General features: G+C 39.2%; 4 protein-coding genes and 1 pseudogene across 4 annotated transcripts; 3 read left to right on the top strand and 2 right to left on the bottom strand.

Annotated features, from left to right (window-relative positions):
- Positions 1-39629: 39629 nt before the first annotated feature.
- On the top strand, positions 39630-47561 carry calm2a (calmodulin 2a (phosphorylase kinase, delta)). The gene is made up of 6 exons (XM_052089652.1): positions 39630-39764; positions 40425-40455; positions 43020-43163; positions 43574-43680; positions 43768-43903; positions 46601-47561. The coding sequence occupies exons 1-6, from the start codon at positions 39762-39764 to the stop codon at positions 46627-46629; spliced, it is 450 nt and encodes a 149-aa protein (XP_051945612.1). The 5' UTR covers positions 39630-39761; the 3' UTR covers positions 46630-47561.
- A 620-nt stretch (positions 47562-48181) lies between these two features.
- stpg4 (sperm-tail PG-rich repeat containing 4) lies at positions 48182-59479 on the top strand. The gene is made up of 8 exons (XM_052089836.1): positions 48182-48199; positions 49963-50052; positions 51088-51144; positions 51304-51558; positions 51747-51811; positions 52942-52987; positions 54133-54237; positions 58393-59479. The coding sequence occupies exons 1-8, from the start codon at positions 48182-48184 to the stop codon at positions 58501-58503; spliced, it is 747 nt and encodes a 248-aa protein (XP_051945796.1). The 3' UTR covers positions 58504-59479.
- Positions 59480-70339: 10860 nt separating this feature from the next.
- Positions 70340-122276, bottom strand: LOC127617729 (tetratricopeptide repeat protein 7A-like). Its single transcript, XM_052089808.1, has 20 exons — positions 122124-122276; positions 119061-119224; positions 118565-118733; positions 115802-115932; positions 115422-115546; positions 112728-112806; positions 111003-111172; positions 107936-107999; positions 103488-103625; positions 102516-102599; positions 100595-100699; positions 97309-97426; positions 97101-97158; positions 94587-94659; positions 94090-94250; positions 92782-92898; positions 84150-84253; positions 83929-84063; positions 79887-80089; positions 70340-71609 (listed from the first exon to the last, which is right to left on the bottom strand). Exons 1-20 carry the CDS (start codon positions 122251-122253, stop codon positions 71391-71393), a joined length of 2547 nt encoding a protein of 848 aa, XP_051945768.1. The 5' UTR covers positions 122254-122276; the 3' UTR covers positions 70340-71390.
- A 4494-nt stretch (positions 122277-126770) lies between these two features.
- On the top strand, positions 126771-133806 carry LOC127617730 (multiple coagulation factor deficiency protein 2 homolog). Its single transcript, XM_052089809.1, has 4 exons — positions 126771-126905; positions 127367-127543; positions 131377-131536; positions 132561-133806. Exons 2-4 carry the CDS (start codon positions 127371-127373, stop codon positions 132690-132692), a joined length of 465 nt encoding a protein of 154 aa, XP_051945769.1. The 5' UTR covers positions 126771-126905; positions 127367-127370; the 3' UTR covers positions 132693-133806.
- A 310-nt stretch (positions 133807-134116) lies between these two features.
- On the bottom strand, positions 134117-143108 carry LOC127618169 (homeobox protein prophet of Pit-1-like; annotated as a pseudogene).
- Between the last annotated feature and the right edge of the window lie 1071 nt (positions 143109-144179).

Raw genomic sequence — 144179 nt, 5'->3', positions numbered from 1 at the left:
TGCTCTTCACTTTTGATCCTCCTTTAACATCACCCTTTGACATCTGTAATTTTTAAGTTAAAAGGATAATTAGGTTTTTGAAAATATGTTTTTCCCCTTTTTTATTGTTCAACTTATTTGTCTGTGTGCCTTTATTTAGTTTTTTTTTTTGTTTTGTTGTTTATTCATGTAAGTGGAGTGGAACTCTGTATAAACCCAAGTGGGTTTCGTTCCCCTCCTTGTACTGTATCCTTGTGATATCCGTGCAGAACAAATAAATAAAAAAATAAAAAAATGTACCGAGTCATGCCTGGTGTCAGGGGCACGTGTGCGTCACCATGACTCTCTGCTGTTTGGCAGTTCTAGCACCAAGGACAGCTCCAAATCTTTAAGAGCAGGGTGTGATGCTGGGTCAGGTTTTCAGATGAAAAATGGTGATCACAGATGGATCCATCAAGGGTTGGGGCACGCTGTGCAATAGACGCCTGGCTTTCGGCACTTGGACGATTGCAAAATGGGCATGGCACATCAGCTGCTTGGAAATGATATCCGTCTTCTTAGCAGTGAAAGCTTTCCATTCCGATATAGTGAATCATCATCTTCTGATTCAGTCAGACAATATTTCAGTGGTAGCACACATAAATCACCAGGGTGGCACTCAATCGCTACCAGTGATGAGTCTGGCGTAATGCCTCCTCGTGTGGAGCACACACCATCTCCCCTCCCTACATGCAACATATCTTCCGGGCCATCTGAACTGGGGAGCAAACATCCTGTTGCACCAGGGACCGATGGTGGGGGAATGGAGACTTCATCTTGAGATTGTTCTGAGGATTTGGGAAATGTTTGGCAAAGACGAATTTGCCCAGAAGTCAACATATTTGCCTATGCAGAGACAGCCAACTACCTTCTTTGGTACTACATGTCCCAAGCCCTGTTGGGAGTGGATGCCTTGGCCTACAAGTGGCCGACGAAACTAAAATATTATTTTCCCCCAGTATGTCTCCTCCACTCTTTAATCAGTCATTCAATTTAAAAAGTCAGAGAGGACAAGGAAACGGTGCTGTTGTTAATGCCAAAATGGTCCAACCAGCCATGGTTTCTGGAGAAGATATTAGTTGGCCCTACATGGGAAATACAGCTGAGGTGAAATCTGCTCTCTCAAGCGCTGGGCACGATTTGGCATACCCAGCTGGAGCTGCGGAACCCACATGTGTAGCCCTTGACCAGAGCACAGTGAACAAGCCAGAATTGGCTCAGTCTGTAATGAACACTTTTTTTCAGGCTAGGGCACCGTCTATGAGACGCCTCTATGCATTAATATGGTGTGTGATTTTATATTGCTGCTCTTACGCAGCAAAATTCCCAGTGAATTGCTCTATAGAGCGGTTGGATGCAGGTTTTACTCCATCAACGCTTAAGGTCTATGTGGCAACCACATCAGCAATTCACACCCCAGAGGCTGGTTCCTCTATAGGCAGACATGATCTGATCATTAAGTTCCTTAGGGGAGCGAGGCGGTAGAACCCCCATCAAACCCAAAAAAGGCTATGTGCCTAAAGTGCTTTCCACGCCCTTCAGTGCTCAGATAGTGCACCTACAAGCTGTCTCTTCTCCACCATCTAATTCAGATGAGGAGCATTTAATATGCCTTGTGCGGGCATTGCACATGTATGTGGAGCACACTTGTCAGTTTAGACTGTCAGATCAGCTCTTCGTTTGTTATGGAGGATGCACAATAGGCATGTACGTTTCCAAACAAATGCACTCTCACTGGATCATTGATGAGAACGCCCTCACTTATGAGTCAGAGAGTGTTAGATGCCCTATTGGCGTAAAGACGCATTCAACTAGAGGCATGGCTTCCTCATGGGCATGGACAAATGGTATATCCCTACAGGATATATGTTTTGCAGCAGGACTGTCCACGCAGAACACGTTCGTGAGGTTTTATGACCTAGACGTGGCATCCATCGCTTCGCAAGTCCTCTTATATAGCGCCTTTTTAACCTTAGCGGTATTCAAAGCGCTTTACACTGCATCTCATTCACCCATTCACAATGAGCTGCCATGCAGCAGAGCTGCCATGCAAGGCGCTAGCCTGCCAGGACACTTCAGCATGTGGAGTTGTGTGGGCCGGGAATCGAACCACCAACCCTGCGATTAGTGTACAAGCCGCTCTACCACCTGAAAGGTTTTATTCTATTAAAAGTGCTTGTGACTTCTAGTGGGAGTAAACTGGATAGCAGCCTGCACAGGCCATGTATTAAAAGAGCTTACTATTCCATCACCCAGCAGATGATCCCAAGCTCCTTATTACGGGCAGGCTGCCTGTTATAATTTTAATACATGGCCTGTGTAGGCCGCTATCCAGCGCCTTGCATGGCAGCTCTGCTGTCATTGGTGGGTGAATGTGTGTGTGAATGGGTGAATAAGATGCAGTGTAAAGCGCTTTGAATACCGCTAAGGTTAAAAAGGCGCTATATAAGTGCAGACCACTTACCATTTAATTACGAGTATTGTATTTAACAGGTAATTAAAGGAGATAATGTTTGATATTTGGTGGAGTTAATATAGGATAACTTGTTATTTCTGTATAATTATACAGTTTACATTAATGAGGCTTGACTTTATTATGAAATGACCCACTGTTGAAATACACTGACCAAAAATATAAATGGAACATTCAACAATTTCAAAGATTTTACTGAGTTACAGTTAATTTAAGGAAATCAGTCAATTTAAATAAATTAATTAGGCCCTAATCTATAGATTTCACATGACTGGGAATACAGATTCAATTCTCTGGTAACAGCTCTGGTGGGCATTCCTGCAGTCAGCATGACAATTGCATGCTCCCTCAAAACTTGAGACATCTGTGGCAATGTTTTGTGATAAAACTGCAAATTATTTAGTGGCCTTTTATTGTCCCCAGCACAAGGAGCACCTATGAAATGATCACACTGATTAATCAGCTTCTTGATATGCCACACCTGTCAGGTGGATGGATTATCTTGGTAAATGAGGAATGGTCACTAACAGAGATGTAAACAAATGTGTGCACAAAATTTGAGAGAAATAAGCTTTTTTGTGCGAATGGAAAATTTGGGACCAACACTTTACATGTTGCGTTTATATTTTTGTTCAGAGTATATAGTTTCACAGTGATTGATGTCTGATTGATGGAACTCCTCAACAGAGCCAAATCACCACTAAATGGTTAAGGCATTGATTACAAATTTCCAACTTTGCAAGCTTTAGTATCTAACCAGAGAGGATTTGTAAATGCATGAGATGTCAATGGAAATATATGTTGATTGTACACTTACAATCATATAAATAACTTGAACATAAATTACTACTTTATACTTTATTTTGTAAGCCTGCTGATCATTAACCCTTAAAGGAATGTTCTGGGTTCAATACAAGTTTAGCTCAATCGACAGCATTTGTGGCAAAATGTAGATTAACAAAAAATTTATTTAGCCTTGTCCCTCCTTTTCTTTAAAAATAAATAAATAAATTGAAAAAATAGTGAATGGAGCCAATTTTTGGAGGGTTTAAGCACCTAAATATGAAGCTTATAATTTTATAAATGTACTTACATTAATTATTCTATTAAAACTTGTGTATTATTTGAGCTGTAAAGTTGTTTATATCTGTCATTGTTCTGGTGAGTTTGTTGATCTCTTCTGTTTGTACAGTTATTTCTCTCCCTCATGTGTCTCTGTTGCTTTTGGCATGCGTGATCAGTATTTCCATGGAAACGCTGATCACGCCACTAATTAGAGTGCTCATTTAAGCCCTTCCTTGTGTCACGTTCTTTGCTAGATTGTTGTTTGGTGTTGAAGTGACTTCATTCTCTCTGCCTAGTTGGCCATATCTTGTTTATCTGTTTTGGTTGCCCGTGTCTGCCTGTGTATTAGGAGTGTGGTTGCCTTCCAGTTTGCTGTACACCTGTTCTTTTCATCCACACTGCATACTCTCACATACAAGCACACTCATCATGAGGGATTCCTTACGGATCTGCTCACACATGCGCTCATCGACAAACACACCCATCACCTTCTATTGCTGTCAGTGCCGAGATCTCCACGTGTCACCTGGATCTGCTGAAGTTATAATTTATTGTTAATAAATCCTTTGAATTGTTCCACTGCTTTTGGGTCCCTTAGAGGTTAGTAAGCTTCTTTTTTTTTTACACACTAAAATCATGTTTACATGCATACACTTTCTATTTTGTGGCTATACTTTTTAAAGTATTTTAACATAAAAAAGTGACCCTCATTCACTTCCACTGTAAATGCCTCATTGTAACCCAGATTTTAGCTTTTATTTTTTTAAGAAAATGTGGTTCATGGGCCTGGGTAGCTCAGCAAGTATTGATGCTGACTATCCCCCCTGGAGTCCTGAGTTCAAATCCAGGGCATGCTGAGTGACTCCAGCCAGGTCTCCTAAGCAACCAAATTCCCCCGGTTACTAAGGAGGGTAGAGTCACATGGGGTAACCTCCTTGTGGTCATGATTAGTGGTTCTCTATCTCAATGGGTCGCGTGGTAAGTGTCGTGGAGGCTCTTTACCTCTATTCAAGAAAACTTGAAGTCAGGAGTTCCAGATGTCAAAGGTTAGGCTTTACTGAGCAAAACAACAGCTGTCCATCTGACACTCTCATTCCAAACTTTCATCTTTATACACTTCTGTTATCATGAATTACCTCATAAGCACACCTCTCTTCTCATTTTGGCCAATAGGTGGGCTTTTCCACTTTCTCTGTCTGCCACCATTATTTCACAGACTCATTGGCTTTTTAATGGTGGAATTTTGGCCATCAAGCAGTCTTTTTTTTTATATATATATATCCTTTTAAATTAATTTATTATGAAAGTATACATTAAGTAAATAGAATAGAACAGTTTAAGCATAATAAAGTAACTTTGACTACTGGCTGTGCCATTCAGTGCTTGAGGAATGCTCTCTCTGCATTGTACAATTGTGTCTGTCACAGCTGAGTGCACCGTGTGTTTCTCACAGCATAGGCATGTAGACCTCACAGCCTCATATTCTTTTTCCTGGATTAATCATGCCCAGGCTATTCTATATAAGTACCTTTTTTATGTTTGACCTAAAATATACTATAATATAGAAAATGATACTATATAAGTTGTGCGTCGATAGTGGAGAGTAGCATGAGCCTCCACGTGCTGTGTGTCTCCATGGTGTCATACAAAGCGAGCCACATGATAAGATTGACTGTCTCAGAAACAGAGGCAACTGAGACTTGTCCTCCACCACCCATATTGAGGTGAGTAACTGCACCACCACAAGGACCTACTAAGTAGTCTGAATTGGGCATTCCAAATTGGGGAGAAAAAAAAGTCACTACTGTAACGCAGTTCAATGGAAAGGAGGAGGCGTGGCAATATAAATCATAAATTAATGATAGACTTAAACAAAAGACAAAAACACACACATGACGGACATCCCTGTAAACGATCTCTCTCTCCCACACCATCCTCCGTAGTCGGCCTTTATTCCTCTTGGAGGCTTGATTAGCCTGATAAGGGTCCGTGTGTGTAGAAGTGTCGCCCTGCCACAAATACATTTTGGTGGTAATCAACACTATGCTGCAAACACTGTCGATTGTGCTTAACTTGTAGTGAACTTGGAATATTCCTTTAAAATGACAAGAACATAAAATACCTCAAATTTATTTATGAAAATGTTTTTTTTTTTCCTCATAGAAAATTAATAAAGCCAAAAGTATACTTTGATTTTGACGCGAACGCTCAGCATCTGCATACAGTCGAAAGCACCTGTCAAAGTATGCTCCATTTGACGGTGCACGCATACACAGGCTTTGGAGCACGAATGCTAGGACAGTTTTTTCTCTCCTTTGTTTCCTGTTATTTGCTGGCAATAATAACATCCAGCCTTTCTTCTGACAGAAACAACTCAAATGTGAGTATTGCCACCTAGTGGATCCACCAATTAGTCCAAATAATTCCAGACGCATGTGCATTTAAAGACACGCGGTTAGAAATATTAGGCAGCGCAAACTCAGTGTTTGACTCGAGCACTCTTCTGATGAGTTTTATACTATTATTTCTGAACATAAGTGTTATTTAAAATTAATTATTTAAAATTAATTATATATGAATTTATTTTACTTTAAGCTGTTGACAACTTTGTGTTTCACTTTTTTGTGCATTTCTGGTACACACCTGTTTTCTATAATAATAATAATTATTAAAAAGAAGATTTTATTAACCAAGTTGCCTGGTTAAAATGTTATTTTAATCATGTTGGAGTTACTTTTTTGAAATATACCTTTAAATTTAGGAAAATCAAATTGAAAATTGTAAATAGTCCTTAAGTTTGAAAGAAATCGAGATTGTATTTTTTGCCATATCACCCAGCCCTAGCTTGCACGCAGTGCTGTATTTCTGTTTGAAATTACCTAACTCTCATGTGACATTCATTTTACTGTTGTGTACAAAGTGTGCTTCTGACTTTGCTATTGCGCTTATGTCACTGATGTGTCGACTGCTGGCAGGAACATATTTTTTAAGTTAATAAAGTTTTAATAATTGATTTATTTTTAACACAAACCTATCGGTTTTACAAAACATACCCATTGCAGAAGACATTAATTGATTGACTAGAGTCTTGTGGTTTACTTGTATGCCGCCTAAATTTGCCTTTTGGACTGTCAAACAGCCAGAAGTACGGTGGCCAAGAGAGCTCAACGTGCTGCAACCTAAAGAAGACGCATGCAAATAGAAAAAAACGCATGCAAATAAAAAAACACCCGCAAATTAAGAAAACATCTTCATCAGTTTCACAACACACGTGTGCTCCAAATACTCACAACACAACAAAATACAGAAACGCGCTGCAAAATCTCACAACACAACCAAATACAGAAACGCAGCTGCAAGTAACACAGACCACAACGGAAATGTTTCGGGGAACCAAATAAGTGAGCGAACCCGGCTGGGGCGCGCTTACAGCAAAGAACTGATATTGACAAGAAGTGAAAGCCTATATTTTTTTTTTTTATAAATAATATAATATTAAAATAATATTGTAATATATTGTATATAGATATAATATTATAATATTATATTGTAATATTATACTTTTTTATAGTTCTTCTACTCTTTGCTTTCAGCTCAAAATTCTACTTTATTTTATTTATTTTAACTTTTTTTTTCCCCGCAAAACATACAGAGATTAATTTTTTATGACATACAACTTGTATACAATATACAAAATGTATTAACAATATGTTCAATGTCATCAGAAATGAGAAAAGAACAATGAGCTGAAAACTAAAATAAATAAAAAAGATCGAGAAGAAGAACATGAAGGAAAGATATTAATCTTTACATCAGTTACACCAGAGCCATTCTCTCCATGGCTCTGAGTTACACTATACAAATTACATCATGTTATGTTTAAATTTTCATAAAGAAAAGTTTCATAAGAAGGTGTAGGTAATGTAGGGTCCAATGTTTTAAAGTTGAGACACTGACACACAGATATATAACGGATATATAAAACGCATATTTTAACAGTTTTTTTGTGAAGTAAAAATAAATTTATTTGCAACCGTTATGTTAACAGCATTATATTTCTGTCCTCAGAACAGCTATTCAGCTGATGGACAACGTGCTGCGTTGTCATGGGAACATCCCAGATGAAAATAATTACGTTGAAAGTTGTCTTTCATTGCTCCCTTCATCAAGTGCGTTCCAAACGGCTACATAAATGACACACTAGTGCCATGCTCACTCCAAAGTCCCACTTGAAGAGCTCTGCCGTCTGCCCTTCGAAGGGAGTAGGGCATAGGGATGCTCACGTGCAATAAGCACGTCCCAGCCGGGTTCGTCACTTATTTGGTTCCCCCGGAAACATTTCCGTTGTGGTCTGTGTTACTTGCAGCGCGTTTCTGTATTTGGTTGTGTTGTGAACTTTTGCAGCGCATTTCTGTGTTTTTTTATTTGCATGCGTTTTTTTCTATTTGCATGCGTCTTCTTTAGGTTGCAGCACGTTGAGCTCTCTCGGCCACCGTACAGAAGCCCAATGGCACCCATTTGTATGCATTGCATTGTTATCTGAGCTGAAAAAAAATCTTAATTTTGGTTCTGCTGAAGAAGGAAAGTCATATACGTCTGGGATGGCTTAAAGGTAAGTAAATCATGAGAGAATTTTCATTTGGGGTGAACTAACCCTTTAACAACGCTGCCATGTTTCTTTAAAATTAAGATTGTGAATTGATGCCAGAGTTTTATTACAAAATCATGTGACCTCATTATTTGCAAGGACTCCATTTTCAGTAATTTTTTACTGTAATTTGGCCAACTTAATCAATGCTTTTATCCCCCAGCCTCTCAAATGCTAGTGTCCCCCAGGATACAAAATCCATTGTATGGAAATTAAAATCATCAAAATAGTTTTTACAGTTATTGGAATTCTCCTGTGACCAGATAAGATTTGATACTTTGAAATGAACATGGCTACATTTGAATTGTATTGTTTTTATTGCAGGTTTGCTGTGAGCCCCAGCTGAAGACATGGAGAACTAACAGTTCTATCGGGAAGACACGCAGGCTTGAGTGAAGTTTGAGATGCCTTTTATTTGATAGATGTAAAACGGGAGGTGATGTCTCTCTCTTTGGCGTCGGCCCCGTCCGGCAGTCCGAGGGAGTTGTACCCAGAACCATCATGTCCTGCCGAAGATAGGAGGCAGGGGCGAGGAGCCTACCCCCCTGTGGGACAGGGCTCAACTGGTGGTGGTGGGGAGGTGGAGGTTGCAGTGTTAGCACACCGAAACAGCAATGTGATAGATTGTGAGCGGACTTATAAAGCATTGGCTTACGTGCGATTGGCTAAGAGTTACCAAGCTAATGATGTGATGATATACACCTGATAGTCTTCCCGCTACAACTACGCTCCACTTCCATATACTGGGCTTAACCTGTGTCATCCTGGACAGACATCTACTCCAGTTCTACCTACATCACACCGGACTTCTCGCTGCTTTTAAACAGATGGCTGTCTACTTGGAATTTCTCTTTAGAAATGTATACATGTAAATATAACTCAGGGACATAAAGAACAGAATATCGCAGCTGCAAAGAACTTGCCTTCAGAAATAATTTATCCTTTGTCCTCAGTTTTCAAGGGTAGCATTTCTTTATAAAGTGCCTACTGTGTGAGGGATAATTAAAAAATCCTGTCATCTACTCATAGTTGTGTTCATCTTACGGGGCCCTTTTTTTTTGCATACCCTTGCAATACGTTTACATTTTCCTTGCAATACATTGACCATGGATTTAATTTAGTAATATTGGAGTAACCATGGTAAATGCCATGGTTAAACTATAGTTTCTGTAGTAAAACAATGTTTAATTTTCATAAAGACTAACTGCTCTGTATACTGCAGCCTTCAAAGGAAGCAACCTCTGAAGGACGCAGCCTTCAAAACGAGACAGAGGCTGTGTCTCATTTGAAAGGGTGCGTGCTAGGTAGGATGCGTCCTTTGAAGGCTGCAGTATACCGAGCGTCCTCCTTTAAACAAGCCACGTTTAAAGAGATGGCCTTCGTAGGACAAACGGAAACGTAACGTAACATGGTTGCTATGACAGCACGTCACTCATTAACAAGTGTGAGCACTTCGAGTGAGAAGGGAACAAAGTCCCTCTGGAAGGGAATGAATGAGGTACATTTTAGGAAATAGATTTTACAGGTGTACTTTTAGTGTAATACTTTATTGTAATTATATATTAATATAATTATACATATTATATACTCTGCACCCATCTACTGAGGTACTTCAACTTGGGAATTAACATTACATGCATTTGAACATCATATATATGGGTAAATTGGCATAATTTTATTTTAGACATTTCCGTTGAAGCAAATTATTGTGGGTTGTGAGTCCCCACATAGTGGTAAATGGTCTGCACTTATATAGCAATTTTTTCTAACCTCAGAGATTACCAAAGCACTTTACACTGTGACACACACACACATGCGCACGCACGCACTAGCCTACCATTGGGAGCAACTTGGGGTTCAGTGTCTTGCCCAAGGACACTTCGGCATGTGGAGTCGTGTGGGCCGGGATTCAAACCACCAACCCTGCGATTAGCAGCCGACCCACTCTACCACCTCAGCCACAGCCGCCCCACATAGGACACACCTCATGATCTCAAAATGTCAAATGTTAATATGCCACATGGAATGTAAATGGGTTGGGGCACCCCATAAATAGAAGGAAGGTTATTTAAGCGTAAGAAATATGATATAGTGTTTCTTCAAGAAATGCACCTTTCTCCGCAGGAAGGTGAAAGAGATCCGGTGGGCATTTTTTTTATAGTGCTGGCTTGAGTAAGAGCAGGGGAGTCATTACATTGATAAGTAAACATCTACAATTCAAATGTCTCAAACAGAGTGAAGATAAATTAGGAAGAGTCATTATTGTTTTAGCTAAAATTCAGGGACTTAAGTCTTATTTTGGCAAATATTTATGCACCTAACGTGCGAAGAACATTGTGGAGCCATTAGAACTTTCTAAACTGACGACTGAGCAAAAAAATTATCTTGATTCTGAGATAACCTTGGAGGAGCTTGGCGAGATAATTAAGGTATGAGCTACCCAGGGGTTTATGTCATTTTATGTCCCAGATAGCAATAAGTCGGCGGGCCGCTGGCGGTGCTCCGGCGGCAGTAGAAGCGGCAGAATGGCGATATCGCAAACACGTTTGACGGCGCAGCCGCCTTCGTTCCGCGGCCGGCCCGCTAGCTATCCGCCGTTCCACCGCCGTTATTTCGAAGGCGGACCGTCGGCGGCAGATCGCTTTTTTCGAGCGATCTGCCGCCGCTTATTGTATATATATACATATTTATATATATATATATATATATATATATATATATATATATATATATATATATATATATATATATATATTTATAGCATGCAGTTTATCAACAATAATGATTGATCAAACCAGACAAATTTCCATTTGGCGTTTTAATTCCACATTGCAAAGTACAGTAACTGTCATTGAAACAAGATGTCAGATCACTGAAATATAAATAACAGAAAAATACAAACATTATATATATATACACACACACACACACACTAAAGAACATGCAGGTTTCCAATTCAATTTTGGTAAAAAAAAAACACTTTTGTAACACTTACAATAATTGTTAATAATATAAAGAGGTCAGCTCTGGGATGAAAAGAATTACCAGTAAACATAAGCAATGAGGATATTTGGTACCAAATAAAGTGCAGGATACCAAATAAATTGAGGTATAACATCATATTTACAAGTAATTTCTAACAATAGGTTAAGTGGTAATAATTTAGAGTAAAGCTCTGGAGTAGAATATACCATTATAACTGCGATGCTGACCTGTGGCACAAGGATTTACAAGCTATATTTTGGACTCAAGATGGCGCCGAGTATGGCTGCTGCGTTGCGAGCTCCGTTACAACACTGCGGTTTATTGTTTGTTTTGTTTACAGTTCTTTGTTTTTTTGTCTTGGATGTTGTCTGCCTTATTGTTTACGACAGACAAACGCTTTTGGACATTAGTTCTACAATCACACATCGAAAACCGGACTTCAAATTCCTTAATGCCGACCCGCTGTTTACAAACACGCCCGGTGAGACCTTTGTCTGTGCTGCTCGGCCGCGGAAGCGCAGAAGGAAAAGAGGAAAAGCGAGCGGCGTTCTCATCAGAGTAAGGCGTCGTGCAAATCGACCCCGCTACCCAGTATACTACTGGCAAATGTTCAGTCTCTGGACAACAAACTCTGCGAGCTGAGGCGCGGATCTCTTTCCAGCGAGAGGCGAGGGACTGCTGCGTTATGTGCCTTACAGAAACCTGGCTGTCTCACGGAGATTCCAGACTTCGGCCGTCGAAATCACGGGCTTTTCCGTGCACCGGCGGACAGAGCGAAAGACCTCTCTGGTAAAAGCAGAGGTGGTGGTGTATGTTTTATGATCAACAAATCATGGTGTGATCAGAGGAACGTACATTTCATCAAGTCTTTTTGCTCTCCTGATCTGGAATATCTCATGCTTCTGTGTCGACCATTCTGGCTGCCGAGGGAATTCACAGCGGTTATCATCACAGCTGTGTACATCCCCCATAAGCCGACACAGACCGGGCACTCAGGGAACTGTATGGGTGTATAAGTGAGCAGGAAGCAGCGCACCCTGAGGCTGCGTTCATTGTTGCCGGGGACTTTAACAAAGCCAACTTCAAAGCAATGCGCCCCAAAATACCACCAACACATAAAGTTCAACACACGAGGGGACCGGGTTTTGGATCATTGTTACTCTCCCTTCCGGAAGGCTACAAATCCCTCCCCGCCCCCATTTGGCAAATCGGACCATTCTTCCGTTCTGCTTCTGCCCGCTTACAGGCAGAAACTGAAACAGGAAGCACCCACCCTCAGAACGATCCAGTGCTGGTCGGACCAATCAGACTCTGCGCTACAAGACTGTTTTGATCCACGCGGACTGGGAGATGTTCGGTCCGCCTCTGATGGCGACATCGAGGTTTACGCTGACAGCGTAGCGTGTTTCATCAGGAAGTGCGTAGAGGGCGTTGTTCCGACCAAAACTATACTGGATATACCCCAACCAGAAACCATGGGTTACTGGCGATGTTAGCGCGGCACTCACTGCGCGGACCTCGGCTTTAATTCTCCTAACGCGGAGGGCGTAAACAAGCCAGTTATGCCCTCCGTAACACTATCAGTGCAGCTAAGCGCCAGTACAGGCACAAGCTTGAAGGCCAGTTCAACACCACTGACTCTAGAAGTATGTGGCAGGGAATTAACACAATCCACGGACTACAAGCGGAATAAAGTCTCCGCCATGAACACGCTGCATCTCTCCGGACGAACTTAATACATTTTATGCTCGTTTGAGGACAGTAACACCGCCCTCGCGGAGAAGCACTTCGCTGCTGGCGCTACAGAGGTTGATTCACTCTCCGTCTCTGTTGTGGATGTAACCCGATCATTCCGGCGGGTGAACATCCGTAAAGCCGCTGGTCCAGAGCGGCATTCGGGCGGCGTCATCAGAGCGTCGCGCGAATCAACTGGCTGGTGTTTTTACGGACATTTTCAATCTGTCCCTCTCCCTGTCTGTAGTCCCCACATGCTTCAAAACATCAACCATTGTGCCTGTACCGAAGCAAGCTATAATCACATGCTTAAATGACTGGCGTCCTGTTGCTCTGACCCCCATCATCAGCAAATGCTTCGAGAGGTTAATCAGAGATCACATCTGCTCTGTTCTGCCCCCTCTTTGGACCCATTGCAGTTTGCCTACCGCAACAACCGCTCCACTGATGATGCCATTGCATCTACAATACACACTGCTCTCTCCCACCTGGAAAAAAGGAACACATATGTGAGAATGCTGTTTGTAGACTACAGCTCAGCATTCAACACCATAGTGCCCTCCAAGCTTGATGAGAAACTCCGGGCTCTGGGCTTAAACAGCTCGCTGTGCAGCTGGATCCTGGATTTCCTGTCAGGCAGACGTCAGGTGGTTAGAATGGGCAGCAACACCTCCTCATCACTGACCCTCAACACTGGAGCCCGCAGGGCTGTGTTCTCAGCCCACTCCTGTATTCCCTGTACACACATGACTGTGTGGCAACACATAGCTCAATGCCATCATTAAGTTTGCTGGCGATCACGACGGTGGTAGGTCTGATCACTGACAATGATGAAAGAGCCTACAGAGAGGAGGTGCACACTCTGACACGCTGGTGTCAGGAGCACAACCTCTCCCTCAACGTCAGTAAAACCAAGGAGCTTGTTGTGGACTTCAGGAAGAAAGGCGGAGAACACAGCCCCATCACCATCAATGGAGCACCGATTGGAGAGAGTCAGCAGCTTCAAGTTCCTCGGTGTCCACATTACTGAGGAACTCACATGGTCCGTCCACACTGAGGCCGTTGTGAAGAAGGCTCACCAGCGCCTCTTCTTCCTGAGGCGGCTGAGGAAGTTTGGAATGAACCACCACATCCTCACTGCGGTTCTACACCAGCACTGTAGAGAGCATCCTGACTGGCTGCATCACCGCCTGAGTGCGGCAATAGCACAGCGTACAACTGCAAAGCCCTGCAAAGGGTGGTGCGAACTGCCAGGAACATCATCGGAGGTGAGCTTCCCTCCCTCCAGGACATATACACCAGGCGGTGTGTGAAAAAAGCTCGGAGGATCATCAGAGACTCCAGTCACCCAAGTCATGGGCTGTTCTCACTGCTACCATCAGGCGAAGCGGTATCGCAGCATCAGGACCCGCACCAGCCGACTACATGATAGCTTTTTCCCCAAGCAATCAGACTGTTGAACTCTTGATCTATCAGGATCAATAATTAGCACTGCACTTTATTAATCTATAATCTCACACTGGACTGTCAACATATTCTCCTCAATACAACTGCTATATATATATATATATACACATATATATTTCATATACTCCCACTTATTGTATTGTATTGTATATTCTGTTCTATATTCTGCATTGTATATAATTATTGTGTTGTGTAAGTATGTGTACATCTGATTTGTAAATTGTTTTGTGTAAGTATGTGTACATTTGATATGTAAATTGTTTTGTGTAAGTATGTTGTTTATTGTAATTGGTATATGTCTAGTCACTGTCATGACTGCTATGTTGCTCGGAACTGCACACAAGAATTTCACCTACTGTTGCACTTGTGTACATGGTAGTGTGACAATAAAGTGATTTGATTTGATTTGATTTGATTTATATATAACAATAGAATAACAGTTAAGCACTGTGACGGAAGGAAAGTAGAATTTTTGGTACTAGTTAATGTGCAATATCAAATATCAGGCATGAAATAGGATTTACAAACTATAATAGAATCGTTAAGCCCTGACGGAATGAAAGAAGCCAATACTAAAGTCACGGTAAGTAGAATATTTGATACCAGATAATGTGCAAATATCAAGTATTAGATGTATAATCTAGGATTTACAAGCTATATTTAAAAATAGAATAGTTAAGCACTGTAACAATGAAATAAGCAGCAAATTGTATATGAAATAATTGAGATCTTTGGTATCAAGGAATGTGCAGGATAACAGGTATAATATACATTTTGACATTCAACTTACACATGACAACAAGTGGGAATAAATATAATTAACAGCAGAAAATCTGGCTGTAGAGAACACAGCCAATCAGAATGTCTGGAGAGGTTGGGGACTGTGTGGCATAGTGGGCTAAGAATCACCGGTTTTCCCCGACCTCCAGAATGAGGCAGTGCAAATTGGCATATCTTCAGTGATTCCTCGTGTGCCTGTATAAAAGGACAAACCATCCCATATTCATCCAAGGAGCTGCCCTAAAAGCAGGGTCACGAGAGAAAAAAAAAAAAAAAAAGCAATTTCCACAGTGAACAGTGTGGATTGGGTGAGTGTAGTCTGACACTTTTAGCAGGCTTTTTTAGGGGTCTTGATGTTACTGACTGCAGGATAAAGAAAGGGTTCCAGTTGTCAGTGATGCTGGGGTGTCAGTAGTCAGCCTAGATTTAAGGGGACGGCTGTGGGTCCCTCTCAGCTGTGCAGCGCCTTTTTCCACCTTCATGTTCAGATGCTCCTTTCAGGTAACGCGTAACGTTAACCTGGATCGCCTCATCAGTGGCATCCTGGGTTTCCGGGTTCTTCCGGATGGCTCCTGTAGAAAATAAAGATCTGTCATTCCATTTGAATGGCATAAGGTCATACACATCTACTTAAATATAAAAAAAATATCCAACTTACTTTGAACAATTCAGGAACATGTCTCTAAAACATGCTTTATCCCCTACACCAGTCCAGGTTGTATTGATCGAAAGGTGATTAGAGAAGATACTCTGAAGCATTCGCCACACGGTTGTCTTTAGGTCCCTCCCACATTTGATTGCCAAAAACCGAAGCTGAAAATACAAAAAAAAACATGTTACAAATTACATTTCTCTGAAGCTTCTCATAAATTTAAAATGTGACAGGCTGTGGATTCAGACTGTAGAATATGCAGTGTACAATCTTAATTTTACTTTTTAGATTACCCTATGGAGTTATAAACGAAATCAACACACTTACAAATCATTGCTGGAGCTCTTTATCCTGCCTCAAACTGTTGTCAAGCAACGCCAAATCTTCCTGGGTGTCTAGGGGGGAGTAACAGATCCCCTGGCAGGGATAACTCTCGAACAGACACATTGGCACTGAAATGTTGCAGCATAGCATTTTGTTGTCCATGCTACGCACAACATCGCCAAACTCCAAGACGTCGCAGCATTAGGGTTTGATCTGCACCTACAGGGGTTCCCAGAATAAAAGAATAAAGTAGTCAGTCCTGGTCCTTCAACTACTAAACTATGACATTTATATCTAGGTCTACTACATGTACAGGTGGCCCCAGTGGGAATTAAACCAACAACCACAGGTGTTGTTTGCAAGTTGTACCCGATTGCTCAGTGCGAGCAAATGTCTTCAACATTGTCCCAACTTGCTTCACCTGCTCTATAAGTGAGCCGCTGTCACCTGGGAAGTAACAATATATTGATTAGCAATACACTAAATATAATAGTAATATAATATATAACCACAATTATCATACCAGTGACTTTCCCTGTAATTTCTATCCACAGTATGTTATGCATGGCATACAAGTTCATAATGAAGAACCCTTATGATAACATCAATTTCATTTTTTTTTCTTTGAAGCAGAATATTTGTTTGTAAAAGGGGAGGAAAAAGAAAATAATGAAATATTGGTATACAGATTTTGTTTGATATATCATACTGTACAGTGAAATTTGCTATTGTTGTATCCCTACTCACCTGAAGGACGGATAGATCAGGCTAATCTCCAGTCAGGCCTTTGTAGAGTGTGTGCTCCTGCATATCCACAGGTATTTTAATTCAAACATGCAACATATTGTAATAAATCTACAATATTCAGCCTTTACCTTACACCCTCGGTTGTTGCTCTACACTTTTATTATATTAAATACTTATTTATATAGCTTGCTCACTGTATAATCATGATAGCCTAATACTTATAACACAAGATTGCATCTTAAACGAATGACTGAGTTGAAAACTTGAATAAGAACGCATTTTACACAGAGGGGACCAGCTAGGGAAACTTACCTGCCTACAATAACTGTTTTCATTTGATCTGAGTTACATTAAACATGAATAACCTTAGCCGAGTCCCCAGGAACATCGGGCTATTAAAGTAACAAGCCTGTAACTGCGGTCTTATCAATTCTAGCTTCACCATACACTCAAACTGTGAGGTTTATCTGTTTTCCTCATGGACCTGTAGCACAATGCCCTGACAGTGACTTCACCTGTGCTCTGATCTTTATTAGAAACTGAGAGGAGAGCAAGTTAATATAATTGATATTACAATTATCACAAAAATTAACAAACAGTCTGCTTTAAAACTAAGAAAAAACAAGCTTCTATACTAACCTTACATAAAAAATGAACACGTAGCGAACTAGCTTAGCCGCTATCTGCCGGCACACCACATTACATTACATTAAAATACTTACCCTTGTAGTTGTGCAGATAACTCGATATGTAGAGTTTAAAGCCCTTGTCCCTCTTGCTTGTCGGAGCAGGGGACCAGGCATCAACAATGCGATGAACATCGCTGACGCGTATTTTCGGAACATTCTGGAGACATCGAGTAAAAACAGACATTTTGGCCGACGCGCAAGTAAACCGGAAACAGATATGGCGACAGCGGAACTTCACAGTTCAGTCTTTGTAATGTGTTTTAGCAATACATTTACAACATTTATAACATTTATAATGCGTTTAGATTTTTTTTTATTGCCTTTACAGGGACTTTAACACTTTCTTAAACATTTGTACAGGTCATAATTGCAAAACCTGTAAAAGGTAATATAACAAAAAAAATCGAGGTTGAAAAAAAATGTAGACATAAACAAAATTTCTGCGCAACTGTGAAACCAGAGGATAATTTCGCTTTTTCATTGAGTTTATCCTTCACGTCAAAACAGGGATTTTCATGTTTATGATAGATATCACCATGGTTGCAAATTAATAACAATTTTTTAAGTATACCTGAGATTCTGGCCATGTTGCAGATGTCTTTCACTGTTCACTGATAGTCAGGCATTCGTGAAAAGTCTAACTTCATCAATTTATTCTGCTAAATTGTTCATATCATGAATTAAATATCTATTTTAAAACCTAATCAGAATCATAAAGATATTTATTGCCAAGTAAGTTTTACAAAAGGAATTCTTTTTGGTTTATTGGTGCATGTCTCAAATGCGCAGCAATCAAAGAAATGTAAACAATTTTCAAGTGCATAAAATAATTCAATATATTTTACATATATTACTGTAATCGCTTCAGAGTTTCAAAGTAATTTAAATGTCATTTCCTAAACCTTACCTTATCATTGAATCAAGAGTCAAGACTCCGTTATAAACCCTAATGGCTTTGGAGCAAAAATTAATAATAGCCAACATGGCTGGTTGATTTTGAGAGTAGAAATCCTTGTATTTCAAAGCGGCTTGCCGCCTGTTCTGACAGGAGTATTGCATGTAGGGGAGCAGGGCTTTGCAGTGCGCTCTATGAGTCGCTGTGCGATGGTGTACACGGAGGGGCTGAATGTAGCTGGGTGGAGAGGTGATGCAGGCAGGCTGGCCGCTCTGGTGGAGGTCCTGCAGAGTTTCTACAACCATACACTGGGTTTGCTGGGCCTCTAGAGCTCCAACAGGATGGATGACTTCATGCTTTCCAATAGACGTCTACTGTTCTCTCTAAATAACAACACTCCTTCTGAACAGAGCCTGATTCTCTTTGGACAGTCATGTGGCTCAGTAGTAGATAATATGATTTACTGTACAGTATATTGTAAAAATCTATAACAATAACTTAAAAAGCTTTCATGTTATGATGAACTGATATTCCTCCTCTTTTGGTGTACACTTAGTCAAAATAAAGTCCTAAAGAAATGTGAGCAGCAGGGCTGGGCAAAATTCTGAATTTCAGAATTGGCTCCTTTTCCATTTAAGAGTTTAATTGAATTAGAAACACCCCAAAGGATGCTGAATTAGAATGTCAGGGGGAGGAATTTATTTAATTGAAAATGAACACTGTGACAACAGAGGAATTTCACTAGTCCAACACAAGGTTTTTGACAAAAATGTATTCTTTGATGTACATAATGCATTTTTCCTCAACTCATTATACATATTTCTCTAAACTAAGTTCAGTACTGTCAAAACAATTTGCACAGTTTTTGTGCGATGCAACATTTTCCAATACAAAATTTGCATTAAAGGTATAGTTCACCCAAAAATGAAAATTCTCTCATCTTTTTCTCACCCTCATGACATATATATTTATATTTATGCATTTGGCAGATGCTTTTATCCAAAGCAACTTACAGTGCAATTATTACAGGGACAATCCCCCTGGAACAACCTGGAGTTAAGTGCCTTGCTCAAGGACACAATGGCCATGGGGTTTTTTGGCCGTGGGGTTCAAACCAACAACCTTCTGATTAACAGCCATGTGCTTTAGCCACTACGCCACCACCACCTTCTGCTGAACACAAATTAAGATTTTTAAGAATATCTCAGCTCTGTTGGTTAATACAAGTGAATGGTGAACTTTGAAGGACCATAAAGCACATAAAGACAGCATAAAAGTAATCCACAGGACTCCAGTTAAATTAATGTCTTCAGAATTGTTATGATAGATGAGGTTAAAGCTTTTACTATAAATCTCCACTTTCCCATTCTTATTTTTTATATTTTTCCTCTATTCACATTCTTTTTTGCATATTGCTATCTACTGGTCAGGACTGGTCAAAGGTGGAGATTTAATGTATAATAAACATTACTTAAAAAATGATCTGTTTCTCTTCCACACCTGTCATATCACTTCTGAAGGGATGGGTTAAACCACTGGAGTCATATGGATTAATTTTGTGCTGGCTTTATGTCCTTTTTGGAGCTTCAAAGTTCTGGTCACCATTCACTTGCATTGTATGGACTACAGAGATTAAATATTCTTCTAAAAATCATTGTTTGTGTTCAGCAGAAGAAAGAAAGGTTATATTTTTTTAAACCACAGACTAATGTTAAAGCTGGAGTGATCCATTTTATAATTAAGCTTTTGTGTCTAACTCTGTCCCACAGACTTCTGTCTCCCTCCTTTTCCCTTCCCCTGCCATGAGATGGCAGACTGCACCAGCACAGGGTACAACTACACATGTACATGCAAGTGGGGCTACACTGAAAACAGAAAAGTGTGCACAGAAACGGCACATACAATCAACACACATGCTCACACCTAATCACACCTAAAGTTTGAATGTGTGAACATGCCGGTCTCAGTGCGCTGCTCAAGTCGTTTTCAGAACACCAGGGACTCTGATTGCTGTGGTAAGTGTGATGGAGCTTGTCTCTGTTTCACACTCTTTCTGTACACTCACATGCAGGCATGGAACCAAGGAGGTGTAAAATATCTAAAGAGAGCTGTCTGTTAGCGTTCCTTATCCTATCAATGGCAGTTGTTCGGCTGGCGCATGCAGAATTCACGGTTACTTTTGATAGTCAGTCAGTGGAGAAGAAATCTTAACAAACACATAATGGTGTAATTACCTTCCAGCTGATTGATGGCAAATTGCTGAAGGTAACCGGCCAAACCTTGATTGGAATGCCTTTGTCTTTTATAAAGTTTATGTATCCTCTGCCCTTTGCATTGTATATTGGTATATATTGTAGGTCCTGTAACTGGTCGCTATTTCTTGTATGTTTTGCATTATTTTTAATCAACATTTGCCTTCACTAGATTATTTTAAGTTGTACTGTGTTGTAAAAAATTTATTTTTAAGGTACAAATATTCAGTTTTACAATCTCAGTTAATATAAGGTTGTTAAAACGACCTGCATAATAAGTTAAAACAAATTTTTGAAAGTAATTATAATAATTTTAGATGAAGAAAGGCATGTCACACCGCAGGACAATTTTCAAAAATGTATTTCATGTCAGCTGTATACATACCATTTATGTTATCATGTTAATGTGTGAAGATATCAAGGTATCTACATACTTCAAGGTATTTTAAATGGAGTATGTCCAAATAAACCATGGAAATAATTGCAGTCTAAAGTGTATTTTGCACCACACAATTTCTATTAAAGTTTGTGTCTTTAAATGTTAACTATAATCATGTTTTTAAACCTTTTTAGGAGAGTCAGCTAATCCCACAGGTAAGATCATTTATACTGATTTCATTTTGGATACTACAGGTTTATTATTACAACAGAGACCACTAGAAATGTATATCTTCCATAGGCTGGAATGGTTTTAATGTGTCCATGAACTTGGGCAGTCAAGAATCTGGAAACGGACTGAGTCAGGTCAGCGCATGCATCTGAGACATGTAAATATCAGATATTTGAAGATATGACATTTCAGTAATACGACAATCCAGATTAGCCTTGTCGCTATTTGGTGATAACAGTCCTGTTTTCTGTACAGTTACAGCTGATCCTGTCTCTGGGTTTCCAAAACAAGTTCTACAGTGCCAGTGTAATGCCTTCTGACCCAGAATTGGCAAATGGACTGAGGGAGTACAGGATCAATGTGTCCATGGACTACCTCACCCGAGTCGGTCAGTACAATGGTATCCGCTCAGCCTTTGTGGAGGGTGAGATGAACCTTCCTATACCATTTGGTCATTTTATACCAAAATCACTTTTTCCGATGCAGTAAAATGGTTTCCTTTATCTGAGCAGTACAATACTTGGTGACTTTTCCTCCACTTGCCATCTGAACACACACACAATTGGACTTGATTTGATAAGTCTAAGTGGTGGATAAAAAAAAGAAACCTTTTCTCTTTGCGATCAAAATTGACCAGCCATAGGAAATGAATGGAAAAGACTAAAAAACAGAGAGAATATTTTTGGGATTTGTCCAATACAGTATATAAATCAGTCGTATTGCAGAACAAACACACACAGAAATGAAGGGGTGAGACTATAAACCATGCAGAGTACAAACATACAGTACATACTGAGATTTCATAAAGAGACAGAAGCAATCGAGACAGCCGAAATGGATGGAAGAACTGTGGTGAATTCTTCAAGAAGCTTTGTTCATCCTATCTGCCAACAACCAAGAAAAACTGTGTCCAGGTGTACCTAGGAGAATTGGGGCTGTTTTAAAGACCACAGGTGGCCACACCAAATAGTGATTTAGCTTTTTAAGTTTACTGGACTTTATATGACACTGAGTGATAAATGAAAACTATTTATGTCAATATTTTTGAAGACATCCTCACTATGCAACATTTTTCACTAAGTGCCTAAAACTTTTGCACAGTACTGTAGAAAGGGTCGGGAGAGTTACTTTTGAAATGTATTCCACTACAGATTACAGATTACATGCTGTAAAATGTCATTTGAAACCTATTCCGTTAGATTACTCAAGGTCAGTAACATATTCTAAATACTTTGGATTACTTCTTCAGCGCTGGTAGATTTTTTCACTTGTTTTGAGTATAAAAACTCTGCCAGTACAGTAAGACAAAATACACATGTTAAAAGTACATTATCTGAAAAACCTAAATATCTTAACAGTGTTTTTCTAAAACAAGATTAATCAAATTGATCATGTTCTCAGGATTTGTAGATATTTTTACTGGAAACAATATAAAAATTATTATCATAATTATTATCAACAATGATCTAATGTGAATTTCCTTGATAAAAATAATATGATCTTGCTGGTAACATGTGCATGTAAAATGTCTAGAAATAGCATTTTAGCTTAGCGTAAAGCTGACAATTTACAAAGAGTTTATTTCTATTTTTTCTGCTCCAAACGTACTTCTCTGTCTGCTTGTATGAATGTAACACATCATAAGAAAGTATTTCACCGCTGTTCAAATGCACTTTGGATCGCATCATTTATATTTATAAATGTCTTCCATCTGAAAGGACTAAATATTAAATGAAACAAATGACAATAAAATACAAAGTAATCTCTTCAGTAATCAAAATACTTTTTGAATGTAACTGTATTCTAAATACCAATTATTTAAACTGTAACTGTAGTGGAATACAGTTACTTATATTATGTATTTTAAATATGTAATCCAGTTACATGTATTTCGTTACTCCCCAACCCTGACTGTATATCCAAATGCATATCTTATGATATAATGTTGAATTACTACACAATAAGTGGCTGTATAGAAGCAAAGCATGTTATTTTTATTCTTCCACCAGATGGCAGCAATCTGCCCCAATACATGACATGTTCTTCTATTTTCTTCATATGTCAACTTAAAGAAGTGTACCGGTAGTTTTTTACTGTAGTGAGGTTACAAAAGTGTGCTTATTTGCACATGCAAATTAATGGTGAAATCAAGAAATGTATATGTAAATAAGATCAAAAAGAACCCTTAAAATCCCAAAAGAAGTGCATGATTCTATTGTTTGTACTTCAGGGCAGAACAAATGTTATAATTTCTTTAAAAAGTTATACCTTTACTGTTTCCTGTCAAATATGGCCTTGAACAGTAAAGTAAGTGGCCATTCTTTAACAAAATTGGAGGATTAATATGCTCTAAAAATATAATATTTTTACAAATGATTGAGTGATATCGTTAGTATTTAAGATAAACCTTTTTTTTTTTTTAAACTGTGCTTATTGTTACAAGAACGGCCACAAATTAATAGTGCTATTATTTGCTCACTCTCATGTTGTTTCAAACCTATATGCTGTAATTTATTCCACAGAACACAAAATGATAATTTTAAGGAATCTTCACACAGCCCCTTTCCATGCAATGACAGTTCATATGACAGTTATAAATACCCCATGACTTCTGAAGTCATTCAAAAGTGTTGTGTGAGAAAAAGACCTGAATTAATGTCATTATTCAAAAGCCCTCTGCTGTAGCTTTCAAATAAATTATATTGTATCATGACGCATTAGGTTGGACTTCTGATTTTGGCTGTATAGAACACTGTACATTTGTTTATTGAATGGCTCATGACCAAACATCATTGACAACAAACCTGATGCCTGGCACCATGTTATTAAAAGAGCTGTGTGAAGATTTTTCAAATATTCTTCTTTTGAATTCCACAGAAATACAATTTAATTAACAGCATATCGTTTGGAATGTGTCTTATGTATTCCTTATTATTCCTCAAGACTTTGTTGAATGCAAAGCAAATGAGGCTTGTGCAAAAAAACAAACAAAAAAAGAAGCTGATCAAACATAGTGACAAAAAAGAAAAAAGCCAAAGGTATACAAATGTCATTGTATATGTATATATGTTATACTGAATATCAGCACTATTGGAACGCTGCTTGGCCAATCACTTTTGGGAACTGGAACTAACTGTTCAATGAATATTTAGAATATTTAAAGGGATAGTTCACCCAAAAATAAAAATGTTCTCATTTACTCACCCTAGTGGCATCCCAGATGTGTATGATTTTCTTTCTTCTGCAGAACACAAATGAAGATTTTTAGAAGAATATCTCAGCTCTGTAGGTCCTCACAATGCAAATGAATGGTGGCCAGAACTTTGAAAGCACGTAAAGGTAGCACAAATCCTTATGGCTCCAGTGTTTAAATTCATGTCTGCAGAAGCAATATGAAAGGTGTGGGTGAGAAAAAGAAAAAATAGTTTTGGGTGAACTATCCCTTATACAATGGCTGATTGTCACATAGTTCACCTAGGTCTGCAATAAACTGTTGTGATTTTGCTTATAAACAATCCAATTTGTGTCGTTGTGTTGGTGCATATATGTGGATGATTGCATGTCAATAGTGCACTAGATCTTAACTCTCTCTCTCTCTCTCTCTCTCTCTCTCTCTCTCTCTCTCTCTATCAAGTATTCCTCACCTGCTGCCTGAGTACTTTCAAGAGCAGTTCCATCCTCCCTTCAACTTCGACAACCCCTCCCTGCAATATATCACCCACTGCAGCCCATGTATCCTTGACAACCTCACACCCCGTCACAAGCAGCGCAATCGATAACAGGCCGAGTGCGCCCACAGTGTCGGCTTCATCCAGCAATTGTGCAGATGTACATTTTTGTTGAAAGAAAATCTTAAATAATGATGAATATATTATTCATATTGTACAGAGACTTGTGCATGTGTGACAGAGTGCTCATGCAAAGACATACACCCCGATGAAACAATACTTCCTCAGTTAGCTGAATAGACTGATTCTTGAGAAAAACAAAATGCAATATTCCAAGAATTTCCTATAATTATGAATTGCTACACAATAGTTGCTCTTCTGTGGGACTTTCCCTGAAAAAGGGGTTACAAAGATGTTCGGATAAAATAAATAAAAACAACACCATTGGCGAGTGTTGTAGGTGCTGGGTCATATTTCATCTCAATATCAAAAAAGAAAAACATAAAAGAATAAATTGAAGAGTTTTTTTTTTTTTTTTTTCATTTATGACAAGTAAGCACTTCCGGGGGGAATTTGAGGAGGAATGTGCTTAATCGTCATGGAAATAATGCAGAAAAATCTTAATGGCACAAAACATTTGGCTCGATTCATACATATTTTTTTCTTTGGATTTCTTTGGTCCAATGTGACATTTTTAATGAGATTCAGCAACAGATATTAATTTAAAATAATTGTCAGCTATAGCATCTTTTTTATATATATCCCGTACATACTATTTCTGTGGTGAAGAAAAAAAATGGTTGAGAACAAAACTATTTGATATATGCATATTATTTTTGGTATAAGTAAACATGACATCAACAACCCCCTTATGACTTCAAACTACTTTACATAGAATATAAATTATTGTCAAATAAATTCAATTGTATATATTGTTATATTTGTACACCCAATAGTGCAATCCTCCAATAAAGTGAACAAATTGTTGGTGGTGTTTAAAGATTTTGTTTTTAAGTAAGTAGGAGTATTGGACCATTTCTTCTTAAAAATGAATACATGCGGTGATATCCCACTTCGTCAGGGCCTTGGTCTATAAACACATACAATGGGCCCCAAAGGTCAGAGACCACTAGTGAAAATGATTTTATGGAGTACTCTTTTGATTTAAACATTTTTTTAAATTACAGCATAAACAATTTAAGGGAAAATATAAACTGAAAATATGCATGAATTTCAGTATTATTTAGTATTTGGTATGTTCTCCAGCTTGTGCTCAAACTGACGTGGACTTAACAAGTTTGTACAACACCCGAGGATCCATGTTATGCAGCATGATTTGAGAATGTTCCAGTCTTGTAACCTTCAACGTAAGCAAGGAAAGTTAACATGGTCAATGTCCCAAATTTGCTTACGTTTGATTTTGTGAACTAGAAATAGTGCAGAGTCTCAAATATTTCTTCTTTATTTTAGATTCAACTTTTCTTTGCATTACATTTTTCTGCATACTTTGTTTATTTCCAGGTTTAAATGAATGAAATCACAGATTTTCAACGTGGTCTCAGACCTTTGGAGCCTCTAAATGGTTGCATGTGGGCCATAGAATAAATAATAACATCAATGTTGGTGTTGTAAAGATGTAGTATCTACATCTCACCACTCAGTGGCAGCTGTGTGTTTTTGTGACATGGGGGGCAGTTAGACATGAGACGCAATGGGCATTAGGCAGACACCTGAACCTCTCCCTATGCAGAGTGAATAGTGTGTGTGTGGTGTTGGTGGTGGCCCCTGCAGAATGAGATCATCATAGTTGTTTGCAGCCCTGCACTGCAGAGGAAGTGCCACACAGGAAGAGGGGGTCAAGGGCAGGGCAGCAGGCGCATGCACATTTTTTCCATTCTTTCATACCCTGCATCCTCTCTCTAGCAGCCTTAAAACTCTCTCCTCCCATTCGTATCTCTTCTCGCATGTACTCTGTTGTGAAATGTAATTTGGAGTCCAGGCAGGGTCATCGGGGATTCGTCAATAGTGAAATGTTTTGTAATGTGTTCACCCCATCACCAATTCCTCGTGTAATTTGAAAACAAGTACTATATGTGTAATATGAATGGTACCACAATCCAACGTCTTTGAAAGTCATGTAGTGTGTAGGAGGCATTAGCAACCACGTGGAGTGTTGTGTGTGGATGCTGTGGGGAATAGCGTGAAGCCTCCCATGGTAACGTGCTCAACAAGCCACGTGATAAGATGTGTGGATTGATGGTCTCAGATGTGGTGGCAACTGAGATTCGTCCACAAAGCTTATCCGCCACCCGGATTGAGGCAAGTCACAACACCACCATGAGGACTTAGAGCACATTGGGAATTGGGCATTCCAAATTGGGGAGAAAAAATAAACCAAAAAATAAACCATGACCTAGATTGTTTAACACAAATTAAGTTTTGCTTCATAAAATGGCCACAACAGAGGCCATCACTCAGGGAGATAATATGATGTTCCACTATATTTTCAGAGTTTGGCCATGAACTTTATTTCTACCTGCAAATGTAGGGATGGAACTTAGACTTAGCTCTGAATACAGACCCGCTTTTGTAACGTTTCTTGGAAAAATAGCTAATTGCGCTTTGCACCCACAGTTTGCGCACACCCACAGATAGCAGAAGCACTCCCAATCACGCCCACTTGCACGAAAAGAGCACTTAGAATTAGCGCTCTCACTGACATTTAATAAGACATAGCACACGGTTGTTGCGTGTAGAGCTGCGCTTTGCACACTCATGGAAATAGAGCCCTGTAGGCCTTTCTGCTTCACTATCAACCCTCATATAGTTTTTTCTGAATACATTTTTGATGCACAGCACTAGAAAACTATATGTTTAAATTAGGGCTGTTGATTTAATGTGTTAATTCATTGTGGATTAATTTTACATAAGGAAGATTCCTGAGAAACGCAAGCTTGTAGTACCACCTGTTTACTCCAGAGGGCAGTAATTGAAATTTCAGCTGTGTGAGCAACGCACAGTTTATACAGTGAAGAAAACACTTCAGTAGGCAGAACAACACAAACATGCATTACGTTCTTGCATTCAAAACACTTGAAAGAGCGCAAATGCGAACTAAGAGATCTCAAGATGTGTTTAAAGATTGAGTATTGAACTATATTTGACTTGACACAGTGACCTAAACATTTTATGTTTATGATGCAACACACCCGAGACGCGACACAAGCATGTCTGATGCAGGTGTACATTGACGGGTCCTTAAACAAGCCCTCATAATAAATCTTGAACTGATTGACAAATTCACTTGTGAAATGGATTGCTGTGAATTGTGTGCCAATGATTGACTTATGATCAATAATATGGTAGTAAACAATACATTGTATTCTAAAGCCGTATTTTGTATTGTCTTATCAATGATTAACTCTTCTGCCACAGGAATGTAAAGCATTTTAATTATCTGAATATTTATATATATATAATTTTTAAACATTTAAATATAACTATGTATAATTATATATTGATATAAATATGTATAATCATTATATATTGAGTTATTGGGGCTTTCTCAGCAAATGCGATTAATCGCGATTATTTAATTGGGACACCATGTAATTAATTTGATAATAAAAAAAAATCGATTGACAACCCTAGTTTAAATACTTAAATAAATACAACTTATCATGTCATCATTTACACACTCATTTCATACTTTTTTTCCATGTGACACAAAGAAAGTTGTTTGGCGGAATGTTCCGTCTCAGTCTCTATTCACGTGTTAAAAACCTTTTCAGTGTCTGTCCATAACATTCTGCATTACATTTCCTTTTGTGTTCCACAGAAGAAAGTAAGGGGCTGTTCACACGGAATTCATTTTTCAACTGTTTTTATATGTAAACATGAGCTAGATGGCCTATTGGGCTGCGACTGGCAATTTTTTCAATATTGAGACCCCTGTGTTTTGTTTTATTAGTTGATCTGAATCTGGCTTTTTTCAGTCTGAACAGATGCTAAATTAGACGAGTATGGAATAACATGAGTAAACTAGATAGGTAAAGTTTGTCAAGACAAAACTTTGATGTTGGTTTGACAAAACCTTGTCTTAAAGTTTAACTAGTTTTGAAGTTTGATGGTTATACAGAGAGACAAAAAGCTAGCAAGCCAGCTTAGACTAGAAAAGACTCGAATCAGAACAGTCTGGAGGTCTGTGCGAATTCTTTGGATGTAGCTTGAAAGCTCTTTGAGGAGTTTAAATGTATAATTTTGTTCTTGGTTTAGGGAGTTCAACAGTATGTTGGCCTTGTCAAGCAACATAATCATGACAGAATTTGTATTTCTGGGTAAACTATCCCTTTTACTTTCTAACTTTTATGAGAGGTGAGAGAGTCTTTCACATGCAAATGTAGCACTGGATCGCATAACTTTAGATGTGTAATGCAAAATCAACAGAATGCACCTGGGCATAGGACTCTCACTCACAGGTGTTTTTCAGCTTTGTAAGTTACCTGGAAACAGGCTTGTGTTCTTTCACATTTTTGGTTTGGTTTATAGCTCAATGTTTTTGACTAATCGAATCTTGGATCTCTTTTTCCATTCTAATAAGATCCAATGTATTGTGTCTACACACATTCTCTTTTTTTGAGCAGTGACGTATTTTAATGGTCTCAAGTTATATCATCTATGGGTCAAAAGTACTACCCCATCAAATCTACAGTATATAGAGCATTTGTCTTAAGAACTAAACAGAGACTGTAAACACTTCAAGGAAAGAGCTATTGGTTGCCCTTATAATCGTGCCACTGGACTCTGCACTTTGCAAGCATTTATCTGCCAGCTATAAAGCTATAAAATTTAGGATGTGAAGTAAGCTCTTTCATGCCGCAGCCTTATCTCCCCTCTACGTCATTTCTGGAAACCCTTGACTTGCTTTTTGCCAACAATTTAATCCAGAGTTCACCTCTGAGTAATGCTGAGTTCAGAATTTCAATCTAAGTGTGGAAAACTGCATGAATCTAACAACATCTGGCTGTAAATCTTTACCAAACTCACTGGTGAAAGTCCTTAAGCCATTTTAAATTATCCCGTCACTATTTGATGCACAAAAGTTTAAAAGTATTGATTTACAATCCACAACATACCTTTGAGCAGGCATATTCAAAAAGTACCATTGCATTACCATGTTTTAGGTACTGTATGTTTTTTATTAAGTAGCCTACTTTGGAGTGACATGGAAATGGTTTGAATTTTCCATAGAAATATGGCAATCTTTTAATACCATGGTATACAATGTGGTCCAAGAGTCCAGACTGAACCTCTGGGATTTATTATCTTTCATTTAAACCTAGGGGAAAAACTGAAATGTTCAAGATTTTCATATTTTAAGAAGAAACAAATTTGTGTTTGTGTGTGTATGCGTGTGTGTGGATATGTGTGTGGCTATGTGTGTAGGTGTAGCCAGGTTTAAGTGGTTTATGAGGTTACAAACTGGTAATTACAAGGGTATTATGCTATAAATGTGGTTTATGAGGACATTTCTAGTGTCCCCATAATTAAAATCGCTTAAAAAACATACAACATTATGCTTTTATGAAAATGTAAAAATTCAGAAAGTTATTTGTGAGGGTTAGGTTTAGGGGTTGTGTTAGGTTTAGGGGACAGTATATATAGTTTGTACAGTATAAAAATAATTATGTCTATGGAGAGGATAGCCACACCAAAGTGTGTGTGTGTGTGTGTGTGTTTGTTTATTTTCAAATCACTAATCAAATGTAAGCAAATTTGTGACATTTACCAAGTTTACTCTTTTGTACAAAATGTCTTTGCTCCCATTGAAACACACAAGATGCTCTTCGGAACAACGTCTACAAAACTCTTGCATGAGTGCATGCTATCATAACTCAAAAAGGGCACATCTCAAATACACTCTCAAACTAAAATGTTTGAAATATATTTTCCCTCAAACTGCTATACTGATTATATCATTTTTAAAGAAACAATTTTATTAAAAGGAAAGGTAAAAAATAATAGCATTTTCACTTGTGGTTTCAGAGTTTTAGACCCCACTGTACATCAAAGTACCATGGTAATACCATCTGATACCACCACCACAATAGTGTTTTGTAAATGATAAGCATCCACAAAGACAAAGACCCCCCATTTAGCCTTAACAGACTGTAGGGGCAAGTGCTGTAAGCAAGCACCTATGAAGGCCGGAACAGTACACAAGGGGGTGGGTGGCCAGCACCACGCCCGACCGCCTTTGTCTCCCCAGTGGCGATGTTTACACACCACACCAGGTACTCATTTTAGGCTGAGTCGACCTAGGGGAGGCCTGGGACCGGTTCAGATAATCGTCATTGGTGTTGGCCATGAGCGGGAATTGAACTCAGGTCACCAGGTTCGTAGCACAGCGCACTAACTGCTACACTACCGCTCCCCCTAAGCATCCACACACACACACACACACACACACACACACACACACACACACACACACACACACACACACACACACACACACACACACACACACACACACACACACACACACACACACACACACACACACACACACACACACACACACACACACACACACACACACACACACACACACACACACACACACACACACTCTCCTGAAAACTAACTCTATCCCCTCCAGCATTGTTAGTTTTCATACATTAAAGATCACGCAACCTCTAGTTACACAGGTGGACATCTACACCAAAACGCTGTCCTGGCCTGTGAGTATCCACACCCATCAGCCCTTTGATAAAGACTTCTGCAGTGAATGGCGCTGAGAGAGCCATGCAGGTCTCAGTGTTGCTCTTAAAGGGACAGTTCATCCGAAAATGAAAATGATCTTATAATTTACTCAACCTCATACTATCCCAGATGTGTATTACTTTCTTTCATAGGTATAACACAAATTAAGATTTTTAGAGGAATATTTCAGCTCTGTTGGTCCTCACAATGCAAGTGAATGGTGATCAGAACTTTGAAGCTCCAAAAAGCACATTAAGGCATCACAAAAGCAATCCATAACACTCCAGTGTTTAAATCTTCAGAAACATTTTAGTAGGTGTGGGTAAAAAACAGATACAAATGTAAGTCCTTTTTTACTATAAATTCTCCTCCCTGCCCAGTAGGTGGTGATATGCACGAAGAATGTGAATCTAATAATATACTGAAAGTGGAGATGTAAAGTGGCTTATTTATTTAGATTTTGCTATGATTTCAAGCAAAGAGGCACTGAGTTTGAAGGTAGGCCTTAAAATATATCCACAAGTACACCTCCAATCAGAAGCTAATAGTCTAAAGGCTTAACATAATTTTCTGTAATTTTCCAAGCTGCTTAAAGGCACAATTAACTTAGTGTATGTAAACTTCTGAGCCACTGGAATTGTGATATAGTCAATAAAAAGTTAAACAATCTGTCTGTAAACAATTGTTGGAATTACACTTGTGTCATGCACAAAGTAGATGTCCTGAATGACTTGCCAAAACTATAGTTTGCTAATATGAAATCAACTTCTGACTTAAACTATATATAATTCCTATATATACAGTATATGTTTGTGTGTTTCAATTTCCTAACAAAATTCCATCAAATTGAATTAAGTAGTCTTTAACAAAAGAAATATAAAAAAATTATTATTGCTTAATAATTACATTTGTAAAACAATTACACAATTAGAATTGATGTAATTATGTCATGAAATTGAAAGAAGTAAATCTAAAAATAAATACAAAATAATATTTGTTTGGAGTTTATATTGTTATATGTTCAGTACCTATGCAGACAGCTAAGTGACCAGCTGTCTGTATTCAATGTCTCAGAGTATTGGGAATGTGTATGTAATACAAAGCATATATATATATATATATATATATATATATATATATATATATATATATATATATATATATATATATATATATATATATTATTATTATTATTTTATTTTTTTTTTTTATATAAAAACTCTGAAACTGAAAACACAGAAAGTAATAGTGAATCAAACACACAACTTCAAATCAGCAATTTAAATGAAAAGTACTGTGCAGTAAATAGTCAATAGCTTTGTAGCGATTAGGTTATAGGCATAATTATCATACAGTATAAAGATAATAAAGTAATAACAATGGAAGTATTTTACATAAATGGAAGACACACTGTTGTTCTTTATGTTGTAAGGCCTAAAAAAAACTTCTGGAATGTTCTGTTGCAGGTAACAAGGTGTAATTTCTTTGAAGTGGCACAGTTATACATGCCATGCAAGAGAGAAGTACAGATAAATAGGCTTGAAAAGCAGGAAAGAGTGAGTCACTTTAGGAAAAGAACACATTTAGAGATTCATATACACACAAACACCTTGGCTTCACACTCCTGCCCACGTACCATATTGCTCATGTGCTACCCAATACTACTGTAGAGGGAAAACGTCATGCAGGTTGACGTTCGAACATGCTCACAACAAACAGTCATAATAACTGAAAATAGCTTAAGATTGGAATTCTACATACACCCACGATTGGCTCGTTTATGGCAATATTGCTCTCAGTGCATACAAAGAAAGTAACTTTAACAGATACTTAAAAAGAACAATTCACTCTCACGATAGCTTTGTGTGAAGAACAGACAGAACTTTAAGGTGTTATTCACTGAACATCTTCCCTTAACCCTAAAATTAAATATGGCACCTATTCATCATGCCAGGTTTGTCATCTATCATGTTGGGTCCTGAGACACAGAGATATTTGCATCACATTGTAAGTGTTTGTGATGAAGAGGAGGGCATGGCCGGGCCGTGAGGGTGCACAGCTGGCGCTGAGTCGGCTGATCAGTGGGAGAGCAAGATAAAGGGGAGCTGGAGAGAGACACACGCGGCCGTTGTATGTGTGTGCGTCTTTGTTTCACGTTGTTTTAAGTAAAATTTCTGATGTTAAAGTCACGCTGACTGTTCTGCCGGTTCCGGCCTCCTTCTTGCCAATCGAGCCGCGGCTGTCCGCCGGGGACAGAGGAGTCGCTGCCAGCCGGCGGAAGTTGGAGGAACCATTGCCATCCACCAGGAAGAGGAAGAGCCATTCTGTCCGCCATTCTGAAGAGCCAGCGGACTCGCTGCCCCCACCTGGGGAGGAGTTGCTGTAGCCTGCCAAAGGGTGAAAGAGCGGCGACAGCGTGTCCGGGGACTGGCGAGTAAGTTGTTCTTTCTTTCTCTCTCCTCTCTATCGCTCTCTCTGTGTCTCCAGCTCACACTTTCCCTCTCATCCCTCCCTTCCTTGTCTCTCCCCCAGGTTCCCAGGAGGCGGGGAAGACCGGAATGTCCAGAAGGGCAGCATTTCCCCTCAAGAGATGGGGCGGGCGGGTTGTAGGTCAGTCCAAATGGTGCCCCAGAATCAGGCAGGGAAGGAGTGTGATGAGGAGGAGGATGTGGCCGGGCCGTGAGACTGTACTGATCAGTGGGAGACCTAGATAAAGGGGAGCCGGAGACACACTGCTGCTCTATGTGTGTGCGTCTTTTTTTTATGTTGTTTTAAGTTAGATTTCTGTCATTAAAGTTATGTTGACTGTTCTTCCGGTTCCCGCCTCCTCCTTGCCCATCCTTTACCTGTTACAGTACCTGTCACCAATCAGCATTCAGGACTTGAAATATCCATTTTAGAATATGGGTAGCACTTTACAATACGGTTCCATTAGTTAACACTAGTTAATGCACTAGGTATCCATATCATGAACAAACAATTACAAAATGGGCCCCATTTCCATTGTAAGTGTGCCACAGTAACCTTGATTATTGTTTTTTTTAAAGAAAAGGATGGAGAATACATTTTTGTGGTAATCAGTATTATACCACAAATGCTGTCAATTGAACTTAACTTGTATTGAACTTGGAATATTCTTTAACAATAACCAACATTAATGAATACCATGAAATCATTTTGAGTTCATGTTTACTAATGTTGTTAGCTAATGTTAACAAATGGAACCTTATTGTAAAGGGTTCCCAGAATATGTAATGTACACAGAGACGCACTCTCGAATGTACAGTACAGCGTATGCTCTGTTCCGAAACCTAGTGAGCTGCCTCTGTAGGTGGTGTGTTAAGGCATCATAGGCATGCTCCTGACACAAAGACTGTTACAATAATTATGCTGCCTCTTCAGATACCCATTGTATCTTGTTTTGGCCAAATTCTAAGGTTGCATTGCATATATCCTTCGTTGATAAAGTAATCCACAGAGTTGCTGCTATGCATTCCAAACCAGTTACTTATGAGGTTCCATCTCAGTTAGAATGCTGCCTTAGAAAATAGCTGTATGTATGTAGTCAATAGACAGCAAGGCAGCTCACTAGAACACACGCCTAGTATTTTGCTATAGTAATAAAGATGCAGGTTTAAAAATAAAACACCTTTAAATATATATTCCATTTGGCCATTTTCTGTTTTAACTTGTTAATGACTAATAAGGCACTTACAAATACATTGACATGCACCTATAACAACATTAATGCAATACTTGCCAAAGAGTGAGCATTTTAATGCTACAAATACTTAATAAATACACTTATACTTATATTAACCCATTACATGCTCTAAGCTCATGCTTATGTCACAATGCAACAAAAATAGATGATTACTGTGAGATTAAAGGAGGGATCATGTCAGTTTGCTACAAATTGGGCAGTTAATTCCTTTGTGTTCACATTAATGACTGTAATGTCTTGACTTACTTGTGTTTTCACTTTTCTTATCACATTGATGTCAAAATTATGGTGCTACTCTGAATGGTGTCCCAACTTACCAAGTCCTAGTTACCTTAAACACTTTTCAGGTCTTCATGGTCATTCACAGCATATATCATATAATAAAACCTGATGACCATTAAACCATTCTGAACATAATGTACAGGTTTATAATCTTGGCAGCTCATTAATAAATGCTTAATACATGCATTGTATATCTTTACATTAAGGTACATTTTCATTGGTTACTCATGTCATATAAGTGTTATTAAGAATTTATAACATGTGATGCAAAATGGCAATGATTATTCCAATGATTTATGATTTATAATGCATTCATATGAATTATTAGTCAGTAATGAACCCCTTTACACTAACACAGGAACATTAATGTAAGTGCTACAAATGTATGGCTTTTTCTGAACTGAAACAAGTCCCATGTGTCGCAGAGAGACCTAAGGAGAAGACCTTTTTTTCTGTGTAGAAGAACAGTCAGCCATAGAACATATATTCGACAACAGCATCTCTTTCAAAGCTACAGTTACAATGCACAAGTCACAGAAAAGCATTTATAACATGCTAACATGCAGCCATTGTCAAAAGCATGTTTCTTTCTTCATAATGCATTCATGCACAGTCTGAATCCAGCTTATCTCCCCCTAAGATTTAAATAGCAAGGCCCTTTATGATGTTTCTCATTTCTTTGTTGCATAATCTTCTATATGAGTTGCAATCCCAGAGTTGAAAAGCAGGTTTGAATGAATAGATGCCACTGTGCCGAGGATTATGAGGCAGAGGCGGTAGTGTGTGCCAAGTGGACACTGAAGTAGTTACTAACAAGGATCTCAGATCAGAGGTCTTAGCTGGTGGAAGCATTGCTGTATAAATGGTGCATTTGTGTGTATGTGTTTGCGCATATACTGCAGGGTGTGGATAGTATGCTTCCTGTTTGTGCGTGAATGTTTGTGTCCGTTTCCGAAAATACATTGTGGTCAGTTTAGTGATTACATTAATCGGATAGCTCATCCAAAATGAAAAGTCTGTCATCATTTAATAACTGCTCCCGATGTGCCACCATATCTCTATATTGGTGTGAGATCCAGTTAAGAAGCCTGTTGTCTTCGTTCTCAAACTGGCCTCCCCTTTAATACCCTCACAGTTTCCACTCGCTCCCACCTGCAAACTACACTGGGCCCGGGCCAGAGACAGGTGGCCAGTGGGAGAGAGAGAGCCTGGCAGCCAAGCATAGAGAAGCATGCCATCAGATACCCCCATGCACACGGTGAGTACAAGCAGGCCTGAGGATCTACTGTGTGTGTGCCCACAACCCTTCTGCTCCTTATGTCACATCTAACATATCCCAAGATGAGACTGTCTCAGCTGATGTTACACTTGATTGCATTCACAACACACCAAGAGCATACATACACATACATGACACCATAAGTAATATGTATACACAACTTGTTAGGAGGACCTATGGATCTGTCTAATGGACCGTAGTCAGGGTAAACTGACTCCATATTTAAATGGAAACAAATGAAAACAAGGCTGTGAGGGATAGATGTCTTACAGGAATGTTTTTGGTTCAATTCAAGTCAATACAATCTACATCTTATAGCCACAAGATGTAAAAATGTTAAGTGTTAACAGAATTTTAGTGTGTTAAAATTTTTGTTCTACACAAATTTAATGTGATAAAATCACTCACATGTAATACTGGATATAACTTTACAGAGATAAGTATAGCAAGCCATTTTATTAGGCTAAAATCATGTTAACATTTGTAATATTTAAGTCTTGTGCTATACTTTTTAAAACAGTTTGTATTTTAATGATTATGGACTGGCCCCGTTCACTTTCAAGTAAGTGCCTCACAGTAACCAATTGTGTGAGTGTGTGTGTGTGTGTGTGTGTGTGTGTGTGTGTGTGTGTGTGTGTGTGTGTGTGTGTGTGTGTGTGTGTGTGTGTGTAATCAACATTATGCAACAAATGGTGTTGATTGAGCATAACTTGTAATGAAACTGGAACATTCCTTTAAAGGCATAGTACACCCCAAAAATATAATTTCTGTGATAATTTTCCAAATCCGAATGACTTTCTTTCTTCCATAAAACACAAACAGTGATTTCTCCGTAGAATATATTGGCCACATTTTAACATATAATGAAAGCAAATGGGGACTGGGTCTATGAAGCTCCAAAATTACAAATTTGCAATGACTGAGGATGGGTAAATGCTGACAGAATTTAAATTCTGTGAATTTAAACATTGCTTTAAAGTTAAAGGGATGGTTCCCCAAAAATTAAAATTATCTCATTATTAACTCACCCTCATGCCATCCCAGATGTGTATGACTTTCTTTTTTCAACAGAACACAAATTAAGATTTTTAGAAGAATATCTCTTCTCTGTTCATCCATTCAGTGCAAATAAATGGTGGCCAGAACTGTATAGGTCCAAAAATCCCATAAGGGCGTAATCCATACCACTCCAGTTGTTAAATCCATCTTTTCTGAGGCGATTAGATAAATATGAGTGAGAAACAGTTCATTTAAGCCCTTTTTATATAGGTATTAAGTCCTATATATAATATAAATCTCCAATTTCACTTTCATGTTTTTCTTCTTTTGTCTTTGGCTATTCACATTCTTCTTGCTTATCACCACCTACTGGGCAGGGAGGAGAATTTATAGTAAAAACAAGAGCTTAAATATTCATCTGTTTCTCACACACATTAATATCACCGCTTCTGAAGACATGGATTTAAACATTCGAGCCATCTGGAGTACTTTTTTTGGCCAACATTCACTTGCATTGCATGGACCAACAGATCTGAGATATTCTTCTAAATATGTTCATAGAGAGAAAGTCATACACATCTGGGATGGCATGAGGGTGAGTAAATGATGAGAGAATTTTCATTTTTGGTTGAACTATCCCACTCAGGATTTCCACAACCACTATGAATGCTTTGTCCACCTTTGTTGCTGTTTTTTTCTTTTCTTCGGAAAAACATAATTTCATTGTTTTATCGGCTAAATGATCAACACCAACATAAACAACCCATTAAACAGACTGTAACTTCACCTATCTTTCAGTCTACCTTTCTCATTTTCTTTTGCATTAAATTAAATGTAGAGTCTAACAAAAGGCCTACAGTGGATAAGATGTTGGATATCTTCACAATTATTCGGTTTAATTGCATTCAGGCTGATTTTTATCGCACTTAAGTTGATTCATATATAGTATCAATAGGATCTGAATTGACACATGGCCTTTTAATTGGCCATACAAAAGAGCTATTCCTCTTGCAGTTTAATGTCAGCAGAGATCACTATAAAACACTGCAAGCAGACTTTCTGCAAGGCTTGCAGGCCCGTCTTGGCAAATCAGTCTGATGAAATAATTAAATGGATTGCACCCCATAACTAACATCCCAATCCTTTTAACAGAGCTGGATTGGGTCAAACATTTGTTGTATTTCATTGATTGAAAAATCCCCCCACCCACTCTCTCCACTCCACGCTGAGGGCGACTAGTAAAGTAGTGAACGAGTCTAGCCGGAATGCAGCTCTACTCGGATCTAAGCGAATGACGCATTGCGGCTACAAACGGACCAATCAGAAGCCGCCTCTCCTCACCAGAGCGAACAGTGCTGCGTTCGGCGCATCACACTTCAGCAGAATGTATGACTCCGCGAGTGAGCTAGTTCCACTCTAAACAGGTCCACCTCGCCACATTTCATACTAATGTCGCGACTTTGCCGAAGTCGCTATAGTATAAAATCCACTGTGCACTGTAGTGTGCTCATACCTGACAATAATAAACATTTAAACTACATTTTCTGATTGGGAAGGAATTGTATCGGCGGATGGAGAACTAGCGGTGGGAGGAGTTAGAATGCGACCATTAAAGGCGCGTCAAGCCCTGTTTGATTGCATCCTGTTTGTTTGCCAGCTTCGTACTGTAGTTACTTTGTGGAGATACATCTGATTAAACAGCGCGATGGTGAGTTTTTAACTATGCATTATGAACGTCTCAGCTTATTTCGCGCGAAATGCACTTATTATAACCAGGTCATGTAAATAATGCGCATCACAGTCAGCATGTAGAATATCAGAGCGACTTTTCAGGATGAATGCATAGTTCAATGGCAGGCAGACTTCAGCTCATGTTTAGATATGCGTAGTCTGTAATTGCATATGAAAATGTCAATTAATTTCAGATTGATTAGAGATATTATGGTATCGCTGTAACATCGAACATAATCGTTGGTGAATCATTTTTTTAAGGCACGTCAGCTGCAAATTGCGCATTTCTCTTTATCTCGCTGCACTTTGAGCGTGTTCTCACAATCAACTGAAAACATTGCATGTCTCAGATCCATTAATTCAATGTAGTCTGTATGAATAAAGCAGCAAAGACATTTTATGACCGGTTGCAGAGAGACTGCGCCACCTTCTGCAGTTATACTGCCATGTTTATGACACTCATGATTTAAGTGCAGGGCAGTGACCACCATAGATATTGAGGTCCTTTTCCAGTATTCACATAGCGCGTTGCACAATGTGGGTTTTCAATGGTTTATTCGTATTAAAGGTCCCCACCCAATCCTGAACACGTGCTTGCATCCTTTTTTAAATCTACATTTTTATTCTCTCTTTGCAGGCTGACCAGTTGACAGAAGAGCAGATTGCCGGTAAGACTTTCAGTCCCCCTCTGTCCAGTGGCACATGGCCAGTGGTGTGGATTCCTGTGGTTTTTACCCTCTTCTCCGCCCCTCTCTCTGTGGATTTATACTATTTCCATTTATGGCGAGACCTGGTTGGGACACATACCAGAATGAATGGACAGGTTGTTGTGGTGGAAAGCGAGTTACAGTGGGCTTTCAGACTTTGTGAATGACTGTTTTATGGGGTTAGTGGTGGTTTTAAGTGAACCCACCCTTCCCTGTTGGAGAGAATTGTAAACCGCAGGCACTGTGGAACTAAGGGTGTGTCGGGCCGAATGACTCGTTGTCTTTGACTTTAAGTTGGCATTTCATTGGCCACTTGGTTTACTTGGAGTGATTTATTATCCCATATTGGGGATTTGTAGTGTAATTATGCAATGTAGTCTCAGAATGAATGTTACAATAACGCAATTTTTCAAACTGAGTTTTACGTGCCGCGTTCTACATTTCGTCGCAGTTTCCTGGTGAAAGGAACACTAGAGGCACTACATCAACTGCGTTTTAGTCACTGTCTCACAAATCACGTGTACAATGGCTGATTATGACTTTATAAACACTTATTTTTCTCATTACTCCCAGAGTGTTATGTTATCGAGATACTTTTACTATACTGCATCGTTTGAAAAACGATAAATTTTTCAGTTTGTGTTCCAGACTCCTACATTTACACATTTATTCCAACATTATTAGCTTGAGTTTTAGTTGATAAAGTGTTGGAACTCGGAAGGCCGCTGTTCGAGACTCCAAACCAGCCAAACACTCGAGTTTGCATGTGAGACTAAAGTGTCAGAAGCGACCCGAAATGACGTGGTTGCTTCAGAATTTATGTTTTTGGATTATCGGTTTGGTTTAGGCCTATGTGTTGTTTTGGGGTGAGGATGTCTGTTTTATTTGCCACTATTTTGCTTTGTTAGAACACTATTGGTTATTTTCAGGTTTTAAGTTACTCATGAAAATCTCCATCTTGCGTTTACCTTAAACTCATTTGATTACGACACCATTTCACTCAATTTTGGCACCACCTGCTGGACATTTCACTGGGGAACTGTTGCCAAACTTGTAAGGCACACACTTTTGTTTGGCAAAAATTTTGCTAATACATTGTTCTTTCTCTGAACTGTAATATAGAACCATCAAAGCAGGGACACCAGACCTTTGTTGAACAAACCCATTTCTGAGTTGTGCAGTTCCATTGATGTCTTCTAGTGTATTCATATGTGGTCTAGAATGGAGCTATAGTGCCTGTTTTTATTTGAAGGGGGTTTTTGTGTTCATAGTCGTGTTTCGTTGAGCTGATCTGCAAAGCTCAACTTGTGAAACCTCAAGTGTGTTGCTTTTGACTTGTTTCTAATCGCGGTTGTGTAATTTATAGCGGAGAACCTTAAATGGAATCGCTGTGAAACCATGTAGGTCATTGTGGTTGGTCTCCATAGTGACAGTGAGGTAATGGTGATTTATCCATGGAGATGTAGTCACCGAAGTGTATACCTGGCGACTGTGTGAGGTCACTGCAATGTTTCCGTGCTGCTCCAGTCTAGATCATGCATTGACTCAATGGGTCACAGCAATGGATCGCCATATGCTTCAATAGGCTCCATTGGAACCAAGTGAGATCATAGTGCAGGATCTCCATGGAAACAGTCTTCGAGTTTATGCTTTGCATAGGAGCAGTGTAAGGTTTCATTTGACAAGCCAGTGTAGCACCAAATGCCGTTTTTACAAAAGAGACGTCACATTTGGCTTTTGAAGTGATTTATATCGGTGACTACTTTTTCCCCTTTGTCATTGTGTGTGTGTGTGTGTGTGTGAGACCTGCACTTAAAGTCAACGTGAAATGCAATTCACAACCCATTTTTGTTTTAAGGTGTGCTTCTCTTTTGCATGTGTGCTTCATACACCATATGTAGTAATTTTTACATATTTAACTTCAAATATACTGTATAATACAAAAGGATAAACTATGATTCCCTTAAGGCTTTAAAGACTTATGAATGACATGAGAATTTAAATATCATAATATTTCTAAAGACTTAAAATATGTCTCTTTGGTGAACTCCACAGAAATGGTGTAAATGTGTGTAATTTAACACTTCGTATGAACCAGAAACATTTGCCATTTACATGATTGTTTAAAGTGAAAACAGCGCTTTGCGTTCACTATCAAAGTTTATACTTGTTCCTTTACATTTCCACGGGAGTTTGGCACGAACCTCCACTTAAGGCGCATGTATCAGAGTTATTTTATTTTAATAAAAAGCTTACAAAGACCTGGAATCTGCATTAAGACAAGCTATCGTGTGGAGTTGCTCTATACAGTAATTTAACTTTTGCATTAAACTTAAAAACAAAAACCTTGTTTACTTGTTTCAGAATTGAATGATTGAAAATGTATTTTAACTAATATAGCTGTCAAGTGTCGCTCCTTTGGAAGACCCCACTGGTTCTTCTGTGTTTTTGTGATTTGGTATTTATTTATATTTGGGAGAATCCATTAACACAAGGTCCTGTTTCATCTGTCTATCGCCCTGCAGAATTCAAAGAGGCTTTCTCACTTTTTGACAAGGACGGCGATGGGACCATCACGACCAAAGAGTTGGGCACTGTCATGCGCTCACTTGGACAAAACCCAACAGAGGCCGAGCTGCAGGACATGATCAATGAAGTGGATGCTGATGGTAAGGATGCAGGGATGTTAAAATTTAAATGTAATTGGCAATCTAAAATAAATATATGACTTCAAAACTAACTCAAATAAATGCCACTTTTTCTAGTTTTTGATAAACTGTAAAAGGACAGCTTTACAACCTGCCTTCATTAAACATGAAAATGAAACTTTACCATAGCAAAAACTACATGGCCAGGATACATTGAAATGAGAACAGTTAACACTTTAGCAGCCCTGAAATTCTCGAATAAATACTATCAACTGTAAAACTAAAGCTTAAATACTTAAGCTTAATATTTACTTAACCGTAAATAAAATGGAAACTACAGATGAATTCAAAACTAATATTCTGTCATGACATCCAAAACCACTTGGCTATTTAATGTTTGGTGTTTGCCTGAATGCACTCTTTCTTCATAGGAAATGGGACGATAGACTTCCCAGAGTTCCTCACTATGATGGCGAGGAAGATGAAGGACACTGACAGCGAGGAGGAGATCAGAGAAGCGTTCCGTGTCTTTGATAAGGTAAGGCTTGTCCCATTCTGGAATGAGAGGCTAATGCTAATTTGAGGGTCATGTGCAGTTTCTGACACAGGACTTGCTGTGTTTTAGGATGGCAATGGTTACATCAGTGCGGCTGAGTTGCGTCACGTCATGACAAACCTTGGAGAGAAGTTGACCGACGAAGAGGTTGATGAGATGATCAGAGAAGCAGACATTGATGGAGATGGACAGGTTAACTACGAAGGTGAGCTTATTCTTGTGATGTATGTTACTGACCATTTTAATTTGTCCAAAAAAAGAAAATATCGGTGACTCTGATGCCTTAATTGTTACACAATGTCCTTACAAGGCGTGATGTGACCAGTAGGGATGTCAATTTTCAGACATTTGCATAATTGTTTTAGGAAATTAATGATCAATTAATCGATTAATTGTAGACGTTTATACTGCAAAACGCACGTGCAAGACTCCAAATAACGTGCATGTAGCCAACTGTTTAAATTAATAATTAAATTAAAGTATTGGCATTTTTCCCTTAAAATATTGTTAGTTCAGTGTATTTTAATGCATTTAGGCTGTGTTTGGTGTGAATTGTTTAATTACTTTAATGATTTGCTGTTAATAACTTGTACACAAGATGCATTATTTTGAGTTAATGTTGTGGATCGTGGGATATTTTGGACATTTGGAAATATTTTTAAAGTCATAATCAAATCATAACAAACACCGTACATGAAATACAGCTTTTTTGTGTGTGTTTTTTGGTGATTGTGAGATGTCAGTTGAATGCGCATTAGCACTCTCCCGGCGATCACTGACGTAATTGTAGGTTGAGAGGAAACAAGGAGAACGTCAGATCAACAGTGCTTGTTCTTTAACACACACATCACGGTGTATGCAGAAAGCGATGGTCATTTATAGAGTAATGCTCCAACACTAACTATAGTGTAGTTCTTTGTGTGATGCGGAGAGGACTTGACACGCAATGCACCCTGTAGTGACAACAATTAATTGATTGTCTTAAAGGCAAAAATGGCTGTACAATCACAGCCAATCAGAATTGGAGCAAAATTGGATTTTGGACCAATTAGGGCAGGACTACCTAGTGTGATGCTATGAAAATGGTAAATGACAAATTGATCTGATGTGCACATCCCACCAGAACCCATTTGATGTTTAATATAGACATTTGTGGAGTGGAAGTTTTGGCCAATGAGATTTTGCTATAGGGAAGGTTACCTTTCATTGTTGGGTGTAATCTGATTACGAAGTAATTAGTTATGTTATTAATTTATTGTTAAATTAGTGCAACGCATTACAAATTTATTCAGTTACTGAATCGTAAAATGTTAGAATTGTGTAGAATTTGAAAACCGGAATTGTTTACATGTACGCCTGTTTCCATTTCTGTGAGCTGAAGGTCTTACGCCGCCTAATGAGTCATTGTAAGGAAGAAACGTGTGCTGTTGAGGGTATAACATGGTGCAATGATAAACGCAGAGGAATTTGACATGATTTGACTTATTTTTTTATTTGTGAAATGGGTTTAGAAAGTCATTTGCAATGTGATTTAGGGCTCCAGACTAACTGAGGAGCCAAATGGCTGGTTTTAGTTGCCAAGTCATAAAATTGCTCCATTTACATTCGGATCAGAAGAAAAGGAAGCCTGATGATAACCCATTAATCAGAGGTTTAATAACTGTACATATAGTTGAAGATGCGCAAGTTTGCATTCCCCTTTTGTCTCAATGTTTACACCCCTTTAATATATTCAAATATAAGAGATAAAACATATATATTTAGTAAAGGCCTTTACTAAATACATAAGCAAATATTTACATGATGCATAGTATGCATATAGTAGTGTTTCCTCTGAGCACCAATGAATGCTTGTGTAATAGTTGTGTATGAGTCCCTCAATTGTCCTAAGTTTCAAAAGCTGGATCATATATATAATATAATTGTGTGTGGTGCGGGACTTTTAATTCTAAAGATGCCTGAAATGGACATGGGACTCCTATTTTAAAATGTCTGCACTCCCAGTTGTGGGGACACAAGAAAGTGACCGATTGGAACTGCTAACCTGAGTTCACTTCAAACCCTCAGTTCTTTTCAGGTGATTCTTGAAAGAGTCATTTGGTCATGACTCTGGCTCTCTGGGCTGTTAGGGGCTCTGGGCTGTGAGGGGCTCTGAGCTAATGCTGGAGGAGCTGAACACGCAGCGCCAGTGTTGGCTTGAGCCCTGATAGGTTGGGGGGGGGGCTCAAAGAGGTTTAGTCTCTGATCAAATGCTTACAGTAGAGGCGGTAATGCACTATTTTAACTTGCGAACTAGCATTAAAAAAAAAAGCTCTGGGTTTGTTGCGTGTGGTGCTAGTAGCTCATCACAACAGAAAAGGTGAAATACAGCTCGAGACCCATTGGTGGTGCACGCTCTAAAGATGTATTCAATAACTAACAAAAGATATCTGACGAAACCGCATAAACACACTCAACCTGACTGTCGTATGGCTACCTAGATTTTAAATTTATTTTTGGTCTCAGTCTGGAGCCCTTTGATTACTTTTTAATGAAGTAATCTGATTACAATTTAATTGAAGTTGCTGTTAACTTTTAGTGGATTTTTATATATAGAAGTCACGCTGTTTCCTAATATGACTTATGAAATGGAAACCAAGTTATCAACTAAATAATCTTAACCCATCAGCATGGTATAATAGCAGCCAATGAGAACATGTTTAAGATGCAGGAATTTAGACCAGTGAGATTTCAGTGTGGGAGGAGCAGAAACCTTGTGACTGGCAGAAATAGAAACTCAATATTTATAAGAATTACATTTTAATGTGCCTGATTAGGGCACAGTGTTAAGGTGCACACATGGTTCACTCATGAAACGACTTCACACAGATTTGAAACTGACTAATACCTTCTTTCATTACAGAATTTGTACAGATGATGACGGCGAAATGAAGGCCTTGTACAGATCCTCTCTCTTCTATAAATAATTTGCCTTTTTTTCTGTTTGATTTATCTGTAAAACGTTTAAGTCCCTTCCCCTTCCTCCCGGCTGTCCAAAGGAACTGCATGTAAACTACATAAGATCTTCAGTCCTCATGTCCCTTTCTTTTGCTGTCATCGTGTTTTCGGAGTGGCGCTGCGGTTACACGATCAGGTGCTTGTTGCTGCGAAGGGTGGGTTGTGATGTGCAAAAAATTTCTCACGTCACGTCTGTCTGCCCCCCTCATGCGTAGCAAGAGTGGAGACCTGCCAGCTGGTTGTCTCTTGGCAGCGACGTTGGCATGGCAACAATGTAGAGGAGTAACTCTGCATGGACTATGGACAAAGTATATAATATATATATGAAATTTTCTCAGCATTGCACTACTGCAAAAAGAAAAGAAAAAGACACTGGTGTATCTTCAAGATACTCGTACATAAACTCTTTTTGTATCTGCTGTTCTATAACAAGAACTTGATTGAATCTTACAATGCTTTTTAATGTTTTATTCACATTAGTTTTTATTTTGTAAGGCGCTTAATGACATGCCTCCGATAGTCCATTCCAAGTTGTATATTTGTTTTCCAATAAAATGTTCTATTTACCCATATTGAAGGGTTTCTTTTTGTTTTGCAAAATGGTTTTTTTTTTTTTTTAGCTCTGACGTTAATCATTATGCATCTGAGAGTGGATTTTTAGTAGTTGTAAACCACTCCATATTTTCATTAATTGAGATGTTTACAATATTTATTGTAATAGTTGAAATTATTCATTTGTCAATCACTAAACGATGTGTCTTGAGTCCACTGGTTAAATTACTGTGTGTATTTACTGGATTGGATTGGGCCAAGGCCTCTGTGTTTAAAATAAATAAGGGGGCTCATTAAAATTCTCTTGAATTACACTTGTTGTAAAAGTCATCCTTTTTGTCCATAACTTTTAGAATTTTGGAACTGTATAAATGTTCTGTTTGAAGGTGTTAAGATTTGTTTATCAGAGGGTGGCTGGATTTTCTGCATGGTCTGCTACATTAATACACCCTGTCCCCCTTGATTTCAAGAGACCAGACATTTTAAAGTGCTAAAACAATGAAGCATGGCTTGGTTATTCATGGTGCTCTCTCCATGTTCTAGCCCACTGGTATAGGAGACTGGTTTGACAAACCGTAAACACTGGGCCCTTCATTTGCTTGTTATACGTGTGTGTTCCAGGTTGCCTAGCAGCAGAGCAGAACATCCTACCCTAATCTCCCAGAGAGAGCTTCCTTTTCTGCCTGATGGCCTCTTTGTTATTCATGTGTGACAACCCCATAACTGACATTTTAAGAGCTCATATTCGTTTAACAAAGTTTTATAACCAAAATATTAACACTTGCTATGTCGTTTCAGTATCTTAGACTTGCAATGCAGAGTAAAATGTTATTGCTCATAGGTTGCTTATCATATCCCAATAAGCCTCCCAAGCTAAGTTTAATTTGAGTATCTGATAGTTTCAGATGTCTCTTCTGAAGTTCCTTAAGACACAATGGACACATTATCTCTAGTAAGGCTGGAAACTTAATTACATTGATGTTCCCTTTAAGAGTTTATAAAGTGGTTCATTGAAGTGTAATATAATTTACAAAATGCATTAGATCTGCAGTTTTAAGAACTTTCATATAAAGGGTTACTTTCATCCAATCCTTGCATAATTGTGCAAATATTAACTTAAATATTATAAATGCATATTCTCATATTTAGATTAAGAAACACAAACAAAAGTCATGATTTATATCACAGTGCAGCAAAAAATATATTAGTATTGTAGATGTACACCGATCAGCCACAACATTAAAACCAACCTGCCTAATATTGTGTAGGTCCCCCATGTGCTGCCAAAAGAGCGCCAACCCACATCTCAGAATAGCATTCTGAGATGCAATTTCTCTCACCACAATTGTACAGAGCGGTTATCTGAGTTACTGTACTGTCAGTTCAAACCAGTCTGGCCATTCTCTGTTGACCTCTCTCATCCAACAAGACATTTCTGTCCACAGAACTGCCATTCACTGAATTTTATTTGTTTTTGGCACCATTCTGAGTAAATTCTAGAGACTGTTGTGTGTGAAAATCCCAGAAGATCAGCAGTTACAGAAATACTCAAACCAGCCCATCTGGCACCAACAATCATGCCAAGGTCTAAATCACTGAGATCACATTTTTCCCCATTCTGATGGTTGATGTGTACATTAACAGAAGCTCCTGTCCTGTATCTGCTTTTGTGATTGTATGCTCCGCACTGCTGCCACACAATTGGCTGATTAGATAATCACATGGATGATTGTTGGTGCCAGATGGGCTGGTTTGAATATTTCTGTAACTGTTGATCTCCTGGGATTTTCACACGCAACAGTCTCTAGAATTTACTCAGAATAGTGCCAAAATCAAAACATATCCAGTGGCAGTTCTGCGGATGTAAATGTCTTGTTGATGAGAGAGATCAACACAGCATTTAAAAGTTGATGAGCATATTTATGTATATCCGCGACCCAGTCCAAACAGACCTGGGACCTGCCACCCACTTTTGGCTCGTGACCCACCAGTTGAGAAACACTGACCTAAAGTACTTTTGCAAAAACACTTTTCAAACCTTCATGCTCATTCACAGCATATTTCATATAATAAATTGTGATAACCATTAATCCATACTGAACTTTATTTACAGGTGTCTAATTTTAGCAACTCATTAATAAATGCTTAATATATATCCACTTAACATTAAGGTACATTTTCATATGTTACTAATGTTGAATAAGTGTTATTAAATATTTATAACACATTGAGGTAAAATGGCTCACTATTTGGCAACGATTGCAAGACAGTTTTATTCATGCTGTTATAACTGTATATAGTGCATTTGTAAATGAGTTATTAGTCATTAATGAACCCCTTTAAAACACTTAAAGGGAACTGTAATGTGAAATGTAAAGTGTTACTGTGGGAATATATAGCTGAGTGAATGTGGATTGCATCATAGATTATGATCCCTTGATCTTGGAAGACTGGGTATGAAATGTTTTAGTTCATAATGAGATCTCTGACATTTGATTGCAGACTTTGGTATATTTGCTAAACTTAGCACAATAAGAGACATTTTTGAGATCTCTTTTGAAACTGAGACACATGTGAGATTTCTGGGATCTTATTGGGAGAAACATTTGGTAAATTAATTGAGAGAGCAAACAAAGAGCAAAAACTCGTGTATCCAGCGCCCTCAATTAATAGTTAAACAGTAGTAGTAGCTAAGCAACGCTTCTTGTCGTGGAGGTGTCTGTTACAGAAGACAAGCAGGTGGACGACAGAACTATGAGCACAGGAAGAGAGAAAACATTGCCCAAAGATAAAGGTATAGAGAGGGTAAGTTTTATGATAAACTATTACATTTACTGCTGGTGTAGGTTATTGCATAAAAGTAAAGTAGGAAAGTATTTCTATGCAAACCAGCAGAGAAATAATGAACAATCTATTCAAATGTGTGTGAAATGTGTGTTCTCTCAACAACATCTGTGGCATCTACAGTACTACCACAGGAAATTAGTTTGGCTCGTCCCCTAATTTAAAATGACAAAAACAAAAATAGCAATTACAGTAATGCACTTAGAATGGAAGTCTATGGGGCAATACATTCCTGATCCTGAAGGTTTAAAAGCAGAAATGTGTAGCTCTTGTATTTGTTAAAGTGCTTGTATTAAGTCTTCCATACAAAAAATGTACTTGATTTGATCTATAGAGTTTTGCCCTTTTAGCGGTGGGACTACTTTTCTATGCAGATGTACTTCTGGTTATTCCTTTGGGTGGATTTTTTTGATGTAAACAGTACCTTTCTGGTATCCTTGCACACATCATCTGAACGTTACTGGTTCTGTTGGCTTTGCATGGTCATGACTGGAGCTGAAAAATTAGATATAACTTATATAGACAACATTTAATCACACTATTCTCATGTTAATATGTTAGGTTTAAGTATTGTGGCTTTACTTTCAAAACAGTGTGTAACTGAACACAGTGGTGCACAAATTGGGGTACACGTTGCAATGCAATTCAAAGGGGCCCCACACAAAAGGGGGTGCCAAACCAACCCCAATGGTGGTGCCTGGACGGTGGATCGTTCAAGAGGGACCCAACATTAATATTTCATAAGCTCCCATAAATGCGTAACTGCACCCCTGGTTGAATGTTTAGTCAGGTGTAATGTATCGCCCCATAGACTATTACTGTAAACAGGATTTCTGTTTCTTTTTGCAAACTGAGGGACGATTCCAAATTGTTTTGTTTATGAGTTTTTATTATTATTAAAATGGTAGTATTTTATAGTATTATTAAAGAGTTCATTTCTTTAATAGAAAAAATATATGGAAAGTAAAACATTTAATAAAAGAATTGTTTTCTTAGAAACATGATAAAGAGGTGTACACTGACAGAAGTGGCTGGTGGAGAAACACTATTAAGGTAGGTTACATGTACAGTTCTTCATAGGAGCAAAAATTGTTAAAATGGTCCAACCGCTTTCCTATTCAAAGCAAACAGACAATATAAAATAGCATCATTTTGGTGTAATAAGAGATTTCTGTGCCAATAATAAGTGAGATCTCATCTTTCTACCCTCAGAACACTCCCATTCCTGACAGTTACCACATCCGAGACTTCATAGAAGAGACAGGTCTCAACCCAGTGCCAAGGACATATGGTTTCAAAGGCACTGGGCGAAACACCCTCATGCCGTGTGTGCGTAGAGGGGATATGTTATTGCCTGGGGCATATAACTTTACAGATTCAACCAAAGATGCACTCCAGCGCCAGGCAACTTACTCTTTCAAAAACTGCCCCAGACCTGATAACTACACGTTAGGCATCAGGGATAAGGTGAGTCATAGAAAGTCCTCAAGGCCACAGTTTGCATCAGTTCAGTAAAGAAAGCACAACGGTAATTTATGTAATGCAAGGTACTAAAAAAACAGAACCAACATTTTTCTTGAGAGATGTTTACTGTTGAATGAATGTGTCAGAAGAATTAGTCAATATGTCAATGTTTGTGTGTGTGTTTAACACAGGATATTAACCTTTCACCCGGTCATTATGATGTCATGAAGAAGCCTGTCCCCAAATCACCCTGCAAGTGAGTAGCTTTAACACTAAACACTCTTTCACACTGTCCTAGTCAGAGAACATTCACACACTCTGAGATTTTTGTTCTCAACATTTTTACTTTCCTCCTTTATCTCAGCCAGTTCACAGAACAGCTCACAATTGCTTTAGTGCAGGACTGAACAATAATGATATCCTGTTTTCATTTTCCAGTCTCCAGTGTTTTCACTTGCATCAGCATATGTTCTTAGCAGGTCCTGTGTTGTTTAGCATGTAAAATTACAAATTAAAAAAGCAGGTGGCTCCATAGTGCCGATGCTTAACAGTGTCACGATGACCGTCTTTTGACAGTGCCTCACAACATGAAGATGACATGAAGCTATGACCCGAGGTTAGTTCAGTTGATATAATTCATGTCTGGATTGCTTGTTTCAGCAGTTTTTTTAATTGCTTCTTAATGAGACTGGAACCAGAAAACAGTCCAGCAGTAACCGAAATCAGGACTGATACTTTGAAGCGGTTGTTGGTGTATATCGTGTTCTGTATAACTGGCCACCATTTCTTTTCAGGTTTTTGACAATTTAATAACTTTTTTTGTCTCTTTTATTTCATTTTAAATGGTCCTTTAGTGTGACAAATTAATTTTGAAAACAACTATTCCATGTAGTTTCAGTTCATTTGAAGCCATAATAGACAGAAGTTAGCATAGACGCCATATTGAATTTTTTGCATTTGGAAATGAGGCAGTGAGGGAACATCAAGATATTTAACAGTACAACCCATTGAACAAACTGTGTCTTTTTCTTACATCCTCTGATTTTTTCCCTCCTCAATTCTTCTAAAATTGTTATATATGAAGTATAGACCTGAGTCAGTGTATTTTTCAAAGGCAAAAATATTTTTTGACAAATTATACCATGCACACCACAGTGCACTCCTAAAACTGCTTGAAATGTCGTGTCTTTCTTAATATGTTGCTAAAAATATAATGTATTTTTTGGTGTGTGGGGCCAGTGAAAAATATCAACAGGGCAAGCACAAATTTGATTGGACCTACAGAAACAATCCTTATTGTTTTCCCTGCTCCTGTTGACTCTCTCGTCTCCATCCTGTCTGTTCCATTTTATTCTCTTCTCTCATGACTCCCGTCTCTCATTGCAGACACGTGATGTTCCGTTCAGCGGTACGGAGGGTCAGCTTTCTCCCTGTAAGTGTCCAGTTCTTGTGACAACTCTCCCAAATAGACTTTATGTGAACAGTACGTTAACTGTTTTTTATTCAAAATCATTCGTAAAGCATCTCAGCTCCTGCGATTTGTACTGGTCTGTTTTGTACTGGTCACTTTTTCTTACACCTCATGCGCTGTGGTGTAATCCGTGTCAGAGTGTGTGCCAGTGCTGGCTGGTTATTCAAGCTGTTCTGGCAGCTGTCTGGTGTTGATGGAACAGTGAGGATGCTAAATCATCCTCTGGGTCTCATTAGGGTGAACATTAGCATGCTGTGTGGTTTGAAAAGCGTGTCGTATAGTGTAAGACAAGTGTTTTGTCAAAGGTTAATAGTGAAGAAACCTCAAACGGATTTGTGAGATGACAGATCAACATATGGCTAAATGCATGTTTATAGTTTAGGGGTGTATTTACACAAATTTACACTAAGCAGGAAACTTTTCCCCTTTTCCTCAAAATTTAATCTAATTGCTGTCTATGAGAAACAACTGAGAATTAAAGAGACCTCATTCTTGAGTCAACTTGAGGTCTTCTTAACCAGAAAAATGAACAGGATTGTATTTATTAACAAATGTATTATGAGTGGCTGGAAGTGGAGAGCGCTGAATGTGGCTGTTCTAGATAGGACTTCACACCCTTAATGAAATAATTTCTCAGTGGCACAACAGACATTTGCAGTATGGCACAGCTATCTGCTCTTATCCAGGGGAATGTTGAGCCAGCCGGCCATCCCTTTGAACTTGGCCAGCAATGGCCGGATGCCTCTAAAATCCATTGGAAGCTGACCTCATGAGGGAAGCAAGGTCCCCTGTGACTTGCATTAACACCTCTGGCACATTTCAACCCACCACACACAGCACAGTGCAGACCAACAGGATCAAGTGAGACTGCCAGTGGAATCAAATGGCATGTAATGGTAGTAGGCAGCTTCTGTAGCACAGGCGTTGAGGGGTGGAAGCTCTTCTTCTCCACCACACTTTTAAAGGTATACAAATAATGTGTCTGTCGATTCGGACTTAGCTTGATGAATGGCTTTTTAGAGCACTCTGATTCAACTGAGAAACGTTATCCTTTTTTTTATATTAACTCTTAATTTCTATTTTGTGTCTTCAACTGATGGATCCAGAAGGAGGGACCTGCGCCTGGATCTTACAACCCAAGGCCAAGCACAGGCACTGCAGTCACTTCCTGCTTTAGGTCCACAGTACCCCAGCTGTACAGTGTGCACTCTGTGAGCTCCATTTCTCTGTAAAAAGAGACAGCTTTAAGGCCATGCCCACACTAATATATATTTACATCGATTTTGCTGTGCTTATGCCTTTCATCCACACTGAACCATCCCCCCCAAAAAAGGTCATATCCACAATAATCCATGTTTGTTTGAAAACTCAAAAAACTTAGATTCCCAACATCATTGTTTAAAGTATGCAGTAATGGAGAGCGGTTTCGAAATCCTCCAAACCCAGTACAAGTGTGGATGAAAGGATTTGAAAATGTTCAAATTTGATTTTGCTATGTTTACGCCTCTCTTCCAAACTGAACACTTGTTTTCCTCAGCCGAAATCAGATGCCACTTCAACACTCATCCATTTTCTTTCCTAACTCTGTTTTTAGTTTCCCAACCTCATTGTTAAAAGTATGCCGTAATGGAGAGTTTCTAAATGCTGCATTTTCGGTGGAGGAAAATGTAACGCTAGTGTAGATGAGAGGTGTAAACAGAGGCCACATCCACACTGATCCATTTTTGTTTCAGAACTCCATTTTTAGTTTTGCAACATCATTCTTTCCCAAAGTATGTGGTTATGGAGAGCGTTTTCAAAATGCTCCATTTTAGATGGATGAAAATGCAGCACTAGTGTGAATGAGTGGTGTAAATATAGTGAAATCAACACGTTTTAAAACAAAAGCTTATTATGATGGACATGACCGTAGACTTTTGCAAAAGTTATTAAAAGATTAGTGTGGATGAGGCCTGAAACAAGCTCTGTAACACCTTACATTAGAGGTTTAATTCACTCCAAAATTATGTCATAATTGACTCACCATCGTGGCAAGTTGTACGATTTACATTATGTGGACAACAAAATAAGAGAAACAGATCAAAATGTATTTCCTGAAAATCTTACCCTCTGCCATAGTTCTCAAAGTTCATTCTCACCTATACATTCCAATTTTATCCAAGTTAGCGCCTTTCTTGGACCCAAGTTTGTTTACCATGAGAGCAATTACATGAAAAACAGTGTGAAGAGATTAGTTTTTAATTGTGATTCAAATGACGAGAGAGTGGTGAGATCTCGAAAGGGTTGTGGGAGAGCATTCCAAAGTCGAGGAGCAACAGTCTTAAATGACCTGCCTCCCATAGAAGACAACCGAAAGTTCAGGACAAACAGGAAGCTTGCACCATTAGACCTTAGAGTACGAGTGTAAGGGTAAAGCAAATCAGTTTTGTACTGAGGAGCAAGTGTGTGAAGAGCCTAAAAAGTTATAATCAACATCTTTTAACTGGTAACCAACGGAGCTCTCGCAGAATGGGAGTGATGTGTGCAGACTTTTTACCGAAAGTAAGTACTCTAGATACAGAATTTTAGGCGATTTAGGGTCTTAGTGGGTAACCCAAAGAAGAGTGAATTACAATACTACACACACATTATTAATTATGGCTTTACATTAATACTGTATTGCCAGAGGGGAACTGGCTCCCCCAGCTGAGCCTGGTTTCTCACAAGATATTTTTTTCTCTCCATTAATCAAAATGGAGAGAAAAGTGTTTTGTGCCTTTAGCTTGCTCACTGGGAGCCTAAAGACAATGTAGCGAATCAGCTCTATATTCTTCCACCATTAGGAAGCGAATCAGATCTATGAAATATTAATAATCAATCATAACTTGTTATAATCAATTATGAATATTTGGATCAGTTAATCGGGTTAACTTGATGTAGCTACATTAACATTACAACCAAATACTCGGTTCATCCCGTGAACACTCAATTTTGGTTATTAATTAATTGATTAATTAATAGAAATGTACATTTCGGGGCAAGGGAAATGTCTTTCTTACTAAGTATTAAGAGCAAGTAGTCAAAATCTATGATTAGTGACTTTAGATATGAGCTTGAGACACAGACAACTTTACATGTGACATGAACAAGACTTTATTAACTAGACTAAACATTTAAACTACTCTAACATACATATACATACATTCATACAGTTTACCAAGGGAAAGAGGGCTGAAGCAGAATACAGGAAGGCAAGAAGTTATAGCATTGTTTGAAGTTCAGCAGATCAACAGCCTGAGCAAACCATCATATTAGTTCTGACACGCCCTTTTTAGAAAGGGGTTAAGGATACTTAATGTATCAAATAATGAGACTAAGTTTGATACTTGCATGTCCCATTTGAATTAAACTGTCCTGATGCAATTTGTTGAGGCTCCAGTTGATCTTTGATGATGTTGTCTTGATGAGAGAGAACCAGTGAGAGTCAGAGGATCTTGGTGAATGGGCAGTCGAGGCCGTAGCCTGGCACATGCTTGGGAGTCCTTGGGGCCTTTAGTTTGGCATCATTCAGCGAGAGAGTGAGAGAGCACAAGGCTCAGAGAGCCAGAAAGGCAGGAAATAAGAGAATAAGAGAGAGGAAAAGAGTTGGTAAGATAAGAAAAAAAAAAGGAAGTGGGCGCAGCAATTTTATACCCTCGGGAAACAGGTCCCACCTCTCATTGGCTCGACCAATAAGAAGGGTTTGAGTTCTAGGCGGGAATTTGGTTTATTGCTCTTTGTTGTAAAATTGCCCATTGCATGTGCAAGAAAGAAAATAGGAAACATACTGGTAATACTAATATGCTGTTGTTATCGACATATCATGTACACAGTCATTTCAATCTTCAAAATACCAAGTTATAGAGACCAAATATGCCACACATATGATTTTGGTTAACCATAGTATGCAAAGTCTGAAACATTAACCCATTAGTTTGCAAGAAAACATAGATCAAGCACATTTAAGGGAAAATGTGAGATGGCACATTAGATACATGTCAATATTTATCACATGGATATATAGAATATATATATAGGATTAACAGGGTTCATTTCTCTTTCTCAGTAAGAGAATGAAGGGAGGGTCAGCACTTCTCTGAACATTCCTTTGGAGGTCGTAAAGGCCTCCATTACTCTGGGCAGGAGAATGATTCCTTTGTTCCGTCACGGCTCATTTGCATGTTTCTGGCTGGGTTTATGACGGTAAGAGATTTTGGGCTGAATGACTCAAAAGATGGCAAAACATAACGTAATATCATTCTCACGAAGATCTTATATTCGAATTTAGCTAGGCCAAATTGTAAGGTTTAATTTGATACCAAGAAAAGTATATTTGGTACACTTAATAAGGGAATATACACTGAGGCTATTAAATATGAGGCCTCAGAGTTTAAAACACACAACGAAACAGTTCTAACGAGTTTGATATACCTCAGAAATACACAACATACAGGGATTACACGTATTTCATTAGCAATATGCAGTTCTGTGTTTAACTGAAAAACACACACACACACATTGTTAGCGTTCAAAGTTTCCCCTTCCTGTCCACACGATAAGCACGTGGTGAGCATCGCGGATGTCACATGCGGTTCTCTGTCAATAGTTCATTGTCTCTTTGTCAATACATTTATTGTGCTTGTGGAGGCTGGTTGGCGCTATTTCAGTAATTAGGGGGGGGGTTTTAACAGTAAGTTCTTGTTTGTTCGGGAATCTGTTAAAGCCACTGATCCTCCGCCATACCTTACAACAATCATATTTAATGCATGATTTTCCATTGAAATTATTCATTTAGACAGCACAATGACAACTTTAGGACATCACAGCATAATTTTCTGTTACTGCATAATTTTCTGTAAAGCTGTGGTGTCTGTAATGTCCTAAAGTCTTCATTGTGTGGTTTAATGAAAAACTTGTATTTGAAGTGTGTTATATGTGTTACTATACAAACAAAATTAACTTGTCTTAACATTATTGGTTCTTGTATGTCCTGTGAAGGATTGCAGGATCCCAATGTTGAATATCTGGTAGATATTTAAAGAGATAGGAGAGCTATGGCGATGGGGAAGATTATCATTTAACAGAGACTTAAATACAAAGTTAATCTACAGTATGACTTCAGAAGACTTTGTCAATATATAACACAAAATGTAGCACAAAGATTCTTCTGAACATCTGCTTTTGTGAACCACATGAGGGTAAGTAACTGATGACAGAAATATGGGTGAACATGTTATGACACCAACCCAGTTTTAAGTATTGTATGGAGAAATGTCAGACTATTACACCAGGGGAGAAAGTGTGAAATAGGGCTAAAAACCTAATGGTTTAATTTAATTATTTTTAAGGGAACTCCGGGACCTGGCGCGTATGAGCCCACATGGCACAAGGGTCAACGGTTGAGTGCTGAGGTCAAAGTGGACTGGGCCCATGACCTCCTCTTTCGCAACATACCGTGAACTATGTCCTCCCTATACTGTATATACATACATATATATTTCTTCCTAGTAACATGTCCCATTATTGTGCAAGTAGAGTGCTCTGCCTGTTAAACATACTGTACATTTTTTTTGCACACATAAAATAAATGTTCAAAATCTCAGAGCTCAAGCCCAGTCATGGGCTTGAGCTCCTCTTTTTTTCTCGGAAAAGACTGTAAACACTGGCTCTGTGGCGTTTGTTTGAGCATCCCAACCAGCCAGACATGGCAACATTAGCTGATAAGCTGTGAAAATAACCAAGTGTGTGAGTTTGAGGCAGGGCCATCTGTTTGTTCACCCAATGGCAGGAAGGGGAAAAGTTTGGGAAACCTGTTTAAAAGAGTCATTATTTTTGCAATTCTATTTAGTGATGCACTTGGAGCATCGCCAAATAGAATAGACTGTTGTGTGTGAAAATCCCAGGAGATCAACAGTTACAGAAATACTCAAACCAGACCGTCTGGCACCAACAATCATGCCACTATCTAAATCACTGAAATTTTTTTTTTCCCCCATTCTGATGGTTGATGTGAACATTAACTGAAGCCCAGACCCTTATCTGCATGATTTTACTACACTGCTGCCACACGATTGACTGATTAGATATGAATTAATATATAGATGTACTGGTTTACCTAATAAAGTGGCATGTAAGTGTATTTATATATATATACCTCTCTGTACCTGTATGCACATTATATATCACTGAATGAACAGTGTTAAGCAACTGAATGATTATTCTAAAGAATAACTAATGAAAATAGCCAAAAATTATGAAAGGGTAAGCTTATTTTGAAGGGAAACTGAAATCACTGTTGTCAATGAAACAACAGCACAAAGTCAGTACGGACATTAGTACAAATTTAGTATGTACATGCCAAAGATAAGTGAGGAAGTGTTATTGCGCTGCAAAAATGGTGACCATTTCCATTCTTCCCAAAATAGAATGAGAATGAGCGAGAGTAGTGTGCAGTCAGGTGACTGCTGAACTGCTTCGTTCAGTCACACATGTCTTTTCAAACAGGGTCATGTTCAGAGTCAATATCACGCGAGACAAAAGTGGCTGAAGCCCTTGTATCATTTTACATGGCAATAGGCAGGTGTTGGTTCTACATCACAGGTCTAATATATGACTCATAGCAGTTTAAAGAGGATGGGCTGGGATGAGGCCAGGTTTAGATGATTATTTGTCTGTGAAATATGAACAGTGCAAGATGTGAATTAGCTTATTTTTGTCCATCCTGAGAACAACAACCGGTTGAACACAAACTGTGACAGAAAGGCACTAACATGAGTAGTTCTGTTGATTTTGTATTTATATACAGTATATATTTTCATTTCACATGAGATGCAGTACAGTTGTGTTTTTTCTTTTCCAAAATCATTCACAGTTTATTTTTTGTTACAATTTTCCACCTATATTACCCTAATTATTAAATATGCAGTTTTTCTTTGGTGCTGTCACTGTACTTTAAGAAATGGCACTTTCACACATGAAATGAGAACTTAAGCTTACTCTGATAAAACACAAGCTGCTGTGTTGTTTTCAGGATCAATATACAGTAGTTTTAACTGCCCTATCTATTAATAACAGCCTCTGTGCAAAGCCTGCATTACATTGCAATAGATAAATGCAACAATTGGCTCTGTAATGTGCCACATAAATGGTATAATAGTCCCACCAGGATTAATGCAACTCAAAATGACTGAATTTGCTGCTGCTTTTCTCAAATATTGCAATGCAATTTGATGCTTTTTGTGTGTGTTTGTTTTGTAAATGTCTGGTAAATAAATGCGATATATGGCCATATATGAACATATACAATTATAATTCATATATTTGAGCATTTATGTACATATTCAAATTCCAGAAGTATTTGGAAAAATATATGTTTCATACATGTATATATGTGTGACCATATCAGTAAAACCATATGTGAACATATATTTCATATTATATGAATATTTCATATTCATGTTTTTTCACATTTCAAGTAATAAGCAATTATTGCAATTTATCAGATTCGTACTGAATTAAACACTTAAAATTCTAATTACATTTCACCACCCAAGGGAATTTTAAATAATTATAGAAATACATTTAACGCTTTGTATCTCATTCACTTCACTCAGAGTGAAGATAGCTGTGATGTACGTGCTGTCTGCAGTCCCGCGAAAGTTTGGACAAGGATTTTGATAGTGAATGCAAAATGACCCAGTTTCACTTTAATTGAACATTTGTGTAACGGCAAATGTTCTTGGACGTTGTGGGTTCATACATGCAGGGTTAATAACACACAGTGATACAGAGTTGTCGTCGAGAAGGAGATGCTTACTATGTTACTGTGAATAAGATAGAATGGCAGCTGTGCAGTCGAATATGTTGTCGAATGCTTCAAGCTTTTCAAGCATTTGTTTTACTGCTGTCAAATATGGAGGAAAGCCATGGGAATACCTCAGATTCACGATTTATGCAGAAAATTTGCAAGGTACCGCAAATAATGCAGAGATTGGTTGAATTTGCAAGAATTCTTGCAATCACAGAATCCTGGAGGGACTGGTTTAATCAGACTGAAACGATCAGAGACCTTGATAAAAACTAAACTTCTGTTTCTAACACTGGAATATACAGATTTGCAGAGTGAAAGGTTCTATACACAGCCAGCAACAGCACAAGATTTCACAAGCTTTCACACATTTTATTATGTTAAGTATAATGTACAGTCAGCTGGTTGTTATAATGATTTATTACACAGCAGTCTGGAATGCTTGATTCTGATTGGTTAATGGCGCCATCTAGAGGTCTGATATCTATGAGGAACAACTGCACATCCAGGGATTAAGAAGTATCAGACCAGTCATCCTCCTCTTTACATCGAAACTGACTCACTGTATATTATCCCGTTTATTACACAGATAATCTGCAAATATATAGATAAATGGACATAAAGATTGATTTGTGTTGAAATTATGTAATTATTTGTCAAGAAATAAATCACTGACAGCTGAATTCCATCTCTGATTTGCGTCAGAGCTGCTCATTATCCAGTTTATTACAAGAATACTTGTGATATAAATGAATAAATGGACATAAAACATTGATTTGAATTGAAATCATTTTATTAGCATACTTGTGTAGAACGCAAAACGATCCGAGAAGCAGGAAAGCTGACTCTCAACACCCAGATGACCATTCGCATACATCTTAATCCCCGGATGTGCGGTTGTGACTCATAGATATCAGACCGCTAGACTGTGCCATTGACCAATCACAATTGAGTATTCCACAGCGCCATGTAATAAATCATTGCATATTATAGATCATTTCATAATGATATTCAATGGATTGGGAAGTGATTTTGCTTTGACAATTCTGAGTTATAAAAATGCCACTATCAGATGTGCTTCAGGGACAGACATGCGCAGTGGCGTTGTAATTCCGTTGTTATCATTTTTGTCCATGAAAAGGTCCATATCATTAGTTCTCCTGGTGTTTTGGAATAATGGCATCAATTCTAATGTCTCTCAGTCGAAACACAAACATCGTTTAGGTTGCTGTGCTTACACCTAAACAGTCTGCATATTTATGATTTATTTCAATCATTGTTTTTCTCTTATTCAATTTCTAATGACAACATATATGAACATTTTTACAATACATTCCATGTTTCTAAGGCCATCAGGAATCTGTGATATTCAAGTAAGTTTGACTTAGTTCTGAATTTTGTCATTCATACTTTTGCACCATCCGACACATGGTGAACACAAATATAAAATTAGATCGAAAGCCATTAGGTTGTTCCCAACTTTGTTATCGTTCCTGTACACCATAGCCCTCATTGTTTCATTTCCAGTATCATAGCTTTGTACCTTCCTCATCAAAAAACAAACACATCCATCAAACTGTGGGAGGCCAGCTGTCAGGGATGTAACTCAGTCTGGACACCTGACCTTCCATGACTCCTGGTTGCTGCCCCAGCCTGTAGATGAAAAGGGAGGCTGGCCTGCCACCTGTGAGTAACCAGAGAGCAGCCCTTGACGCTTGGGCTCAGACTGACACACAGCCAGGTACACAGCACAGTGAAATTGGAGAAAGGAGATTTCTCTGGATGGTGATTGCTTTGTATCATTAGCACATAATAAATCCAGACCAATAAACAAATGAGCCAGGGCATGACAAACACGCTCTCTAGTGATTACTTTTTTTTTAGAGGCATTGGCTCTTCTTCCTGAAGTATTTTTCTCATTCATTTGTCAAAATGGTGGTACAATATAAAACTACTGACTTATAGTCATTTATTTTAAGTATAAAGGATATATTTAAAATTATTGGTATGTTTTAAAGATTAGCATATTTTAACTTTATGACAATATTTCTTCAAACTGAATTGAGTAATGGTGTACATTATTAATTCAGAATAAATGTGATGTATCTAACTGAAATTAATGAGGTGTATGAACTTTGAAAACTAAGTTCAGTCATGACGGCTCTTGTAAAGATTTAGCATGTTAATGTGAGTATGACATCATGATAAAATTTTGGTCTTGGAGGATTATACCTGCTATAATGTTGCTGCTGCAGAGCAAATTAGAAGACTTCTCAATATGAAGACTGCTAGAACATATGCTAAATTAAGAAAAAACTCACAAACGCGGCTTATCTGGCCATGTAAACACATAAGTGGCGTTCTCACAGGTTTTTGAAGAGTGCGCATCTGCGTGAACAGACCGGGTAACTCATGTCATCGGATGGAGCTGAACAAGAAGTAAACAAAGCAGAAAGACTTCAACATTTCCGGGAGTACAGTAGGGAAAGCACATACACAATAAGCTATATTCATTGATAAACACAAGTGTAAATTATTGACTGTCCCTTACCTCTGCGTATATGCGCTTGTACATTGCGGGAAAACGACTCGGTTACTAACGTAACCTCGGTTCCCTGAGAGGAGGGAACGAGTATTGCGTAAGTAGCTTACGCTATGGGAAAACTCAGTTTCTCGAGAAATATTGAAGTCTTTATGTAAAACGCATTGCAGCTGCACAGCAGACAGCAATGAGCGAGGCAGCTCGGTCATTGGCTGTGCTGCGGCAACTTGCTCGAACCAATGACGGGGGCGACTCTGAACGCGCGACCAATGAGCGCGCTTCGCGCTCGCGCACTCAGAGCCCGCCAAGATGGGCGTGGCTAAGGCTATATATTAGGCGCCCCGTCATAAGAGTTCTTTAGGTTCAATCGACTGAAGCGAACTGACCAAGCACAAGCACAAGCACGGCAGCTTACGCAATACTCGTTCCCTCCTCTCAGGGAACCGAGGTTACGTTAGTAACCTAGTCGTTCCCTTTCGAGAGGTCTCTCCTATTGCGTAAGTAGCTTACGCTATGGGAACACCATTCAAAACGCTGTGCGTGCTGACTTCTATAAAGCCAGAGGCAGATGCCTGAGCCTTAAAGCAAAGTGATTATTCAACGAGCCGGCCAACGGCGAGCTATATAATGGGATAATACAGAGCGCCTTTGCCCCAAGGTGGCCCATGGTGGGGCGCTCATTGTAAAAACACAAGCACATATCTTATGTACTGATTTTTCTATTTACCGATATGCGTAAAAGACCCTCTAAGTCAGTCAGAGACTGACCTTATAAGGGAGGAGATAATGCTCAGCATATACATACTCCAGTCCATACTACAGTCAGGCTGATAGAATGTTGGAATGCAATGAGGGGACCTGTAGGTTATAAAACCTGATAAATGTCGAAGGCGAGGCCCAGCCTGCTGCCGCACAAATATCTTCAATGGGTATCCCACTCGACCACGCCCACGAGGAGGCCATGCTCCTCGTAGAGTGAGCTCTGACGCCTAAGGGGCATTGAAGGCCCTTGGCTTCATAAGCCAGCGCTATGGCATCCACTATCCAGCGCGATATTCTTTGCTTTGAAACTGCGAGACCTTTAGTGCGGCCGCCAAAGCATACGAATAATTGTTCCGTCTGCATCAGGTCTGGAAACCACGTCTGGTTCTTCCAGAGTGGGGCTACCAGGAGCACTGCACATTTCTCCTCCCTGATCCGACTGATGGCCTGAGGTAGCATCGCGATCGGGGGAAAAGCATACAAGGGGCGGCTCGGCCAGACTTGGGCGAGCGCGTCCGTGCTCTTTGAGAAGAAAAGAGGGCAGTGCGCATTTTCCCTGGAGGCGAAGAGGTCGACCTCTGCCTCGCCAAAGGTTTGCCATAACCACTGAACCGTCAGGGGGTGGAGAGACCATTCTCCTGGGAGAACTTTGTCTCTGGACAGCATGTCCGCTCCCTGGTTCAGGACGCCTGGCACATGCGCTGCTCTCAGCGAGCGCAGGTTGTGCTGTGACCATAAGATGAGCTCCCTGTCCATAGAGTGCAGGGAGCTCGACCTGAGTCCACCCTGGCGATTTATATACGATACTACCGTCATGTTGTCAGTTCGAACCAGGACGCGTTAGTTTTTCAGGTACAGAAGCAGGGCTCTGAGAGCCAAGGCGACCGCTTTCATTTCCAGACAGTTTATATGTAGGCGCTTTTCCGGGTTTGACCAAAAGCCGGAGACAGGCCTGCCCTCGTAGAGGGCCCCCCATCCTATTTTGGAGGCATCTGTCGTGATCATTTTTCTCAGTGTGTTCACGCCCAGACTCACGCTGGTTTGATACCAGTCGACGGCTTTCCAGGGCGTCAGGGCTTTTATACAGCCGTGATTCGCTCTGATTAAAAAGTGGCCCGAGTGCCACGCGTGAGTGGGGACACGGCTCTTGAGCAAGCGTTGGAGAGGACGCATGTGCAACAATCCTAGCTGGAGTACAGCTGATGCCGAGGCCATGAGACCGAGCCTCCTTTGAAATCGTTTGACGGGGCGCGCGCGCCCGCTCTGAACGATGTTGCAAGGCGCCAAATAGCGAGCTGCACTGAGTCTAGCACTATTCCCAGAAAAGAGATATTTTGGCTGGGGGATAGCACGCTCTTTGCAAAATTGATTCTCAGACCCAGGCATTCTAGATGGCTGATCATCCAAGATCTGTGCATCGTTAACTGACTCTCTGATTGTGCTAGGATTAGCCAATCGTCGAGGTAATTCAGTATTCGTACTCCCCGCTGTCTCAGGGGGGAAAGTGCTGCGTCCATACATTTCGTGAATGTACGGGGGGCCAATGATAGGCCGAATGGTAGTACTGTGTACTGGTATGACTGTCCCTCGAAAGCGAATCTCAGAAATGGCCTGTGATGAGGCGCTATCGGAATGTAAAAGTAAGTTCAGATGTCTGAGATCTAGGATGGGGCAGAGGCCACCGTCCTTTTTCGGGACGAGAAAATAGCGGCTGTAAAAACCCGCCTCGCTCATAGAGTTAGGAACAGTTTCTATAGCGCCCTTCTCTATCAGTTTGAGCACCTTGGTGCATAGGACATGTGAAACATCTTTCCTCACTTTCGTCTCGACCACCGCTGAAAAGCGGGGTGGTCTGCGAGCGAATTGAAGCGAGTAACCGTGTGTTATTATGTTCAAAACCCATTTCGGCATGTCAGGGATTTCTTCCCAGGCTTTTGCTCGCACAGATATGGGCTGAATGCTGGCTGGGGGCATGTCGCAGTGACGTATGGGCCCCGCCGGCGAATCGCCTTGTGCTAAAACTGAGCTTACAGCTCTCAGAGGCGCTGGCTCGCGCTGAGCAGCTTTGTTGAGTGCCGAGTGCAGGGGTGCGTGTGAGATTACAGGCACGCGCGCTATCTCCGTAATGCTCGCAGCATGAGCTGGAGAAATGTTTGAAATTGTATAGACAGTGTTTACGGGTGGGGGTGCATACATTGTAATAGGCATGCGCGCCACTTTCATAAAGCTTCCCGCTCTTAGCAGGGAGTTTCTTGGCTCGCGCGTCGCATCTGTGATGCTCGCGGCATGAGCCAGAGAACTGTTTGAAACTGTATGGGCAGCACTTATGGGTGGGGGTGCATATACTGTAGTAGGCACGCGCGCCACTTTCATAAAGCCTCCGGCTCATGGCGGGGGTTTTGGCCATGCATACAGTGTTTGTGTGTAGGGGTGCATGCATGACAGCAGGCACGCGCGCTACCTTTATAGTATTTCCCGCTTTTACTGGGGAAGTGTTTATAACTGTGGGAACAGTGCTTGTGTGTAGTGGTACATACATGACAATAGGCACACGATCTACATTTATGGGGCGTCCAGCTTGAGCTGGGGAAGTATTCGGCACTGTTTGGACAGTATTGATATGTGGGAATGCGCACTTTAGTGTGGACACGTGACCCCTTATTGACACTTTTTGTGATTTCTGTGTGTTGCCGTTAAAACGGCGTTTGATTGCAGGTGAGCGAGTTCTGTGACTGGCCCATTGACTGCTGTACAGACATTTCCAGCCGCCTGTAAGGGGACTGGGTAATGTTTTACACATTTTGGAGAGAGTGGTCCGGCTTTTGCGAGATGGCTAGGAAGACTTACGAGGCTCCGGGTTCAGCACGATCTTGGCCGAGGTCCCCGTCGCTCAGGCGGCTGCTTTCGGTTAGCGGAACGCGAGCGGCGTCGATCGTCCGTTTCAGGTTTGACGAGCTGGAGCGCTTGGGCAGGAAGTGACGCATAGCCTGCTAATCCTTCCGAGCTTCAGTGAAGCGTTCAGCGAACTCTCTTACCGCCGGTCCGAACAGGCCGCTTGGAGCGATAAGCGCATCGAGGAATGGCGCCTTATCCGCGTCCTTCATTTCTGTTAGCGTCAACCACAGATGGCGCTCAAGGACAGTCAGGTTAGCCATGGCCCAGCCGATGGATTGGGCGGTGGCCTTTGTGGCTCGCAGGGCTACATCAGTGGCGCTGCGCAGGTCCTTGAAAGCCTCAGGTTCAGGTCCAGACTCGTCCATGGTTCGGAGAAGTTTGGCCTGATAGACTTGCAGAACAGCCATGGAATGAAGCGCTGACGCAGCTTGGCCGGCGGCGGCGTATGCGCGACCGGCGAGAGCTGAGGTAGATCGGCAGGGCTTCGAGGGATGAGAAGCTTTGGCTTTCCATCCAGCGGTGGAGGGTGGGCACAGATGGTTGGCCACAGCCTCCTCGAGGGGCGGGGTTCCCTCGTAGCCTCTTTCTCTCACGCCGTCCACCGAGGCGAGCGAGGAAGAGAAAGAAGGCTTCAGGCGAGCAGAGTGCGGGGCTTTCCACGACTTTGTGAGTTCGTCGTGAACTTCGGGGAAGAAAGGGGAGGGTCTCTGTCGAGGGGCCTGCCGGCACCCCTGCAGGAACCACTCGTCCAGCCGGCTGCGGGCGGGTTCTTCCGGCGAAGACCAGTCGAGCCGAGGTCTTCCACGGCTTTAGACAGGATGCGGACGATCTCTGAGTCCATGCTGGTGCCCGTGCTCGTGTCCGCTAATGTCGACGGCGCGGGGTCGAAGGCCGAGCCCGGCCAGTCGTCAGATGCAGCGTCAAAGGTCGAAGGCATTTGAAACAACGCCTCGAATTTGCTCTTTCACTAAAAGACAAAAGCGTCGCAGAGGCGAACACTTGCAAAGTGGCTTTCAATAAAAGGATATCAAAGGTGATGCGCGCCGGATGGCGTAGCAGAAGGCTTTGAAGGCGGCTGAAGGCGCCGGCGTCCTCGTAGCAGTCCTGCTGTAGGCTTGTCGACGGCAGGCGAAAAGACTCCAATAATCCAGAGGATCCAGCGAAGAGAAGGTCTTTGCTGAAGGAGATTAAATCTAAAGAACTCTCATGACGGGGCGCCTAATATATAGCCTTAGCCACGCCCATCTTGGCGGGCTCTGAGCGCGCGAGCGCAAAGCGCGCTCATTGGTCGCGCGTTCAGAGTCGCCCCGTCATTGGTTCGAGCAAGTTGCCGCAGCACAGCCAATGACCGAGCTGCCTCGCTCATTGCTGTCTGCTGTGCAGCTGCAATGCATTTTACATAAAGACTTCAATATTTCTCGAGAAACTGAGTTTTCCCATAGCGTAAGCTACTTACGCAATAGGAGAGACCTCTCGAAAGGGAACCGGTGTTTTACGTAAAAGAGAAAACCCTACTTTCCGCTGCAGGTCGCAACAGAAATTTAAGGAGACAAACACAGCAACAACTGTGGAATATATGTAAATAAAGCAAAGCAATAGAGAGTAAAATAGCAAAGTCTTTCTCAGATGCAGTGTTTATTAATTACACAAGCGTCGCGGGGATAATACGTTGCTATGGAGAACGCTGCTTTCTCACCAAGTTAGGTTTAGCAACCCAATTACATGTCAAAGGACCTATTAGCTTACACCATGTAAGCCGATTGGCTGACATATCCCATATGAAACAGATTACACATTTAAAGAGCCCATCAGCGCCATGTAGAGTTTCATGTAGAGTCTGGTAAATGGCAACGCAGCTACATTTGCTTTGGCATCAATTGAACTTTGTATACAATAATAAAGTTATTGTATACTATTTAAATTAATCTAAATCTAATCCATTTGTTGAAATCTTAAATTTGCCATGATTTATTTATTTATTTTGACTGAAGTAGTTTTAGACTTGTAGGGTTGAGTGTATTATTAGAGTGTAATTGCAATGCTCCATGGTTTTGGGTTGTCCCTACTGAGATCTTTTTGTTGTTATGGTAACAGAAACTTCTCTGATTGGTGGATCTCTATTCATGGTTAAGGGTAATGTAGGTCTGCATCCGGAAAGTGGCTAATAAACACAATTTAATAGCATTTTTGGGCATTACTGGACATTCGAACATACTGTAAACAATAAAAAAAGTTGTTACTTTAAAGAGCTATTTTTATCTGATCTAACCCTTAAAAAGTACTTTCATTGTTGTGGCCTAATGTAGACATACCGAGTCATATTATATAACCTTTTTGACAGAACAAAACCATTTAATGTAGCTGTTACCTCACAAAGCACATTTTATGTTTCCTTTTTTTGAAGGTGAGAATGGAATAGTACCAATTAGAATGTCCACATGGAATCAGTGCCACAGAATTTAAATGCCCATCATACACACATGCCCCTTAAAATGCTAGTGGATAGTGATTTGCTTTTTGAAGCTCCAAAAATCACAGATAGTCAGCATATACGTCATTGATACGACTCCAGTGGATAAATTCATGTCTTCTAAAGTGATACAATCACTTTTGGTGCAGAAAATATACATATTTATGTACTTTTTTTTAACTCTAAATCATGCTTCAGGTGAGCAGCGGTATGCGCATGTGATATAATCACATTGGCATTTGAAAATTCTGCGAGAAATTCTGCATGTGCATCACAGCCGGAAGAGCAGTGCTGTTTACAAGTGAGATGGAGGGATGCTGTACAGTAGTTTGGTTGGTTTTGGTTTAGATCTGTATTTACCTGTTTCTTTAATCACAATAGTGCGTTTGTGTGTTTATCCTGGATGTCTCAACAGAGTGTAACATGGCAACGCGAATATGTCACACGAGAGATAACTTGGACTCCACCCTCTAGTGAAGTGTTGGATTATACTGTAGTTAAAAAGTACCTACATAATTATCTTTTTTAGCACCAAAAGTGATTGTGTCACTTTGGAACACATTAAATTAACTTCTGGAGTCGTATCGATGATATTTATGCTGACTGTCTGTGATTTTTGGATTTCAAAATAAAAATATGAATTCACTTGCATTTTAAGGACCTACTGAGCAGAGATATTTTTCTTTAAATGTGTTCTAGTGAAGAAAGAAAGTCAGACACACCTGGACATTCATGAGGATGATTATCCCTTTAATTTAAGTTCCACAATAAATAAATAAATATAAAAAAATATTTTTAGTTTAGAAATTGAAAACATTCATGATTAGTGTATTCAAATCACTGAAATGTATGTAATCTATTTATTTTTGTATTTTTGAAAAACACTATATTCAGACAAAAAGACTGACCCACTTAATAAGATCTACATGAATTTCATTATTCCTGTAGTCACTCTCATGATTAGTTATATCCATTTAGTAATACTGTTTTAATACTCAAGCCAATAATTCTTTAATGGAAATTACATGGAATTACATGAGAACAACACTAAGCTGAAATATGCAATGAGAGCAGAAAGACCTGTTTTAAATAATAGAAATGGGAGGATGACAGAAGTATCCCGTTTAAACGAATACTTCTGTGCCAAGAACAATTGAGGGCACGTATACTGTAGATGTAAGGCAACAAGAATCTCACTTAACATGCTTACATAACTCAATGGTCTATGCGTTCTGCACTATCCCTAATTAACTTCTTGATCCGTCATCAAACAGAACCGATTAAAATAGCACAGCGCTGTTTTCCATGAGGCTTTAGAGCCACGTCCGGAAGCTCCAACAGCCTCCCCAGAAACTCAAACAACGGCCGGCTGCTAGGCAACCACAGCCATCCTGGAGAAAATAGAGCAAAGGGTTTAACCAACAGCACTGGAAATATTACATAATTACATAAGATCTGACTTTGAGTGTTGGAGCTAGTGGGCTGGTACTGATATTGAATGAGTAGAATAGCAAAAACTCAAGATAGGATTTCAAAATCATTCTTTATTGGAGGAGTGATCTTCAACCAACACACAGTGTAGCCAATTATCAGGCATATAAATACTAAAAGAATCTCGTTTAAAGTGAGCTGTGGTTGGAATGATTCAAGAATGTTGTCCCTGAGAAACAAAGGAGAGCATTTGAATTGTTTTGTAGCATACTTGAATTCAAAAGTGTTGCATTTCAAAGAAAAGCCTTCGTGTGTTCGGCCATTCTGAATTGAGTGTTCAAAGATGCAGTATGCATAGTGGTGTACTGTATGTTTATTCCTTTCATGTACATACATGTATTAGTGTGTGTATGTGTGTCTGAGACACTATGGACAGGTGTCAGAGTTCTCGTGGGATGATGGTAAAGGGTCGTATTGGGCAGCTGGACTCCAGCTCCAGTGCAGTGAGGAAGCAGTCGGGAGCCTGTGGGCTGCCTCTGCTCTGCAACACCTCCCCCAGGCCACTCCAGGCCTCGTGCGCCATACACTGGACCTGTATCGCATCCCTCAGCACTTTCTCCCCGAGACCCACACGGCCTTTGCGAACCAACAACTTACCCTGTGGACAGAAGTGTGTGTGTGTGTGTGAGAGTGAGAGAGAGAGAGAGAGAGAGAGAGAGAGTTACATTGTTTCTCTTCTGCATTCTCGTGGTGTATTCTGACTGGACTGTTCATTTATTATATATTCTAGGTTAAAACCACAGTTGCTTCTGGAGATGTAAAACATAGATTGTGTTTACAGTCAATGTGAGTTGTTTGTAACGGTGTGTGTATATTAAGCATCCTTCTATAAATGTAAGTGTGTTTGTATGTGTAAAGTCGAGAGCTGTCAGTTAGAATAACATGTCCTTCTTGTTCTCCTCTGCAGCCCAAAATAGTTTCTGACTCAGAACTGAGTCAAAATCATTATAAACACACACATTCCACTCAATTTATTATTATCATCACCGGGACTGTTCATCTAAATGTATTGTTTTCATACTGAGCTAATGGTATCTGATAAACGGATAAGGTCAGTCTCTTTGGTGGGCTGTACTGTTGTTTCAGTTTCACAGACGAAACAGTCAGCAGACAATACAAATCTACAGAAAACTTTTTCATTCTTGTCAAAAAATCAAATATGGCACTTCTCTGCATAAGGTCTATTACGTAATGTGGCAAATTGTTCTTAAATGTTAAACTTAAGGCAATTGGCTATATATATATATATATATATATATATATATATATATATATATATATATATATATATATATAAAAAAAGAGAGGATCCCTTTGATATGCCCCGCCCCCACTTCCTATTTCAAAAAGAAATACGTCAACAAAGGAGAGAAAATTGCACACGTCAAGCCACTTAATGGGGTCTTCCAAGGAATATTCCAGGTTTTTACAAGTTGAGGTCAATCATCCGCATTTGTAGCATAATGTTTATTTATATAAAAAGTGTTTCAACTCGTCCCTCCTTTTCTTAAAAAAAGAAGCAAGTATCGAGTTTACAGTGAAGCCCTTACAATATAAGTGAATTTGGCCAATTTTTGGAGGGCTTAAAGGCAGAAATGTGAAGCTTTTAATTTTATAAAAGCACTTAATTTAACATGTACTACTAATTATTTGAGCTGTAAAGTTGTTTGCATATGTGTGTAGATAATAATTTTATTTAATGTTGTTTTATTATTAAATCTTTTTTTTTTTATTTATTTGTGTTTGTAAATTCAGATAACAATTATATTTGATATGCATTTAATAAAAAAGTAATTTATTTTAATGAAGTTGTATGCATATGTATGTAAATGTGTGAGTGTGTGTGAGTGAGTGAGTGTGCGAGTGTGTGTGAGTTTATGTGGTTTACGAGGATCTTTTTTTAGGTTACAAACTGGTAATTACAAGGGTATTATGCCAATAAATGTGGTTTATGAGGACATTTCTTGTGTCCCCATAATTAAAATCGCTTTAAAAAAAAAAACATGCTAAACGATGTTTTATTGAAAATGTAAAAATGCAGAAAAGTTTTTTGAGCAGGTTAGATTTAGGGGTAGGGTTAGGGGATATAATCTATAGTTTGTACAGTATAAAAAGAGCCCTCATAATGATAGCTGCACCAATATGAGTGTGTGTGTGTGTGTGTATACAGTATAATGTTGTGTTGTGTGCATGCATATATACAGTATAACAGTGTAACAATGTTTTGGCAATGTGAAGCTTTTTTACCATGCCAATAAAGCCTCTTGAATGTGAAATCTAAATGAGAGATGAATACATTTGCAAGTCCTATTTTCAGTATTCTAAATTAAATGTGCAATGCTGTTTAGTATTATTTACAACATTTGCATTTCAATGCATTTGTGTACGCCTAAGGTAAAACTGTGTCCTCGCTGTATCTAACCCTGCAAACAACTACATGATTTACTCATTGCAATTACATTTTCACTGTCCTCTCTATAAGCACGTGCACACAGACACACACTTGTATTTGTCAGTGGCAGAAAATGATTGCTGATTATACAGCCACTTCTCAAGCACATCAGACAGGAGAATGATTCCCCTGGGGGGAGCTGTGTCTGAGATTAAACCTGAATGGCAACGGAACAGAGAAAACACAAAAAGGGATCGGTCAAATGTAAATACAGTATACTTCACAGTCTTTGCTGGGCTGGCAGCGTTGGGCATAAAATGGCTCTTTGACACTTTCTAAAAGCTGAAGGTGGCAGAGGTGCCACTTGAAATCCTGATGTAGGGTCACGACCCGGCGCAGGCCTGTATCTGAACACTGCTAATCCAATGTGATACTGATCTGATCCAGCTTGGATTAGCAATGATTACATAAGGAAGTGCCAATACTAGACAGAGAACACACACTGCACACACACACACACACACACACACACACACACACACACACACACACACACACACACACACACGTGTGAGTAACACTGTTCTAGCTAACTGAATTCAACAGATTACATTGGAGAGATGTTGTAATGAATTCCTTGTTGATTGGACCTTTTTACACTTCCAGGTTTTGAAATTGCAGGGTAAACTTCGATAGTGGTGAATGGGAGTAAATGGGAGAGCACAGCAAATATCATTTTTGTTTACCCATTTGCACCAACATTAAAAGAAAACTGCACTATTTTGTTTCAACAACTTTCCAAATGATGATAAAAATTGAGAACGATAGATTACAACCATCAGAAGAGAGAAGATGGCAAATTTATTGTCACTCTCTGAGCAGCTGGATTAGAAACAGGGAACCACAAGGAACGAAAATGAAAACCAAGAATGAACTAATTGTTTTGCAGAACGTAACCGAAAATGGGAACAAAGTCCCTTTCATTCGTTCCAGAGGGGAAACTTTATTTTTTAATGTTGGTAAACGGTTAATAAATGGTTAATTTCATTCTGATTGACACTGCTGCATCACACGTTTCTTTGCCTTAATGCACATTGTGGATGTAGCCTTCTGTGATATGCTGAAGATCTTTTAGACAACCATATAAACGGAATTACCACATATACATGCACGGTTAATCCAGAGAGAAGGAAAAAACAGAGGTAAAATGTTCATTTCTCATTGTTTCCATGTCTTCACTGAATTACTGACATGATGCATTAATACAAATTTAATGATCCCGGGTTCTGACTGAGAAGCAGATCTGTAATTAAAACAAATAATTTAAATAATAATTACATATTTAAAATAAAATAATTCATCCCGCATGAGATGACCACCGTGTGTGCATGCAGGAGAAAGAGATTTTGGCTATTAATTGTATTTTGTAAAACATTTTGTGAACAGATTTATTTAATATTAAGAATACATTTATTGAAAAGTTATTTTATATAGGTTACTGTATAATTTACTTCTTAAGATTTTTATACAGAAAATTCCATCACGTTCTGAAAAAAACAAAAACAAACAATTGCTTATTTTCACTAAATGCGGTCGAGGCAAGTCCTTTATTTTGAGCTTGTTTTTACAGACCAGGTCCCTTTATTTCTTGAGAGATCTGGTCAAATTTAATCTGTTATTACTGAGCACTGAGTACTGTCATTTTAAAAACAATGTTATTAACTGTTCTTCAATTTTGTTTTAACCGATAACCAATTGGAGAGGAGGCAGCGGAACTGGAGAAAAGTTTTTAGTCCTTGTTCAGAAACCTCATCGCATCTGTGGAAAAGACACCGGGGCAGAAGACTCAAGATCCATGTGCAGCTTTATTAACAGTAAAAACAGTAAAACAAAGTAACAAAATAAAAGGGTAAACAAAAGGCAGGCAAGAGTTCGGTACACACGGAGACAGTCCAGAAAGGCAAACCAAGCTAATCCGATAGGCTGAGGGGTAATCCGTAAAACAGGCAATAGTTCCAAATACTCACAAGCAGGCTGGGAAATCTGAATAAACAGGAAGGAGTCAAAACACAGGGTAAACAGATAATGGGAATAAATGCTCAGAAATGTTGACACACTCAAAAAATATTTTAGCCTATTTTTAAGATTTATCCATTTCAATGGATTAAATTTCCATCTAATTGAATTGAATAGTCTTGAAGAAAATGTAATTAATAAAACTTGCATTTTGTAAGATTTATAAATTTTATTTAGTTAAAGATTAGGCAATTCAATTAGATGGAAATTTGTCATTTAATTGAAATGGATACATCTTAAAAATAGGCAGGCAAACAAGACTTGGCATTGAATGTGAGAGAACCAGGAACTTAAATTGACAGAGTTAATATGAAGCAGGTGGGAGAGAAATCAAACAGAGAGGAGGATTATGGGAAATGCAGTTTGCAAGGAGTTTGTACTCAGGAGATGCTACCTCTGGCAGCATTCAGGAGAGATCGCAGGCACTGCAGGTGTAACAGCATCTGTGGTAACTTGCTTATTAAAACTAACTCCAGGGTAATATAATACAAAGTATAATTGGCTATATGAAGTATAAAATTATGCTAAATAATTACAAAATGGCAAGATTTACGCTGCTAAATAAGGTGGAAACGCGTCTTCACAGTCGGTGAAAAGGGTCCATTGGGGCATCGTCCTTCCCTGAAATTGAGACGCGAGCATCACCTTATTGCAAAAAACGCACAGCGATGGTCAAGTTTCCCGCATCCTGTACGAACCGACCCTGCACTCATTACACTCTTTCTATATCTCATTATCAGCTCTGTTGCACTGTGGAATACAACTGCCTGGTTGCTAGGCATCCCATACAGGCCTGAGAAGGAGTGAATTGTTATAAATACTGTATTTGCATAATCTAATCAACTGACAGGCCAATGGAAAAGAGCCAGATAAAGTGCCGTAGAAACACAGAGAATGGAATTACAGATATGAAAAGACACACACTGTACATAGGTAGAACAAGTATAATATGATGTGTGTGTGTGTGTGTGGTTGGGATCCAGTACTCAATTCACAGCACAGACTGATGTGTTTTAACTCATATGACATAAGATGCAAGACTGACTCAACACGTCTGACATCACTAAATCTATAATAACCAGCAAGATCCCCTGAGCAATGACTCTACACTAACACACATATTCATGTGGATCCCATTGTAGCACATTCATATATGCAGTGAGTTTCTATGATGTGACTAAATTATCTGTATAAAAAATGCTGTAGTAGGAATACTTGAATTTGCTTTTCTGCAATAGGTGTCCAAGACATCATTGGTAGAGTGTTAAGCCGATTAATGTTCATTTGTAGCCCTCCCATTCTCATGCTTGATGTGTCAATAAATAGATAATGACATTAACATTCAGTCAACTTCTTTAATCATTGAAGAAAATGTATAACTCATGATCAAATGTGGAGACAGATGCAAACATTTTGTTGACTTTCATTTATGCCAATTAAAAAATAATACTATTACAGTTAAAAATACTGTATTACAGTAATGAGTATCTAATGAGTAGTGCTTATAAGTTACTCAAAAGTAATCCATTACAAATGACTACTTTACAAATTACTAACTACTTCTTTAAAATGTATAACTTGATTGGAAAAGTAATTATATTACTAATTAAGTTAAGTTACTCTCTAAAACATTTTCACAGAAAAGATTTGCTTTTCCACTCAACAAATTAAAAAATAATGTCTATATTTCCTCCGTGTTCATTGTCGCAAGCAAGTCATACACTCAACACCACACGTTTTTTCCCTTACAATGACTCATTAGGAGGCACATGACCTTCAGCGGTCACAGAAATGCAAACGGGTGTGTCCTACATTGGAATGTAATTCCAATTTATTTAAGTATTCTACATAAATAAAACAATTTTAGAGATAAACCCATGTAATGTGCTTAAAGGGATAGTTCACCCCAAAATTAAAGTTCTCACATTTACTCACTCTCATACCATACCAGATGTGTATGACTTTCTTTCTTCTGCAGAACACAAAGATTTTTAGAAGTAGTGTTCAACCGATATATCGGCGAGACTGATAAATCGCCCGAAATTCAGAATTTTTTAATTATATTTCCCGGTTGGCCAATTTGTTTCTTGAGGGCGCCAAAAATCACCTGCTTGCATGTGAAGGGACTGAGACAAGTAAACAACCAGTCATGATTGGTTTTGTTGTTACGTGTTGTTAGTTTCATTTAAACGGTCCGCATATCAGAGCCACGGCAGACGCGTTAATGTAAGAGCTCGCCTGCTTCATTATCCCGCTCACTCTTCTAGTTCCCTGTAACTTTTAACTGTCTTGTCTATAAAAAGCATTACTGTATATCAGGGGTGTCAAACTTGGTTCCTGGATGAGTTTAGCTCCAACCATAATTAAACACACCTGAAGCAGCTAATCAAGGTCTTCAGTAGTGCTTGAAGATTACAAGGAGGAGCATCCTTGTGGAGCATCCTGTGGAGCGCTCATTTATTTATCTCTAAAGCACCCATTCTATCAGCCTCTCATCAGCAGTTCCCTGTCACTTTTAACTTTCTTGTCTAATGATAAAAGACAAATATCAATAAAACTTCTATTATATACCATTTGCAAAATATGCCGATATCTCGAAAAAAGTTAGTGAATTATGATTATTTTTTACAAAGTTATAGTTTAGTGTGAAATTGAGTAAATATAGTGCTAAATATTATTTTTTTAGCAATTTTATGTTATTTACTATATTAAATTGTGTGACATATCGGCATTGTATCGGCCTGTCAGCCACCCTGCTCTCTGGATATCGTCATCGACCATTAAAAAACCTATATTGGTCGACCACTATTTAGAAGAATATTTCAGCTCTGTTGGTCCTTACAATGCAAGTGAATGGTGACCAACATTTTGAAAGTCCAAAAAGCACATAAAGGCAGCATAAAGGTAATCTAGAAGACTCCAGTGTTTTAATTCATGTCTTCAGAAGTGATATGATAGGTGTGGGTGAGAAACAGAACAATATTTAAGTCCTTAATGTTTTAGGGTGAACTATTCCTAAGCATTGCTACTCTGCTGCGCTCATCGTAGGAAGTGTCACAATGAGCAAACATGGGTTAACAGCTCCCCATTGAATCCAGTGGTGAATTCTCTCAAAACTACCTCAGTTCAGACAGAGGAATCATTCAGAGGAATCGTGATTAAAGGAATCGTTCACCTGGAAATTCTGTCATACAGTAATTTACACTTATCTTACTGCAACATAATAACACAGAAAGATGGCATGTTGTTTCCGTGAGTCCCAGTTCACTAGGATTGGTCACATTATGCCGACTCACAGACAAGCAGTATCTCCTATCAAACATTTTTTGCAGCGGCTCCAGCAAGCTTACCTTGCCCTGTGGCATGACCAAAAGCTTGTTGCGTCAACAGTGCAGGAGACTTATGTTCAGATCCACCAAGTAGTAATTGCATTCACATAATCATTGAGGAGCACAACCCGTGATTGCATTTTGCTCTCTAACATAACATTTTTATTCCACTGATGGTTAGGTTTAGGTTTGGGTTTTGGGTTGGGGTGTTCAGTTTATAAAATATTTATTCCTCTTCACTGTATTACAGCCTGTACAGCTAAAAACTACTCGCTTCTCAGCTCGCTTTTGGTGTCCCTCTGTGGACATTTCATGCTGAAAATGGAGCTCACACATGCCCGCATGTCAACACTTACCACTTTGGCCACTGGGGGCAGTGATTCGACATTTTGGTAAATGGACTAATTATAGCTAAAGAAAAGTCAACCTACTGTTTCAGATTTCACTGTGAGATCAGTCATTCCAAACCAGTAAAACTTACATTTTTCTTTTCCTTTCTTTTTTCTTTTTTCATTTCAAGGTGAATGGTGACTGAGGCTAACATCCTGCCTAACATCTCCTTTTGTTTTACACATTTCTTGGTTAACTATCTTCCCTTTTAGTCTGATGGTTTAATGCAAACACAGTGGTGCAGTGTTGTAATGATGGCAGGGTGTGTATGCAGGGCATCACCAGAAAGCTCAGAATTAGTTCTCATCAGCTCTGGGAATTGATAGTGTACATCTTTTGTCCAAAAATAGCAGGGAACTGTGCTCTGATTGGCCAAATATAGGGAGAAAATGGCCTAGCTTCACTACGGTTACTCCAGTGAAGATGAGTAACGAAGGGCCTGACATTATGAAGTCACAATGAGAGAAGAGAGTGGAGGCAGAGCTAATGTTAGCTCCGATATCACTGTGGGTAGTACAGATGTATATATGAACAGTAAGCTGCATATGCACTGGCTCAGTCGTCATTTCAAGTCAGCCAGGTCTTCAAAGCTTCTCTCATTGCCAAACACAAAAAATATTTTTAAATGCACAACCATCAGATGTTATTATGCGTGATGCTGTTGTTTATGAGTGTCTGTATTACTCACCAGGTGCAGCAGTATATGGTGTCCTCTGGGGTTTATGGCGAGAGCTTCGTCATACATGGTCTTGGCCTCTGTGTCGTTGCCCTTGAGCTCGGCCAGACGGCCCTTCAGCAGCAGCACTGAGTGTGAGGTGGAGTGAAGAGTTCCTGCCTCTTGCACACAGAAGTGAGCCTCCTTCATCCTCCCATCAGCCATGAACAACTCCCCTGATCACATATGACATCACAAAGCAGAGGAAGTGAACACTCACTATGACATTGTCAGTAATGTTTCTGATGTGTAAAGCATCAAAGACAGTGATCTTTTACTGTGGTATCAAAAATAATGATTCTGATGTCCTAATTGGTTTTGGTGACATCATAAAGACACAACACATATGGCAAGTCGAACTGACTTATCCATTTTTACAAATTAAAGAGCTAATTCCAGAAATCAATAATGGAATTACTACTAGTGAAAATGCTAATGTTTGATATCAATAATTAGGTTTGCACAAGTAAAACGTGTCATTCTTAATATAACTTTTTTTTTATTATTTCAACCAGTAAAAACTAATGTATTGACATATTTAACTGCATTATCACTAGTAGAATTTCAAAATAATTACATACTCATGCAAATGCCCATTCCTGATATGAACAATTGAAGCACAACTAGTAAAAATGCAAATTCTTAATATCAACAATGGAATTACTAATAGTTAAAATGCTAATGTTTGATATCAATAATTAGATTTGCACTAGTAAAAAGTTTCACAGGCGACATAGGCGGTTGCTTAGCATGCATAATTACAGGGGGGCACCGCACGAGATAATTTTTGATTTTTTGTCAGAAGTGTGACATCTCATGACGACTGTGCACCTCTCTGACCCTGTGTTGAGCGAAATACGCCACTAACATCCTTTCAGTATTATGATTACATAGGATGACCATACATCCTTTTTCCCCAGTCATGCCATCTTTTTTGGAGCTGAGAAAATAGTCCAGTCGGAATTTCAAAATTGCCTAAAAATGTCCGGGATTTAGCTTTGTATTCATATTCATGTGCTCTCTACAGTTAGGACTGTTATATATACATTCTATGTATTTGATACTGCGCATCATTTTCTACAGCCAGGACTGCTAGCAAAAATGCCTTATAAGACATAGTATCTTTAATTAATCCATTTCCATATCCTAATCTTTCACAAACACATATTAAAGATTGTGGTCTTTCACTGCGACATGAGCCATAACGATTCTGACAATGTCATGATAATTTTTTGTGACATCACATAGACACTTCAAAGACAGCGATCTTTCATTGACTACCAATAAACGGTTGAGATGTCTATGTCATGAGAATCTCTTGTTGACAAGCATAGAGTGATGTTGATTCATCTCATCTGATTAACCGGCGTGACAGCCATCTGGAACATCAACACTATCAAACACGTATTTGCTGCCACATCAGTCATACTCTCTCACAGTAAAATATAAACATGCTGCAGCGTTTCAGCCCAGCTATGCACCAACCTTGAAAATCTTGCATATGTTGATTGCAATTTTAATTTAGCGTAGATGATTTAAAATGTGCCTTTGGCAATTTGACTGCAATTGCAAAAATATACAGGCCTCCCCCACCCACTCCTCAAAATCGCATACTCAACAATCACATTCACACACATATATTCATCATCATGTCTAAATAAGGTCATGTATGGAGCGCTGCGTAAGTCCTCACTCACATCTGCTGCTCTACTCTGGCATTCAGAACTCCCAACAGCACAAAACTATATTCCCATTAACTGCTGCCTGCTATGTGTTTGTATTTGTTTGTTTACACATAACCACTGGTAGATCAATTCACACAGATATTACACCAAGAAACAAAAAGGTACTTTTCTCCTCTTTGGAAATGGAGGAACTTTAATTTATTTTCTCCCCAACTGGGCATGCCCAATTCCCACTACTTAGTATGTCCTCGTGGTGGCGCGGTTACTCACCTCAATCCAGGTGGTGGAGGACAAGTCTTAGTTGCCGCCACTTCTGAGATGTCAATCCGTGCATCTTATCATGCGGCTCGCTGTGCATGACACCGCGGATACTCACAGCATGTGGAGGCCACACACCCCATTGAGAGCGAGAACCACTAATCGCGACCACGAGGAGGTTACCCCATGTGACTCTACCCTCCCTAGCAACCATGCTAATTTGGTTGCTTAGAAGACCTGGCTGGAGTCATTCAGCACACACTGGATTCGAACTCGCGACTCCAGGGGTCGTAGTCAGTGTCAATACTCACTGAGCTACTCAGGCCCTGGAAATGGAGGAACTTTAAATGTTCCAGACTGATCTCATGAACATTATGTGACCGACATTTTCCAAAACAAAATTACTTGCTTCATTACACATTTCGCTACAGTTTCCCAGTGGAATGTCCAGCAGGGGGGGCCAAAAACGAGTGAAATGGTGTCGTAATCAGATGAGTCAGCTTGCGTGTTCTGCTGGGCTTGAGTCCAACACTCTATAAGGTGAGCCATGCAAGCTAATCACATTGGGATAAGTGTGTAAATGAAGGTCAGTCTGTAATACAAGCGTTCAAATAACGCATTATAGTAAAAGTGTTTAGGTATCACAACATAGTGGTGTGCGAGTAACAGAGTGAAAAATAAGTGTTAATAAAATCATAATGAGCCATTGTACTCATGATGTGTGAAAGTGAATAAAATGCAAAGTTGTTGAAGTGCTGTTAGGATTAATTTCACCAGGAAACTGCGGCATTGTTGGAATGTTTGGCATTCAAAATGTAACCAACATGTTGATGTCATTGTAACATTTGCATACTGAAATGTGATTGGTCTTACTTCTTGTATTTATAGCATATAAACATGTAAATGTTATTTTCTTTCTTGCAACTATTTCATTAAATAGCCACCTTTACTATTCAAATATAGCACTGTGTTACAGTACATTACAGAAGTGTTATAACAAAGGCAAAGTGGCTCTAATGCAGCATTTCAGTTACAGCAAACTATTTTGCTGCCTTCAGAGCAATGCAAATCTAGTGTTATCTTCGCATTTTAAAGTTGCATTTAATCACATTTTCACATAGAGTATTCTATAAATTTAACACATAGCAAAGATTTACACATTACAAAACTAATTTGATGTAAAAAAAGGAAATGTTTGTTACATGAAGAATGGTGGAGTGCTTTAAGAGGCAATAAACTGGGCCCTTACTGTTATCAGTATTACATCACGGCCATTCTCTAAAGTTAACGGAAATCTCTGCTTACATTCTCGCATTCTCTCATTTGTACAGAACCAGGATGTGTCTCATTTTAGACAGGAAATGAACCCATGCAAAAGGAATGCTGGGAATGGAAACAAGAGGGCACAAACACCCAATGTAGGATCCCTGGGAAATGCATTTCATGCAGAGCAGCATATAAATAACGCAAAAACAACATTACAAATAAAGTCAGTCCTTCGCAGTGCTTCAAGGACTTCCCAAATGCATTACATTAAATCAAAATCGACCAATAGGAAAAACAAATATTTGTAACATTTCATCAAAATGTAATAACTTCCTCCACCTCAGAAACTATGTTTCTTTTCATCTGACGTCACCTAGGCTATGGGGGTGGGGGGTAAAAATTAAACAATAGCCAAATAGATATTAAGGCATTGTTTTGGGCTACGGCTCTATTTACAGTAATGCAGTCTTTCTAAAGCCGGATTAACCAGAAAATATGACAAAGGAGCTCTTAAGGGTGAACTTGACCTCTAGACTCCACATCCTGGTCAGCAAAAACAGCACTGTTTGTCTTGCTGTTTATTCTGTTTCATTCTGATGTAAAATGGGCAACAAATCCCATTTTATGTTGACATAAAGGGGCACTGTTGATTGCATTTCATTATGATACGGTTTGAAAATGTCTCTTATAATGACAGGAATTAAAAAAAAACAGCACTTTTCTATTTTATTGCAACTTACTCATTAAGATGTAATTAATTTCTGTGCTGTGACTGGCTCGGGTAGGTAATCTCACTCATATCATACCTGCTTGCAGCCAGATGCGTTCTAGGGTGGTCCATATGTAGGGAGGGCCCTGTCTGTGGGTGGAGCTAAGGGCCGATACCTCAGACATGGCCTGCTCCAGACGGGACACAGCTAAAGATGGAGCGCTCTGAGACCCTGACACAAAATGACACACATCTCAGTACCTTGAACACACACATTCACACACAGACACACACACTCATTCACACACTGATCCACACCGGTCTCTGTCTCCTGGAAGTCTGGGAGTGTGAGATGGAGGCCACTGCCTTTCCTGCTCAAAGGGCCTGGATCAGGAGGTAAACTGCTACTGTCATCCTCCTCACTGGAACAGACACCAAACGCAGTTAATAACAGCACTTAAGAAACACTTCAGACTCTCATAAAAACACTCACGTACACAGAGCAATAGGGTTGGGAATTGAAAACTGGTCTTATTCAGAACGGCTTCTGGGTTCCAGATTGGGAACCAAATTATTTTCATGGTGTTTCATGGTTTTATTAATGGTCCTTGAAGTCCTCTTTGTTCTACCGAGGTGTACAGAACATCGTACTAAGTTTTGACCCGTGAACAAATGACTGTTGAATTGGTCAAAAGACTCACAAATCAATCTTAAACGGCTCACTCACACACTGAATCAGTTGGGCCGGTTACTGAATTAATTTGACTCAGTCACTGAAGTAATAATAATTTCCTTTATTTTTCCAGGAAGGTCCCATTGAGATTAAAAGAAATCTCTTCCTCCAGGAAGTCCTGGCCAAGATGGCCACACTACAAAATTACACACAAACACACAACATATATAAAACATTCCAGAACGTCAGAGCACAACATTCATCATAAATCAAGTAAAACAACAACATGATTCAATCATTGTATACTGTAGTAAATTTTTAAATACATTCAAAGGAGGAATTGTTTCTAGAGGGACAGTAGCTTGAAATTCATTCCACAGCCATGGGGCATAGTAGGAGAAAGATGATTTTCCATGCTCTGAATGTACCCTAGGTACTACTAATTTAATCCCATTAGATGATCTAGTGCTATAGTTCTTTCTACATAAACATAAAAGACTAGTAATGTAATTTGGAAACATACCCATCAATGTCTTTACAATAAATACTAACATATGGGATTTCCTTCTTTGATATAAAGAGGACCAACCCGAATAGTTGTACAACAAACAATGATGCGTACGTGAACAAGAATTTGTTATAAAACGCAGTGCAGCATGATAAACGCCATCCAGCCTTTTCAAAAGATATGTAGAAGCATGCATGTAAACAACATCACCATAGTCTAAAATAGGTAAAATAGTACTCTGTATTATTCTCTTTCTAGCTGTAAAGGAAAAACATTTTTTTTCCCGAAAAAGAAAACCCAATCTTGGTTTAAGCCTTTTCACCAAGTAATTAATGTGAACATCAAAGCTAACTTCTCATCGAGCCATATTCCTAAGTATTTATAAGTTGGTACTCTTTCTATTTGTAAACCCTCAATAGTCAGAATAGGCATAACAGTAGACATAGAACGGCTACGTGTAAAACGTTTGGTTACGTATGTAACCTCCGTTCCCCGAGGGAGGGAACGACACGTTGTGTCGGAGAAGCGACACTAGGGGTCTCTCTTGAGCGCCGATATTCACCTCTGATCTTATTGAAAAGGGCCAATGGGAGTTGGCAGTCAGTATTTGCATAGTATTGGACATACGGGTATTTAAGCGGGGCAAATACGGGAGTTCATTCAGGATTTTTCTGAGGAGCCGGAAATGGTCCGGCCACAACAGTGGCTCGGTTCAGCGACATGGCGGAGGAAAGACACAACGTGTCGTTCCCTCCCTCGGGGAACGGAGGTTACAAACGTAACCAAACGTTCCCCTTCTGTCGCTCTCTCCACGTTGTGTCGGAGAAGCGACACTAGGGGACCCATTCCAATCTTGCCATGCGCTGAACCTTGTACGTGGACCGCCGATACAGAGGCGGGCAGGGATTTCATCCAGTGCCACGCATCGTCTGTACCTGGCTGCACGTACCCTTCTCCCCAATGCCCCATAAGAACATCAGAGTCTTTCTAGTTACCCTGGGAGGGGAACAAGGCGATGTTTGCCAACATGGGAACGGGCCAGCCTGGCTGGGCCTCTTTTCTCTCTATGTTTCTCGCATAGAGCAATCACGGCCGGGGCCCTTACATGCATATAGGGAAGGGGGTCTTACCCAGACCCTGCGGAGACCACACTTGCCCTTTTTCTTGGGGAGGAAAAGTGGTAGACACGTCACACGGCCGTCTTAGGGCTCGTGTGGAAAGTAAGGTGCGGTGGTAGATCCAGTCTCGAAAGGGGGAGTTGCTACAGCACGGCAACCGGGGCAGCTGTAACTGCCTAAGGGAGACACGGGGGTCCGCTCGTAAGGGGACAGAACCGTGGAATTACACACAGGGGGAGTCCGAACAGGAGGCCTTCTTATTTTACCTGTGGAGCCCCTATACCAGTACGGGGTGGCCACCAGGGTACCCGCAGTGGCTTGGGTCGGCGAGTTCCTCCGCTGAACCGCGGACCCGGAGGGCTGGGGAGGAATAGACCAGGGTCCCGACTCGGAGTGGGGCGCCCTGGGAAGAAGGCGCACTACTTTACCTTGACGTCAGGAAAAGGGCGCTGGGCGCAAGCGATCCACCCGGCCGGTCGGTCTACGTGTTACCGAGTTCTACGGGCTCGGACCTGAGAAAACACGAGACGCAACCGACTCAACGCGGAGGTTGTAAAACCTCGCGTAGGTGTTGGGTGTTGCCCAACCCGCGGCTCTACAGATGTCTGCTAAGGAGGTGCCCTTGGCCAGTGCCCACGAGGACGCAACACCCCTTGTTGAGTGAGCTCGGACCCGCAAGGGTAGGGGCACGGCCTGGGTGTGATAAGCCAGTGTGATGGCGTCGACAACCCAGTGGGCGAGCCTCTGTTTGGAGATGGCATTCCCTTTCTGCCGTCCCCCAAAGCAGACAAAGAGCTGCTCAGAGCGTCTGGTGCTCTGTGTGCGGTCCAGGTAAATGCGCAGGGCGCGCACTGGACACAGCAACGAAAGGGCTGGGTCTGCCTCCTCCCGGGGCAGCGCTTGCAGGTTCACTACCTGATCTCGGAATGGTGTGGTAGGAACCTTGGGCACATAGCCCGGTCACGGTCTTAGGATCACAGACGTATCTGCCGGACCGAACTCCAGGCAAGTGTCGCTGACAGAGAATGCTTGCAGGTCCCCGACCCTCTTAATAGAGGCGAGCGCGATCAGCAGGGCCGTCTTAAGAGAGAGGGCCCTGAGTCCAACTGATTCGAGCAGCTCGAAGGGAGGTCTCTGGAGTCCTGCCAAGACTACCGAGAGATCCCAGGAGGGAACTAGGCCTGGCCGGGAGGGATTCAACCTCCGGGCGCCTCTCAGGAACCTGAGGATCAGGTCGTGCTTACCCAAAGACTTGCCGTCTACAGGATCGTGGTGGGCGGCAATAGCGGCAACATACACCTTGAGGGTGGACGGGAACAGCCTCCTGTCCAGCCTCTCCTGTAGGAACAGAAACACTGACCTAATCGCGCATCTCTGCGGGTCTTCGGCTCGGGAAGAACACCAATCTGCGAACAAGCGGCACTTTAGGGCGTAAAGGTGCCTGGTAGAGGGGGCTGCACACGGCACCCCACCCGGACCGGGAGGCGTCGGTTGTGACCAGGACTCGTCGGGACACCTGCTGCAGGGGCACTCCTGCCCGTAAAAAGCAGAGGTCTGTCCAGGGTCGGAGTGTTTTGAGGCAGGCGGGGGTGATCCTTACCTGATGCGTGCCGCGGTGCCATGCTTGTCTCGGGACTCGAGTCTGGAGCCAGTGCTGGAGTGGTCTCATATGCATCAACCCCAGCGGCGCGACCGCCGCGGAGGACGCCATATGCCCCAGGAGCCTCTGGAAAAGTTTTAGAGGGCCCACTGTGCCTGGCTTGAAGGAAGGAAGCGAGGCAGTCCAGCACCGACTGAGCACGCTCGCTCGTGAGTCACACTGTGTGGAGTCTAATTCCAACCCGAGAAAAGAGATGCTCTGAACCGGAGTGAGCTTGCTCTTTTCCCAGTTGACCTGAAGCCCCAAGCGGCTGAGGTGCTGGAGCACCTGGTCTCTGTGTGTGCATAGTAACTCTCGAGAGTGTGCTAGGATGAGCCAGTCGTCGAGGTAGTTGAGAATGTGGATGCCGGCTACTCGTAGCGGGGCAAGGGCCGCCTCTGCGACTTTCGTGAAGACGCGAGGGGACAGAGACAGGCCGAAGGGGAGGACTTTGTACTGAAACGCCTGGCCGTCGAACGCGAACTGTAGGAAGGGTCGGTGTCGTGGCAGAATTGAGACGTGGAAGTACGCGTGCTTCAGGTCCACCGCTGCGAACCAATCTAGATGCTGAGCGCCAGCCAGAATATTTCTCTGCGTAAGCATTTTGAGCAGGAGTTTTAACAAGGCCCGATTGAAAACTTCGCAAGTCCAGGATTGGTCGTAAGCCGCCGCCTTTCTTGGGTACAATGAAGTAAGTGCTGTAGAAACCCTTCCTCATTTCGGTTGGAGGGACGGGCTCTACCGCGCCCTTGGCTAAGAGGGTCGCGATTTCCGTGCGCAGGGAACTGGCGTGCTCGCCGTGTACTGCGGAGAGCGGACGCCCTGAAGGGGCGGGAGCCGGGCAAACTGAATTGCGTAACCGAGTCGAATGGTCCGGTGCAGCCAGTGTGATGCATTGGGAAGCGAAAGCCACGCTTCCCAGCTCTGCGCTAGGGGCACCAAAGGGACGCAGTATTTTGGACGTACCGGCGGGGCCTCGCAGCGGGCGGAACAGGTAATGCAGCGTCGGGCGGCCGTTCGCGGCCTGAGGCTGAGGTGCTGAGAATAGACTCAAAGCACTTACCTTGCTCCAGCGCCCGGCAGGGGCGGGTTCTTGACTGAGGAGGAGGTCTGATGTTGGCGTCCTCTGGACTCGTCTGAACCGGCTGGCCGGGGGACAGTCGTGGGCAGGCGTAAGGCGGGATCGCCGCGTCCGGTGTACCAGGACTGTTGTGATCTGAAAGCACATTGCCGTGAAAACGGCATTTGCAGGCCAGGTGACCCAGAGGCAAAGGAAATAGCTCTTTTATTGAGAATGTGGGTACCACAGCCCCCATCAGGGGGTGTGGCAAATGAAAGAACAAAGGATTCTCCTCCCGGCCCTCCACCGGGGGACGGAGCGGTCTTACCACCTCCGGAGCTAACGTCTTCGGCTCTGGGTCGGCTGTCTCAGGAGCGGCTTGGGAGCCTTCCGGGTCCTGGAGGGGGTTACGTGAGACAGGGGGCATGCGCCGCTTGCGGAGTGCTCGACGCTGGGGCTGAGAGCTGGGCCCGGGTTGAGGCGGAGCAAGAGCTGGTTTCCTCGCAGGGGACGCCCTCGGCGGGCAGGCGGGGCAGGGCCCGTGGCGGCAGGTCTCGCGGCGGGGCATGATGTGCTGAAATGGCCTCCGTCTGCTTCTTCACCGCGGAGAACTGTTGGGCGAAGTCCTCGGCGGTGTCACCGAAAAGGCCAATCTGGGAGACAGGTGCGTCCAGGAAGCGTTTTTGTCAGCCTCACGCATCTCGACCAGATTGAGCCAAAGATGGCGTTCCTGGACCACTAGGGTGGCCATCGTCTGTCCGAGTGCCTGCGCTGTGGCCTTCGTCAGCTCTCAGGGCGAGGTCGGTCGCTGGCGCAGTTCCTGCAGCACATCAGGATCAGGTCCACCCCGTGCATGTTTCTGAGAGCTTTGGCCTGGTGGACTTGCAGGAGGGCCATCGCATGCAGGGCGGAGGCAGCGCGTCCAGCCGTAGTGTAGGCCTTGGCGTTAGCGAGGATGTTGTCCTACAGGGCTTGGATGGGAGTACGGGCGACCCGCCAGGAGGTAGGGCTACCGGGGCATAGATGGTGCGCAACTGCCCTATCAACCTGGGGAATCGCGTCGTACCCGTGGCGCGCTCGCCGTCGAGGGTGGAGAGAGTGGAGCGGGTGGCACCTAGGCGAGCGGAGGCGGGGCTCTCCACGTAGGCGTCAGCTCATCATGCACCTCCGGGAAGAAAGGGACCGGGGGGATCGCGAGGCCGCGACGGCGGCTGCCCCCAGGAACCAATCATCCAACCGAGAAGGCTGTGGGGAGGATGGAGGGTTCCAGTCCAACCCCACGCTCAAGGTGGCCCGGGCAAGCATGTCGGACATCTGAGCGTCGGCCTCAGCCTGGGTCTGCTGGCCCGAAGGCAGCAGTCCAGGGGAGTCCTCGGCATCAGACACCGCACTCTCCGATGCAGCGGCGAGCTCATCTGCTTCGGACTCGGGAGGATAGACAGCTGGGCCGTGAGGCGAGCCGCTATCGCCGCTGGCGTGGGCGGAGATCAGCGGCGTGTCGGGAGCGGGAGGTTCGCGGGGGCTACCGGCGAAACTGCACCGCTGCCGCCCCAAATCGCCCCCAGCGCCAACCGCACCGTCCTTAATCCCGTGAGAAGAAGGAGCAATGCGAGGTGCAGCTGGGGTGGCTTGCTTTCTGTTGAAAGCGAGCTGCGATCACTAGCGTGGTCATGGTCATGTTCTCGCAGTGAGAACATGAACCATCCATAAGCGCCGCCTCGGTGTGATCGCGGCCCAAACACACGAGACAGCGCCTGTGGCCGTCTGAAGCAGAGAGCACTCTACGCATCCAGGAGCGACACAGGAGCGGAAAGGCATCTTGAAAAAGACGGCGTCCTTAAAAGGGCGTTCAACGCCGCTGTGTTTGCTCTTTTAGAGAAAATTACTCTTTTAGTAAAAACTCTTTTAATACACAGTGTGTGTGTGTGCGTGTCTCGCTGTCGAAGCGCTCAGGGGCAACAATGCACGCCGTGCACTGAGAAGGAGAAAGCCGCTGTTGTGCGCCGTCAAGATCCAACAGCATGCAGATCGTCAGCGGAAAACAGGAACGTTTAAGTGGCGTGTAACTCGCAGCAAACTGCAGACAGACCATCGGCTCCGAAGAAATTTTCTGAATGAACTCCCGTATTTGCCCAGCTTAAATACCCGTATGTCCGGGGGCGGGGTATGCAAATACTGACTGCCAACTCCCATTGGCCCTTTTCAATAAGATCAGAGGTGAATATCGGCGCTCAAGAGAGACCCCTAGTGTCGCTTCTCCGACACAACGTGGAGAGAGCGACAGAAGGGGAAAGAATATACTTCGTTTTATTTACATTTATAACTAATTTTAGTTTCAACAAAGTAAGCTGAAAAGTATAAAAAGAATCCTTAAGAATTTCAATAGCCTGAGACACAGAGGATGCAGTGGAATAAATAATTGTATCGTCAGCATAAAAACGTAGCTTTGCCGATTGTATTCCCTGCCCCAATTCATTAATAAAAATAGAAAAAAGAAGGGGTGCCAACAAAGAACCTTGCGGGACACCCTTCGTGACTATTACCATAGATGAGGTATAATTATCTACAGCAACACATTGAGTTCTATCCGATAAATAATTTTTAAACCAACTCACAGCCGAATTATCGAGGCCTACACTTTTAAGCCTCTGTAACAGTAAGACATGATCCACTAAGTCAAATGCTTTTGTCAAATCAACAAATAAGGCTGCACAATGTTGTCTATTATCGAGAGCAGTGATTAAATCATTAGTGACTAATGTAGTAGCTGTTATCGTACTACGGCCTGCTCTAAATCCTGACTGAAATGCGTTCAAAATATTATGACTAAGTAGATATTCTTTCATTTGATCATTTATAATAGATTCAAAAACTTTTGCTAAAACCGAAGTGCATTACAAAATAAACTGACAACTGCTACAGTATGATGTCTGAAGGAGTGAGACTTAAAACAGTGTCATTACAGTGCTTGTTTATAGTTATATTACAACATACAGTTAAATCTAAACATTTGGAACCATTTTATTATTTATTTTTTTTATTGCAAAAGTATAAAAAGTATTGTTTCCGTTTAGTGTTTTTGTTTATTATAGAGTCTTTTTGTAGGAAGTAAATAAAGTAAAAAATAAAATAACATTTATGGAATGGAATCATTAAGTGCAATAGGAATCGGAACTAGGGTACGGATTCACCTAAAGGGATGGTTCACTCAAAAATGGAAATTGTCTCATCATTTACTCATCCTTATGCCATCCCAGATGTGTGTGACTTTCTTTCTTCTGCAGAACACAAATGATAGATTTTAAGAAGAATATATAATCTCTGCAGGTCCATATAATTCAAGTGAATGGTGATCAGAACTTTGAAGCCCTCTTTGGCGAACATGATTTCAAGCTCGATTACACTTCCAATAGGGCCATCTAGCGTTCTGCGAATGAAATCGAGCTTGAAATCATGTTCACCAAAGAGACTGCTAATGTCAAGATTTATAGTGAAACTTTTTTTATATTTTGTCTGTTTTCACCCAAAACTGATTTGATTGCTTCAGAAGATATTGATTAAAGCACTTCGGATTTGTTCTATGCTGCCTTTTGGACCTTGGACCTGTAATGTATGGACCTACAGAGATGAAATATTCTTCTAAAAACTTCCTTTGTGTTCTGCAGAAGAAAGAAAGTCATACATATCTAGGATGGCATGAAGGTGAGTAAATGATGAGTGAATTTAAATTTTTGGGCGAACTATCCCTTTAAGAATAAACTATTTTCATTCTTATTTTCTAACATACTGTAAGAAAAAGTTAAGAATATTTAAATTCTTATTTTCTACTTATCATTTATCCTACAAACTTTCTTCAAAAGTTTGCAGAGATTTTTTCTTGAGTTTATTTTCGTGAATCCGGACCCAAGAATTGTTAAATTCCTTACATTCCCATCCCAACAGAGCACATTACCTGAGTTGGTTGAAGTCATTGCGACTCTGCCACAAGCGCAGCATTTCTTCACAGGTCTGCAAAGCTACGGCTGGGCCGAACAAAACCTCCTCCAGCTTCACTTTGGTAAAGAGCAGACTAAACAAACACACGAAGACAAAGACAGTAACAATGAATTAACGACTGTGCAACACACCAAAAAAAATTATAAAAAGAGAATGGGAATGTTTTTGAACCCATATGCAATTTATATATATATGTATGATGTTCTTCCCCGGCAGTGTCTCTCTGTGTTTACTGAGTGGGTAGATGTCTGTGTGTGCAGGAGGGTTGAAAGTGTGTGTGTGTGTGTGTGTGTGTGTGTGCACTCTTCAGAATGTGTGTGGGTAAAGAGGGGCTACAGAGCACATGAAGCAGAGATACTGCTGCAAGACACTTGAACTGATAGAAGCTCCTCAGAAGGATGATGCTGTGCATGCTGTAGTTCTGGAACAGCAGAATATGTAATGAATAACACAGGTAAGTGTGAATCACTCTGTCAGGTGTCAAGCGAAAGTGATCCCTGACTTTAACTTTCAAAAGCTCATTTAAAGTTAACATCAAACCCAGTTTGCAACCTATTTCACCTCCATTTTCTGCCAAACTTCTGAGAAGAACAAGAAAAACATGCAGAGCAGGGCATCATTATCCATTGCAAATTGAATTGATTTTGAAAAGTGTCCGTAACAAAAAAGAGGCTAGGACCTTAACACACTCTTGTGTGTTACTTTGACACATAATCCTGAACCTTACTTTTCTACGCAACATTAGAGCACAATACTGACACCACATGGTAATGTACCAACTGAATGTGAGTGGAATCAGGGATTGTCAACAAATATCCCAACGTGCATGCAGCATGTAAAAATAGCGAGTCTTCAAGTAGATGCTTGCTCTAGGAAAAGTTGTATCCGTCAAATCTGTAATGGCATTACGGAAACATCATTTTAAATCTTAAGAGATGGCAAGTTTATGTTAGGATCTAAACAGATAGCAAGGGATTCTAAAGTGAGGACATTGCTCGGGTCCCTCCTTCAGTGCAAGTCTATGGGATTTTTCTCCCCAATTGGATTCGCCAACAGGGAAAGATGTCAATCCCTATCGATTACAAAAGAATTAGCAAAGCTCTCCTTAACAAGCCACATGATTTCTGTCCATTCATGTCTGTAGAACAAGTGCTGTGGGGACGAGTAATGCATCAAATGTGATTTCCTGAGGTTAGGGGTGTTGTTCGAATAGGGAAGAAGACAAGCCCACCAAACCTTGACACACACGTCCACACACACATACTTGAAGTTGTCTGGGTGCTGGCTAAGGGCGAGTTTAAGAGAATCTAAGGCATGTTGGTTGTGTTTCTGGGCGCTGAGCAGAAGAGCCAGCAGGTGTAGAGAGTGCAGGTCATCTCCTCGTACATTCAGAGCTGACTGCAACGGCTCCATCGCTTCTGACACCTATTCCAAACACAGAAAGAAAGAGGTCAACAACACTGACTGGGAAAACAGACAATTTATGTACACCTATTTGCCATATAATGAAGGTAAATGGTGACTGAGGCTAAGATTCTGTCTAATATCTCCATTTGTGTTCCACGGAGGAAAGAAAGTAATAACTTACGTTTGGGACAGCATGATGGTGAATACAAACAATTTGGGTGAACTTTTCCTTTAGCAAGGAAAGAGATTAATGGGCATTTCTTTTCATGGAAGAAATGAGGGGCACAAATTGAGGCTCTGATTTTCAGACTAGTTTTTGTTATTTAGCAAGAGTGAGCGTGTTAACCTGCTGACCTGTCGCACGAGGGCGAGCTGCAGAGAGAGGTAGAAGGAGATCTGAGGGTCCTGAGGGTCCAACGCGTGTGCCCTGCGGTCAGACAACACACCCAGTTCAGCTCAGTGTTATTTTCCTTACGAAAACATTTTCATTAACTGAAATAAAAATGACAACTGAAATGATTGGAAAAAACTAAAATACTTTTTCATAACTCCAAAGTTGAATCTTGAATTCATTTAAGTTTTAGTTTTTTTAAATATAGGCAAAGTGTGGCACTTCTGGAAATTTTTGGTCACTTTTAATTATAATCCAAATTTCACATAACCTGACATTATACCTTTCTACAAAGCTCAGGATGTCTCCCACATTAGTCAAAAGCAAAATCAAAGAAATACTCAATACTGATAGAACCTCTGAAGACCGTCTTTTGAACAAATCAGGCAGTTTTTTTCAGGCAGTGTTGGTAAATTGGAGAAAATAATTAGATAGAAAATATCTGCAAATTATCTGAAATTAATTTTTATATTTTTTTTACACACTTTCATGTCATAAATCATAATATTTACACATGTACAAACACATTGCGTGAACTTTTACTTTTTTATCACACATCCTGATGTGAAATCATCAGTTTAAAACATCAAAGAGTTAATTGTTTACTTCTCAAAGATAGTTTAGTAATGATATTTATCCATTGAAGGAAATGTATATGGATAAAATAGGGGACAAGCTTAACTCTCCCACTTTACCCATGTTCACCCTATATTATAAAATTAGAAAAATGTACAATCTAACATAATTAAATATGAACATGCCACTAGATAAAGGTAACACAAGACTGCCCTGTGAAATTTAATGATACCAGTAAATGCTTTAGCTTTGGCAGCCATAAAGTACTACATTTAAATGACAAATTTAATATAAAATAGAAATAAAAACTAAATGAAAAATCCAAAACTACAGTATAATGATCCTAGTTCAGTTTACATCTCTGTACAGATTTCTTGACTTTTCTGCTAGTCTGATATGTCAATCACCCCACAGTTTACCCTTTGTTAAGCTCCGCCTCCTTAGTTATAGTCACTCGCTCAGACAAGCTTTACAGATTGGGCCATAGAAATGAATTGGAAATTGATTTCAATAGCACTTTTTCCAGTAAAAGGTGCACATAGTGCGGTAAAAATTTTATTAATTTTATTCTAACATGGAATGGAATCAAGTGTGACATTTCAAAGGTTTATCTGCAGGTATTGACATTGTTAAATTACACAGTAGCTAACATGAAAAAACGGTGGAGACTGTCAATCAGAATTGAGGCAAATACTTAATAGTTATATGAAAAGCCTCATTTGATAGCAATTTCAACTTATGACATTAATGTAAGTGAAGAAATGTGTTCCTGATGTTTCTACAACATTATCTCTATCGCTATAGTTTAGTTACAATATCAACACATATATATGAATTCATGTTTATGTAACATAAATGTACTTTTGTCCTCACTGATGTCATTCATTTTCATTCGGAAATGAGAGCTGACACATACTGTAGCTTACTAATTTTCCATAATTTTATGAAATTTCTTTAAACATTTGAAAAAAGATAACACGTTTGCTCTCTCTGAGTACTTTGTGTTATTGCAAGTGCCCCAGCAATAATGTTTTACTGTATTTCTGGACAATTTTAGTCAAATTTTAAAAATCCAAACACACAGAACTTCCATAGACTTCCATTAGAAAAAAAGAAAATGCTTGTTTGATATTATGGTGCACTATTATGGTTTCTAAGGCGGGGCTTAGTGAAGGGTCATTTGAAACAATTGAATGCAAGAGTACCCTCCCACTTTTTCAACCGTCATGTTCTCAAATGATTAATTTCTTCCACAGGGATTTCTTAAAATCCTTCATTAAATAGTTCTATGCCGTGAACCAAATCAACCAGCTCCGAGGTGAATCACAACCTTACAAACGTTGATTTGAAGCAAAAAAGTGTTAAAAATTCAGACGCAAAGACAAAAGGTACAAGACTGTGTAAAATCTCTCATGAGGGAATCAACTAAAATCCCACAAATTAATGAAAATTACGTTACTGAATTACAAATTACGGAAAACAAAACTATTTGAACTTTATTGCAAAATATTCAGATATATGTAAATATATATGTAGTTTGAGAGTTATTCACAGTGCACGGCCACCGCAGAGCTTGTTTGCTGCAACTCTCTGATTGGTGAATATTTCTGTGAAGGATCATGGGTAGTGTAGTTCTTCACTAGAAATTCCATGATTAAACATGATTCTTGAACAATGAAGTTGAAATAACGAGGGCAGATGGCTTCAACAAAAGCAGATACCATTGATTAACAACCTCAGAGCTCACGGTAGGTCTGTCTTTAAAGGTTTATAAATTATTGTTAAAAATAAATTTGCCTGTGGAGAAAATGAATAGATATTCACTTCCGGAACCAGTATGTTGAGCTCTATTTAGCTGAAGCTTATACATGCACAACTGAACGAGGTAAACATAAACATACTTTCGCAGTGATTGCAGCGCTCTTCTGTTGAACTCGTCCTGATCGGCTTTCAGTGTAGCTGCAAACACAAGAGTTAAAGAGTGAGTCACCTCATACATGAGGAGATGAGATCAGCTGAGGACAGGAGTAGAGAGCTTCAGGCCAGAGTCATTTTCTCAGATGCAGAGAAGAATAATTGTGGTGCAAACACCAGCGAGGTTGTGCTTACCGTCAGAGGCCTGCAGACTACGGCCCAGTCCGATGGCCAGATGAGCTCGAGGTAGAGACTCCTCAGCATACTCTCCTAAACCAATCACACTACCTGCGAGAGACACTGCCTCCTCCAACTCACACACACACACACACACACACACACACACACACAAGCATTAAAATGTGGTTGTTGTTGTGGATGTTTAATACAAGTAGCTCTCAATTGTTTTTGCTTCAGGACCCAGATTTCACAGTGGACATCAAGTGACTCAACAAAGTACTAAAATTATTTACCATACAAAAATGTCCTTAACCCTCATATTGTCTTAGGGACATTTTTGACACCGAAAAGGATATGTTATAAATAAAACATTGATTTTAGTACTGTGACCAAACTTTGTGAATCTTTTGTCAATATTACCCATATGGGAAGAACCAGTTGTAACCTCTAACATTACAACTGTTTGTAATGTTGTACCATAACTGGTGTACCATAACTGGTAATCTGGTAATCAGTAGGACACTGGTTCGAGCCCCACAGCCACCACCATTGTGTCCTTGAGTAAGGCACTGAACTCCAGGTTGCTCCGGGGGGATTGTCCCTGTAATAAGGGCTCTGTAAGTCGCTTTGGATAAAAGCGTCTGCCAAATGCATAAATGTAAATGTAAATGTAACATTCAGACTTTCTGGATGTTATGCAGCTTTAAATATATATATATTATTTTTTTAAAGTCAAAATTGATTCATATATGTACAAATATTTGTACATATATGAATCAATTTTGACTTAAAAATATTTCTCGTTTCCTCAAATTTTGCTCCTAGCCCCATTCAGTTCACTAGCTCCCCCTACCTACTCCACTAGGGACTGCATCTTTCCAACAATTTACAATTTCCTCTCAAACAGGATTTTTGCACACACACACACACACACACACACACACACACACACACACACACACACACACACACACAAAGACAAAGATCCCCCATTTAGCCTTAACCAACTGTAGGGGCAAGTGCTGTTAGCGAGCCGGAACGGTACACGAGGGGGTGGGTGGCCAGCACCACACCCGACCGCCTTTGTCTCCCCAGTGGCAATGTTTTACACACTGCACCAGGTACTCATTTTAGGCTGAGACACACACACACACACACACACACACACACACACACACACACACACACACACACAGTGAGTTCACCCAAATATCCATCCCAGATTTATATGACTTTCTTCTTCTGCAAAACACAAACAAAGATTTTTTGAATATCTCAGCTCTGTAGGTCCATACAATACAAATTAATGGTGACCCGAAGGTAGACACATAAAGGCATCATAAAAGTAATCCATACAATCCAGTGGTTAAATCCATATCTTCTAAAGCGATATGATAGGTGAGAAACAGATCAATATTTACGATTTTTTTTCTGTAAATCTCCACCTTTTACCAGCCCAACCAGTAGGTGGCGTTATGCACGATCAATGCAATTGCCAAAACAAAAGAAGAAGAATGTAAAAGTGAAAATAGAGATTTATCATAAAAAGGACTTAAATATGTATCTTTTTCTCACCCACACCTATTATATCGCTTCTGAAGACCTGGATTAAACCACTGGAGTCGTGTGGATTACTTTTATGTGCTTTTTGGGGATTAAAAAATTCTGGCCACCATTCACTTCCATTGAATGGACCTACATAGCTGAAATATTCTTCTAAAAATCTTCATTTGCGTTCAGCAGAAGAAAGTCATACACCTCTGGGATGGCATGAAGGTGAGTAAATGATGACAGAATTTTCATTTTTGGGTGACCTATCCCTGTAAGGGGGGTTTTAGTGCCATTGTACACTAATCAAGTATTTAAGCATTTTGAATGGTTTTGTACGTATCCAAAATGACCCAAATGACAAAAGTAGGATGCAGTTTCTTAAGACAATAGAAGGATTCAATTGGACTTTTGTGGCTTTTAGTCCATGTCTGTTAGCTTTGAAGTCATCTAGAGATATACACATTTAAAATGTAGACCTCTTGTAGAAAAACTGACTCAGTATCAAGGGCGCCCGCTTAAGGACAAGTCCTTGCATGACCTGATTTGATAGTGGGATGATAAAGGGCCGGTTTGAAGAGTCACTGTGGGATGCCGTGATCTCTGCCATTAAAGCCCTGTGCATTAGGGACCTGTGGCTATAGAGCCCTATTGTGCTATAAGCCTCTTATAGCATGCTTTCTGTATTCCAACAGATCTGCCCTAATCTCTTTCATATTCAAACACGGCAGCACTGCAGTGTGTATGAATCCTCTGAAATATAACATATTTGATTGGTAGTGTTGTGACTGTACATTGCATTGTGTGTTGTTATTATTATAACTACAATGTTACTAATGTTCTACAACTGGGGTCATTATTTAGTGGACTGCAGTCCAGATCTGGATCCATGATTGGTTCCATTGGACCACAAATCAGTTTACATTTGTTAATATAATTATAAACATAGCTACAGTAGTTCACAGTGTGCAAAACTTGCCACAACAATATATGTTGTGGATGTTTGTCAAAGCATTCCTATGTGGTTGCTATGGTGTTCTGAGTGTTTAATACTGTGTAGCTATGCAGTTACTAGGATGTTTTGGGTAGTTGCTAGGGCATTGCTAGGTGGCTCCTGGGGTGTTTGGATGGTTGCTTACTGGCCCAAGTGAAAAAAGCCCAGCCCAAGTCAGTTTATGGGATTTTTTAAATCCATTTTAACAAGCAGTGGTAATATTATGATAAATTAATTAATTAACTAATAATAATAATTAATAATTTAAAACTGTGAAATTAGAAGTCACTGATATCCGCATGCCCCAATCAACCAAGTTCACTTAATGCAACTTATTCAGAGACATATGTTATTGTAATCTAATACTACATCTGTTTATTTTATTAAAAAAAAATAATTATTACATTCATTATTTGAGAATACATACTGGACAGCGGAGCAATCTTGGAGACACTATTGTATTAAGGAATTATTAGTGCTTATATTTGCATGGTATTATTTAAATAGCCAATAGCCATTGATTTATGTCATAGCTGTGAACCATGATTTGCTGCTTGCCATTGCTAGTCAGAGGCAGTTAGTATTAGTGGGAGGGTCATTCTCATTCCAGAGAGCATTTTATTGGGCAAAACTCTGTCTATGCCCCTTTGAACAAAATGAGTCATGAATATTTATGAAAGAATACATTCATCTGCTTAAAAGTACACAAGCGCTCAAAGCGGATTTTATTAGCTGAATGCGTCTGGATCATTTGCTCACCCAATGCAGCTGGTTGATGCACACTTTGGCTGCGAGCAGAGGTGGTATAGGGTCCTGCGGTCTCATGTTAGCGCACTCTTTAAGGACAGAAACCGCACCCTCATTCTGAAAAATAAATGCACTTACCATTAAAAAGCATTCACATACTGAATCACACGTGTGATAAGGGATACATTTATGTTACAGTGACAAAAACCCACACTGGACAAATGTATATTTCCCTGTAAAGTACAGTGCTCTGTACTGATCACTTGTTCACACACTGACATACAGGCACATGTACATGTGGGCGACGCTAGGGGTGGGCTACTGGAGCTTTAAGCCCTGAGTTTTCAGTAAAGCCCAAATGTTTTTATTGTATGCAATAGTGATGTCAAAAGTACCCATGCTTCGGTATCAAGCTGATATGTGTAATACTGAAATAAAGAGTAATACAGATGTGCTCGATATATTTGCAAACTTTAAGTCACAAGCCGGGACATTTGGGTTTTTGCAAAACTCAATGAGAAGACACGATGCCATGAACCTCGCAAACATTGTCAATTTAGCCAATTTACTGCCTGCTATCCTCTAAACTAACTTCAAGCATCTAACGAATCAATAATAGACTAGAAAACTGTCAATTGTACACAAAGGGTGTTGAACTACGGAAAGCCAAAAGGGACTAAACTGTGTTTTTTAAATCATTTTTTCAAGCATATAGTGTTAAATCATGTACTGTACTTCTGATGTCTGAGTGAACCTGAGGCTGAAACCAAAAATAGTGGGACCTTTTTTGTTTCAGTAATATTTAAAGATTTATCATATAAATGACACCTTACAGATATAAGATGCAAACTTTTGTCATAAAGTGTATTATATTATGATATTTCATAAAAGGATGGCCCCACAGAGGTCTGGGCTAAGCCTTGAATATCCACTCACACTAGAACCACCCCTGCATGCATATACAAATGACAAGGCTACAGGTGATCCATTATGAGAGGAAGAGATCCATTATTACCAAGAGTTTCAGCTGTAGACTGATCCCAACCAGCCAGTAATACTCCAGAAAATGCCACTATACACTCTTGAATGACTTTCACCATCAAACGCAATATGAATTGAGAAAAATCACTTTGTATCACATTCTTTGTGCTAATAAAACATTTTAAAGGTGCTCTCAGTAATTTTTTCCTCATTAAAAAAAGTTAAACTCCTAAAGACATGAATTTTAATGTTGCAATGTAGGACATCATGGCCATTCACTTTAAAATGAAGACTCCAGTCATATCTGTAACCTTATAAAAGCTGGATTATTCTACATGGAGAGGGTCCGTACATGGGGGCGGCCATGTTAGAATCACATGACCAGCCGCATACCACTCGCATTATCTCAGTAACCGTCCTATTATTGGACACTTTCACTCATTGTAGTCAAGTAATCATGGCTGATTGTGAATAATACATTTCTACAATAGCATTTGAAACTGCAAACTCGTTTTATTCATGCCGCATCCAAGCTGCTATGTGTTAGTGTACGTCCAAGATTACACAAAGACAAAAGTTACTGAGCGCACCTTTAAACGTACTTATTTATTTTTATTTAAGTGTGTATGTGCAAAAACAATGACCATTTCAAACAGGTTTCCCCGAGCACTCCTCCCACAGTCCCTTCCTTCCCAAACTCATGCCATTGGTTGAATATGTCGAGCTGATCAGGGTGCTCAAACAAACAGAGGAATTTTTAAATAGTTCAACAGAGATAAAACAATCTATGAATTACTTACTTGGAGTTTTCTAAGCATGTTAGTATAATGAAAATACACTTCACTTTTACCTGAATTTAAAATATGACTATTTATCTTGACGAATGACTTATAAATGTAATGGAAGATTCTTTGAACGTTTTGATAGAAATGGTTCAAAATTTCAGTCTCACCTTCCCACTTGCCATCAGAGACAAACCAAGCTGGTACCATAGATGAAACTCATTATAGGAGAACTTCATGGCCCGCTCCAAACACTGAAGAAGATCAACAACAAAAAAATCACACAGTCATCAGAGTTATAAGAAACTAATCAAACTTCCAAGAAATGCATGTGAGAATGAATCATCTGATAAAGCATATTGCATTGTTTGGCACTAGTAGATATTTCTGGGAAGGATCATGTTGTTTTCAGCACTGATAGGGGATTGTGTGTCTTCTGTACACATCACATCATGGCACATGCATGAGTATGCTTAAATTTGATGAGAAATGGCTTTATATACTGTTGTTCGTAGAACTAGCTAAAGGTTTTATGGAATACTTTGGTGCTAGTTTATGCATTTAACCAGTGTGAAACAGGTAACCAGTGAAATAACATAGATTCAATTGATATTAACCTACTGAAAACATCTGGTCTCATTCACTAATTGTATTTGTGCCTGAAACCTGTGTGTGAACGTTTGTGCACATCAAGCATGATTCATAAATACGTTTGAACTTACAAATTGTCTGTTCTGAATTTAAAGGATTTTGTGGGATTTCAAATCTTTTGTGCACATATAAACAACAACAGCTGTGCGCACTTATTAGTGAATGAGACCCATTGAGCTTAGATTCTGATTCTCCTGTATACACCTTATAAAAATCTCACCGTCACATAATGGCTCAACTACTGAAACAAGTTGAAGTAGGACAGGGGAGAGGAGAGGAGAGAGATCACCCACATAGAGGAAGACTGGAGGAGAGACAGAGAATGAGAGACAATTGGAAAGGCATGATGAAAGAGGATATTGAGACAGAGAATGAAGCTACAGCATAACAATAGCACTGAAATGCAAGTCATTTCCATGCTCACTGTTGAAGAGTCTAGGGTCAATACACATATGCGCTAACTCATTCACAAGCATAGAAACTGATCTCACCTCTGAGAGCATGGAGTACTGCCCCCTCCTGGCCATGCCGATGCTCAGCAGGTCATAGACAGAGGAGACATCCTGCATGCTGGACTCTCTCGCTTCCTGGTGCTCCGGTGTGCGGCTGATCACTGCCTCGCCACTGGCCTAAGGGGGGCCACAGAAAGCGGATTAGCATTTACAACTTTTGTCATTATTTACTTACCCGCACGTTGTACCAAACCCATATGCTGTTATGTTTCAGAAAAATATATGTATACTTAATGTAGCTCTTTTGCATACATTGACATTTCATAGTGATCTTGACTGTTAGAGGCATATTTGGGGTTAAAAACAAGTTAAGCTCAATCAACAGCATTTGTGGAATAATGTTAATTACCACTGAAATTAATGGGCCTGTGTAGATCAGCAAGTAAATGCGCTGACTACCAACCCTGGAGTCGTGAGCTTGAATCCAAGGGCATGCTGAGTGACTCCATTCAGTGTCCTAAGCAACCAAATTGGCCCGGTTGCTAGGGAGGGTAGAGTCACATGGGGTAACCTCCTTGTGGTCGCTATAATGTGTTTCACTCTCGGTGGGGAGTGTGGTGAGTTGAGCGTGGATGCCGCGGTGGATGGCGTGAAGCGGTAACGTGGTCAACAAGCCACGTAATAATATGCGCGGGTTGACGGTCTCACAAGCGGAGGCAACTGAGATTTGTCTTCCACCACCCAGATTGAGGCGAGTCACTATACCACCACGATGACTTAGAGCACATTGGGAATTCCAAATTGGGGAGAAAACATATATTTTTTTAAATTACCACGAAAATGTATTTCGACTTGACCTGTGACTCATTCACCCACTCACTCACACACACACACACACACACACACACACACACACACAACATACAGAGCTGCCATGCAAGGCGCTAGCTTGTCATTGGGAGAAACTTGGGGTTCAGTGTCTTGCCCAAGGACACTTCGGCATGTGAAGCCATGTGGGATGGGAATCAAACCACCTTGCTGATCTGCGATTAGTGGACAACACGCACTACCTTAGCCATAGCTGCCCATTTAAAAAATAAAAATAAAATTTTTAATAAAAAAAAAAAAAACTATGAATGAAAACATCTAAAAAAATATAAAAATACTTCAACTTGTGTCAGATATGTCCACAAATAGATTTCAAATATGACAAAAAATTACATGGACACATTATTCCATCGCTCCACAAAATGTGCATTGAGCGCCCTTTCGTGCGCAGTCTGTGCTTGTGTGCAATGAGTCTGGCTCTGCTCACCCCATGTGGGGATATGCCTGTTTCCAAATATGGATTCTAACACTCTCTAGACATCCAGTGACGATGGTCTAACACATCTATGGCTCTTCAGTTGTGTTGAATCGATCCCAGATAATCCGTCGCTATAGAGATGCCATTAGTGATTGTCCTCATAACTTGTCATGATCCTCTTTTAGGAATAACTCGCATTATGTTGAGTGTGGGCTTGTTTGATTCTGAATAGTCTGCTGACAGTTCTGATATGGTATTTTTAATATCATGTTTATTTTTCATGAAGTAATAAACCAAAATGTGATCAATTCTGTTTATTTGTTTATTATTCATGCAGATTTCACATGCTAATACACACTGTAGTTTGGGCTCTGAGTGAAAATAAATTTGTTTGGTGTATTCTATGTGGCGGGTTGCGCAAAAGACAGACACTGTTATTATAAAAGGATACAAAAGCAACATGGCAGGCTTCAATTCTGGCTTCAAATGTAAATTAATTCCAATCAGTGAGCCCAACTTGCATAAATTGACAGTTCGCACTTTGACTTTTACCTGCTGTTTGTGCTCAAGTTCAACAGATGAATAGTTATGAACGCTTCGTCTGGGAGCTTTCGGTTTTCTCTCACAGGGGTGCAGATTTTCTGTGTCAGAGGCACTGAGGTTTTATTATACAAGCCGTATTTCTAAATATATAATATATAAGCCTAATTTCTAAACTTCCTTTGTTTTTAACAATCCACACCAAGTAGATCACTCATATTATACTTTATATTAGGTGGCCTTAACTACTATGCACTAACATTAAATACAAACAAGACTATGTATTTACTCTGTAACTACATGTTTTGCAAAATTCCCTCAATTTGCTGCTACTGAAATTGAGGTACGAGTAGGATTAGGAGTAAGTGTAAGGCTAGGGGTTAGGTTTTGGGGTTAAGATTTTGGGTTAAGGGTTGGGATAAGGTCAGGGGTAGTTTAACTACAAATGTAATTAAATTCAAGTACTTTAAATGTAATTACAATGCAACAACATGTATGTGCACACTAAGTACATTGTATCAAATGGTTAAGTACATAGTAGTTAAGGTCACCTAATATAAAGTGGGTAATAGTTTGAGAATAAAGTCAAAATTATTAGAATAAAGTCTTATCATTGTGAGATTAAAGTAGTATATTGTGTGAATAAAGTAGAGACATTAGAGGAAAAAATCTCAATATTAGGCCGAACAGAGCGCCATTATCATCACAATGATAGAACGGATGCCGAATCAGCAGCTTCGTTGATGCAAGAGATGTATGTGGAGGACGTAGTTAAATCATACATTATTATTATCTGGACACTGCAGTGCAGGGCTGGACTGGTAATCTGGCATACCGGGCATTTTCCTGGTGGGCCGACGCCCTTTGGGGCCAATCGGGGTGGAATGGCCATCGGGAGACCGGTGGGTCGGCTGTGAAATTGGCCGAATTTGCCGCAAAATTTGCAAAATTGAGCCGCCACGTTTTGCAGAACGGAACACAAAATGCCGCAACGATATGCAGAATAGGTCAGTTGCCATGTAAAATCCCAGGCCGATTTCTCTTCCCAGTCCAGCCCTTCTGCAGCGGTTATGTAGGAAATTACATTTATTCAGGAGTAAGAACAAGACAGATTCGAGCAGTCCTGCCCGGCTTTGTTATTGGGTTTTCCTCTCTAAACAATACTGTATCTGTGGGGATGTTTCCACATGCAATATCTTGAAATGGACTTATATAATTCACAGCAGATCCAATTATTTTCTGCTTCACTTGAGTGTGAGCCTTTATTTCGTGCCTCCCTTGACAGGTGCCCACATGTTGAAAACTCCTGTACTAATGCACACCTCATTCATTAACAGAGAGCTCGCTAAAACTTCCCAAAAATTCAGCTCGTTTGCAAAGTCAAGTTATCTCCCTGGTTAGTGATTTTGTATGTAAAGGCCCAGACGCTCCTCTTTGCTGTTGTCCACCACATCACTTTAATGTTACGATAAATGACAATTCAATTACTTTGATTTTATTGTTAGCGTTAATTTCTGCAATTTAAATGAATGTGTTTGATACGTTTATTGTGCGCCTGACGTTTGCTTATATAAAGTTCTGAACCGGTGTCAGTGTTATTATTTGACAGGTAGGGTGGTCATTTTTTAAGTCATGTATGGAAGGATTCTTTTCATTTTTATATTATAATATGGCCTTTATGCTAAGTTACGGATGATACTGAAGTCTAGCTACACCCCTGATCAAGACCTTTCCAAGGATACAGTATATAACACATAGCTATAAAAAAAATGTAAATCTTTTTACTGATTCTAATTGCAAATTTGACAATTATAAAAATGGAACAATTCTAATTTATCAGCAAATTTAAAAGCAGTATTTTAGAATTGGTCAGATCAGCTATATTCATTGTAAAGAGTCTAAGATTTAAAAAGACACCTATTTTGTGCTGACCAAGTATGTGGTTGTTGAACAATACCATAATATTTGTCATATATATCAGCACTGAGCCGCTCCGAAACCCTCCAAAAATGGGCCCATTCACTTCTATTGTAAGTGCCTCAATGTAACCGTGATTTTTATTCTTTCTTTTTTAAGAAAAAGTTGAAATAATTTTTGTGTTAATTAACATTATGCCACAAGAGCTGTTGATTGAGCTTAATTTGTATTTAAACCGGAATATTCCTTTAAGCTCCAAAAAGGACAAAAAACAATCAAATTACCATTAAATTGTCCATAAGACCTGTCCGCTACATTCCAAGACTTCTGATGTCATGTGATGAGTTTGTGTGTGGAACAGACTGAAACTTAAGTTGCAAGTTTAAAACTGATTATCAAGTTCATCAGAGAATAATGATGCAAATTTCAGTATGTCTTCAGACAACTTGGAATATAGCGCACACGTCATATTAAATACCTTCATGGTGTTTTTGTCCTTTTGGGAAATATCCAGTCCATGGTCACTATAAAGCATGAATTTTCTTAAAAATATATCTCCAGCATACATAACAGCTTACAGACATGAGGGTGATAAAATAATGACAGAATTTTCATTCTTGGGTGAACTGTTCCTTTATAGTTGTTTACAGAACTAAAAGTAGAGACATCACATTAAACAACAAAGCAAAGGAAAAAAGCACGAATGTGAGGAAGAGGGTCTTACCATGGATTCTGTGATGAGGAGCACCAGCACCGCCTCTTCCACCACGTCTTGCGGACAGAAAGCTCTGCATGGGGGGAGACAGGAAGAGGAAAGAACATGTCACTCAGGTGTGTGTGTGTGTGAGACATTCTCTAGTTACATATGTCATTCCGTAACTGAGCTTTTAGGAGTTCACTGGCATCATGGACACAGTTATCTCTCTCTTTCTCTCATCCCTTCCTTCCTTCCTTATTGCCATGTCATCATCTTTTGTATGTTATCGGTTTGGGTCATTCTTACTATGAATTACATTTTCATGTCCCATCATATAAAGATGGAAATCATATTATTTTTATTTGATCACAACATCACAATTAAGTGAACGTAGGTAATTGTAAATAATTTACTCATTTGATTTGAGTGCATATTGACATTTGTTCAATCCATGTGTGCCATCTAGTAACTTCTAATATGAATAACTGGCAAATTATTAAACACATTTAACAGACATTTCTTAATTTTTCCCCCTTTCTCTAACCAAACTTTCTCAAACAAAACATGTTTTCTTGGGAATACAGTTTTAATTGGTTATCAATTTAAAGGTTTTTCAACATCACTTTCCATCCTATTTGTCTTAATATTCATTTCAAGGCATAGATTACCCACAAATGAAAAATGTTTACATTTACTCAACAATATGTAGTTCCAAAACCATATGATTTATTTTCTTCTGTGGAACACAAAATGTGATGTTAAAGTGATCATTCACCCACAATTGAAGATTCTCATTATTTACTCCCCTCATGATATCCCAGATGTGTGTGACTTTCTTTCTTCAGCAGAACACATTTGAAAAAGAAAATAGAAAAATATATCTTAGCTTAGTAGGTCCTGAAAATGCAACTGAATGGAGATTTTTTATTTGAAGCTCCAAAAATCACAGACAGTCAGCATAAACGTCATATGACTCCAGCGGTTCATTTAATAACTTCTAAAGTGACACAATCACTTTTGGTACAAATAATATAAATATTTATGTACTTTTTAACTACAGTATAATCCATTGGCATTGGAGTCCAAGTGGTCTCTCATGTGACAAATTTGCGTTGCACATTTAATCTCACAAGTAATCTCACATTCTTCACTCGGTTGAGACATTCAGGATAAGCACACAAACGTATTGTGAGTAAAGAAACAGATAAATACAGATCTAAACCAAAACCAACCAAACTACTGTACAGCATCCTTCCATCTCACTTGTAAACAGCGCTGCTCTTCCGGCTGTGATGCACATGCAGACTTTCTGCCATTTCAAATGCCAATGTGATTATGTCACACGTGCATACTGCCGCTGACCGGAAGCATGATTTAGAGTTAAAAAAGTACTTAAATATTTATCTTTTCTGCACCAAAAGTGATTGTGTCACTTTAGAAGACATTAAATTAACTGCTTGAGTCGTATCGATGACGTTTATGCTGACTGTCTGTGATTTTTGGAGCTTCAAAGAGAAATATCAATTCACTTGCATTTTAAGGACCTACTGAGCAATTTTTTATATTTTCCTTCAAATGTGTTCTGCTGAAGACAGAAAGTCATACACACCTGGGATATCATGAGGGTAAGTAAATAATGAGAGAATTTTCATTTTTAGGTGAACTAGCCCTTTAAGCAGAATGATAGCCTCAGTAAACGTGCACTGCAATGGTAGTGAATGGTGACTGAGACTATCATACTGTCTAACATCTTTTGTGTTCTATGAAAAGATAGAAAGTCATATAGGTTTAAAGTACATAAGAGTGAATCATTTATCTGTGTGAACTATCCCCATAACAAACAAAAAAACTGTTCCTTATTAACATCATCCACCAGGAAGTGATATTATTTTTGGTGGGAACACCAATCAGCACAATCATCAGTGAGTGTAAGCAAGTGATTATGAATGAATGTTTTATGGTATTAGATGGTTTGACTCAGTATAAAACGCACTTATTCTGATTGATAAAATAACAGAAATCGGCTTGATAATATCATATTTTAAAAGAGTTAAAAATATAAATAACAAGTTGACATCCTCATGTAAGCTGGCTTACTTTACCTCTTTATTTACATTCTATTAGGTCTCCTGTTCATTTTCTTACCATTAAGCACAAAATCAAGTTATAATTAATAAAGTTTAAGTGCCTTAACTTGACCAGAGCAAATTCAGTTATAACAGAGATGTTCCTCACATTTTTGTTCTGCAGACTTATTTTTTGTTACTTTAAAATCTCTCAATCTCTCTTGTATTTTTCCTTTCTCTAAACTGGCGTCTGCCGAAACACACAGGTACAGTTACAGTATGTTTTATTCAGAGTGTTCCGGCATGCCCTGAATATTAAACCAGGAAGGCAAACCACAAAGTTTGCCTTTTATTGACTCCTTGTGTACTAGTCTCTAATTCTCTTATAATTGCAAAGGCCAATATCTAAAAAGGGAGGCAAATGCCTGACAAAATGTAGATCTTTATGCTGATTTGCTCAAAATATTTATCCAAATATCAGCAAATCAAATGAATAATTACCAAAATGAAAATTCTTACTGTCATTATTTACTAACTCTGATGTCATTCTAAGCCCATTTGATGTTATGTTTCTGAGGAACACAAAACAAGACTATGTGAAAAATCTTCGTTACTCTTTCACTACATGGCTGTCAAGTTACAAAAAGTACAATAAAATACCATGCAAGTATCATAAATATAGTCCAAATGTGCTGTATGTTATATTCCAAGTCTTCTGAAGATATTAGATAAATTTCTAAAACAAAGCTAAGTCATTATTAACTGAAAATCTCACCCCATGCAGCACTCAAATTGTATTCTCTATTCTACATATTAAAACTGGTGCACCATGTTTGTTTATGACCAGTGGTGATTGCTTCTAGACCACACAGAAAGCACAACTTAAAATTTAATAAAAATGTGACAATGAAGAGATGAATATATATGTACAAATAATCAATATAAATACATATTACACTTGCATTAAATTGCATAAAAGTGTAAAATATCACACATTGCACTCTCAAAAGACAGAGACAGAGTCTGACCCCTCAGTGTTGTAGCGCTGTGGTGGTCTGGACGAGGGGTAGATGGCATCTTTGGGGTTTGTGGCTCCCTCTCTGTTCAGCCAGTCGGCCGGTGGAGGAGACAGTGGACCCCAGTATGCGTCATCACTCACTGAACTCAACAACACTTCTGCAAGCCTGCACGCTACTGTCTGAACAACACAACAAAACACACTATAGAGGACTGCTGTGGGTTTTCGAAACATGACACATACATTTTTCATTATTTTGAATCTAAAGAGCTCCATGTACTATGAAAACATGTTGTAAGCTAATCGATTGAAACTAATCTTTAAAAATAAAACTATATCTGACATAAATAAACCTTCATTGGTTTTGGTTTAGATCTGTATTTGTATCTGTTTGTTTATCACAAAGGTGTGTTTGTGTGCTTATCCTGGATGTCTCAACCGAGAGAAAAACAAGAGATTAAATCCGTAACATGCTAAAGCGAATACTGCTGCTGACCAGAAGCGATGGATTATAGTTAAAAAGTACTTAAAAATGTATCTTTTTTCGCTCTAAAGTGATCGTATCACTTTAGACAACATTAATTTAACCGCAGGAGTCAAATGGATGATGTTTATGCTGACTATCTGTACTTTTTGGAGCTTCAAAAGGTCTGATCACCATCCACTTGCATTTTAAAGACCTACTGAGCTAAGATATTATTTCTATTTTTCTTCAAATGAGTTCTGATGAAGAAAGAAAGTCACACACATCTGGGATGATATGAGGTTGAGTTAATGATGAGAGAATTTTCATATTAGGGTTAACTATCCATAATTCATCTATTTGTTAAAAAAGTTGGCTCGCCAGGGAATACAGAGGAAGTACAATATTGTTATTCTAGTCGGAATTAAACTGTCAATAAGAAAAACTATTTATCAAACAATCTGCTTTTACTGGATGTTTGCTTACTTGCGGCTTTGTATAACACTAACAAATCCCTGATCATTGCAGTCTGAACTTAACAGTTTGTGGGACACATTTTCAGCTCAGATTGTTTTCTGATCATCTCAAAATGTAATGCTGACTTTGCAAAAGAGCCTGTCATTGATAGATGATGCAGATCAAATCTATCCTGAACCTGCAACCTGGCGAGTACTGTTTAAGGTGTGCTCACACTAGACTATGAATTAGTTTTTCCACAGCATACAAAAGTTTAAATTTGGTGAACTCTGACCAATGAATTCGTAGGGAGAAAAAGACATTTGCCCAATAAAAACTCTAATAGCACAGATTAACCTGTTGGCTTACAAAGAATACAAACTGCATGGTTTGCAGTGTTGCAGGAAAGTGGAGTAAATAATTCAACATTTTGAACGCATTATTATTATTTGTTATTTCAAATTTTTTACAATTAGAATCCCTAAAGTGTGACTTCTTATCATGTTGGGGTTCAAAGTAATTTTACAGAAAGTGCTTAAAGTCTAGTGTGACTGCACCTTTTCTCTTTTCACTTGCAAAGAGGGCATTTACAACTTTTAAAGGCACAGATGCAAAAACAAAAAAAAACAAAAAAAAATTGCATGTTTAATTCATACGGTCAAAAAGAGGATGGATAATGGTCACAAAAAACTAATAGAAAAAATTATAAAAAACATTATGGATATGAACCCCTTTAAGGTAGGTTGAAAAAGGCAATTTAGGTGTAAAAAGAAGAATCCTAAAGGTTTTCCACCACGTGACTTTGTCAGCTCTCACCTTACGAAATGTTTGAGACCCCCAACTCTCCACAACCCTCATGACCCGCCGAAGCTGGTGTGTACCCTGGGCCAAGTGACTAACACACACACACACAGATGAGCAGAAGTGATTGTGGGAGGAAACATTCTTGTGGGACAAAAAATTAAAGATATGTTGAAAGACATGACAGATGAACAAGATACTTATTATGGCTGATGTCACAAGAGAGCATGAACAACTATGTCAATTATTATGAAGTGACACAAAAGGAAGTGAAGGAGGATGATGTATTCTGACAAACATTCTTGCAGTGTTTGGAATGGAATACCAGCTTACTGCTTATTGCCCAGACTGCTTACTGCCATCTTTTTTTTTAACAGTACACATTACGCAAAAATAAAACAGTTCAACTAGTGGTACGTTATATTGCTGTCACGTAACGTCGTGATGGTGCATGTTTAATAAAATTACAATTCCCTAGTCAGTTACTCACCCTCATGCCATCCCAGATGTGAATGACTTTCTTCTGCAGAACACAAACAAAAAGATTTTTAGAAGAATATTTCAGCTTTGTTGGTCAATGCAAGTGAATGGTGACCAGAACTTTGAAGCTAAAAAAAAGCACATAAAGGCAGCATAAAAGAAATCCATCCAACTCCAGTGATTAAATCCATGCCTTCTGAAGAACTATTATAGGTTTTATGAGAAACAAATCAACATTTATTTAATTTTTACTACAAAATCTCTGTCCAGTAGGTGTCGATATTCACAAAATGCGAATCGCCAAAAACGTGGACATTTATAGTTAAAAAGGACTTAAATATTAATCTGTTTCTCACCCACACATACACTCACCTACAGGATTATTAGGAACACCATACTAATACTGTGTTTGACCCCCTTTCGCCTTCAGAACTGCCTTAATTCTACGTGGCATTGATTCAACAAGGTGCTGAAAGCATTCTTTAGAAATGTTGGCCCATATTGATAGGATAGCATCTTGCAGTTGATGGAGATTTGTGGGATGCACATCCAGGGCACGAAGCTCCGTTCCACCACATCCCAAAGATGCTCTATTGGGTTGAGATCTGGTGACTGTGGGGGCCATTTTAGTACAGTGAACTCATTGTCATGTTCAAGAAACCAATTTGAAATGATTCGAGCTTTGTGACATGGTGCATTATCCTGCTGGAAGTAGCCATCAGAGGATGGGTACATGGTGGCCATAAAGGGATGGACATGGTCAGAAACAATGCTCAGGTAGGCCGTGGCATTTAAGCGATGCCCAATTGGCACTAAGGGGCCTAAAGTGTGCCAAGAAAACATCCCCCACACCATTACACCACCACCACCAGCCTGCACAGTGGTAACAAGGCATGATGGATCCATGTTCTCATTCTGTTTACGCCAAATTCTGACTCTACTATCTGAATGTCTCAACAGAAATAGAGACTCATCAGACCAGGCAACATTTTTCCAGTCTTCAACTGTCCAATTTTGGTGAGCTCTTGCAAATTGTAGCCTCTTTTTCCTATTTGTAGTGGAGATGAGTGGTACCGGTGGGATCTTCTGCTGTTGTAGCCCATCCGCCTCAAGGTTGTGCGTGTTGTGGCTTCACAAATGCTTTGCTGCATACCTCGGTTGTAGCAGTGGTTATTTCAGGCAAAGTTGCTCTTCTATCAGCTTGAATCAGTCGGCCCATTCTCCTCTGACCTCTAGCATCAACAAGGCATTTTCAGCCCACAGGACTGCCGCATACTGGATGTTTTTCCCTTTTCACACCATTCTTTGTAAACCCTAGAAATGGTTGTGCGTGAAAATCCCAGTAACTGAGCAGATTGTGAAATACTCAGACCTGCCCGTCTGGCACCAACAACCATGCCAAGCTCAAAATTGCTTAAATCACCTTTCTTTCCCATTCTGACATTCAGTTTGGAGTTCAGGAGATTGTCTTGACCAGGACCACACCCCTAAATGCATTGAAGCAACTGCCATGTGATTGGTTGATTAGATAATTGCATTAATGAGAAATTGAACAGGTGTTCCTAATAATCCTTTAGGTGAGTGTATCATATCACTTCTGAATATATATATTTAACCTGCTGCTTTTATGTCCTTTTTGGAGCTTCAAAGTTTTAGTTACCATTTACTTGCAATGTGAGGACCTAAAGAGTTGAGAAATTCTTCTATAAATCTTCAATTGTGTTCTGCAGAAGTAATAAAGTCATTCACATCTGGGATGGCAAGAGGGTGAGCAAATGATGAGAGAATTTTCATTTTTGGGGATCCCTTTAAGTGAGTGGCATCTGTGTCTCTGAAAACAAAAAAGGTTATTTTGCATTTTTAATACAATATTGTGTAAAGGTGTCATAACAATATTGTGTATAATTCAAACATTGCCAAAATCAGAGTAACTCATAACTAGAGACCCCTGGTGTTTTTACCATATTCAAACAAAATAAGAGCTCATCTAATATCACCTCTGTTGAAACACTGACACCTGCTGGAAATATTGGCACACCAACACTGAACACTGGTTGTGTTGACATCAGAATACCAGCAGTGTGTTCAAGTGCAGCCCACAAATGGGTTACCTGAACCTGTGCTACGAATATTGTGTATGCATGGTTGCATTAGTACCTAGCATAATAAAAACACAGAAGCAAAGATAATTTGTGGGTAATCAGTCTGATCCGTAACATGAAAGCTTACCCCTTGTGTAGGAGTGACAAGTATGCACTCTGCAGAGCTGCCTGCAGGAAGTAGCCTGGATCCAATTCAAAGGGAGGGACTGATGAACCGCTTTTAGCTGTTTTGGAATTTGTTGTGCATACAGTCTAGCAAAGTGGACAAACACATGCACACAGTGAGATGTAATGGCAACCTGAAAGAGCTTACAAGTTAGACTCTTTAATATTTTTTTATAGAATGTTTCAGCGTACCAATCTGAGAACGTTTATCATCTTCCTGTTGTATAAAAGTAATAAGCAACTTTAGGGCATGTGTTAGAGTGGTATTACCACAGGTTTGGGGGTGTAAGGTACTCTGCTTCACACACACACACACACACACACACACACACACACACACACCTTGTCTAGCTCTTGAAGGTACAACAGCCCAGCATCACAGGCCATGAGGTAACAGGTCAGGCACTCTTCATCTCTCTCAGACAGTCTAACACGGGACGTACCAGACATAGGCTGATGGTCCAAAGACAAACCTAGACGTTTATAGAGAACAAGACTATCATACCAACGTTCACATTATTGTTATTCGGGACAACAAGTGTACAGAAGAGAATGAAATGTAGTTTCACCAAGCTCTGCAAAACAAACAGATCAATGCACCACTCTCCCCCAATTACAGTACAACTGCTCTAATAATTTATTAGACTTAATTAGAAATGTAACTTATCAGCAGAGTGAGTAATTTTGCTTATTAGCATTATATAGCTCATTGATAGGCCCAGATCTCTTACATGTATCCCCAACCCCTTGCATTGTATTTAAATGATGTATTTTGGATAGCTGAATTGTTTTTAAATAAAAGTGCAAAACCCTCAAATCTGTTTAACAGATTATCCCATGTTTAACGGAATTCTGCAGACTGAGTTTGAGGGAATTCTGTCTGTGCTAACTTTTTAGTCAACAAAATTTTGGAACAGAAGGAAAATGCAGAATGTCTGTTCTGGGTACAGTGTCAATTGTTAATTTATACTGTATGGTGCAACTCATACTTTTAAATGAGACGAAAACAATCCTTGAGAAATATCTGAAACAAAAAGTTGATCAGACACACAGACAGACATGGAAACAGGTCTTGTAAATAACATTAGAGGGATTTTCCCATTTATCCTTGGTCAACAGGATGGAATAGAAGTCAAATTAAACAATATAATATCTTAGCAAGCTTGACCTGTTGCTTTCTGGACCGTGCATCGGTAAAAGAACTGAATGATGCAAATAACCACAACACTGACATTTGGCTGATGTCCTTTGTCATTTCAGATTGTGTTTACTTTACCCAGAACTCCCTAGTTGTTTGAGGAACTGAACAGAGCAGAACTGAAAATGGGGAACTATGCAGTAAGGACAGCTTTTCCACTCTATAACTTCTGAGAATAGTTCCTTATCTATACAATTTTGAAGAAATTCGACCTGGTCCATAATAATCTCTAAGTAAGCGACAAATGCAAGTCAAAATTGCCTTTAACATTGGAGCTGCAACATAGCACATGGTCAAGTCAAACTGTAAGAAAGATTTCCTGACCCTCACTAATTTAATTGACATGAGATATTGAATTAAAAGACACTGTCAAATCATTGAGACATCAAATCTTCACCTTTTTAGCGATCACAACTTGTGCATACAATTACAGCTTTTACCTCAGAGAACATTTTACCATAAAAGGTTTGTGCATAAACCTTCCTTACATTTTTTCCCAAAACTCCACTTGTGTAATTTTCCTCAGATTACATAAACCAATAAAACAGACAGACAGACAAATATACAGACAGACAGACAGACAGACAGACAGACTGAGAGACTGACAGAAAGACAGACAGGTGTATAGATAGATACAGACGGACAGACACATATATAGATAGATAGACAGACAGATAGACAAACAGACAAACAGACTGAGAGAATGACAGAAAGATGTATAGATATATAGAGACAGACAGATGGATGGATGGACAGACAGACAGACAGATGTATAGACAGAGATGGACAGACAAATATATAGATAGATAGACAGACAGATGTATAGATAGACAGAGACGTACAGACAGATATACAGATAGACAGATAGACAAACAGACAGACAGACTGAGAGACCGACAGAAGGATGTATAGATATATAGAGACAGACAGACAGACAGACAGACAGACAGATGTATAGATAGACAGAGACGGACAGACAAATATATAGATAGATAGACAAACAGACAGACTGAGAGACTGACAGAAAGATGTATAGATATATAGAGACAGACAGACGGACAGACAGACAGATAGATACTTGGGTTTCAGTTCCAGAAATTGTATAACAAATTCATAATTACATATAACATTGTTGCAAAATTAGCTTTGGTAACAAATCTGTAAATATGCATTATTTGTTAGTTATGTTAGTTCATTTGTTGTCATTTGACAGCACACAAATTTGGATTGTGTTGTTTACAAAGTGGACAAATAAAATGTAATTTATATTAATAAATAAAAGAAAATTATTTAAAAACATGAAAAACAACAAGGAAGTTTGAATGGAAAAAAAATCTCATAACTACAGTTAAAGAGATTATGGGCGAGATATATATAGACGCTTCCCAGTAGACAATGACGTGACCAATGTGAAAAATTATGACCTTTAGGCCATATTTTTCTCAGGAAAACAACCTCGTGCCCACACACACACTTTTCTGCAACAGCAGATATTAATAACTACAAGATGTTGTTCTTTTAAAGGCTGTAAGGAAATGACTTAATAACTGTATAAATAAATACACAAACCCTGACCATATAAGGCAAACTTGGTTTTAAACTTCATATAATTTCAGCATGATGGACTGAACCTTAAATTTAAATTCCAAATAAACTTCCTGGTTACCGGTTTTGCATCTCTGATTCTGATTAAGATCCAATGCACCTGATAATATTGAAAAGACCTTGCATTTTTTCCATTTTACATATGACTAGTGTTGGCAAAATTTTAAACAGCTTGTGTCATTGATGTCATTTTACAGGAAGCTAGGCGTAAAAATCATACGTCACATAAAATATGCTTTATTACACTGTCAACATGTAATTATGCAATAATCAGTCCAGATTAATGAGCTACAAGTACATACCTTTGATGACAAAAGCCTCTGCTAGCATGCGCAGCTGATATAGAGGCTGCTCTTGGCGTGTAAAATCATCAACACCCGCTCTGGCACACATGCCCTGCGCATCCCTGTAGCGTCCCTGCACATAGTGCACTTTAGCCAACAGGAGCAGAGCTTCATTCAGGTAGTGTGGCTACAGAAAGAGTGGAAAACATTAAATGTATAGAATAAAGAATAAATGTATACTGTACATGTCATGCACTACAGTCAACAATCCATTTTTACTCTCTCCTGTGAAATCAAGGATCAATAAACTTGTGGTGATTTTTTGTTTATGTTGTGCTGGTTGATATGGCAGTTGATAAAGGGAATACAAAAATATCAGCCTGCTTAATGCTGCGACAATTGCATTCATTTATAATGTGGAAATTCAGTTGTTCACAACACTGACTTTAACAGCTTGAGATCCATAAGAGATCATTTACACAAGAAACACAGAGACTTAGGTACTGTCCCAAACCTCCAGACGTCCCTTGCACAGGATGCTGTCGAGGTGAGCTTTGGCTCGGGCTAGTTTGGGATGTGAATGTTCAGTCAAAAGAGTAAAATTCTTCAGCAGTGTCATGTTCTCCAGCAGACATTCTTCCAACAGAGCTTCAGCCAGCAACAGTGTCCTGAAATCATCTACAGATAGAGAAAGAGTGAACCAGTGTAAATGTTGAAAGGAAAGCTGCTTAAATATATTATCATTTATTTTTTTATTATTTTTACAATTCCATTTGGTGCTGCTAGTGACAGAGAAAGGACATTCTTCACCTTTATAGGTGCTGTAAGAGATTTTAGTGTTCTGAATCTTTCACGTGACTGAGCAGTTTAATTAGCCACACCCCTCATTCCAAAATCCCGCCCACCAAAGATCATTTTGAGACCAAAACCCAAGCAAAAGAGCAGCATTTTTTTATCTTGTGGCTGTCAAATTTCAACAGTGGCACAATAGCGCCCTCAACTGACAAACATTATAAATCATGGCTTCAATGCTCCGCTTCAAAGACAACACTATGAGAACGAGCAAAATGATTGACAGGTGAAATACGTCAATGTCCATGGTCCGCAGACACATTTTTGTTTGCTGTTTACAAAGTCAACGGCTGTCACAGAGACAGGTGAAATATCTCAGGACACTTATTTCATTAATATCTTTAAGGGAGTAGGAACATTTTTTACACACTTTTCCATGAATGAAATCGCTTGCAGCACCTTTAAGGGCAAAGAATAGCATCATGTACAGAACAGCAGAACTGCAGTGTAGATGTGATTATTTTATCATGCCGTCATGTTTCATCCAATATTGGACCTTATCATGGCAGAATGGCATGTTCTGATAAACATGCCATCACAGTTCTGACTCAAATTTACAGTCCTTCTGGGAGGTGCTTCAAAAATGCTCTCTTTGCCTTCATGCATATTTTGTATAAACACTGTGGATGAGGTACTTCCTGTTTGGTCCACCCTCTAACTCCCTACTGAATCCAGACTTGTATTATGTCAGATCTGTGACTGACATTTTCCTTTTCATGAAAGACTCAACAAACCAGGCTGACTTCAAGTCCTTGCTGTAAGACATTGAAAAGTCAACAAAATGCAAAATTTAATTTGACAAAATGCAACACTTTTAATATGTAATACAGAATTTGTTTCCCACAAGGAAATTACTGTCTGAATGCTTGCGGTGGCAAAACCAGACTCGCTGGGTCAGAGATCAGATTTGGACATTGGTGGAAGGGCCATGTGTTGATATAACAACAGTACAATTGGACAGAGTTTAAGCAGTATGACACCTTACCATTGTCGACTTTAGCAAAGTGAGCACTCTATATGAGACTGAGAAAGAGAGAGAGAATGGGTGTTTCACACTCAGTCTTAAAAGAAGAGCTTGCCCAAAAAGGAAATTCGGCCATTACTGATGTCCAAGCTGCTCTTGTACATACAACGATAGCAATTAGTGACCAGGGGCTGCCAAGATCCAAAAAGGCCAAAAAAAGCACCATAAAAGTAGTCCAAACAACTTGTGCATTATATTCCAAGTTTTCTGAAGCCATACAAGAACTTTTTGTGAGGAAGAAATATTTTTACATTGAAATCTTTTGAAAATGATGCTGCCTGCAGCTAGCTCTCAAATCTAATTCACGCATGAGCACATTCAAAACTGGTGCGCAAGATTTTCAGTGAATAACGACTTAAATATCACTCTGTTCCTCACACAAAGCTACTGCATGGTTTCAGAAGACTTGAAATATAATGCACTTAATTCAAATGAACTACTCTTATGGCTTTTTAGTCTTTTTGGAGCTTGACAGCCACTGGTCACCATCCACTTTAGCTTTATGAAAAGGAGCAGACTGGACATTCTTCTAAACATCTCCTTTTTAGTTTCTTAGCTGCAGGATGCCATGTCTCCATGCAGTTGACTTCTGGTGTGCGTTTCTATTTGACAGTTTCCAGTTGTGTTGTATCAGTCAGTACATTTACACACATTTTAAAAGTTTAAACTAAAACAAGAATAGTTCTTCTTTTTAAAATGTCATGTTTAGTCCGACAGAAATCGCAATGGTCTGTTTTTGCAAAGTTGTTGCGATCATTGCTCAAATGCTTCAAAGGCCACTTCTGCTGTCCTTCCTTCAAAAACTCAATTAGGCATTGTGTCATGTCTCATAAATGTTTGTTTCATAAAATGGCTACAACTGTGATTATCAGGGACATAATTAGATTTTTGAGTATAGACATGAAATGTATTACCACCAGCTGGTGGAATCTCCAAACTGCAAATGCAGGAACTGAGTTTAGACTTTGCACTGAAAAAATACGTGCTACAGAAAAAACATTTTTCCGGAAAATAGCAAATTGCTCTTTGAGTCACTACATTAACATACAATACACCCACAGTTTCTGTGCATACACCCACAGATAGTGCAAACATTCCCACGCCCACTTGCGCTGGCACAAAAATTTCCCTTAGAATTAGTACTCAAATTTAAAATGAAAATTGGATAAGACATAGCATACAGTCGAAGTGCATAGCACTGCGCTTAGCACAGTCACTAAAATAGAGCAAAAAGACTGTAGCTTGACAAACCTCAGTAGTTCAGTTATATCTGTGCATGTGTACAGACTGTCTGTATTCTCATTGGTAGTAGCCATTTCTCATTTGTGCAATGACCACCAACATCACTGTCACTCATGTCACAGCAAATCACTGAAAATGAATGACATCTGATCACTTTGTCACCATCTATGTGAACGCCCCTTTCCACGGACTAAAAAATAATAATAAATGGATGGAAGGAAAGACAGGAGGGTAAGTAAATGATGACTCTATTATTTAAGTCCAGTAGAAGCCTCTATTGACTTAGCTGTATTAATTTACACCCAAAGATAAAGAAGAGTTTTGTGGTAGTTATCCGTTCACACTAGAAAACATACGACCAGAGTTTAACAGAAAGGTGCAATCCACAACACACACTCACACACACGCACACACTCATCTGGGTCTCTTCTACCTCTGTTTTGTGGCACGCGCACTTACCATCCTCGTGCACTCGCGCGGCAGTGAGCTGCTCCACTAAAGACGGGATTTTGTCCCACTGACACTCGGCACGGCAGCGCTCGACCTCCGCCTCTAAACGGTACTGAGAGAAGGAGAGACGCGATGACATCCCGCCGAACTCCACCGACACCAGCAGAGTGACAGCCGACTGACAACGGAAAACACACTGAGCATGTGCAGAGTTATTACACACGAAGAAACCCATTTCAATTACGGCATTGATAATTAAGTTACATTTTTAATATTAACTTCCTTTTTTAGCACCCGTATGGCATTGAAAATACATCAAGATGCATTTAGGGTTACCACACATATTCTGACAGATTAATTTCCATATTACCTCTCCACTGACTTTTCATGTCGTTTGCAATGACCGGATGAGGTTTCATTGAGGTTTTACACAAAGTGATACATGTATCTTGAAGTTGAGAATAACTAAAAACAATTTATATTCACCACTACCAGTACGTCTTTATTATTGTATTTATTTCCATGAGTTTTGTAATATTCCATGTTATTTTCAGTACTGGGGAACCATGTTGTCATTAAAAAATGTCGCTTTTAATACCATTTCTGATCTTTACAGTCAGTTGTTGATAAAAAAAAATTATAAAATTTTATTCTGATCACTCATAGCATGGACGATGTAAAGCGGAGTCTCTCTTGTTAACAGACGCTCATTTACGCCCGTTTCACACATACTCCGTGTGCGGTGCGTATACGGTACAGGAGCAGCACGCGCTATAGTGCTTTCACATATGTTGCGTTTGCAGTGCGCTACTGATCCGCAGTTTCTGTGTGCCACAAAATCAAAAATGTGTAAGGAATTGTGTATTAATGTGTAATTAAATTTGAGATTGTTTAAGGCATTGAAACAGTATGAAAATTCATTTTAATCATTGTGATTCTTTGTTTTACATGTAGTTCGAGTTGAAGAAAAGCTATCGCGCTATATCTGTTGCTAAGAAGGAGAAGAATGAGACGCATTTGCGTTCACTCTGTCTTTATTTAGGGTAAAAAATCATATAGGATGGCATTTTGCAACTTTTGGGACTATAATCATTCTTTTTTGTTTTTCTTGACCCTGTAATTTAGTAACTGTAGAACACATTAACTGAAATTATGCGTATATGATGAAATGATTACAGTTTCTTGACAATCTATGTCTATTTTAATGTGAACAATGCGCTGCCACTTTAATTCAGTGCGGTGCAGCGCAGCAAAAATAGACTCTGTGCGTAAACGATCGCTGCACTGCTGTATACGCACCGCAACTGGAACGGATCGACGGACTGCATCCGCGTGCAGTGTAAAAGCTCTAACCTGTTAACATGGGTACGGAAAGAAATACGCACCGCATACGCACTGCAAACGGAGTATGTGTGAAACAGGCGTTACAGACGCTTTTTACAGAAATGTCGTGTTTCTTAAAGAGACAGTACCTGTTTTAGCTCGTGTTCAACAAATCAATGTAAATACTTGTAAATAGTACAAATTATGCAATTAAACAATGAACATGTATATGAGCAATGTCCAGTGTCAGTTCATCTTGTTTCCAGTCGGGCAAATTTTTTGGTCCATATTATTCCCATCCCTACCTCGCTCAGGTCGGTCCTGATTCTTGTTTTACCTGCCTCAGCCTGGATTATATTTCCATTGTTGTTTATGTTTATTTTCCCCCCTCGTGGGAGTTAGATTTTGTGTTTTAGTTCTTGTATTAAATAAACCATTATTTTTTACTCTGCTTTTGGGTCCTGAGCCTCTCAATTCGTGACAAACATTATTAAGAATAATGAAGAAATAAAATAAACAATTGTCCTGTTTTAAATATCCTGATGTTAGTGTTGTAAGAAACAACCTCACAAATGCACTGTTTGAACCAAGAAAAAGTTCAATTAAGCCCTATAATGATAGCAAATTATAGCAACATGGAGTGATATTTGTACTGACAAGCACCAGTGAAGACAAAAAGAGCCATTGAAAGAGAACAAAAAGAGAAGTTTTCTACTATTTAGTGAAGAAAAGTTCATTTAGCAGTTGAGACTCAGAGTAATATTTACATTTAGGTGGTCTATCCATGGAAGTATTGTTTGATTCATTTTTATTAAATGTGAATGTTATGTTATTAAATGTTAAATGTTTTTAAACTCATAAGGTTGTGTCGGGTGTATACATTAACATTACACAATTAATTAAAATTAAATATTAACAATATTTTTAACACCACTTTTAATCATGGTATTTGTAAATTTCTTCATGCACTAATCCAGTTTAATATTAAAAATGAGTAATGTAACATCCTTAAGAACTGACACGAACTAACAATAAATGAACCTAAACCAAGAATTCCAAGGTAATGTGGGTCACGAGTGGAAAAAATCTACTAATGCACTTTAAATGGTCTTTATTCTCAAACAAAGCCTTGTCCTTGAGCACTACGCCCCATTTCCCTGAAATCCCTCAACTGCTAGATGACTAAATCTATTTAACCAATTAAAGCTTGTTAACTATTTGCAGGGCTTGTTGTAATTGAATGATCAGATCAAGAGAGCGAGCTGCCTACATCATATTGTCTGGATAGAGACCCACAAGAAGTCTATTTATTTAAAAATATCGGCTAAATTCGATGCAAACACCTGCCAGAGCATGCAAATGTTAATAAAATGAGCTTCGGACACATGTTCAGGTCCTGATCTGCAATAAACTGGTGCCATCTTGTGGACGACTAAAAACAAATCGCATTTGAAAGCTTATTCTCTCTCTTTTTTTTTTTTTCTTTTTTTTTTAAGGGGGCATCACAGAAACTGATTTATTTTACATTGCTTAGAATGCCTTTAAATGCAGCTATTATTAAGTAACTTGTGAAATGTAGGCATACTTATTTTCCAACGCAGATGTAAAAATAATTTAGCTATTAACAATTCATAAAGTCAAATAAAAACAATCTACATAATTTAAACTACTACATAGAGTACAAAATATGCTACAGTTGCTGGGAGACAGTAGCCTACGCACAAGGTTATGCTAAGAGTCACATTTCTACGACATCCAGAACGCAATATAAACTGAAAATAGACGTGGCCTTCTCATTTTCTCTGCAGAGACTTGTCATGCAGCTGCGCACAGTGAACGAGACCCCCTCTCTCTCTCTCTCTCTCTCTCTCTCTCTCTCTCTCTCTCTCTCTCTCTCTCTCTCTCTCTCTATTCAATTTGCTTTATTGGCATGACATAATACACAAAAGTCTCTCTCTCTCTCTCTCAATTTTCAATTTCAATTTAAAAGTACTTTATTGGCATGATCGTGTTTACATACAATATTGCCAAAGCATTAATACACAAAACAGATAATGACAAGACAAATAATAATGATAAAATAGTAACAAATAACAATAAAGATAATTAGCCTATATATAAGGTATAATAGAAAATAAAATACGCATTTAACAGGACATTCTCTCTCTCTCTCTCTCTCAATTTCAATTTCAATTTCAAATTTGCTTTATTAGCATGACTGTGTAACACAATGTTGCCAAAGCATCAACATATTATATATAAATAATAAAACAAACAGACAAACAAACAAAACATATATGTATAAATCATGTCACATGTAGCATTGTAAATAGATGGATAAATAAATACATTGGGTCATTCTAGAGAATTAGCTGTCTCTGGCGTTGTGAATAGCTAGCACATATTTAGCCGCTAGTGCAGCTGTATTATCATCTTCTCCGAGTAAGAAGGACATTTTTTCAGTGTCACTCAGTTCATAGAATGATGGGATCAAGGCTTCAAATTTGGGCAGAAACGTTTCTCTTATATTGCTATATTTCGAGCAAAAGAGCAGAAAGTGTTCCTCATCCTCTATGTACTGTAGATCACAGTGTCTACAGATCCTCTGCTCTCTCTCTGTCCATGTTTGTCTACGTCTTCCTCTCTCTATCTCTAGGTCATGGTCACTTAATCTGTATTTGGAGAGGATTTGTCTTTCTTTAAAATGTTTAATAAATAGATAACTGGCCAATTTAGTGGTTCTATTGAGGGTCGAGTAACATTGGAGTTTATTCTGGAGGTCAAAATGTGCTTTTAATGATTTATCATGAGTGTCTTTTAGATTTGTGTGGATTTCTTTAATAATAATTTTGGGGCTGTAGCTGTGGTCAATAGGGAGTATAGTCTGATGGACGAGTTGAAGAGCGAGTGTGTTCAGAGGATGAGGTTCTGCTGAGGATTCATTGGCGAGGAGGGCTTTATATTGCTCTATATATAATGTATAATGATATTAAAACTAAACTTCATTAAACTATACAAACCCATGATATAATTAATTAAATGTTTAAAACCATGTTAATTTAAACAAATCGTTCAGTAATAAATATAAATGTCTCTTGTGATGCATGCACACTATTTGACAGTGTTATTGGACAAAATATATAAACTAGTGAGATTGTGGAAAATGTTTTAACGAAATTTTACAACAATAAATTTGATTACATATTTTGTGTACCCCTGGAACTTTAGAGTGAAATACAAATATATATAAAACAATAACATAAAATAAAGATAATATAAATACGCCTTAAAACCCATCTTGTCCAATCAGAGTTTAGCTGTCGTGTCCATGAGGTGAAAGGTAGCTACGGCAAGCAAAAGCGGACAGAAAGCGGCGCTGAATAAACATCAGCAGGAGAAGTTAAGTACTACACAACTGTGTCTGTACAAATAGTACGAATATTTACCATAAAGCGGTTTATATAGCAGGTGAGTACGTTTGCAGTTTGATGTTGTTATAGTGTTGTAAAGAGTGTCGTGAGAGCGACAGAAAGCGTTATAAGCTGCTGGTGTTGTTTGGATGTCTTCAGTTATGTTTGAAAATTCACATCCGTTTTTAAGTTTTCAGCATTAATTATATTTCATGATCTATGCTAATGTTTAAGTTAGTGATCTCCACGATCTCTTCTGACAACTGACTTTTTTCTCCGAAGTTCATCCAGATGTCATTCACATGTAAACAGGAATCAAAAACGCTAGATTTGATAGAAATAGTGCTGCTTTTCAGTATACATGTAGCGTGTAACCTGTTATTACGATTCTGAAAGTGTGTGTTTACTTAACTTGTTAAAATGTCACTCAGTGGTAAAGAATGCCCCCGATGTTACGAAAGCAACTAGCTGCAGTGATGACGAATGGGGGCTGTTCATTTATTAATCGTATGATTTCAGTGTAATGAGATTTAAAGGAAGTTCTGGACAGCTCAGATTACGGGTCTGGTTCCTGCTTTGGTCCAGCTGCATGCTGTCTGTATGGTCCCATGGAGGACAGCATGGAGAACCTGCCGGTTCAGATCAAGTGCATCCACCAATCACCCGACTGGACAGAAACATGGTTCAGGATAAAGAGTGAGTAGCTTTTGCTTTCCTTTAAAGGGATAGTTCACCCAAAAATGAAGATTCTCCCATTATTTACTCACCCTCATGAGATCCCAGGTTTGTATGACTTTCTTCAGCAGAACACATTTAAAGAAAAATGTCTCTGCTCAGTAGGTCCTTAAAATGCAAGTGAATGGAGATTTCTCCTTTGAAGCTCCAAAAATCATAGACAGTCAGCATAAACTTTGGTACGATACGACTCCAGCGGTTAAATTAATGTCTTCTGAAGTGACACAATTGCTTTTGGTTCAAAAGAGATTCATATGTAAGTATTTAACTATAATCCAACGCTTCGGGAAACCCGCTTCGTTAAGAGGGTGTGGTCCATCGCGTTGCCATGATACCAAAGTAATCTCATGTTCTCCACTCGTTTGAGACATCCAGGATAAGCACAAATGCAACATTGTGAGAAAATAAACCGATAAATTCAGATCTAAACCAACACCAATCAAACTACTGTACATCAACCCTCAATCTCACTTTAAACGGCGCTGCTCTTCCGTCTGTGATGAATGTGCGTCAGTACTCACATGTTTCAAATGCCAATGTGATTATGTCACACACGTGTACCGCTGCTCACCGGAAGCATGATTTAGAGAGTTTAAAAAAGTACTTACAAAATGTATATTTATTGCACCAAAAGTGATCGTTTCGCTTTAGAAGACATTAAATTAACCGCTGGAGTCGTATTGATGATGTTTATGCTGACTGTCTGTGATTTTTGGAGCTTCGAAAGAGAAATCTCCATTCAGTTGCATTTTAAGGACCTACTGAGCTAAGATATATTTTTCTTCAAATGTGTTCTGGTGAAGAAAGAAAGTCATACACACCTGGGATATCATGAGGGTGAGTAAATAATTTGAAAATTTTCATTTTTGGATAAACTATCCCTTTAAGCCTCTGTCGATATCCAGTGTCAAAATAAAGCTGTGAATTAAACCAAAGAATCAAGTGCTTACCCCATAAACTCCATCTAAAACTATATTTAACAACATTTTCTAGTTCTTTATAACTATTATGCATGCAGCCTTTATGACCTCATTAATTGAGAGTATTGGTGTATTTTTAATTGCAAAAATGTGTAACACCGCAGGACCATTTAAAATGAACTGGATGATTCTCACTTCCTGTGATATTTTAATTTCCTGGTCATATTTAACCCCAAATCAATAAGATAAATTAATTATATTTTTATATATATATACACACAGCCGATCAGCCTAGCATTCTCAGAATAGCATTCAGAGATGATATATTTCTCACCACAATTGTACAGAGTGGTTATCTGAGTTACTGGAGATTTTGTCAGTTCCAATCAGTCTGGCCATTCTCTGTTGACCTCTCTCATGAACAAGACATTTCTGTCCACAGAACTGCCACTCACTGGATGTTTTTGGTGCCAGAAGGGCTGGTTTGAGTATTTCTGTAACTGAACATCGAATTGTATGAAATAAAATCAAATGTGAAAAATAGGCTGTGCAAAGGTTTGGCCACCCTTTCAACTGTGTTTATTTGAATACCTGTAGTCACTTAATGCTGATTGACTGGAACTCATAATTGATTTGATTGGCTCAATGAACATTAGACTGAAAAAACAGGTGCAACCTCATGATAGCTCATTTCTAGTTGCGCTTCTCTTGATTCTCTATGGGAAAGTAGCAACAGGGGAACCTTAAAAGAACTCCCTAATGACTTAAAAACTAGGATAATTCATCAATATGAATTGGAAGGATACAAAAAGTTATCACAAATGTTTAAGGTCTCTTTCTCCACAGTCAGAAATATAGTTAGAAAATGGAGGGCCACAGGAACAATCCTTGTGAAGGAAAGATGTGGTAGGCCGAGAAAAATATCTGAAAGGCAAAGAATGGTTAGAATGGTCACAGACCACCTCCAAAGAGCTCCAAGAACATCTTGCTGCTGACAGTGTCATTGTACATCGTTCCACAGTCCAGCACACTTTGCACAAGGAACAGCTCAAAGGAAGGGTAATGCGGAAAAAGCCTTTTCTACGTACTGCCAACAAGCAGAGTTGTTTGAGGTATGCAAAGGCTCATCTGGACAAGCCAGAATTATTTATGAATAATGTGCTTTGGACACAATCAGAAGTGCTTTGTATGGAGAAAAAAAGAACACAACATTCCAGGAGAAGAACCTGCTCCCTACTGACAAATTTGGTGGAAGGTCCATCATGCTATGTGGCTGTGTGGCAAGCACAGGTAATGGAACCCTTGTCAAAGTTGAGGGTCGCATGGATTCGACCCAGTATCAGCAGATTCTTAAGAACAATGTTCAAGCATCAGTCAAGATGTTGTAGTTATGCCGGGGTTGGTTGTTTCAGCAGGATAATGATCCAAACATTGATCCAAATCTACCAAGGAATTCATGCACAGACAAGGAAGAATGGTCCAAAATATCTGCATATCTGCAGACTTATCAGTGGCTATAAGAAGCGACTACAGGCTGTTATTTCAGCAAAAGGATGCTCTACTGAATATTGATGTGATAATTCCATTGAGGTACCCACATTTTTGCACCTTTCTGTTTTTGTTATGACTCGCATTGCATTGTTTCTGTTGATTCAATAAATGTTATTTCAGAACTGAAATGTTACTGTTTCCATAAGGTATAAATTATATCCAAATGAAGTTGCTGCTTCTAAAACCCAGCAGATTATAAACTGAAATTATGATAATAATCAGGGGTGCCCAAACGTTTGCATAAAAGTGTGTGTGTGTGTGTATATATGTAATCACATTTGATGCACCCCTGTACCACTTCCAGAACTTTAACTATTCCTATTGTTTCATTGACAGACATTTTTAGTCTACTACAGTTAAATAGATGCTGTTGTGTAATGTTTTTTATTTCATTAAAAATTGTAATTAGCACCAAGAATGTACTCCTTAAATATTCTATGATGTAGAAATACTTTAGTATTTTAGTTTTAAAAAAATATATTTTTTGACCTTGCGGTAATGAGACAGTTATTGTGTGTAACTGTCATGATGTAAAAAATAATGTTACAACGTCAAAAATCTTAATATAAAGATTGAAAATAATCTTAAAATAAGAACCCTAAAAATAGGCTTCATTTTCTATTGGCAAAGTATTCTTTTGTTTCTCATAATTTTGGATTAAAATAAGACCAGGATATTTTCTTGACAGGTTTCATGAAAAAACTTAAAGGAGATGGTGACAAGTTACAGGACCTAGGATATATACTTTTCTCTGTTATACATGTCAATTTTGATGTTGATTAAAATAAAAGTCCATGGACCCATTATGTGTCAACTTCCTCAAGATCTTTATCTGTCTTTAATAAAGAACATACCGTGAATGCAAAGGTTCTAAGGTTTAAATATTAGATTAAATATGTCTTCGTCCAACTTCCAATTATTGTTGCTCTTTATCTAGTGGCATAGGCCGACCATTGGTCACCCTGTCTTTAGATATAATGTTGATATAATATCATCATGTAATTTAATGATAGCAGAGGAGACAGACACAGAATCTGAATTCTAAGTTTCAATGAAAATGTATTTTACCTTGACAGTTTTTAGGACTGACATTATGCAAAATTACAAATCATGCGATTTAATCTAAAAATTGCAAATTATTTGGCAGATTAATCAACCTCTGCAGTGTTTCCCAAAAGCATCGCAAGCTTAAGTTGATCGTACGCGCCATTGGCGGCAACTGTTTCTAAACTCTGCTTAGACTAATATATCAGCCAGATCTGCTTTTCTCAAAAATGTTGTAAGCCTATCACATATTGGAACTTTTTTTATGTCCTGTTTTAGCCACATAATGGAGCACTTAGAAGGGGTGATTGAAAAGCCAGAGTCGGACATGACACCTCAAGAGCTGCAGCTTCACTACTTCAAGATGCATGACTATGATGGCAACAATCTGCTGGATGGACTTGAGCTTGCCACTGCCATTACTCATGTGCACAGGGAGGTGTGTGTTCTTCAGCCCTTGATTCAATAACATCTTTCTGCTTGAATTTATGCTGTATACAGTGGTCCCAAGAAAGTATTTGGACACTTAAGCTACACTTAAAATCTTCTATCATTTAAAAGTTAACATACTTATTTACTTATGCTTGCTTTATCCTTCTTTAAAATAAATGCTACTTGATTTCATATTTGTGCCTAATGCCATGAGAGATCTTTGACATAGAAGTGTGACTAGTTCACCCAAAAATTAAAATTCTCTCATTTACTCACCCTCATGCCATTCCAGATGTGTATGACATTCTTTTTTTCTGCACAACACAAACTAAGAATATATCTGGTCCATACAATGCAAGTGAGTGGGGATCAGAACTTTGTAGCTCCAAAAAGCACATAAAGGCAGCAGAAAAGTAATCCAGACAAATCCAGTGATTAAATCCATGTATTCTGAAGCTACCCAATTGGTTTTAGGTGAGATCAGACAAAGATGTACCCACTAAATGATTAAATTGCTTCAGAAGACGTGGATTAAACCACTGGAGTCTTGTGGATTAAACCACTGGAGTCTTATGGATTACTTTTAAGAGGCCTTTGTATGGTTTTTAGAGCTTCCAAGTTTTGGATCCAGATGACATGCATTGTATGGACTTACAGAGCTGAAACATTCTTCTAAAAAGAGTAAATGATGAGAGAATTTTCATTTTTGGGTGAACTATCCCTTTAAGTTTTCAAAATACTTTTTGGGGACACGGTATGTCAGTTATCTGGAATTATTATGCAGCTACCAAGAACTACCATTCCTCACTCCACATTTGCACTGTAATAGCTCTCATGCTATCTGTACAGCACATATGAAGAGATAATGAAAAGTGGCTAAAAAAATTGCATAATTGGGGATTTTATAGTCCTCTGTCATTTGGCGTGTTGTTTTGATTCTCATATTTAACCATTTCACGATTATCTGTATTATTTTTTGTATTTCTCTAATTCAAAAATAATACATGTTGTCATCTGGTCTTGGTTCCTAGGAAGGGGGAGATGGTAGCCGGCCAATGAGGGAAGATGATCTCATTAACCTCATTGATGATGTCCTCCGAGATGACGATAAAAACAACGATGGCTACATTGACTATGCAGAGTTTGCAAGGTCTCTGGAGTAAAAGAAGACGGGAACAGCCACCGCCTTACTGTGAATGCAGTTTACCTCTGATGTACAAATAAATGGCACATTCCTTCATGTGTATGCAGTTTGATAGTCACAGTTTATTCATACTCTAGTGTAACCAGTTTAAACTAATAAAATGAAAGTGTCAGGGTCATGTAGAGACATGAGAGTGTTTTTTTTATCAATGTTGCACTCACAGCTGTACATCTCTTGTCAGAATGGACCCTTGATACATAAACTGCCAATTTATACACTGTCAACAATCAGATGTTCTGGTAAATAAATAATACATTATTTGCAGTGACACTCTCATGCAAAGCTTTTTGTTAAATGAAGCTAAATGGGACATAATTGCTGCTCTACTGATGAAGGCAAACACATGCGCTTTCTGCCTTAAATGAAAAGGGCATTAGTAAATTCTATTCAAAATGATCTGACAGTTTTGTGAGCTCCTAACATCTGCCTAACTGATTTTACCAATCACTATGCAATGTGCCTGTTTGGAACTGTAAGGCATGATTGAAATCTTTTGTTGCTGATGTTACTTTGGTTGACTTTGAAACAGATACCGGAGTAGAGCATTGCACACATTGGAAATTTATTTGAGTGGGTGTTTGGAAATTCTTACGCAAGGAAAAGCTCAGGTTGAGAAACTGATTTGCAGCTGGTTACAGGAGTTTACCCCCTTAGGAGAGGCCGAATGTAAATGCCATATTTTACACCAATGTTATTGGAAAAACTATTCATAAAATGGCAGCAAGAATGGTGTTTGACATACAGCACAGTACATTTATTTTTACCAAATCTGGAAAAAATACTGATGACTGAATAGAAATGTTATTAAAACCGCACATATACTCCATTGTACATTTGATTTGTTCTGCTATCATTTGTTTTTCATGTTTATGTTCCTTAAAGCCCTTATTTAAACATGTCAACAACATGTTCAGTGTGAATTGAATCTAGAGTATTTCATAATAAGCCACTACAAAATGGTTAATGTTTTGAAAAATAATTTAAATGAATCATTATTTTGTGTAGGTAGACATGGCAATAATTGAGAAAACATGTTCTGTGTTTGCAGCTATAATAAAAACAGAAAATGTCAATCTTGCTTTGTCATTGATAAACCTTTTAATCTTCATTGTAGCTTCTTTACAAAAAGGAAGATATTCAAAGGATTATTCCTGGGTTCAATACCAGAAATTGAAGTTATCCACAGTATTTGTGGGATACAATTGATTATCACTAAAAGTATTTTCAACTTGTCTCTCATTTATTTAAAAAACAAAATAGATTACAAATCTAGTTTATAGTAAAGGCAAATGAAAGTGAAGGGGGCAAGGGAACATTATACAAAATGAAACAGTTATTTTATCACACTAGAGTCATGTAAACATGTATAATGTTTATGCGTTGTGCTATACTTTTAAAATAGTCTGTATTTTAATGTTTATTGCCCTCAATCACTTTCATTGTAAGTGTTTTATGGTAATCGCGATTTATTACTAAAAGAGGGATGTTGAAAATATTTTCTGTGATAATCAACATAATGCCACAAATTCTGTTGATTGAGCTTAACTTGATTTGAACCCGGAATATTCAGAAATATTTAAGATTTTCACTTTATTTTTAGATCACTAAACAAATCATTGTGCAAGAGGTCAGATTCCTTGCTTCCATCCTCATGCCATCCCAGATGTGTATGACTTTCTTCTGCAGAACACAAACGAAGGTTTTTAGAAGAATATCTCAGTTTGGTAGGTCCAATGAAAGTAAAGCTCCAAAAAGCACATAAAGGCAGCATAAAAGTAATCCATAAGACTCCAGTGGTTAAATCCATGTCTTTTAGGGTGATTCACATTTTTCATGCATAATCGCCACCTACTGGGCAGGGAGGTCTATTCATAGTAAATAAAGGACTTAAATATTGATCTGGTTCTCACCCGCACCTATCATGTCACTTCTGAAGACATGGATTATGGATTATTTTTATACTGCCTTTATGTGCTTTTTGAGCTTCAAAAAAACATTTTCACTTTTTCTCTCTGACTTTTGGATCCCTACTATAATGTATATCATTTGCAGAACAAAAAGAGCAAAAGAGCTAGTTATCGTCAAAAAAGAATGGGACTTTTGCTTCTGGAAACTCGCTGTTGCGCTCTATAATCCTAACCCTAAAAAGTTAGAGCACAAAAATACAAATTTTGTACCAGTAGCAGTAATTTCATATCTTAAAGGAACGGTTCACCTAAAAATGAAAATTATGTAATTATGTACATACCCTCATGTGTAATTCAAACTTCTGTGCCAGACACAAAAGTGCTAAACAAAAACCATACGGATCTCCCATCACTAACTAACAGCAGACTGGAGGATGGGCCAATGTTGCACAGTTGATTGTACCAGTCATCAGGCTGTCTAGTGGCCTGTGATGGAGCGGTGCCACAAGAGAAATGTATACTGGAGGGCAGATGGATTGGATAGCCTCCAAAAGGAACCACTGAAGAGAATCGTGGCAGGGAATGAGGGCATTGGTACTGCAGCCCCATAGCAGAGGAAGACACACATATGCTGCCAAAGAGAGGTCTGCGCCCTGGCATCATGCCCACTGGAAGCACTTTCTGGGTGATTTTATCCTGTTTCCGCTGCTTGGCACAGAGTTTCTGGAACCATACCTGCAGGGAATGAAAAACAGGCAAGTAATCAGCACGACTGATCTGACGAAGCCTTTAACTATCATGGACCTGTTTGGACCTCCTTTCGGCTTGGGTAGGAATCCATATCAGTGAATCCCTCACATGTACATTGCAGTTTTCTAGTTTATATCAGTGGAGTTCCACAATAGAGTGCAACATTGCACGCCCCCTTTCTCGGCCACCTTGGTTCCAGAAGTATTGCTTCATTGACAGTGCATGGAAGTGGGTGGTCGCTGCAGAGCTCTTTCGATGCTCTTTGTTTGATGTGATTCTCTGATTGGTGGATTTTCCCCCTCAGGATCAGTGTAGGTCTTTACCAGAAATTATGCTATCATAAATTATCTTTGTAAAAAAAAAACAAGAATAAATAGTGTGGCATGATGGCTTCAAAAGAAAATATACAACCTTGCAGCTCATGGCAGGCCGGTCTTTAAAAGTGTATAAGATATCGTTAAAAAAAGAATTTGCCTATTGAGAAAATGAATGGGACTTTTGCTTCCAGAAACCCCCTGTTGATCTTTACCCTTAAAGTTAGAGCACAAAAATAAATTGTTATTCCTTGTAGCTGTAATATCATATCCTAACGGTATGGTTCACCTATAATTAAAATTCTGTAATTATTTACAGACCCTTGTGTCGTTCCAAACCTGTATGGTGACATAAAGGTGAGTAAATAACATAGACTGTTTAGCTCGAGAAGGATCACTGGTCTTAAAATAAATGGGAGAAATTGGAACACCCAATACGGCTGGTGTTGATATGGATACCCCGACTTACAGGTAAAAGAGCCAATCACCTTTCAGGTACAGACATCGCCTGTCAGTCAACATGAGAACGCATGTACCATGGGCCAGCCTGAAAAATATAATTTTTTTCCTTGATCTGAGCTAAAGAGGCTACATTTATGATACCACTGTTGTCAGATTTTCTGCTGATTTTAATTATAGTATTTGGTTGTAATCTTGTCCAACCGTTTTTGGAGATTTTGGTCTTTCCCCATTTAACTAGGCAGGAGCTGTACTTTTAAGCCACTTGCTTACATAGAAAATTGCTAAGAGCATTTTCAAGATGGCCGCAGAGTGGACAGACTTGTCTTGAAAGGGACTTTGGTGACAATGACAGACTTTAAATTTTTTAGTGAACTATTCCTTTAACCCTCTATCCATTATCTCTCCCAGTTCTGCAGGTTAGATATCATGTTACCGTACCAGGAAACATATCAGTTACCAGTATGCGAGCCTCGTTGAGTTTGGTGGCTCTTGCCGGCTCCTCTCTGTAGAACATATCAGGATAGTGGTTCTGTCTGAATGCTAACTCGAGCTGTTCCAGCTGTTCATTGCTGAAGGTAGTCCGGTGTATCCGTCAGGATGGTAACGAGTATGCTCTTGCTCGTCCTCAACCACCCCTGATGCTCTCAGATGTCCCAGAGTCTTTCCTTGGGTGGTTTTGAACATCTGCATCCACTGGGGTGATTCAATGATGTAATTCTTTATGAGTAAGTAAATGTAATTGTAAATCTTTTTCCGATTAACATTTTTATTGATTCATATAGATAACAAAGCAAAGCAAAATATATATATATACAGAATCAACATTTAACCCCACTCTGACCCTAAACTACATCCATGTGGTCACACATGATTTTAGACATGCACAAAAAAACATAAAAAAAATATTTAAAACTAAACTTCTCTTTCCATTGCCCCTCCCTTAGAGCCCTCAAAAAATGGTTGTGTCTCCATTTTCTGATTGGCATTGCCAGCAGGAGGGTGTGTCTTCGATCAAGCTAATACAATCTAAACGGTGTCCAATTGATTCAAGGTAAAATCTTGAATTGCATAAGGTGCACCCTTGCATCTCTAGATGCAGATTTTCAATTTTTCCTAGCCCACACTCATTCCTCCAATACCAATTTTAAATATTTCTCCCATAATCTCTTTACAGAAGTTAAAGCTCCATCCCCCAGACTCTGAATTATCAGGGAGTAATACACTGATGCCTCATGACCTTTTCCAAAAGCAGTAATAACCACTCCCAGAGTATCTGCCACTTTAGGGGGGTGTATGCTACTCCCAAAAATAGTACAAAGCAGGTGGTGCAGCTGTAAATACCTAAAGAACTGAGATTTGGGAATTCCAACATGTTGAACCGAATTTTCAAAGGATCTCAACACTCCACTCTCATATAGGTCACCGAGTGTATAACCTCCCTCACAATCCACTCTGTCCATCAGAAAAGGAACTTATGAATACATAATATGGGGTTCAGCCATATGCTCGAGGCAGCATTTAAATAAATGTCCAAATTAAACACTCTGGACACTTTTGTCCATACCCAGTGCAAATGCGAGATAACGAGGTGCAACTTAACTTTTCCGAATAGTTTGATAGAAAGGCTTTGCAATGGCGAAATAGGGGCAAGAACTTCCTGTTCAATACAAAACCAGGGAGGGGCTCTTTCAGGTGGAAGCGACCAATGAGACAAATGTCTGAGACCGAATGCATAATAATAAAACAAAATCTTGGGTAGGCCTAGCCCACCTTTGTCAATAGGCCTATGCAACTTACTGAAATGTAATCTGGGACGTTTACCATTCCAAATGATGGATATCTACCTTCCCAATCATAGATAAATGTAATGAAGCCCACCAGCCACATCGCTCAAAAACGTTTTTATTAAGGGGTCAAAATTAACTCTAAATAAATCAGACAGATTTGCTGGGAATAAAATGCCCAAATACTTAATGCCCTGTTTGGGCCACTGGAAGGCACCCGGATGAAAAGCCATTTTCAGGCAGTATGCTGTCAGAGCCAAAGCTTTGGATTTAAACCAATTGACTCTGTATCCTGAAAACTTAGAAAAGGAATTAATAATTCTGTGGAGGCAAGGCATAGATCTAGTAGGGTCGGAGATGAATAATAAAATATAATCTGCGTAAAGCAAATGTTTATGCGCCACACCTCCCGCCACCACCCCTGGAAAATCCTACTCCTTTCTTATCGTGGCTGCTTATGGTTCTAGGGCAAGACAGAACAATAATATAGAAAGATCCAGAGTAAAATAATCTGAAATTAATCCATTTGTTTGTACCACCACTACCGGGTATCTATAAAGTAAGATCCATCCAATAAAAGTATTCCCAAACCTGTATATTTCTAAAATCTTAAAAAGATAATCACATTCTACCATATCAAACGCCGTTTTGGCATCAAGTGAGATGGCAGTGACTGGGATCTGATAATTTGCCACTGACCACATGATATTGATGAAACGCCTAATGTTATCAAAAGAGTTACAGCCCGAATAAACCCCACCTGATCAATATGTATAAGAGATGTCATAACTTAATTGGTTAGCCAAAATTCTTTACAATATTTTAATGTCTAGCTGGATCAGGGAAATTGGACGGTAACTCTTACACTCACTTGGATCTTTGTCCCTTTTAAGAATCAGACTGATCCGTGCTTGTGTCATGGTTGGCGGAAGCTTTCCATTCTTTAATGATTCAGAATAAACTTCTAGCAAAAGTCGAGCAAGTTCTGTAGCATAAGATCTGAAACATTCAGCGGCAAAGCCATATGTCCCCGGAGCCTTGAATGTAGGTAAAGCCTTAATTACATGGCCAAGCTCCTCCAAGTTTATATCAGAATAAAGAGAATTGTTTTGCTCAGTCATCAGTTTAGTAAGTTCTAATGGTTCCACAAAGATTCTAAAATCTTCATCAGCAGACGAAGACATGGAACTATAGAGATCAAGACAATTCTTTAAAAGCATTATTAACATCAATGGCTGAGGTAAATATTTCAACACAAGCAGATTTCACTGAGGGAATGGTAGAAAAAGACTGTTTTTATATCTAGCCAGAGTTTTCCTGCATTGTCCCCTGACTCAAAGTCTTGCCCTGAATAGTATTGTATCTGTATTTCAATCGGGTAAATTCTCTGAGGACATGAGTTCTTTGGATTTTATGGTGAATGAGGCATACTGTATGATCCAACCCCTAAGAACTGCCTTAAGTGCCTCCCAAGCCACGCCCACAGAGGATACTGAGGACTAGTTGGTCTCCATATAAACACTGATTTCAACCTTCAGCATTTACTGGAATTTAGGATTTTGCAAAAGGGATAAATTTAAGTGCCAACTATATGATTTCTTTTTCTCCATATGTGGCAATACCTCTAAACACACCATGGTGGGATTTGAGACTAAAATGTTTCCAATTGAGCAATTAACAACAGAAGAAATGAGGGACTTAGATATATATATAAAAAAATCTATTTTAGAGTAAATCTTATCGACTGATGAAAATAAATAATAGTCCCTACCAGATGGGTTCAATAGTCTCCTGTCATCTGTAAGACCAAGAGGGGCTAACACACTTTTGCTTCACTATGATCTAGGACCGAGTCCATCAAAAGATTAAAGTCTCCTCTAAATATTATATCATGAGGGGTGCTAATGGCAACATCCCTTCAAGATCTATAAAAAAGCCTTGATTATCAACATTAGGTGCATACATATTTGCCAAAATAAGACTTTTCCCCTGATATTCTGCTAAAACTATGACTCTTCCTAATTTATCTTTAATCTGTTTTAGACATTTGAATTGTAGATGCTTGCTTATCAGTGTAATGACTCCCCTGCTCTTACTTGAGCCAGCACTAAAGAAAACCTGTGCATCCCATATCTTCCCAAATGTTTCAGCTTCATGTGGGGAAAGATGTGTTTCTTGAAGAAAACCTATATCACATTTCTTACTCTTAAGAAGAGAAATAACCTTCCTTCTTTTTAAGGGGTGCCCCAACCTATTCACATTCCACTTGGAGAGAGACAGTCCACTCATATTAACATTTGACATTTTGACATTTGAGAAAAAATAGATTGTGTGTCAAAAACAAATTATAAAGACCACATTCCAACATTAGAGCAACAATAAAACTGGCGTCCATCCCTCTAAACTCAAACAGTCCATGTTTGCCTATGAGAGCCCACATGATACTTTTGCTGTCGGGAATGCTCAAGTCCGGTGTTTCTATACAAATTTAGTGAGATAGAATTATACAACAAAAGATAATCTATAAAACAAACTGCAGCCAATAGGAGACATAAGCACAAAGATGCAGATTCATCCACAACACTGTCCTGAAGGAGCGTTTTTCCACAAAACAAACTCCAGCTGTTAGGCGGAACCAGCACAAAAAGAAACAAAAAAGGCACTCAGTTTCTCGAACAGTCAAGTGAATGTTCAGTGAGTTGGTTCACTCAGCTGCAACGTGAGTACCACAAAATAACTTACTCAATTGACTTCATGAAGGACAATGCTTGCTGTGGGCATGTGAATATTTTATGGCCATCTTTAGCATCTATTCACAATTTGGCCGGGAACATCAGTGCAAAAGAGACCTCGCATTGATGTAAGAGCTTGCATTTCTTGATTCGATCACATTTCTCTCTTATCGAATTCGCAAATTCTGGGAACAAGAAAATTCTGTGGTTTTTCTAAGAAAGCCTTCCTTTACTCCTTGCCTCACGTAACAAGAGATCTTTATCAGATGATCTCAGAAATTTGGCCAGAATTGACTGTCTTCATCATGGATCTCCGAACCGGAACCCTGTGAGCTCTCTCGATTTCCAGCTGACAGCCTGTTATGTCGAGCAGACTCGGAGAGAGCCCATCCAGGAATTCCACCATATTCTGACCCACTTCTCCCTCAGGAATTCCAACAATACGGACATTATTCCGCCGACTAAGATTCTCCATATCCTCCAGCTTCTCCCAGACATGCTCCAAATCCACCTTGGTTGCTAGCGGTTTAGCAGATAATTCCCTCTCTGATCATTTATCTATTTCTCAACATCCCCCACTCTTGTAACCACCTCAGTGAATTTTGTCTCCATGGCAGTGATTGATCGACGTATTACAGTATGATCAACCTTCGTCCGCATTGCTGATATGTTCAACAATTCTCACAGAATTTCCCTCACTTCTCCAGCCAAATCGGCTCCCTGAACCGCAGCCTTGTCAGGGGTGTCAGCTTGAGCATGTAAATGTCTTTTAATGCCTCCAGAGTCTGAGGATTTAGAATTATTTGACATATTGTCTTCCTAGAACAGTAATGGAACAGAGTGTATCGAATTTCACAAGTTTATGATATTAATAGTGTTAAAACTAGCAAAATGCATATTCACATGTCTGAACATCGAATGGCATCACATGACTTCTCCCTCTTTGTAAATCTTAATGAAACACAAATAGTCTTTATTTAGGTTTATCTCTGGTTACAAGCAATTACACTGAGAGTTATTGACACCTCTGAGATGTCAGGTTTGCAGGTACACATCTCTAAAATGGTGTTCAGAGGAAGATGAAGGACTTTTGAAACCTTAATGCTTCCAAACAATGCCTAGGAACTGAAAAGACAGCAGGCTTTGCCACCAAAACTCAATATCGTGAGAGAGAGACATGCCAGAACCCTAAGGATTATGCTGAGTTTAGGCTAACGATGGCAAAAAAATTGACTAATTTGTTAAATAATGGGACTTGCTTACCAGGGTCTATTTGCTATGTTAGTGTAGGGGTTAGGGATAGGAAGCTTGTGAAAGGAAATTGAAATAGGCTTTGTTGGGGTAATATCTAATGGATTATAAATTATACTGTCGCATCTCAAAAAAGTGGTTGCACCTCATCTTGATCAAGACATAGAAATGTCTAAGAAACATCTGTTAGTTATTATCTGTTTATTCCAAATTATACGGTAAATCGGATAATGGTCATTACCGTATAGGAGTTTGAGGCCAGTTGACAGAAATGTCTCTTGACCTTTTCAGCTGACTTGTAATTATGTCTTACATTTGTTGATCATATGCATGTGTTCTTAAGCATTGTGAACTTTACTTGATGATGTCAAATAATCAGAATTCTACTGATTTAAATTTCTCACCAAGGTAACTTTATCTAGATGACTAACATGGATGAGGTTTTGTAGAATGTCTTGTAGAATGATTTGTGATTGTCTTGGAAGCATCAGTTGGAGTAGGCTGTAAATTATAAACAGATGGTTGTTTCCCAGCAATATAAGGTTTTTCATAGCTGTAATGGAGATAAATTATATATGCATTATTTCTAGCTATTATTGCAAACCTTAAAACTAATTTCTTGTTAGTTTTTCAAGAAAATAAACTATTTATTGAAATATATATATATATATATATATATATATATATATATATTCAAACACATTTAAATATGTTTAAAATGTATACATAAAATGTACATTTAATTTATAAATATTAGCAGTACAAATCATAATTATTACCTTGATAATACTTTTATTTCCTAGATATTACTAGAATCAGCTTAGTAGGTTCTAAGAGCTATATTTTAAAATAAAATAAAATAAAAGTACAAACAAATAATAGGTTAGGAGAATCATGTTAGCTTTGAGCTGTATTTTCAAATAAAATTAAATTAAATGTAAAATTAAAAAGCAAAGCAAATGCCATCTCAGGACTAAATAAACAATGATGCAATACCAATAATGAAAATGATCCTTTTTAATATATAATTCATTTCTAATATTGTTACAGGAAAAGGCATAAGACTAGAATATTTCTGTAGGCCTAAGAAATTAATTTTTCTTATCTGCACTTGAGCTGACTGTGACTTCAGAATAAGTTTTAGAATACTGTTGCTGAGGTTTGTCAGGGTCCATTGTCACCTCTCTCTAGACTACAGGCAGGATTAAAATTTGATCTCAGTCCAGACTGATCTATGCTTTTTCACACCTATCCAGTGTGACATCACAGAGTGGTTACATCTCTCACCTCACCCATTATAGTGATGGTGAAGCCTATACATATACATGTAACTTTTAGTGTGAATCAATTCACAAGCATTATATAAAGTTTAATTGTATACTGTTGACATAATACTGCTGTGTCCTGTGTATGAACAAAAATGTTCTTATAAATCTGGGGCTCGTGAAGTGATATTTTGTGCAACATGGCTTGGAATCGACAATAAAAAAATGTAATTGACTGTTTCCACCACCAGGGGGAGAGTAAACAAAAGAAATTAACACAAGAGGACAAGGTCTCTTTACCACACTTGCACAGAGAAGCATAATAAGCTTAGCAGTACTTTATTTTAAAAAGTAAATGTTCTATACAATTTGTGATCTGGGATTCATAGCATATTTAGATAACTTTATGTTATGGTATTGTATGTATGGAATGTTATGCTGTGGTGTGGCATGGCATGGCATTGCATTGCATGGTATGGTATTGTATAGTAAGGTTTAGTATGGTATGGTGCAGTATGTTATTGTATGATGTGGACTGGTATAGTATTGTATGGTATGGCATAGTGTAATATAGTATAGTATAGTATAGTGTAATGGAGTGTAGTGTAGTGGAGTATATTGTAGTTTAGCATGGTATATTATAGCATAGCATAGTACAGTATTGTATGGTTTAGCATGGTATGGTAAGGAATGGCATGATTTAATATGGTATAGTATGGTGTAATATAGTATACTATAGTATAGTGTAGTGTACTGTAGTGCAGTGTAGTATAGTATAGCATAGCATAGCATAGGACAGTATTGTATGGTTTAGCATGGTGTGGTATGGAATGGTATGATTTAATATGGTATAGTATTGTCTGGTGTAATATAGTATATTGTAGTGTAGTATAGTATAGTATAGCATAGCATAGTATAGCATAGTAAAGTATTGTATAGTTTAGCATGGTATGGTATGATTCAGTATGGTATAGTGCAGTA

This window comes from Xyrauchen texanus, chromosome 24 (assembly GCF_025860055.1).
Source record: "Xyrauchen texanus isolate HMW12.3.18 chromosome 24, RBS_HiC_50CHRs, whole genome shotgun sequence".
Lineage (NCBI taxonomy): Eukaryota > Metazoa > Chordata > Actinopteri > Cypriniformes > Catostomidae > Xyrauchen > Xyrauchen texanus.
This window is presented reverse-complemented; position numbering and strand designations above follow the sequence as displayed.

Bases quoted from the DNA above. Each gene is read 5' to 3' on its own strand.
- calm2a (XM_052089652.1), top strand. The intron at 40,456-43,019 runs GTAAGACTTTCA...ATCGCCCTGCAG, and splicing joins GACAGAAGAGCAGATTGCCG to AATTCAAAGAGGCTTTCTCA. The intron at 43,904-46,600 runs GTGAGCTTATTC...CTTTCATTACAG, and splicing joins TGGACAGGTTAACTACGAAG to AATTTGTACAGATGATGACG.
- stpg4 (XM_052089836.1), top strand. The intron at 51,145-51,303 runs GTAGGTTACATG...TTCTACCCTCAG, and splicing joins GGTGGAGAAACACTATTAAG to AACACTCCCATTCCTGACAG. The intron at 54,238-58,392 runs GTGAGCTCCATT...ATTATTTTTAAG, and splicing joins AGCTGTACAGTGTGCACTCT to GGAACTCCGGGACCTGGCGC.
- LOC127617729 (XM_052089808.1), bottom strand. From the start codon at position 122,253: ATGTCATCGCGTCTCTCCTTCTCTCAGTACCGTTTAGAGGCGGAGGTC. The intron at 94,660-97,100 runs GTATGTTTATGT...GTCTGACCGCAG, and splicing joins GCGCTGCAATCACTGCGAAA to GGCACACGCGTTGGACCCTC. The intron at 94,251-94,586 runs GTCAGCAGGTTA...TGTTTGGAATAG, and splicing joins AGCTCGCCCTCGTGCGACAG to GTGTCAGAAGCGATGGAGCC.
- LOC127617730 (XM_052089809.1), top strand. From the start codon at position 127,371: ATGAGATTTAAAGGAAGTTCTGGACAGCTCAGATTACGGGTCTGGTTC. The intron at 127,544-131,376 runs GTGAGTAGCTTT...GTCCTGTTTTAG, and splicing joins AACATGGTTCAGGATAAAGA to CCACATAATGGAGCACTTAG. The intron at 131,537-132,560 runs GTGTGTGTTCTT...CTTGGTTCCTAG, and splicing joins TTACTCATGTGCACAGGGAG to GAAGGGGGAGATGGTAGCCG.